The sequence below is a fragment of the Neomonachus schauinslandi genome, chromosome 4 (genome assembly GCF_002201575.2).
Source record: "Neomonachus schauinslandi chromosome 4, ASM220157v2, whole genome shotgun sequence".
Classification (NCBI taxonomy): Eukaryota; Metazoa; Chordata; class Mammalia; order Carnivora; family Phocidae; genus Neomonachus; species Neomonachus schauinslandi.
In genome coordinates this window covers 82041918-82186096 of record NC_058406.1, presented here as the reverse complement: position 1 = coordinate 82186096, position 144179 = coordinate 82041918, and the positions used below count along the sequence as shown (strand labels likewise).

At 38.8% G+C, this 144179-nt stretch overlaps 1 protein-coding gene across 1 annotated transcript; it reads left to right on the top strand.

Moving 5' to 3' along the window:
- The first annotated feature begins 42653 nt into the window (after window positions 1–42653).
- Window positions 42654–132333, top strand: PLPPR5 (phospholipid phosphatase related 5). The gene is made up of 5 exons (XM_021690302.1): window positions 42654–42890; window positions 84639–84771; window positions 88075–88325; window positions 123350–123526; window positions 132169–132333. Exons 1-5 carry the CDS (start codon window positions 42654–42656, stop codon window positions 132331–132333), a joined length of 963 nt encoding a protein of 320 aa, XP_021545977.1.
- The last annotated feature ends 11846 nt before the right edge of the window (window positions 132334–144179 follow it).

Sequence of the window (144179 nt, the reverse complement as noted above, 5' to 3'; positions counted from 1 at the left end):
TCAACAACAACTGCTAATATGACAAAGAGACAATAGACACTATGTGTCTCTTGATGGAAATACATAACTCCACCTTTGACTGAGATGAAATCTGCTCTAATAAGGCCCAATTTACAGGGAAGATGTGAGACAGAGAACACATGGTAAATGATACCTAACAAAACCTAGACCTGGGAAACTATAGAATAATAGAATTAAAGTCAGGTTTCTTTCATAAAAGGGGAGAGAGAGGTCTGTACCTAAGAGACATATAAAGTTACATATATACATATGAATAATTATATATTTGAATGGATGAAATGATATGATGCCGAAGATATCTAAGATTTACTTCAAAACTTCCAACAGCAGAAGATCTCGCTGGAGATCTATAAGTGAAAGAAGACCAGCCATCGGTTGATACAGTGCAGCTGGGTAATAGGTATACATGGGACTTCACTACACTGTTCTACTTCTGTATATGTTTAAATAATCCTACAATTAAAAAGTTAAAAAAGCTATGGAACAAGAACAAAATATTTCTCAGAGAAAACATCTTAGTCACGGATATATTCATTATTAAACAAAGCATAAACCAATCATACGTCTCAAGAGCTTCAAAAAGAATAACAAAGCAAACTCAAGGAATATAAGGTAAATTAAAAAATGAAAGCAGCTATTAAAATTTTCAAAAGTACGATGACTTTTGGTCAAAAATATTCTTCAGTACAATTAATTCCTCATTTCCTCTCTAAACTGTGTGAGGATAATTAAATCAGTCTTAAAATCTAGCTTAATAACAAAAGGTCTAACGGAATTCAGTCACAATAGCCTCCTCTCTCCACCCACACCCCTCATTCCTAAGAATTTGTGGACTTCTTGGGAGTCCTGGGGTCACAGAATCAATACAGGTGATGATAATGACTTCTTGCAAGTCAGTATTAGAATTCCAGTGTTTCTGGAACCTCATAGCTATAATCCTAGGACTGTTGGTTCTCCTCTGACTGGAATTCTTGCCAATAATCCAAGTGATAATCCACTGTAGGGTCCCAAATCACCAAATTCTTCAAGAAGGATTTCTAGTCATGCTATATACAGCTAACTATTACCTTCCCTCCTACAGATTGCTTTCCCTCCCTTACCCTACCCTTACTCTACTCCAACCTCCTTCCCTGGTGCCTCCTTTTGCTACCTCTATATAGAGTGCAAACATCTGGAAGACAAGCTTTTCATTTCATAATTTTATTTTACTCAATCAAGATAGATTCCCAAATCGAAATCATCATACAAACATCAGAGGGTGATAGACTCTTCCATTTATAAAGGACCATTATAAACTTCCATTTTTAAAATTATTTTTTAATTTTTTATTGTTATGTTAATCACCATACATTACATCAGTAGTTTTTGATGTAGGGTTCCATGATTCATTGTTTGCGTATAACACCCAGTGCTCCATGCAGAACGTGCCCTCCTCAATACCCATCACCAGGCTAACCCATCCTCCCACCCTCCTCCCCTCTAGAACCCTCAGTTTGTTTTTCAGAGTCCATCGTCTCTCATGGTTCATCTCCCCCTCCAATTTCCCCCCCTTCATTCTTCCCCTCCTGCTATCTTCTTCTTCTTCTTCTTTTTTTTTAACATGTATTGTATTATTTGTTTCAGAGGTACAGATCTGTGATTCAACAGTCTTGCACAATTCACAGCACTCACCATAGCACATACCTTCCCCAATGGTTCCATTTTTAAAGTTCAGGTAGTTGAGTGTTTGATGCTGAAAGTCACTTCATAGCATACTCTATAAGTAAACAGCAAATATATAGTCACTGCTTATGACATATAATTTCAATATATGGAATCATTTATTTTTCTTTGAAATTTTCTCCCTAAATTTTGGATTGGCTATAGCTCATGTTGGCATTATTTTATGTATCTATGTATCTAATTATTTGCCTAAGGATCTATGCAATATTGAAAAAATACTTTGTTTCTCTGAGGTTGAATTTTTTCATAGATAACACTGAGATAGCAACACCTCATATTGATGTTCTATGAAGTAAATAAGACAACAATTTAAATGTTCAACATAGTGCCTGATGCATGGTATACATACTGTATATCTTAGATTTCTCTTAACAAATAAAAAAGACAAACATTTAAATACTAAACATAGAGTCCGTATGAGTTGTTTATTACTATGACATTACAGTGGCAATACTAAGACATTTGGGCAATAATTCTTTAGTCATGCCATTCTTGTTCTGCTTTAGTCAGAACATTCATTCCACTCACTGTTTAGAAGAAAATTTTAGACAAAACTATTTATAAAAAGGTACAGTTTAAATTTTTTTTCTCACAACTTCATGACAAAGAAATTATGCACTATATGCACCCAATAGAAAAAAATGTCAAACAAAGGAAATCAAAATGAAGCTATTAATGGTGGCTTATTCATGGGTTCTTGATTATGCTGCTTTAATCCCACAAAGGTATAAGATTTTAGAATGAAGAAAGAGTGAAAGGACATCAAGTGCAATTCAGGGCATCTCATCCTCTGTGGTTGGGAGTGTTATTCATTTTTTAAGGGGAATATACATTCCAACAGATAAAATCATAAACGTATTTGTCCTTTGTTGAATCATTTAGGAATAGAAATTCGACAAAGTTCCTGCTTTCTTTATTCCTTTGATTTCTTTAATGGGATAGGGTGAGGGTGGAGGGGTAGGAGAGGAAGAAATGAATAAGAATATGGTTGTAGGTTCCTATAAGGCATAAGCCAGTAGTATTTCTGTCCTTCACAGTATCAAATAGAGAAAGTACAAAAAGCATTTATCTTCAAAAAAAAAAAAAAGAAGAAGTAGAAGAAAAATAAACCTACTAGAATGCATCTTTGGTCACATACTTGCCTAATGAATATCATGTTCTACTGATTCGTTTTCTTCAGGGAACTCTAAAAATTGAAATCTTGCCCAAACTGAAAAAGGATTTTTTTTCAATCTTAATTTAGTTCTTAAATTTAGTGCAAGTTTTTCAAACCCAGAAAAATTGTTTGACTAATATGTACGTAAGGGGTACAACCAATAGGATTTTCTATCAAATCAAAAGTTTACAATTTTTTCATGTGTCACAAAAGACAACAGTTAAATGTCACCAAAATTCATTCCTTTTCAATCAGTACACCTCTTTCCTCCCCTCCCTCCTTCTTATCACCACCCATCCCAGTCCACTCCATTAAAATATATTTCCATATAATAGACGGGTCAATTAGATCCCTCTATTTGACAATCTGTGATTCTTTATCTCCTTAAGATGTGTTTTTTTTCATAATTTCCTTCTATTTGGAGAAACTGTTCAAACATTCTGGCTACTCAAGGTCTATACAAACCCAGTATCTATGTCAGATCCATTTCCTGCCAAGAAATCAGCTCTGATTTCTCCATTTTGAATTAATATCTCTTCATTGCAATTACTTGTGAAAATCCCAGCCCTGTTTAAACTCCATTTTCTAACTTGTCCTCTCCAGCCCCAAGCAGCTGAACCTGGCTAGAAGAAAGCAGACAGCCATGCTGATCAGTGTAATTTTAAACTGTCCTCAACACTTGCTTCAAGTTACAACCAGTTCGACCACATTTCCTCGGTTAATCACTCTCTTAGGTAAAGATTTCACATTTTCTCTCTCATAGAACTCCAACAATCCCTTTCCTTCTCTCACTTAATTTCCTTGATTCTTAAGTCATTGAGAAAATATGATCAATGAGAAGAAAATTTCTGCATGCTCTTTCTACTGAATTTACCAATGTACTCGAATCTGTACTCATAACCAGCCTTCTTGCCTCTGGCAATGGTGAACCAATGGTGCCTCTCTCTGTGAATAAGCCTTTCCTTTGTGCATGGGATTTCATTCTTCTAACTTACGCTAGGCTATTACTCCTGCAACTGGTCCTCTCTCTCAGGCATTGTCATTTTCTCTCTCTTATTGGATAATTTTAATCAGCATAAACAGGTACACTATCTCCCATATTAAGAAAGAATCTTTATTTACCACACGTCCCCTTCTAGCTACTACCATAATTTTCTGCCCCTCTTTACAGCAAAATCACTCAGGTAAGTTTGTCCATCCTCCCACCCTCCATTTGTCCTTGTATTCTCTCTTGAATTCAAAAATGTCATCAGAAAACTGGTTGGCTTTACTTTCAAAAGATATCCAAATTTCAACAACTTTTCACCACCTTCACCCTTTTCAAAAGAATTGTCATTGCTTGCCTGAACCAGTGATTCTGCTTCCCCGCGATCTTCCTGCTTCCTTCATTGCCCATCCCCCAGCCGTCTGAGGGATAGATTTAAAACATGAGTTGGTTAGATCATGGCACTCCTCTGCCTCAACCCACTAGGGGTTTTGCATCTACCTCAGAATAAAGTCCAAATCTGCAACATGGTCTGGAAAGCTCCCATAGTCTGGCCCTCCACCAACTCCCCGATGTCATCTCCTATTATTTCTTGTTCTCACCTCATCTCTTCCCAATCATTCTGCTACAGCCACGTTGCCCTACTTGGAAATTTTTGAACACACAGAGCATTCTCCTACTTCAGAACTTGGCACTTGCTCTTCCCTTGACTGAAAAGATTTACCCCAATCTGTTTGCCTCTCATTTCCTTTAGTCTCTGTGCAAATGCCACTCCCTGATCAGAGAGGGCTTAGCTAACCACTCTGTTTCCTCTCTATCCCTCTCTCTGCATTATTCTTATTTCACTACCTGAATATTGCATAGGTATCTGTTTGTCATTAGTTTTCCACTGCTAGAATATAATCCACAACGTACTTTTTTTGTTCACTTGTCTATTCTCAGCATCCAGAACTATAGCTTTCATGTAATTGTGCTCAATAAATATTTGTTAGCTAAATAATAATAACACATGCTTAAAAAAAATAACACATGCTTGATCTTCCATTATATAATTTATTATAGCTTGTTTGTGCTATTTATATAATACATATATATGCCTTTGTTTCCTTATACGTAATGTATTTTCAGAGTAACCAATGATGCCTAATACTGCACTTATATTGTTTTTAAAGATTTATTTATTTACTTGAGAGAGAGCACCCGCATGAGCATGTGCACAGCAGGAGGGGCAAAGGGAAAGATTCTTCAGGCAGACTCCCTACTGAGCACGGAGCCCGTCTCTGCTGGATCCCAGGTCCCATGAGATCATGACCTGAGTCAAAACCAAGAGCCTGAGGCTCAACCAGCTGAGCCACCCAGGCAGCCCAACTGTACTTGCATTTTATGTACATTATCTGTTTTAGTTCTACGACAACTCTTAGATGAGGGTTATGTTATCCTTATTTTATAGATATGAAAAAAAATCCAAAGAGATGAAAACTGCTGAACATGATTACCATTCACATACCCCATTCCTAACTCCCCAAATTGAAGGCTTTTCCTAATACTTTACATTTGAATTTGCTTTGTAACATTCAGTCCAAACTGTGCTATTTGCTGAAAATTTAATTCAATTAAGTAATAGGTCAATTAAATATAAGTATCACTTATATACCTTTGAAACCTGGATCTATAGAATAGCAGTTGAATTAACTATTCGACAAGAACTATTTTTCCATTTGCCTTTATTTTCTTCATTCATTAATGAAGAAACATTTAATTCCATGAAATAATGGAGTTGCCTAAACTATTGGACATGAAAGGCTGGAAAAACGTTCTGTTTCAGCTCAGTAGGACACTGATATTTCTATTTTTAGAAATATTTTTGGAAAGAATAAGGCTTGATGAAGTATATGAAAACTTGAGCCTAAATGTTTTATTCATCAATATAAATTTTTAAAAATAAACCAACCTTTAACATTTTCTTTCATATTTATTTTTCTGCTACTAATTTTCTATTATTTTCTACTCATATTCCCATATCCCCTCCCTCAGGCCTTTATATTTCTAATTCTTACAGATATAGTATAGGCTGGAACAAATGGAGGGGGGAGAAAAGTAAACATTTGCCTCACTGTAATTTTCTAGGTGTGTTTCCCTGCTCCCAAATTAGCTACAGTTCAGGAAGTGATGTGGCTTAAGCTCCAGTATGAATGCATGAAGATGCAGACATTTGAAAGAAGCTGGACTCTACACAGAGTATCTTTTCTGCACACTGCTATGCCTCTCCCTGTCTTGTTCATCTCTGCACATGGTTATGCCATCCACCGAGGGGCACGATGTCTGGTTTTACAATGCCTGGAAATCACCCTGGGTGTCTCTTTTCCCTCTCTAGTCTTTTTGTCCTCCATATCAAATTCATCACTAAATCCTGTTGACTTTACTAATGTATGAATTTTCCAATGTAGGAACTTCTCTCTCTATTTATTGACACAATCCTGGTCCAAGCCTCTGGCTTATGGCAACAGCTTTCAAACATGTCTTCCAGCTTTCCAACTCTTTAAATAAACAGCCAGTGTAATCTATTTTAAATAAAATCAACTCCTATCTATATCAATGTCTTCCCATTACATTTAGAAAAAAAAAATCAACTCCTTTCCATAAACTACAATGTTCTTTGTGATTCAGCCTGGCTAACGCCACTGTTCCTCTTACATCTACCATCTTGCACATGGATCTCCATTGGAACTTTGCAGATAGTCTTCTCTTTGCCTAGAATGCTCTTTCCCAGGCTCTTCATGGCTGGCTTCCTCTCACTTCCAGGTCTCAGTTTAAATCACTCTTCCTCAGACAGGCTTTCCCTGACCACCCAAAGTAAAGTAATTATTCTTATTATATTATCTGTCGAAGAATCATATTCATTTTCTTTTAATACTTTTTGCATTCACAATGATGCATTTACTTGTTGATTGCATGTGTCTCTCATTCAATTTGTGAGTTTCATGGGGACAGAAATGTCCCTCATGAAAGCATCTCCTTCAGTGTGTGCCTCTTGTCTGTCTCCACAGAGCTAGGATTTATTTATGTTGTAGTACCGTTCTGGGAAAAGGACACCACACTGCCCACCCCATTGCCCTCAAACTCTGCCTCATTCAAATCATTTCATGCAAATAGGTGTCTGAGAGCAGTCATGTCTATCTACCATCTCAGCAGATATATGTGTATCTTTTGTTTTAAAAACAAAAAATGTTTTTTTTAAATTTTTTATTTACTTTTAGTTTTAGTTTTTTAAAAAGATTTTATTTATTTATGAGAGAGCAAGTGCATGAGCAAGGGGGAGCGGCAGAGGGGAAGGGAGAAGCAGACTCTCCACTGAGCAAGGAGGCCAACACAGGGCTTGATCCCAGGACCCCGAGATCATGACATGAGCCGAAGGCAGACACATAACCGACAGAGCCACCCAGACATCCCTGTTTTGTTTTTTTTTTTAAGGGAAAATCTTAAAACTTAACTTTAAAGCATAGGATACAAAATATTGTGGAAAAGAAATTATAGGAAACTTGACTACAGACATGTAAAGTTATATAATAATCTAAGAAAATATATTACAACAGAAATAAGATAACATTTAAGCTTATCATCTATTCACTTTTCCAAAATACTGCTGAATTCTGGGAAGAACATGTAGAAAATAATAAGTCAAACATATTTTGAACTCTTTGCTAATGACAGATAGTTTTCCAAGCATCTTATGTGTATTAAATCACTTCTGCTTCACAAAAAAAATTCACTGAGGTGGATAGTATTATTCACCCTATTTTACAGATGAGTAAACATGACACAGAGACATTTAAGTAACTTGTACAAAGTCACACAGCTAGTAAGTGGCATGAATAAGATTTGAATCTAAAAGCCACATTCTTAAATATTATGCAATACTGCCTCTGTTAAATTATATTTCAATCCATTCTTAAAGAATTTACATATCAGTAAAATGAGAAGACATGTGCAGAAACAAATCACTAATCCTTTTATACAATTAATATTTATAATTTCCAAAATAATTTCAATATATTGTTACATTGGTTCATATAGGTGAAAAAATTAGCATGATACTTGGCATATTGTATACATTCAAAATGTGCTCTTCTTCACTGCATCCTAACCTCAACTCTGTGAGATAGGAAAGTATAGGTGTCAGGATGAGATAAGCTACTCATGATTATAATTTAACCCTACAATTCCAGTGACATATTCAAAAGTTTATTTCTCATTCATGAAAAGTTCCATGTGGGTCAACAAGGGCACTTTTTCAACCACAAATCAGAGAGATTAAAAATTTTGATCATGGTTATCAGTTATAAACTTCAGTCCTAGCTCCTCCACCCCAACACATGGCTACTGAGGAAGGGATAGGATGCAGCCGAAGAGGCACGGCAGCTAATAACTCCCTCCCTCTAATTCAACACAAATGTTCACATTTTCTTGATCGGAACCAGTCACGTGACCTGAATGCAAATCCAAGAGAAGTTGGGAAATGTTGTTTTCCTGTGGGCCCATAAAATGAAAATAATGTAATAAGTATTGCTATAAGTACTAATATTCCTCTTTATCAGATCAGTATAATGAGGTACATAAAGGTACAGTGACCATGGAGTGCCTGCGTGGCTCAGTCAGTTGAGCATCTGGCTCTTGGTTTTGGCTCAGGTGATGATCTTGGGGTCCTGGGATGGAACCCTACCACCAGATCTGTACTCAGCCTCGAGTCTGCTTGAGGCTTTCCTCTGCCCCTCCTTCTCTGCCCCTCCCCTTGCTCCTGAGGGCATGAGCCCTGCTTGCCTGCCTGACATGGTGCTCATGCTCTCTCTCAAATAAATAAATAAATCTTTAAAAAAAAAAAAAAGGTACAGTGACCTGCTCTTGCCCTCATAGTCGGTAAATGTTGAACTAGAGCTTTAAACAGGCTTTACACATTTTAAATTAATAGTCATTATGCCAAGTATTATAACCAAATAGCTAAAATTTTAGGAAGAAAATAATTCTTTCAGGTGAGATTTACGGAAAGCCTTCATGGAAGAGATGTCATTGAAATTATTAGTAAGGGCTAGATAGAGTTTACATCTGGAAAAATGGGGTAAGGGAATCCTAGGCAAAGCCACATGAGCAGAGTAGTAGCAAGTATGTACAGGAAATAGGAATTAATTCAGTTTGACCAAGTCAGGATAATTATTTTAATATGCATAAGATTATACTAAGTAAAAGATTTCACCTTGATGTGATTGATAAAAAAATCTAATTGCTCAGTTGATATGGGCATTAAGACAACTCCTTATTTTATGGTTTGATCACATTTCCTACTTTTATTTTTAACCTAGGCATAGCCTTGTGTTCTGAAATGTACTTATGATACCTGAAAACTCATAATTTATTTAAAGTTTGCTAGTGGTAAAATGCTTCAAAATATTCCCCCAATTTCAAGTATGGTCATTAATGATTAAATATTGGTATATATCTGAAAAAACAGTCTGAAAGACCATGTATAGAAATATTAAATTCAAACAAACTAATTCCCATTTATTCACTTACTCATTTGACATTTACCTTTCAAGGAGTTGTGATGTTCCAGGCAAAGTACTAGATGCTGGTAAGACATAATTGGGATAGTGTCACTCATGTTCTTTTTACTAGAGCATTCAACATAGAATTAGAATGAACAAGATTTGCAATAGTAAAGACATGCTTTATAAGTACTTGTATTTTCCCCATTTTTAAAATAATTCAAATGTTAATCTAGCAATAAAATTAAGTTGGGTACAATTATACTGACATACAAAAGAACAGACTTTTATTTAATCATACCTGGAAGGATTTAACGTAAGTAGAGCAGAGGATCAGCTTTTTCTCTCTTTCTGAGTATAGTATCCTGAAAGAAGGAGAGATTCTGAAGCTGTGGCAGTGAACTTGGAAAAGAAGCATGCACTGTCTCCCCAGGCAAAGTCCTCAAAGGACTGAAACCTTTTATTTGTATGAACCATCCTACACGTGATAGTATTAGAATGAAGTAGCCAAGAGCACAGAAAACAATAAATAAAATCCAACTTTCTATTCGTGTGCATCTTGAAAATTAGGCAAAGAGGGATTACTCGTGGGCAGATTAGCTACATAAAACATGACACCTGTATCCAGTTAGAGGACACTTTAATGTTCAGATTCTTTGGTCTCTGTGATTACAGGAAGCTGGATTACATGAAGATTGGCTTGCTTTCATCTTTCTCACAAAGTGAAGGGAGGTAGGCAGATATTTGCCCACAGTTTTACCACATGGGGTGTCAGGAACAAGTAGACTGAGTATCAAGGATGACAAAATATCACCACAATTTTAAAGTTTTCAAAAAACAATTTATTTTAGGATCTTTGGCATTGGAAGATCATGGGTGGATTTTGGTACTACTTATATAATGTGTTATAATTTAAAACTAACTATGTATTCTAGAAGGCACTGCAGGATTAAAAGAAGTTCCAAAAGTGAATAGAAAAAATAATCGAAATAATGTAAATATTCTCTGGGGTTACATTTTTGTAACTTCATTATTTAGCAGACTCTTCTGACGTAGTAGACCAAATTATTTGCTAGAGAGAGATAGTGATATATGGAATCTATAAGAGGTGGAATATTTCAAGTGGGGCTTCAAGGTTTAATTAGAACAAGGAGGTCAGCAATCTATAAACCCAAGAAAGAGTCTCCAGGTTTTCTGACTTAAAAACATAAACAAACAAAAAATGTATTCACAGTCAATAGATTTTATGGAGCCCTTGTTGCAGACAATGAGGGGTATTTAAAAGAGCATGAGAAATAAACTGAGGGTTCTAGAGGGGAGGGGGTTGGGGCGATGGGTTAGCCTGGTGACGGGTATTAAAGAGGGCACATACTGCATGGAGCACTGGGTGTTATACGCAAACAATGAATCATGGAACACTACATCAAAAACTAATGATGTAATGTATGGTGATTAACATGACATAATAATAATAAAAAAAAAGCATGAGAAAACTTTATGCCTGTTCTCAGGGGACAAAGATACCATGTGAGGAACGCTGCTGTTTTTCAGTGCCCAGCTGGAGTCCTACCAGCGGAAGCAGCACTCAAGACAGACACACAATAATTGAGTGATGTAAATTGAGGTAGAATAAAGATCTAAATTTTTGGTTTTCAATCTTCATATTATAGAATTTTGGAGAAAAAGACTCCCTCCAAATACAAGTTTAGACAGAAAAACTTCAGGAGGAAAGTGAGGCTTGAGTTGAAGCTTAAGGGAAGGGAAGGGGAGATACTGAAAAGAAGAGGGTAGAGAATTCTAAGACAGGGGGTCAACGTGAACAAAGACATGGGAAGAAGATGACAGAACTTGGGAGTCAGCAACAGGGAGGAGTGGGAAGTTGTTGAGGTAACTTAAGGAGGATCAGACAATGAGATAAAATTTTAGAATTGATATGTTTGGCTTGGAATCCATTGGAAGTCATTATATAAAAACTGTGATGTGATAATTATGCCCAGTGTCTACTGACGAGTAGTCTGGAAGGATTAAAAAAAGACATACAGGAGAATGAAATAGGAAGTGAGGGAGACCACAGATTGTACTAATTCAAGCATAAGCTGATAAGGTGCCAGGAATACTCTGCATTATATGAAGGGCAAGGAGGTTCTTCTATGACTGCTAAAGTTAACCCACCCGCCATTACCCTCCCTAATCCTCTTTATGCATTTCTTTTTTCATAGCTTTCCTAACCTCTTTATTTTTATTTATTGTCTATCTCTCTCCCCTATAATAGGTAAGCTTTTTTGTTTTGGTTTTCATTCTTGTATTTCCACAGCCTAGAACAGTGTTTGACACATGATAGGTGTTCAATAAATTTTTTTTCTCATAAATTAATGAACAAATATAAAAATGCTGAAGGCAGTAATACTTAGGAACAGAATGAACATAAAAAATGAAGAGAAAGAAAAAACTAAAATAATAATTCCAGATAATACTGCCTAATATATATGTATATTTTTAAATCACAGGAACAATTGGAGAGTTTTTATCCAATGGGGGAAATTTAGAGTTGGTTTTAGATTGAAACCTAAATAATATTAGGAAAGTATTATTTGGTCAGCACTGTCTTTTCCACACCTAGCCCAATGCCTACAAGGTTGGTGTTCCATAAATAGGCTTTGAAAGAATACATGCTATTTGAAGACTGAGAATTAGTAAAAGTGTTCTGTTTAGAATTAGAAAGGTAGGACTGAAGAACAGGAAAATTTGGAAAGGTAGATTTGAGAAATTTCAAGTTGGAAGCTAGATGATCTGGTATGGCTGAGTTTTCAGAAATTGGAAATGCATAAATAGTTTAACATGTTCATGCAATTTTGTATAAGAATGGCTATTCTCATTTGACTGAAAGCACGTCTTAGCAAATTTAGAAATTAATTTGAGGAATTTGCAACCTGGAGGCAGAGCATACAAACGTTAAACTTTTCAATTAATTTTATGCATACATGTCTTTTATTCATTAGGCAAATTTCTGAAAAGTTATGTGCAGATCAAATAAGGACAAATCTAATTACATTGACTTGCAGTAGAAGAGCTATTTTATTTGCATTTCTGATTGATTTGCAATTGGCCGTCCTTCATAACACCTTCACCATTTCTCTGCCCTTCAAGATTCTCTGTGAATTGGTTGATGGACTGTCAGCACTTAAATTCACTGGGAGCTTACTATTTAAAGGACATTTGTAGGGCGCCTGGGTGGCTCAGTTGGTTAAGCGACTGCCTTCGGCTCAGGTCATGATCCTGGAGTCCCGGGATCGAGTCCCGCATCGGGCTCCCTGCTCGGCAGGGAGTCTGCTTCTCCCTCTGACCCTCCTCCCTCTCATGCTCTCTGTCTCTCATTCTCTCTCTCTCAAATAAATAAATAAAATCTTTAAAATAAAAAAATAAAATAAAATAAAGGACATTTGTAATAAATGTTATATGAGAAAAGCATATTTGGGTATATTGAGTTTTATAAAGAGCAAGGAACATGTATCATAAAGTCTTAGAAGAGATTTAATATCGTAAGTATAAATAAAGCATAGAATATGAGATAAGAGTTGATGTAACTTAGTTCGTTGAAGTGTAAGAGCAAGATATATAATGTTTTATTTTTTACTGTTTTAAACATGAGTCTGTCGGACCTCAGGCATCAACTCTTTTCAGATATCATCCTCTTCTAAAGCAAATGCATTTCTCATGTTTTTCTTCACCCTCTCTCAGCTATTCCTTTTTTTCTCACCAAAATTCACGATTTTGATGCCGATGGTCTAAAATTCTTTCCCTAGACTTTCCTGCTAAAGATATAGACAGAACCAGCATGATCATCCCACCACATTACTGTTCCTGTCTTTGATCTTCCCATGGATTAAACAATAACTAAGGATGAGCATAAATTATGTAGGGGAAATACCATCATTTAATTCTCACAAAAGAATAGATCCCGATTATTATTCAAGATAGACTAGAATGTGTTGCAGTAACAAAAATCCTTAAAAATCTCCATGGCTTTCAGCAACAGAAGGTTTGGATTTTGTCTTCCTTGCTCCTGCAACATATCCATCTCAGGTCAATAGTGAGCTCTGTTCTTGGTCGTCTTCGCTTAGGGGTACTTGGTGACATTATTTCATGTTGAGGGGAATCAGCACGAGCTCCTAAAGGCTTCCACCTGAACGTGGCATGCTCAGCCTCCCTTCATGATGCACTGGCCAAAGTATGTCACATGACCCTGCCCGACCTCAAGGGGCTGGGAGTGCAGCCCTGTCAGGTGCCTGGAAGGGAGAAAACTACAAATCACAAGTGATCTTGTAACTCCCTAACCCTGAAATAAATGCAAGTTATGTGTATAGAACTTATTTTTAAGTATGCATTTTCAGTTTAAATTAGTTCAAATGCATTCTGGAAAGTCTAAAATGCAATAGAAATATAGGTGTTATAATTAACCTATTTTAGGTAATATAATCATTAGAATGGAGAATTTGGTAATTATAATAAATGACTAGTTTTAAAGTGTCCCTTGATTTTTTTTCTTTGCATTCGTAAATAATTTATTGAGTATTTCCTATTTTCCTGGTCTAGGCATATAGAGATAAACTAGACACACAAGGAAATTAAAATCCAATAGAAAAGAGTCACTAGTAAATCAACGTTTTTGATAGATTGCATTAAATGTGATGGCAGAAACACTTGCAGGTTGCAAAGAGCATACTAAAGAGAGAAACTTCACAGAGTGAGGTCAGAATGACTTTGTGTACCTAGAGAGATTGCGGAGTGGTGACTTTGAGATAAGTTTTAAATCCTGAATAGAAAGTTTTATGGACAAGAATGGTCCGGACAAAGGAAATACCATCTCCCAAAGCACAGGAACATGAGAGTTTATATGATGGTGAGAAATTGTAAGGAGTTCTAAGTGGCTGGAGAATACATTTATGGGGGCAAGAGGTCCATGCAGCAAAATAGAAGGTGAGAGAGGTAGGCAGATATGTGTGTGCCATGTCAAAAATAAAAATGTCAACTTTATCCAAGAGATAATGGTGAAACACAGGAGTTTTTCTGCTTTAGAAAGAACATTCTGTTGGAGAGTGAAGAATGAATCTTCACTGTATAGTACAATACCTGGTACATAATTGGCATTCAGGAAAAATGTTGAATGAATGAGTGAGTAAATGGTGGCATGGAGGGTAAGGTAAGATCATCTCACTATAATATATTAAACAATTTCTCTAAAATTTGGAAATATCACACATTCAAGCTATTGGTAATATTTATGGCCGGTGTTTCTAAATGAAGAATGATTCAGAAATGGTACGTGAACAATGAATCATGGAACACTACATCAAAAACTAATGATGTAATGTATGGTGATTAACATAGTAAAATGAAAAAAAAGAACAAGAATTTGACAATTAAAAAAAATACAACTATGCATTCATGTATTCATCCACTGTTTGTTTTCTTTGATTCATTTACATAACAGATATATCTTCTATGCAAAGCACTGTATTAAGTGACATAAGAAGCAAAGATCCTATCATATAGATTTTTTTCCTGCAAGAACTCTCGAGTCCAAGAAAAGAAGTAAGACTCATATTCCAATAATTACTACAAGGTTGTCTCTGGAAACAGGGAGAAAAGAAAAACAGATTGGTGCTTATTTGAGGTCAGTGGTTACAAATGGTTTCTGGAATAGGTATTATTTAGGCTGGCTTCTTGACAGGTAGATTTATTTTAGATTTTCAGAGATAGTCAAAGTAGAAGTAAATAAGGTAGGCAGCTATACCTATTCCAAATGATTTGTTCAATTTTGTTTTTATTGTTATTTTTAACCTTTCAAAATTATGAGACAGGCTAATTTTTAACTAAGCAGCTGATTCAAGTGAAACAGTCAATCAGATAACCCTGAATTTATTTTGCATACAAATGAGCTCTCAAAGCATCAGCTATTCATATTTAGTTACCTCTTCTGACTTGTGGAACAAACATTGACAGTCTGTTTTTTAATCACCAATATTTCCAGAGAATTAAAATTTAGCAACATTCCAAACAGTTTTTAAATTTTATCCTTTAGAAAAGAAGCTGTAACAGAGTGATTAAGTGCATGTACGCATTTTGCAGAAAATAAGTTACACTTTATAACTTGAAAGTTGATACAATGCTTTCATTATATCATCATATTTCATTAATTTATGAACCACTTGAGTATTTATTATGTTCCAGAAAATGTGCCGTATGATTAATAATAATATTAGATTCATTAAGCCTTCTGATTTGCCAGGCAGCAAACAGTTTGCTTTGCACACCTTATCTTATTTAATCCTCAAATTGACAATATGAGGTAAGTATTATTATCACCATTTCACAAATGAGAATATTTAAATGTAGAGAACTTAGGTAACCTGCCCAATGTTACACAAAAAATATAAGGGGATTACGCTGAGTTAAATAAATTAAATCTGACAGAAAAAGACAAATACCATATGATTCCACCTATGTATGGAATCTAAAAACAAAACAAACAAATCATAAACAGACTCATAAATACAGAGAACAAACAGGTTCAGAGGGGACAGGGTTGTGGGGATGGGTGAAATAGGTAAAGACGATTGAGAAATACAAACTTCCAGTTATAAAATAAATTAAGACAGGGGGATGAAAAGTACACTATAGGGAATGCCGTCAATAATAATGTAGTAACTTTGTATGGCAACAGATGGTAAATACACTTACCATGGTGAGCCCTGCATAATGTATAGAGTTGTGAATCACTATGTTGTACACTTGAAACTAATATAACATTGTATATCAACTATATTTCTATTTTAAAAAGTGGAAATACAAGATTCAAACTCAGACCTGTCTTTGCCAAAATCAGTGTTCTTAATTGCCATACCTACTAAACAGAATATGGTAAGAAAAAATCTGATTCAACCTTAATGTCAACCCAGGATAACCAACATATAACAGGAACAACAATAACGTAATACAAGTGTGGAAATTGGAACTGGAAGTTCTAAGAGGCAAAGGCTGTCTTTTCCTTTTTGAAATCCCAATGCCTCATCTTGTTTGTTGGTGCATGGCAATTGCTTAGGAGACATTTATTGCATGAACAAATAAATGGATGACTACAAAGAGATACAAGAAGGAATTGGAGCAATAGGAGACATTTTCGTATAAGAAGAAATTGAGAGGTTAAATGTCCACCCCAATTCCAAACATCTATCTAATCAAAATGTCTGGACTTCAACCCACCATTTAATTCTAACTCTATTCTTTTCCATGGCACCACAGCTGCCTATCTTTGGTACTGTTTCAGGAAGATGGCACATAGATGCAGTGATGACACCTATAATTTACCAAGATGAACTCCTTGAACTCAGGTTTTGCCCTATCTCTCCTCTGAAGCCTCAGTGTGTTATTATTTGCACCGGGAGCCAGCATGTCGTGGTTGAAACTCTGAGTTCTTGGTCAGGCAAGACTGGGTTCAAATTTAGGTTCTGGCTTTTACTACTTACTGTGTGATGCCTGGCAAGTCACTTAACTTCACCAAACTTCAATGTTATCCTTTATAAAATGAACATAATAGTACCCAACCCACAGAACTGTGAGGATTGAATGTGGAAATCCATGAAAAGTGTTTAGCACAGCATCTAATGCATTTATCATATAGTCTGAAAGAACTGGGTGTATTAGTTTCCTAGAGCTGCTATCACAAAGCACCAAAAAACGAAAACAAAAACAAAACAAAACAAAAACTGGGCTGCTTAAAACAACTAAAATTTATTCTTTCATAGTTTTGGAAGCTACAAGTCACAAATCAGGGTGTTGGCAAGGCCGTGCCGTCTGATGGTTCTAAGGGAGACTCTTCCCTCGCCTCTTCTGAGGTTTATTGGCAATTTTTGGCATTTTTTGGCTTGTAGATTTATCACTCTAGCCACATGACCATCTTCTCCCTGAGTGTCTCCACATCATCTCTGCTCTGTGCATGTCTGCTTCTGTGTCCAAATTTTTCCTCTTTTTATAAGGGTACCAGTCATACTAAATCAGAGCCCACTGTAATGACTTTATCTTAAGCAGCTTACCTCTGAACATACCCTATTTCTAAATAAGGTTACATTTTGGGGTCCTGGGGGTTAGGACTTTACAACTTTTTGGAGGGGACATAATTCTATCTATCAATAAGACCAGTCATCTACTTTTAATATTGCTTCTTAAAGGAACCATGTGAGTTGAAATCCCCTGACCCAGAAGAGCGTAAAAAGCACTTCTCTGAGAACTGTCCCTTGTGCGTCCTACTTTTCCTCACCTAGCTTCTCAGCCATCTCCTGACAGCCTCGATTGAGAGTTGCCTCTTGGGTCTGGTTTAACTTTCACTCCTGGTCTAATTAGGGGAGCCACTTGCTGACCTAAAGCTTCCATCCCCAGTAGGCCCCGAGTTCTGTTTTTCCTACATCAATCATTACCTGTCTCTGTGATAGGATTGCCTCCCCTGGAGGCTGACCTTGTCCTCATTTTACCATCAGTAATCCTCTGTTGACACAGAGAATAGCAGTAACAGTTTCTTGAAAGCTCTTAGGAGCCAGGGGTGATACCAAACACTCCACAGGCATTGCATTATTTAATCCCCACATCAGCCCAACATGGTAGGTTGGCCAGTGTACAGATGAGGGAACTGAGGTTCAAAGAGGTTAAAGTGCATGAAACAGACGAGACACAGTGAGGCTTGAACTGAGTTGGTGGCTGAGGGAACAGAGGAGGGAGAGGTTGTCAGAGAGAGCAAGAATAATTCATGGTACTTGGACGTGATATAATGTGCTCATATATGAAAGAGGCTGAACAATGAAATAACTTCCAAGCTTCTGGTCCGGTGTTTGGATGGATGCAAAGTGATAGTTTTCACTGGAATAGGGGAGGAGAAGGAAAACCAGGTGTGGGGAAGGTGGGGGGTGTCATGGTTTTTTTTTTTTTCTCTAAGATTTTATTTATTTATTTGACAGAGAGAGACACAGCGAGAGAGGGAACACTAGCAGGGGGAGTGGGAGAGGGAGAGGCAGGCTTCCTGCTCCGCGGGAGCCCGATGCAGGGCTCGATCCCAGGACCCTGGGACCATGACCTGAGCTGATGGCAGATGCTTAACGACTGAGCCACCCAGGTGCCCCTGATCATGGCTTTAATTGCAAAAGTGTTGTGTGTGACACTGTAGATTATATAAGTGAAGATGAGGCAGTTAGATATATGAGCCCAGAGGTCATGTAGAGGGGATCCCCACAGTCTCTTCCAAACTGGTCTCCCTGCTTCTGCCTCTGCTCTCCCCCATCCTTCCCCAGTCTTTTTGCTACACAGTTACATTGAATCACTTCTCTCTTTCCTAACAATGGCTTCCCATCTCATGCAAAGCAAAACCCAAGGCTTGACAATGACCTACAAGGTGAGACATAATCTGGTGCCCTGTGGACCTCTCTCCCCCTCTTGCACTCTGCTTTAGCCAGACCAGCCTCTCTGCTGTTTTTCAAGCCAGGCAAGTTCTACATCGGGGCCTTTACATTTGCTATTTCTTCTACCTACAATGTTCTTCCCCCCAGAAGTATGTATGGCTGGTTCCCTCACTTCCTACAGATCTTTATTCAAAAGTCTTTTTCTCAGTGGGGCCTTCCTTGACCACTGTATCAACTCCTATACTAACATTTCAAACCCTCTTTCTCAGCTTTATTTTTTCTTCTTTATACTTATCACTATTTAATCTACACTAAAATTTACTTATGTACCTTGTTTATCTGCTCAAATGTAAACTCCATGGGGGCAGGGAGTCTGTCTGCTTTGCTCAATGCTCTATCCGCAGGGTCTAGATGATTGATTGGCACATAGTAGGCCAGTAATAAATGCTTATAAATAAATGATTGCATGGGAAAATCTGATCAAGATATAGATTTTATTCATTAGTTCAGCAATTATTTCTTGAATATCTGTATTATGTGTCAAACATTGTTCTATGTTCTGGAAAATAACAAAATAGATCATATGTCTGCCATCATGGAGCTTATTTCCTAATTAGAAAGAGCAAAAATAAACAGTTAATTAAATATACTAGATGCCAGATGGTGACAAGTGCTATGGGGAAAAATAAAGTGAGCTAAGGAAGATGGATTTCAGAATCATGAACATAAGATGTTGGATCATACATAGTTTGTGATATGAGGAAACATAAACATTAAAGGGATAAGTAAAGGAAGAAGGGAAGCCCATGAAGAAATCTAAGAGGGAAATGACAGAGAAATGAGAGGAAAGTCAGGACACTGTGGTATTTGGAAAGTCAAGGAAGCAGAGAACCTCAAGAAGGAAGGAATAATCGATAATGTCAAACATCTAATTTGCAGAAGTCAAGTACTATAAGGACAAAATGTATTTGTTAGAATTTGGCATTTAGGTGAATTTACAAAGCTTAATTTCAGTGGAGCAATGAAATAAGTAGCCAGATTACCATGAGCTTAAGAGAGAAAAGGATATGAGAATATCAGTAGAAGTTGGTGTGACCCACTTTTTTCAAGACGCTCTGCTTGAAATTTAAAAAAGAAAGGAAAGAAATAAGAATTGAGAAATTTGCTAGAGGCACCCATGAAAACTGCATTAGAACTATTTTGTGTACAATCAGGAACCTGAAGACTTTCTCTGTCTCTCTGTCTCTGTCTCTGTCTCTCTCACTCACACACACACTCTTCACATACATACACCCCCCCCCCCCACAATATTCCCATTCGTTAATAATCAGCTTTATCCACTGAAAAAGCCTATAAACAATGACCAATCTGGTGGCAATAAAGAAACCTTTATTGATCATATTTTGGTCTCTAAATATCATTTCCTCCTAAAAGGAGCCAAAGTACCTTAGAAAAATAGCTAGTTCTAGGTCTGGGGCAAAACGTGTATGAAACGATCCTGGAACATTTTATCATACCAGAAGTGAGGAAACAAACCATGATAAATAGAGTCACATCAAAAGGATCTGTGAAACTAATGTGAAGACAATCCTGTTGGCCAAAAATAATGTAACTGGAGTATAAATAAGAATAACAACCTAATGGATTGAAGTATCAAATACCTTTAAATCCTTAAATTTACAATTATCTAATCCAATCGAATCGAATCAAATCGAATCTAATGTATATTATATTATTATTGTATTATATGTAATTATAATATAATAATATATAATAGTACATATATAATCTTGGTAACATGTTGTTGCAATATATTAAAATAGTATTGTAGGGTGCCTGGGTGGCTCAGTTGGTTAAGTGTCTGACTCTTGATTTCAGCTCAGGTCATGATCTCGGGGTCATGAGATCCAGCCCCATGCTGGACTCTGCTGTAAACATGGTGCCTGCTTAAGATTCTCTTTCTCTCTCCCTCTGCCTCTCCTGCCCACTCCCACTCACAGTCTTTCTCTCTCTAGAATAAAAAAATAAAAATAAATAAAATAGTATTGTATTAATAATATGGCTAATATATATTAATATTATGTAGGTAATATATATTAAACTCTCACTGTTCACCTTTGAAATATGCTAAGAAGCCAATTCATGTTTTTAAACTGGTAAATCAAGGGAACTAATCAAAAATTTATCCTGCTTTTCCTACATAAATTGTACTATTGAATAATCAAATAGTTGATTAGGTGATGTTTCTCTTTATAGAGGTATTAGAGCTAAGGAATAAAGATGAAATGAGAAAATTAATATTTTTCAATCCCTAAAAGGATGAACCAATCTAGGTAATAATCATCAATGGTTGATAATAGCACTAACAGAGAAAAACAAAACAAAGCAGATGTCATGTACTTCCTAGTGGAAGTACACACTAAAACCTATGAAATATTCTTGCCAGAAAAACCAAAACTAGATCTACCTTCTACACAGAAATAAAGGGATGAGAACATCTTAATTGACCCTACAGAGATGTAAATATCAAAATCTAGACTATAGGGACTCTATGGGGTTAAGTGAATGATTTCTTTAATAAATTCAAAAGAAAAAACTAATGGAAAGGAAACTTATAAATTAATATAGAAATAAGAGACATAACAACCAATTGCAAACTTTAAATCTTATTTTCATTTTTATTTGAATAAACTATAAAAAATTAAAATGACAACAGGATAAATCTGAATACTGAGTGGACAGATATTGGATGATACTAAGCAGTTATTAAGTGTGATTATTCTAATTTTGGTTTGTTTTTTTAAAAAGCACTTATCATTATATGGAGATATATACTGAATTATTTATGGGTAAAATAACATGTTGGGAATTTGCTTCCAAATAATCTAGAGGAATAGAGAATTAGAGTAAAGATAAAACAAGATCAAGGAGATAATTATTGAAGGTGAGCAATAAGGACAGAAGGTTTTATTATACTATTCTCTTTAATGGTATACACTTATAAAAATTTCCATAAAAATTTTTTAACCTGAGTGGTAGTGGGTCCACAGATTTTTTTAAAATATCATTTTTGTACTTTCCTGAATGTTTGAAATGATTCATAATGCAGAAAAAAACAAAATTTGGGCTTTTACAATATCCTGAAAGTAGCCAGCACCCCTCTAGAGCACAATTTACTTATGGTTTTATGTTAAGAAGTTCATTTTCAAATGATACTAACTTGCTGATTCAAGGGAAGTCATTGAATTATCTTATTTATTCCTTTTGGTCCCCCACTTTCCTATGTTTTAAATGGGAACAAGTGAAAATTGTTAATTAATGAACTTTATTTTTCTGTGTTTCAAGTTCCTTGAAGAAAAATCATTATTAAAACGGAATAGTTTTATACGTGACCAATCCTGATACCTACTACATTGCTTTGGCCTTTTGTTTTTAATATAAAATTCTTTTACTGTACATTTTGAAATGTTTTCATCTTTCTCACACAAAGAGAGAGTAGTATAACACATTACCGATTTTCACTGACAAGTGCTAGACCATGTGAAAACCCTTGTGGGATTAATTTTCTGTTTTTCCTTTTTCCCATGCTATGCTGATTGGACATGTCCCATGACTTAGCTCAGCCCCCGAAACATGGCACCAGATCAATCAGTGGGTTTGGCACAACTTTAGTTACTCTGGTATAGGATTCATTAAAAAGGAGTCATATTCATAAGATAGTTTAACTGCTAAAAGAGAAAAAATAAATGTGTTTTGTGTCCTTGCTGTTTTGTTTTGTTTTGTTTTTCCCAAAGGGAAAGGGAAGAAAGGGTGTTGGGGGAATAGAAAGCGTCAAGGGAGTGGAAGCCATGTTTCCTGGAACCTTAAGGTCTGCCTCTCAACTTCAAGATTAAGCTTTGTTCTCATAAGAGTTTGGCTTTCCAAATTGGGATGCCAAGGTCCTTCACATACATATATATCCTTCTAAAACTCTGCTTTTCAATTGCGTTGTATGTTCTAATTTAGAACACTTCTCACTCACTCAATAATCCAAGAGAGACTTTGATACTAGAGCTGAATTGAGGAGGAAATGGTGCTTGTTTTCAGATAAACTGAGAGTTACCAGCCTTCTTGAGAACATTATATTTTGATTGATCTACTTTCTCACTGGCTCTTTTCTCTCAACTTCTTCTTGATAGAGGATCTCATCAGGACCTCACGAGGTTCTCATCCTTGTTTTTTTAATGGGTTGCTGTAGCTACCCTCACCCTCCCATCTCAGTGAAGGAAGATGGCTCCACAAAGGCTGACCCTATTGCCCACCTCACCTTCTCACTTCCTTGTCTCTTTCAAAATCTACCCCCATGAGTAGGTTCTCCCTGCTCTGGCCTCTTCATTCATTCATACCTCTATAGGTTCTACTCATCAAATGTGTGCACTGATCTTCCCTTTACTTGAAAGCAAAACAGAACTGGAGGGTATTTTGCTGAGCGAAATAAGTCAATCAGAGAAAGACAAGTATCATATGATCTCACTGATATGAGGAATTCTTAATCTCAGGAAACAAACTGAGGGTTGCTGGAGTGGTGGGGGGTCGGAGGGGTGGGGTGGCTGGGTGATAGACATTGGGGAGGGTATCTGCTATGGTGAGTGCTGTGAATTGTGTAAGACTGTTGAATCACAGACCTGTACCTCTGAAACAAATAATACATTATATGTTAAAAAAAAAAAAAAGAAGAAGATAGTAGGAAGGGAAGAATGAAGGGGGGAAAATTGGAGGGGGAGATGAACCATGAAAGACTATGGACTCTGAGAAACAAACAGGGTTCTGGAGGCGAGGGGGGTGGGAGGATGGGTTAGCCTGGTGATGGGTATTAAAGAGGGCACGTATTGAATGGAGCACTGGGTGTTATATGCAAACAATGAATCATGGAACACTACATCAAAAAGTAATAATGTAATGTATGGTGATTAACATAACATAATAAAAAAAAAACAGAACAAAACAGGCTTTACCTTGCGACCTCCTCTAGCTGCTATTCTATTACCCCTCACATTATTGATTTTCAAACTACTACAACAAATAATCTGGACCTGCTGCCTCAGTTTCCCTACTATCTTCTGAAATCTGGCTTCCTCTTTGACCATTCAATGTAGAACAAAATTGTACAGGTGACCGGGTACCTAATCACCACACGCAGTGGCTCAGACATTGCCCTATTTCCCTTTGTCTGCTTGGCAGATTTAATCTGTTCTCCTCTTGCATGTCCTTTGTGAACTTTCCCTCCTTGGTCTCCTTGACACTGGGAAATCCTTGATATCTTCAAACATTTTCAGTGATGACTTCTCTATTTCACTGGCTGCTCTATTATTCTTCACTCTTCCAATTTCTTTCTAAACATTTCTAGAATATCGGGGGCTAATATATAAATATATAATATATAAATCACTTGATCCTACTTCATAATACTGAACCAGTTGGTTCAATAAAAACAAGACTAAGAGATCAGCAAATGGATATTAACTATTTCTATAGATCCATGGCCAAAAAAGAATGCTAATATTCTCTGCCTCTCCACTTATACCAAACTCAGAGATTGAAAGAACCTATTTAAGGAGACAAATTAGACTCAAAGAGCAGACTTACCCAGAATTGCTGTTTCCCAAAAAAAGGAGGGAGCCGAGTCTCCAGATCTTTTAGCTTTTAAATAGATAAGATTTACCCAGTGGAAAAACGTGAACCAGTGAATGTCACCATCAGTTGAAGTCAGATAAATCACTACTTCTGCTTGGGGAGAAATGAGTAAGATACATCACGAGTGTTACTCTAAGCACAGGAAGCTATATATACACAGTGTGGGATATTCTTCATTCCTAATCATCATCTTTATGTAGATAATTCCCAAATCTGTGTCTCTGTGTCAGATGTATTTCTAACCTTTACAATGTTAAATCTACCTGCTCCCCTCCACCTCCTGTTCCCCTCTGTTATGGTCAATGGCACTACCATTCCCAGTCATCCAAACAAAATGACTGGCATTTTGATTGGCATCACCTTTGGCATCACCTTTGATTCATCACTCGCCTTTGTTTCTATGGGTTCTTCTTTTTTTTATTATTATTATGTTATGTTAATCACCATACATTACATCATTAGTTTTTGATGTAGTAGTGTTCCATGATTCACTATTTGCGTATGACACCCAGTGCTCCATGCAGTACATGCCCTCTTTAATACCCATCACCAGGCTAACCCATCCCCCCGCCCCCTCCTCTCTAGAACCTTCAGTTTGTTTTTCAGAGTCCATAGTCTCTCATGGTTCATCTCCCCCTCCGATTTCTCTATGGGTTCTTCTTTTAAAATGACTATCCTACTCATCCTTTTTCTTCAATTTGTACCTTTACCACCCTATTCTACCCCTTATTTATCATGTATGCCTTCAACAGCTGCTTATTAAGTACATACCAGGTGCCACGACATTTTTTAGGCAGTGGAGATATAAAAGAAAGATAAAACATTGATTCAGCCCTTGTGCTGAGAAGAGTGGACAAAGGGCTATCAAACGATAATTTAAGCAAATGTATAACCTCAACATTACAGACAATTGCAATACCTGAAAGGGACGGTGTTATGTGAGCCTGTAATAGGAGGATACAGGAGATGAGAAATAGCATCTCTAGGAAATGACACTCACATTGAAATATGAAGGATAAGCAGGAGTTAATTAGACAAAAAAGACGGAGAGGAACATTCCAGGCAGCATTCTATATGCGCAAATGCCTTATGATTGGAGGTAGTAGGGTGAGTAAAGGTTGCAAGAAACTGTGCAGATTTAGGGGTAATGTGGTACAGAATAGGGGAGCTGGAAAGGTAGTTAAGGGGTTGTGCCATGTAGGGCCTTATACATCATGTTAAGGAGTATTTGTTTTGCGATCAAAGAAAGTCACCGAAGTGTTTAAACAACAGGGATTAGCATTTTTTGAAAAGATCACTCTTGCATTTTGGATCATTATCTTTGCTTCTTAATTGTTCATTTGTGTGTCTCCCATTCCTCCACCTTGTGAATTATTATACAAACCAATGTCCAAATAATCCTATGTGCTGTTTGAACCTTACCTGCTTCTTAATCAAATGGTGTGGATCATGCATGCCCCATTATTTTAAGATAAAGCTCGGACTATTAGATCTGTTTGTTTGCTAACGCTTGCTACCATCTGGATTCAGTCTCCCTGTCCAAAATAATTTCCCACTTCTCCCATTACTGACCCTTTCCTCTAGCTGAGCCAATCTTCCAAAACACAGCAGCCTCATTCCTGCCCTCCATTTTTTTTTGTGAAAGAAAATTTTTTTGAGACTTTGAAACTCCTGCCAAAATTTTTCTTTTTACTAAAATCCAAACATATTCAAGATACCCATGAAATTCCACCTCCTCTGTAAAATGATTGCTAACTACTTTGGACCACAGTGTGAGTTCACTCGTGCTAAACTCTGACAGTATTTGTGTAATTGTGACAGAACTAAACAAGAATGGGCATTGCATAGGCAATTTCCTTCATGGGACACTAATCCTTTTTCATTGTAGGCATCATCATCTTGGCTTGAGGTGTCAATTTAGACCTCGATTATAGCCTTCCCAGCGATATTTTTTGTTTTGTTTTTCCATTATAAAGTGATTTTTTTCTAGAGAAAGAGTTAGGGTTAGAGGAAAAGTGGGGCATAAAGAAGAGTCTCAGTCTAATTCTAACAAAATACTTCCAATGTTCTTAAAAATTATTTGGTAAAATTTTTCTTTGTTGCATGATATACTTACTATGGACTTGCAATTTCTTAATTTACTCAAAAGTGCCCTGTTGCTGGAGATTTAAATATTTCCATTTCATCATGTTTTAAATAATGTGGTTAAATCACTTCTATTCTTATGTTCCACTTATTTTCCTAGGATAGATTTAAAAATATGTAATTACTAGGTCAAGGAGCCATTTTTTGGTTACATATAAGCTAAAAGGCTTCCAATGAGGCTGTACTCTAAGTAGTGTATGAGAATGTTCACAAAACATTCTTACTAGCATGGATTTTTATCACTGCCTGTATTATTTGTAATTCAATGTTTTTTTTTTTTTAAAAAAAAACCAATATGGTGTTGTTTTGATTTGAATAGCTGTCACTAATGACATTTACCATTTGCCTTTTTGTTATCTGAGGGAGTATTAGAGAAATTACGGCAAAAATGGTGCAACTGAACCCCAATAGCTGGAGGCCTTTTTTTTTTTTTTTTAAGATTTTATTCATCTATTTGACACACACACACAGAGAGCTCAAGTGCACAAGCAGGGGGGAGCGACAGGCAGAGGGAGAAGGAGAAGCAGGCTCTCTACTGAGCAGAGAGCCCAACGCAGGGCTTGAACCCAGGACCCTGGGATCATGACCTGAGCTGAATGCAGACGCTTAACTGACTGAGCCACCCAGACACCCCAGAAAGGCTTTTTGATCTGAGGCTAGATTCTTCCATTTTTTCTACACATAGACATGCAGTGCCTGCCAGTATTAAGCACTACACCCTTTGTCAGATCGGCCATAAAGCAGTGGTTCCCAGATTTTGCTATGCATTGGAATTACCTAAGGATTATTTAAAACAAACGACTACTGTCTGGCTGCCATCCCCAGACATTCTGATTTAATTGGTATGAGGCGTGACATGGGCAGCAAGAGTTTTAAAAGCCTTCTAGGGATTCCAGTGTGTTGCAAAGTTTGGAAACTATGTCAGAGTAAAGAAGGATGGAGTCACAGAATACGGTCAGGGATGCAAGTGCTGTGAAGTGTATAAAAAAGACACACACACACACACACACACACAACCACATGTTTTGAGTCTGGCAGACTTCCTCTGCACTAGGTTACCTCAGATAGTGGTTTTGAACAGTCCTGCTTGAATGACCCCAAAGGGATAAGACTAAACATTGGGCAGAATGAGGCACTGATGATAAAACAAACAGCTATTTACTACCTCAGTCTGAATTTTCATCTTCATTAGAGAAACCTGAGAGCCACAAATGCATCAAAGGTGACATCCTCACTACCCCTTGTGAACCAGTTGGGTAGAAAGGAGCTCTGCCCAGGAAAGTCATTGTTAAAACAGAACTCAAGCTTTCACCTAGTATGCCTATAAAAGACATTAGTGTGCTGTTGTAAATACATTTAATATTTTGATATATATGAATTATGTCATTTAAACATAGTGTATACTTCCTTATTTCCCCTCTGAATTGCTCATTAGAGAATATCTCTCTCCTAGAAAATATATGTAAAGTGTGTGCCACAGTTTTTATCCATCTCGTTTTGATTTAGTTATCAGAACATACAACATCTGCTAAAGCTGAAGCCCATAGTCTTAGAAATTTTTCTTTCATTGCGCTTTCAGTCTGCACATCATTAGTACAATTCAGATGGAAATTCCGTAGAGATGCAATATTGCTAACAGATTGTACTTCCCTGGAAAATCTGACCCCCCAAATTTGATTTATTTAACATATTTGCATTTTAATGGATTTTTCTGAAAGGGTAATCTCATCAGGATGGGCTGCTGTGGTTTTACTGAGTAATTCACAATTTTCAGCTCATTTATATGTGTTTATTAATGTGCAGTATGAATATTTGCACAAAGTGCAGGCACATATGGATTATGTCTACCTGAAATGCATGTTTAAAAATTTGGAAGACTGAGCATTTGGTATTTTGGTTACCTTATAGATTAATCCTCTAGTTTAATATATTCCATTGAGTCAGTCTCCCAGCCTCAAAGTTAATAATAACTAGTGCTTCTGTGGTACCCTACAATTTATAGTACTCTTTTCACATACATTAACTCATTTAATAATATGCCCGAATCTTGGGAAAGCACGGTAACCTTTTGAAGCTACAGAAACACTGCTTAAAGGCCAGTTCTCCCCTCCACAGCCTCCCTAACCTTCAAGGATGCAAGTCCCTAAGCCAATCCTGACCAAGTTGTTAATTTTTGGTATAGCAAGTAGGTGTGGTCAGTGGATGTGGCCTGAGGATGACCTGCTACCTGATGTGACCACATTAAATTCTGGCACTCTCTCCCTTCCACCAGCCCCAGCCTCCTCCCAGATTCCATTTCCTAGGCTTAATTGGCACAGCTGTGCTTTTTCCAATATCTCTTTCATAGTTCTCTAGCTGTCCACGAGAATCAGTATGCTTTCCTCTCATCACTAAGACAGGGTGCCTATTTCTACCACCAGCTATTGTGGGAAGGGGTTCTGGCAGCAGGTTTTATCTACATTCTTCCTCACTATTGGATGGGATGTTCCTCTTGATACACTGAATTCTTATCTAAAATGTTCACATTATTCTGTAGTATACAAAATATATATACCAACTCCAAGAGGCTTGCAGGTACATATTGGTCTCCATTATTCTTAAGCATCATATTTTATCATCTTTCAAATACAGGTTTGTCAGAATTTATACTTTTCTGTATGGGGTTACAGACTCTCACAAAACATGTGTAAGAACAAAACTATAAAAATATCAGAAGTCCTATTAGTATAGTGACTTTTTTCCTACAATTTTCCCACCCTTCAAATATTTCTTTTTTTATTTTTTATTGATGTCTTAGTGTAGAGTTCTCTGAATTACAGTGCATGTATAGTTCAGGTAATTGCCACAACTGGGATGCAGAACAGTTCCATCATCCCCAAAGAATTCCTTTGTGCTCTTGCTTAGAAGTCATACCACATACCCATGCCCAGTCCCTGGCAACCACTGATCTGTTCTCCACCCTGTAGGTGTGTCTTTTCAAGAATGACATATAAATGGAATTGTGTAGTATGTAACCTTTTGAGACTGGCTACTATCACTCAGAGTAATGCCTTTGAGATTCATCCAACTTATGGAGTTTTATTCCTTTTTATTGTTGAGTAGTATTCTCTAACATGGATATACCACCACTTGTTTATCTATTCAAATATATGTTTTAATATATTTGTATTAAATATAAATGGTATTTGTAGAATTGGTATAACCCTATTAAAAATTGTCCATATGAGGGGCTCCTGGGTGACTCAGTAGGTTAAGTGTCTGCCTTTGGCTCAGGTCATGATCCTGGGGTCCTGGGATCGAGCTCCACATCAGGTTCCCGGCTCAGACAGGAACCTGCTTCTCCTTCTCCCCACTCATGCTCTCTCTCACTATCTCTGTCGCTATCCCTGTCTCTCTCTTTCTCTCAACAAATAAAACCTTAAAAAAAATAAAAAGGAATAAAAAAATAAATAATAAAAATTGTCCATACGATACAATAGGAATTTTTTGGGAACCAAGCAGATCTAGATTCAAATATCAGTTCTGCTGCTTACTAATCGTGGGCAAGTGAGAAAGTCTCTCTGAGATTCAGATTTGGCAGGGCGGGGGGTGAATGGTACTTATTTCATAAGGTTCTAGAAGTAATTAAATAAGATGAAAGCATGAAAAGTGTTTAGCACATAGTAAATAATCAATCATGTCTGTTTTCCCTCCCACCTTCCACCCAGTTAAGGTAGCACAGTATATATTTTTAGAAATTTTTATTCTCCTGATTTTCAGGTGTAGAAACTCATAATATTGACATTCTTACAATCTGTTTTGTGAGCAGATGGGAGACAATCCATTGTACTATGCCTGGGTCAGACCTCTGCAGAGTGTAAATTCTTAATATGTTTCTAAGTAAGTGCAAAACACTAGTTTGCATATTTTTCTAGTACAAGGTTATCTTATGGGGTGAGTGTCTAGAGGCCAGGCATTTGGGAAACTTATTTTGAGCAGCACTAGCAGAACAGGGGTCCATGTAATCTGATGGTGATATATGGTAGATACAGATTTCCTCTGGTCCTCATCATGCAGTCATAGCCAGCTGGAAAGAAGGAGGCAATCCTTAAGCACAAAGAATGCTTGGGTGATTCAGACAGCACTGCTAAGCCTTCTGATGAAAATGATTCCCAAGCATCCTTATCTCACTTGATACTGGACTCCATTACTTGTCAGTAATTGATTTGTTGCAATTCCTGGAGCGTAGCATTCAGCTTCCTTATCTGTATGAGCAAGAAGAAGCAATTAAATTTCTGACCCAAAGATAAAAATATGTGTGTGCTTAGACCAAACTCCCCATATTTTATTCATTTCATACTTCTGGCTGCACAGCTGAATAAGACTGTCCTTCAGTTTCAGTACAGTTGTACTGGCCAAGTAAATCGTTAAAGTTATGTGCCATTGATTCCATTTTAACTCATGCTTTCTGACTTTTACAATGAGGTAATAAAAATACACTTGGTCTCAAACTTAACTTTAAAGAGTTCAACTGGAAATCTATAAGATTCAGAGGCATAGATATCATTAAAAATGAGTAAATATAACTTATTATTTCCTAATGTTATAGTTTATAAGATAATCATCTGGATAGTTCAGCAATCAAGTATATTTGTATTGACCTTGTATAGGTTAATCCACTTGAAGTTGCTAATAATCCAACTATTTTATACCTGTAAATGGCAAATTCATATTGTTCAACCTAATAAAACATTCTAATTTGGAGGCAGGACCTTAAGGGAGGTAGCTAAGTTATGAATGAGCTCATAAGGGTGGGGGCCAAATCTGTTGGATTGTTTTTCTCATAAGGAGACGAACAGACACCAGAGTTCTCTCTCTCCGTGCAAACCCAGAGGAAAGATCATGTAAGACCACAGTGAGAAAGCACTGTCTACAAACCAGAAAGGGAAGTCTCATCAAAAACCAACCCTGATGGCACCTTGATTGCAGACTTCTAGCCTCCAGAACTGTAAAAATACAAATTTCTGTTGCTTAAGCTATCCAGTCTACAGTATTCTGCTATGGCAGCCCAAGCACACTGATCTTGGTGCTAATCCCCAATCTCCCCTGGATCTTCCACTTCTGGCTCAGTAACTAAACTGGATTATCAAATGTTAAAGGGAAGTATGGGCATATATTCCTCAAGCCTACGGTCTCATTTCCAGGTCCACTAAACGCCAAAGTGAAAACTTGGTGTCACCCCAGAGCAGCTTTCATTTTATGTGGCTGTAGACTTAAAAATAGGCATCTTGATGAGTAAAAACCTGATTTATTCAAATTGGACTCCACACACACTGAAAGCCTCAATTAAGTGGAGTAGTTTTGGTGGTAGTATCCACACACGGCCTTCTGGAAGATAGGCGAGCTAAGACTGATGCTGTCATACCTCATCAGCAAACTGGGGTAGTTGTGAGGATCAGAGGTATATGAGTAAAACACCTCCCCTTGTTTCTAGCATAGAGTAGTCACTCAATAAACAGTTTTGGGGTTTCAATAAAACGAAAACATACTTCAAGAAAAGCCAGCACTGGGCATGGAGTGTCCCCAAGCAGGCAGGGAGATTAGTTCATAGCCAAGGCTGAGGATAGCTCCTGGCCCTTCCCAACCAGACAGCCTGTTGGGGAAATTGAGAGCAGATGGAAGTGGCTCCTCCCTCTCCCAGGCAAGGGAACTAGGACAGAGCTCCGCCTGTGGAGACACTGTGGAGAGTGTCTTTTGTCCCCACCTGAGCAGTAGGGCTGGAGACAACTTCTGGAAACTGTGTGGCCCAGCAGCACTCAAGCCAAGAGGCAGACAGGCAAGAGCTGAGAGTCTACAAAGCAAAGCCAGTGGTCTGTTCAATCAGGGAATGTGGGGTGCCAGTCAGCTTGAGTTAAGACAACAAAGAACTTTACTGGCTTTACACCTGCCTCTCCTGCTACACCTGGGCAGGGAATCTAATTCGTAGCCCCACTCATTGCTGAATACAGCAGTCAGCCCATCCAACCAGTGACCCTAACCTAGAGCACACAGGAAGCTGCATAGCCTAGTCCACAGGCCACTGTATACAGTACCACTTGAACAGAGAGCACAGCCCTTGGCTTCCCCATTACACAGAGCAAAACCTCATCTGACCATGGAATTCAGTGCACACTCCGACTCATGTTTCCAGATAATGAGCTTTACAGATCTTGGGTCCTGTAATGCCAACCTGCCAGTTCAGGGAAGCTAATTCATAGCCTCATCTACTACTGAAAATAGTACCTGGTGCCAGCCATCTAATAAGCCTGAACAGAGAATCCAGGAAAAAGTGGAGTCCATCCTAAACTTCTCTTAGCTAGAGAGCCAAGTCAGCAGTCTTATCTAACTATTCTCAGCCCCCTCCCCTCAACCCCCCCCCTCAGACCCAAACTTTTGCCTCACCCAAAAGTATTCTCAACCCCCTCCCCCCAATCCCCATCCTCAGACTCAGACTTTTGCCTCACCCAAAAATAGACCATAATATCAGGCTCCACCTGCCCAAAGACATTGCCAGGAGACACCCAGAAACCCAAACTGAGCTGACTGGTGAAGAACTGTCTCTGTTAAAGCAAACCTGTAAAGTCTGGAAGAGGAGCCCAATTACTCAAATGTGCAGATACCAACATAAGGAATCAAGGATCACAAAAGATCAGATAAATAGGACAACACCAAAAGAAATTAATAAAGCTCCAGTAACTGACCCAAGAAATGGAGATATGTAAGGTGTCAAAGAATTCAGAAGAATTCTTTAAGAAAGTTTAGTGAAAGATAAGAAAACACAGACAACTAAACAAAATTAGGAAAATGATGCATGAACAAAATGAGAGGTTTGATAGAGGAAGAGCAACCTCCAAAAAAAAAAAAAAAGTCAAACAGAAATCCTAGAGTTGAAAAATAAACAACTGCATTGAAAAATTCAGTAGAATTTCAAAAGTAGACTCAACCATGCAGAAGAAAGAATTATATTCTGGAGAATAGGATATTGAAAATTACCCAGAAGAGCAAAAAGAGATAAAAAGAATGAAGAAATCTTATGGGAATTATAGGATACAATGAAAAGAAACAACATTCACATCATGAGAATTCCAGAATAAAAGAAAAAGAAAGGGTCAGAAAGTATATTTAAAGCAATAATGGCTGAAAACTTAACAAACCTGGGGATATTTCTGATCCACAAGGCCCAAAGAATGCCAAAAAGTTGAACCTGAGTAGGGATATATTGAGACACATTATAACTAGTGAACAATCAAAGAAAGGTATATATATTATAAAGGTATAGTCATCAGAACAGTATTGTACTGGCATAAAAACAGACAACTAGACCAATGAAGAAAAGATAGTATCTTCAATAAATGGTACTGGGAAATTGAATATTCACATGTAAAAGAATGAAACTGAAGCCATATCTTACCCATCACAAAAATGAACTCAAAATGGATTAAAGGCTTAAATCTAAGACCTGAAACCATGAAACTCCTAGAAGAAAAAATAGGAATAAACCTCCTTGATATGTACCTAGGTGATGATTTTTTGAACATGCTACTTAAAGCATAAACAACAAAATCAAAAATAAACTACATCAAACTAAAAAATTTCTGCACAGCGAAAGAAACCATCAACAAAGTGAAAAGACAACCAATGGAATGGGAAAAAAAATTTGTAAACCATACATCTAATAAGGGGTTAATTTTCAAAATATATAAAGAATTCATACAACTCAGTGGCAAAAAACCAAATAACCCAATTAAAAATGGGCAAAGGACCTGAATGGACATTCCTCCAAAGAGATATACAAAAGGCTAACAGGTACATGAAAAAATGTTCAACATCACAAGTCATTAGGGAAATGCAGATTAAAACCACAATGAGATATCACCTCATGCTTATTAGAATGGCCACCATCAAAAAGATAAGAGATAAAAGATGCTGGTATGGATATAGAGAAAACAGAATCCTTGTGCACTATTGGTGGGATTAGCCACTGTGGAAAATAGTAAGGAAGATCTTCAAAAATTTAAAACTAGAACCACCATATGATCCAGCAATTCCACTTCTGAGAATATATCCAAAGGAAATGAAAAACCTACCTTGAAAAGATATCTGCACCCCCATGTTCATAGCAGCATTATTTACAATAGCCAAGACATGGAGACAATTTAAATGTCCATTGATGAATGAATGGATAACATTTTGTGGTATATATATAGAGACACAACAGAATATTATTCAAACATAAAAAAAAAAAAGAAATCCTACCATTTGCAACAACATGGCTGGATCTTGAAGACATTATGCTAAACAAAGTAAATCAGAGAAAGACCGCATGACCTCGCTTACATGTGGAATCTAAAAGCAAGCAAACAAAGACAACAAAAAAACCAACTCATGGGGAAGAGATCAGACCTATGCTTACCAGGGGTGTAAGGTGTGGGGAGGAGGAATTGGAGGAAGGTGATCAAAAGGCACAAACTCCCAGGTAGAAGATAAATAATTCCTGATGATGTAATGTACAACAGCTAACGCTGATGTATGATACATAGGAAAGTTAAGAGAGTAAATCCTAAAAGTTCTCATCACAAGGAGAAATTTTTTCTTTTTTTTCTTTCTTTTCTCTTTATTGTATATGAGAAGACAGATGTTAGCTCAATCTATTGTGGTGTCATTTCACAATACATGTAAATCAAAGCATAATGCTGTATGCCTTAAACTAATACAGTGATGTACTTCAACTACTTCTCAGTAAAACTGGGAAAAAAAAAAAAGAGTTCCTCCAAAAAACGTGAAGGGCTTCTATTAATAAAAGCAGTAGTTCCCCAAGATACCCTATTTTATGAGATTTTTATGAAGTTAATTAAGATTTTACTATTCATGTTCTTCTATTTTTATTAGAGATCCATATGAGCCAGAAGAATATTACAGCAAGTCATCAGTGAGTGGAAAACAAACTAAAATATTTTATTCTTACCCATTACATTAAATTGAAGACATTGTTATATTTGAAGCGTTGCTTACAATAATAAAATTGATATAATAAAATATGATTAATCAATACATGATTTAATAACAAAAAGTGATAATCAGAAGAGTTAACATAACAATACAAGCACAGTGATATGTTTCTCTTCCAAAAACTTCCCCCATCTTTCTTTCAAAGTGTTACAACATATAAATACTTGTATTTTAGAGGTAACGCTTTCTGCTACTTACTCTCTTTCAGTGCAGTAATTAAGACATTATTTTCTTTCCTTGACCAAAAAATTATTTTCCTTGCTTATTGTTGTAAGCCCATAGGGTGAAAAGTTCAGTAATTTAATAATCCATTCAAGTATGATGAAATTTACAGCAGAAATTGATTAAGCCAGAAGCCTTTGTGCCCTCACTAAAATAACATTCTAAAAATTACCTGATTCTAAACTAATAGTTGATTATGGTCCATATATGAACATAAGGAACCATTTTGAGTGTCTAGTTTCGTTATGTCTTTGTTTCAATCATTATCCAGTACACTGAAGGACAACCAAACAAATGCTAATTACCATTCACAATCTGTATCGTTGACAAAGGACCTGCAGCTGTCATCGGCATAGTTTGCCCCACATTTTCCAAAACACCTCTAAAGAAGCTCCGTTTCTCATTGTTAGCAAGATGTGTGATTTGTTTAGGACAGTCCTCATTTATCATAGCACGAGTAATGACTTTCAGGTGTCTTCAAGTAACATGAAGTTACATAGACAATTGAGCAAGATTTTATGCAGGCACATTTCCAAATGGATCAATGAAAGTTTTGCTGATCCAGCAGTCTCAGGATTAATTATACCAGAAGAGTAATAATAACGGTGATGATCATTATTGTCATGAATGGCCTAGGCTCTGTGTTGCATCTTGGTGAAGTAGGCAGCCTTATCCTCATTTTAGGGTACTATAGAAACTAAGAAATTAAAATGACTTCACCAAGTTCCCATTATTATGAATCTACAGAACAAAAATATCTGTTGAGTCCTCAGTCCTTGGGCTTAACCACCCACTTCACTGACACGTTCCTATGTCCTTATCTTTAATAATTGTTTAAAGTTATTCTCAGGGAATTCGAATATTTTGAAACTTCCCCTCATGTAATGGATCCACCGACTTACACTTTACCAAGCATTGTGGGGTTTTTTAATGATGTAAATATATGGTAAATAATCTAATATTCACAGATGTGGAAACAGACCAGACAGCAAATAATCTGAGTTTTTTTGAGTTGGAACCCAGTGCTGGGAAGAAAATTCAGCACCCACTTAGATTAGGCATTTTCTCCTCCTAATTACGATATATTTCCTAATGCAGAGTTGCCCAATGCTTTGATATTTCCAAAGCATTTAATAAATATAAGCCTTTCGATGTCTTTGTAAAGATTCACTAACTCAATTTTACAGATGAGCAAACTGAGATTTAGAGAGGCTGATTGCCATGGCCACACAATATGATCAGCATGTTTCAATTAACTTTTGCTAACTCAATAATTTAAAATTTTTATTTTAATATAGGAGTGTTCAATTGATAACATATTAAATTTTTCTATTCTTTCCCGGCCTTAATGTCTTATAAATTTTAACTCTTTTACTTAGTCTATCAATTTCATGCCTATACCTTCAGTGAAATATAACTAGATTTAATATGTGTGCTAGTAAAATGTGTGCTTGGTTTGTGATAACTGTTTTGAAAGTGAAAACTTAAAATAATACTGGAAATGTAGAAGAATACAATCAGCTATAATGCAATCAGAGTAAGGCCTTTTTAAGATATCTCAGAGGTTCTAACTGAAGATAAATACTACTTGTCCAGATCAGAAGTTTCTGGCCTCTGAGATAAACATCCATTACAGCTGGAACCTCAAAGACAGACATACACATTACTACACTGGCTGATTTTCCTCCTGTTTTCTTGAGAACACAGCTACCTCCTACATCAAGCACAGAAGATTTTTATGTGAAGATGCAGTGCACTATGATGTCCATAATAAGAGGTCAAGGTGTAATCCCAAATGTGCCTAGCTCTCTTTAGTTTGCCTTTGAGGATGTTGTATCTTTAAATTTATATGAACACATTTAAGTACTTTTCTTGTGTTAACCAGTCCTACAACTTATTCCTTAAGTATCCGGGATGTTCTCTATATCAAATTGTTTGGGAGTTAGTAAACTAGTGTATTTGCTCCTTCTCAAGATCCAGTTCAGTAAAGACCTGTCAAGATATTGCCTTTTGTAGTTCAATAATTATTAGAATGAATTACCAGATGCCTTTACTTATTCTGAAAGCAATTACCCGGCCTATTAAAAAAATCTCTTTCCAAATCTATTCCCATTAGATCTTCCACCAATCTATATGTTAATATTTAAAGTTCCTCATTAGTACAAAGTCATCTAACTTTTCACACTCATGAATCTCCTCAAACATCTGCAGCTCAAGTTTAGCATTATGAGCATTTTTGTTGTTGTCTTTGTCATTGATTTTGTCATTGCTGTTGTCAAGGAGGACTTTATTCTTTTGGAGATGCTTCCCTAGTTTGTCTTGTGTAAAGTCTTCTGAATCCTTCATACCTCACCATCTCAGCTATACATTGAAAGTAATGTTATTTTTTCTGTTTTGGCACCGTGGAATGAGAAGAGTTCAGGAAAATGCCCTGGCTTACCTCTGAGTTACGTGAAACACATGGAAACCCAACGCTTAGCATTCTGTGTCTTCATTTGTCCTTGGAAATGCTCAGCCATCTTGCCAAAACCATTCTGTCTATAAACTAATGAGGGCCAAATCCTTGGATGTTAATGGAAAAATCTCAGTCTGCCTCTCTTGCTAGTCACAGATTTATTGTACAGAACCAATTGGTAATAATCTTGAGGAGCTAGGTACATCTCCAGTTCCCTTCCAGCAAGCACCTTAGATTTTCTAAGTTAAAGAAGGACACAATCATTTACCTAACTATCTACAGTCAATGCTTGGCTTTCCAAGGACGATTCATTCAGTTGGTCTTTGCATTGTTATCAGCATGAACATCCACCCCAAATTTTTGTACATTTGTCTTCTGTTTGTGGATGAAAAAGTTATAAACCATATAGACAAGGACAACAACTTCACATGCTGGTCTAGCACCTTACTAGTTCTTATCAGAACATTAGTGTTGAAGTGGGAAGATGAGAGATATTGGAATGGATAAATGACTCCACTCAAGATTTGTCTCAGTATTTATCATGGTTCATGTTTTATGGGTGAAGAAACAGAGTGAGATCAGAGTGGTTGTTAGGACATGGGCAAATAAATATAATATGAAACACTGGAAGTTGGAAAATAGAAGTTATAAATGCCATATTTTTTTATCTGGATTATCCACCTTGGTTGGAGCTGAATAGGAAGAATTTGCAGGGCAGGACAATGTTTTCAGAAAGATTGACTGCTATAATATATTTGAAAGCACAATGAGGTGCCTAAGAATTAAATTAAATTAAGAATTTAGGCAAGGATTCCAAAGGATTAACTATGAGCAGGGCTGTTGTTAATCTAGAAACAGTGGAAAGGTAAATTAAAAATTGAGGTAGGATTCCCAAGGGCTCTTTGAAGTTGAAAAGATGTATTTTGGAAAAGAATTAGCTTAAATAATTTATAAGAAAATAAAGTGAAAAAACATGCTAAACCAGTACCTTCTTTGGGCTAGGTACTTTACATGGTCTCATTTAATTGTCAAAATAAGCCCGGAGACGGGAAATTGGAGGGAGAGATGAACCATGAGAGACTATGGACTCTGAGAGACAAACTGAGGGTTTTAGAGAGGAGGGGGGTGGGGCGATGGGTTAGCCAGGTGATGGGTATTAAGGAGGGCACGTACTGCATGGAGCACTGGGTGTTATACGAAAACAATGAAGCGTGGATCACCACATCAAAAACTAATGATGTATTGTATGGTGACTAACATAACATAATAAAATAAAATTTTTAAAAAAAGCACGGAGGTGAGAAAAATTAGTTCATTTTGTCCCCCCAAAAAGCTCAGACTCAGGAAACTAAAGTAACCAGCCCAAGGGCGCATAGCTCATGCTTTTTCATCCATTTCACATCATTTCTATAAATAACCAATATTCAAATATTCATGGAAGTTGAACTTAATGTTGGTATCCTTATAATGTGAGTTAAGATTCCGTATTAACTTCGAATTTCAGCATTGGATCATTAATCAACCATGAATCAGTCAATAATACTATTTGACTGTCCATGTCTAATGTGGACAAATGATGGGGATGTTGTGGAAAATAATATTTTATTCCCGAGATGGATAGCATCTGAAAAAGAAGACAGAATGTGCATAAACCTATAGGAAAATGTATACACCCATAGAAATATGGATACACCCAAAATCATTTTGTAAGCCAAAAATTAGAAGGAGGTGACTGGTGATAAATGTTGGAGTGACCTGAGTTAAGGTAGTATAGATATGTTTATGTCTACAAGTCAAATTTTATAACATTTAAACATGATATAGGTGTTCACTATGTGCCAGACATAATTGAGCATCATTAATCCTCCTATCAACCTTGTAAAGTAGGTACTAATATTATCCTGATTTTACTGGTGATGAAACTGAAGCAGAAAAAAATCAAGCATCTCGGCTAGGTTTCCAGAGCTGGTAAGTGGCAGAGCTGGGATTTGAACTGAAGTAATATGAGAACTGCTGCTCTTACATTAACCTTCTACCTTCAATGTTGGTATGTCATGTAAGTAGGCAGTCTATGTTTACCTTAGGATATAAAGATTATGATTCCCTAGTCCCTGACATACATCTTATATGTGAGCATACTTCACCATTGTTCTTAGAGGAGTAAATTCATTAATTTATTCAACAGATATTTACTGAATACCTACAATGTGGCATACACGGCTCATGCTGGGGACAGAACAGTGAACAGGACAGAAAAGGACCCTGCTTTGTCACACTCACAGTACTAGGCACTCAATACATGTTAACAATGCAGTACATGCATTTTAATCTCAAAAGTAATGTATGTTTTCATTGGCTTGTATTGATTACCTACATCACTCTCCTTAATCCAAAATTACCCTTAAAATCTACCCTTAAAAATTAAGACCATTTTCCAAAAATTCTATTAATTAGAAAGGTTTGGAAGATTCCTATGTACAGCCAGAAGAGCAGTTTAAACACTCTTACAGTCTTAAAATGATTCTCTGAATGGGGCTTTAAATCATGTACCTTTGTAGTAGTTACATTTTCATAATATGGTAAGCCACTCTTGTCCATTAAGGAAACGCTTCCTCCCACTGCCCCAAATTGCTTATCATACATGTTGTTCAGTGTCTTTTATCTAGTAAGTAGTTATTAAATGATATTTAATAACATGTGGTGGATAAGGTAACCCTCATTAAAGGCAATTCACACTGCTATTGCTTCTGCCAAATACCAATCAGTTGCCAAATTTAAACGGCCTTATTAGCCTACCAATGTTGCTTTTTCCTGATGATAAAGACCCACCTCTAAAAATCAAGTACAACCCACTCAAATGAATGAATATTCCAGAAACCTGCTAAAGTAATCTACATTTTAATGAGACAGGAAGGGCTCTAGGAATATTTTCACCCCCTTGTCTCTAACATAACGCTTCCTTACCTGCTCTCTAGAGTGGAGGATGTGAGAGCAGTGTCAGGTTCTGCTAAGGTCCTCCCCCACCTCCACCCCCACCCCAAGTTTGCTGCCTAAGCTTGCACGCAGGGACCGACGTGGCATCACGAAATGGGTTCTTTACATACATGCAGCTACTTACAGAGCTATGCACACGCGTGTATGCCTATGTAGGGGTGTGCTTCGTCCGCGTGTGGTGTGAGCCCACGTTGGTCTCCCTCTCCTTTCACCTGACCTGGGGGAATCCCGGCAATTCCCCAGAACTCGGGGAATAGTGAGATGAGGCAAATAGCCCTTTTCCCTTCCCTTGTGGCAGCCACCGCTGGGTGCCAGGAATCTGCAATGCCTCCTCTCACAAGCAGCTTAAGGGACTGACTGAAGATGAGCAAGTGGAGAATACATGAAGGAGGAAAGGGCCACGGTACAAGAGATGATGCTTCTGGAGCTACTGAACTATGATTGTGTTTCTACATACAAAGCCCCAGGAAGCTAGAGGGGAGGCAGAGAAACTCAATCTAAAATGCTCTGACATTATTTTTCTAACAGTGCCTAGAAACCACCGCTTGGCGTGTGTCCTGCGCGGGGTTAAGGAATCCAAGGGAGCGCCGGCTGAAACTCGCAGCGCGGCATCCGGCACTTTGAGCTTCGGTGGGGTTTGCGCTCCGAAGACGCGTCCACGCATCATTTTCCCAGGCGTTGTGCGGGTTTCTTAAACAGCCCAGCTGCTGCCTCAGAAAGGAGTTTCTAGAAGCTCCTTCTCTGCTGCCTCCCCTCCCCCCCCCCCCCCCCGCTTTTTCGGTTTTTACCCCCGCGAGGAGCTTCTCGAGCTCCACTGCGTCCGCCCTCCGAGGGGCACAGGTGCCGCTGTCCCGGCTTCTGCCGCCTGGTCCGCCGACGCCGCCTCCTCCGGGCGGGCCCGGGGGGCTTCACCAGGCGCTGCTGCAACGCGAACGGTCTCTTGCTGGGCGCTGCGGCCGCTGCCGGTCGCCCGGGACTCCCCGCCCTCCCGCGCGACCCCGCGCCCGGGCGGGCGGCGCTTGCGGCGGGCGGGGGGCGGGGAGGGGAGCGGGGGCTCGTCTGGGGGTAGCCGCCTCCTCTGCAGCCTGCTGGCGCCTCGAAACCCGGACCTGCCTCCGCCTCTTCCTCCAGCGACTCCATCCCTCCTCCCGCGCCTCGTCGTCCCGCCGCCCCCGCCACCGCCGCGCCCCCGGTGGCTGCCTCGGCGGACCCGGGAGGGGGCCCGCCGCGTCCGCCGCCCGCTCGGCTCGGCCCGGCCGGGGAGGCGTGCATGCCCCTGCCGCCCGCGGCGCTCACCAGCAGCATGCTCTATTTCCAGATGGTGATCATGGCAGGGACGGTGATGCTGGCGTACTACTTCGAGTACACCGACACGTTCACCGTGAACGTGCAGGGCTTCTTCTGCCACGACAGCGCCTACCGCAAGCCCTACCCGGGCCCGGAGGACAGCAGCGCAGTGCCCCCCGTGCTCCTCTACTCGCTGGCCGCCGGGGTCCCCGTGCTCGTGGTAAGCCCGGGGCTGCCCGCCCTCGCATCGGACTCCCTTCGGTCGCCCCTCACCTTCAGGGTGGAGGCCCCGCTGAGGGTCGGGGCGCGGCGGCTTTGCCTTCTAAGTTCCTCCAAGTTGTGGGCAGCCCCTTCCCCAGAGGACATTCTTCTAGGGCGCGTCAGGGGTGGGTGCGAAGGAAGCCCGCATCTCTCCCCCACATGCCGCCCCCGCAACCCCCCTGCTGTGGCTGCAGCGTTAGGGTGACGGGGAGGAAGATGGGAGGGATGGGGGCTGTGGGAGGTGATGGGTGGGGGTCGGGGCCGGGGAGGAGGTGAGCCCTCGGATGAATTTTTACTTCATCCACTCAGTGGCCTTGCTCCGCCGGCCGCCGGCTCTCTGCGACTGGAAGCTGAGCAGCAGCGGGCCGGCGAGGAGAGGGCATCAGTCCCAGGGGTGTGGAAGGGACTCCTGCTTCCCGAGTCCCGGCGCGTATTCCCGTTTTACCACCGCCTTCCCTTTCAGATGAAAGTGCCGGGGGGACTAAGCTGACCAGGGAACAAATATCTTAAAAAAAAAAAAAAAATTGAAAACTGCTAAATGAAGAGGCTCCGACAGCAGTGCTCGCTGAAGAGCAGGAGCTGTGTCCAAATGACAAGATTCATTTAAAGGCTGCTCCACTCTCTGGGCAGCTGAAGTCCTTTTCTCTGATAGCCTCGCTTAGAATGCCTTGTGGATTTATGGACTCTGTGTGTGTGCGTGTGTGTATACAGGCGCACGCACACACGTACACACAGATATATATATGTAATTACTAGGATGGTGATCACATAATAATTTACATGTGTGAATATGGTGCAAAGTTATTGGTAAGAAAATTGGTGGTGTTTCTTCAGAAAACGTTATGGTTCCTCTGTTATTGTCAAAGTATTGGAGGTATCCTTCCAATGGTGCGGCTTCTCTCTTTCAACTCTCAACAGATAACAAATAGGAAATTAGGAAATGAAGAGGAAAGGGAAAAGGAAGTTTTATTTCAGTGGTTGAATGTGTAAATTTCAACAAATGAATGTTGAGAACATCAGCGGTATCTACTGGGTTTGGATATTCATGTTTATTTTGATTTTAGGGGAAATGATTTCATATTTTTCCAAATAATGAGAGGTTCCTAACACACATAATGGAATTCTACCAAGGAACTTCTTGGTAACTTCAAAGTAACTTCCTTTATCACAGGTACCATGATAGTTGACTTTGAGTTCAGCTCCAGTATACTGGTTTGAAAAGTATTAGACCTTGCACCAGAAAATGTTTTGTTTTTTTAATATTGCAGTTTGCGAAAAATCCACCTTCGTGTTTGTGTTCTCTCTCTTCCATTTGAGAAGCTGATAGAGGAAAGAAAATTTAGTGATTTGAGGGAATTGTTTTTCCTTTCTGCAGACGGGTTTTCAGGCACATGTTTTCTGGGAGACTGAATAGCTCAGAGATTTTTCTGGGATTTTTTGTTTTTAAAGAAAAAAGTCTGTCACTTTCAGGTCACTGGTTTGGCTACAACCATAATCAATAATATCTGTAACTTGTCCCTTGGTAATTACCATTCTGTGTCTTATTTAAATGAGGTAGCACCTTTCAGATCCTAACCATCAATCCATGGTGGCAGGTGCCAGTTAGAGACGAGAACATATTGGCCCTAAGATGTTGATTATTTCCCACTTAGAAGGAGAACGGGAATCAGTCATTATTGAGTGCCTACTCTGCTGGGCACACGAGCCATAACTGCATTTATTCTCAGAGCATTCCTCTCCAGATGACATTTAAAGACACTGAGGATCAGATAATAAAATGGAAACACCTGAAAATAAAAATGGGTGGCTGTGATGTTTGTATGCCCATAGGACTGATGCCAAATGCCATGCTACTTCTACTACTTCCAAAGAACACGTTCTCTGGGAGAGGACGAGAGATGGCTAATGCAGCAGTCATCCAGAATAAAAATTGAGGGTTTTTTAAAGGGAGGATCTGACTTGCTTTCCATGTTTTGACATTCAGTTCTTTAGTTGCAAAGCAAAGAATTTGGGGGGTCCATCTAAAGAGAAGGAAGTGTTGGATCTTAAAGGCTAGTGGCGCTGCTGGCCCTTTCTCCCCCTTCTGCTTTTCCAAATAGTACGCTCTCACAATGGGAGAGGTTGGGAACAGTAATGGCCTCTCTGCCTTTCCATTCTTCTCAAGAACACTGGCTTAGCACAGTCACTTGACATGAAAATAATATTATTAGTAATAATAACACTAGTCGTGCCCATCATTTGTTGAATTATATACCTTATACCCGTCTACCATTTGCATTATCTATGAAAGCAATTGTTATTATTGTCACCTAATATTTGCAAAAACTGAGGCTTACAAAGATAAAGTAACTTGCCCAAGGTCTAGGGCTAAAAATGTTATGCTCAGAATTTTAACCCTACTTTGTCAAATTCCCAAGCAGAAGTCTTTTCTATTATAACATACAAATGCAGTTTAGTAATAAGTTATTCTTCTAAATAAATGCCTCAGACAGTCTCTTTCCCCATCTCTTACACTTCTTAGACTGTAGTGATAAAGGTTCTTCATGTTGTATATTTTTTAACCTTCAAAAGTCATTTTTAAGTCTTCAGATTAATTTGAAAACTAGCTCTCCTCACTACCACAAGCTGTGGTTTTGTTTCATACTTGCTAAATTCATTTATCTAGAAATCAGACGCAATATATCTTTTCAGTTTTATCACTTTTATGTAGTGTTGATTTGGAGCCCAGGTTTGGAATCTAACAAATTTGGATTCAGATCCAAAGTACATCCTGCTGCTATGTTAACAGTTGGGAACTCTACTTGCTGTGTAACCTTGAACAACTTATTTAAGCTTGTTAAGCCGCATTTTCCTAAGTCACAGGATTTTGTATATTCAATTAGATATAATACATAAATGTCATCCTTGGCCCATAGTGGATACTCTATAAGAGATAAGAGGTCAGTAAATCATTAGCATTATTAATGAAATGATAATTCAGTAAATATTTATTGAATTCCTGTGTTGCAAGCACGACATCAGAGTAGAGGTTATAAAGGAAACTTCAGAAATAAACCAAATTCCTGAGGCTTTTACCGCCTAATTTGGGAAATTAGGTAAATATGCCAAGGTTGTAATATAAATCACCATAATAGAAGAAGTGTGCACGCGCGCGTGCGCGCGCGCGCGCACACACACACACACACACACCACAAAGACCTCTGGTGGTTCAGAAGAGGACAAGCTCGTTTTTTATTTGGAGGGGTGAGGAAAGGCTTCACATAGAAAATGGTGGCATTTGAGATGTGACTTGAAGAAGAGGCTGGAATGGAGTTTGAGTCAGGACACCACAGAAACAGCTACACGGACAGCCACTTGGTAACAGAAAATGAAGCTTGTACTCTTGAAACAGCAAGTGGTTTGTCTTGTTTCTAAGAGTGGCGTGTGGGGAACACAGAGGGTATACGGCGAAGAGGAAGCCTCGGGTCTCCCTGATGAGTCCTGGAATGCCAGGCTGAAAGATTTTCTCAATTTGTTTGGAACTGACTGGGGACATTGCCTGGTGGGTGGTGTTTTAGGACATTTTGGGGACAGTAGTATAGGGCTCTTCTATTATTAAAATGCCTATATAAGAATTTTAAACTCTTTATCTTCAAGTTTATCTTGTGTTGTGAAATATTACTTTGTGTTTGCAGAAAATGCCTGTAACTTGGGCTCATTTACAAAGATGACATGTTTTATAAGCTCCTTGAAAACGTCCTGTTCAGTGTCATCTGTATAGCATTTGCCAAAGCACCACATACATAACTTACAGATATAAATTTAATTAGTGATCTTTGATTTTTCATCGATTAAAAGAACTAGTGATGAGAATGCTTTCTGCGCCCCAAATTTGGATACAGTGGCCACGAGCAGCTATTGTTCCTTAGATCATTAAGCAGCACAGGTGATTTGAAGAAGACCAGAGCTAGAACATTCATCTTCATAGAGCCAGAACCAAGGCAGAGAAAACCCGCAGTGAACAGGGCAGATTCGGGTGTTAGGGAACATCTGTGATTCTTTATGTCTACATCCTCAGGAAAGTCCCTCTGGACTCTGAGACTCTGAGGGATGCAGCTGCTGCTGTTGTCCCAAGGGTGTGGAGTCACTCATTGTGGCAGGGGTAGATGATGACACAAAGACATCTCATGTCTAGAGCTCCATCTTGTTAGATCAAAGTGTCTGAAGCTTTCCCATAGACCTCTTCTGTGAACCTCATCCTGAGTGCTCGCTCCTATTCCTACTCCTGGGACACATGCCTGTGGCATGGTGAGGAGAAGCACAGATATGCGTGTCAGACAAGCCTGGATTCTTATCTGCATTTCTCTCACTTACTCTATGTGTGACCTTGGGCTACATTTTCTTATTCATAAACTGGTGATAAAAATGCCTACCTCTTGAGAGGCAGTGCATTTAGAGGTTAAGATCACAGACTCTGGAGTCTGGGTTTGAAAGCCCAGATCTGACACTTTCCCACTGTGGGAACCTGAGCCAGTCTTTCTATGCTTCAGTTTCTTCCACTGTAAAATGGAGATAATATGAGTATTGGCCTCACAAGATTATGATGATATGAGATGGGTTCACATATGTGTCTGAGGGGTGCCCAGCTAAATATGTGTTAGCTACCAATAGTCCTCCCAGGTGGGGATGATTAATCAAGATAATCTATTTAAGGCACCTAGCAAAGTGCATTTGTCAGTGGATTCCAGGGCTGATAAAATATTAGAGGTGGGCAGAGGCCACCTAGTTCAATGCACTCGCCCACAAAACTGGGGACTCTGAATAGCAAGAATAGCAAAAATCGGAACTCTATTATTGGCATCACGTCACCTCTGATGACTCCTCTGTATTTTCAAGTAGGCCAACACTAGCTAGTATTTCCTATGCAGCAGACACTGTGTTAGATACGTTTCGTGCATTACTTCATTGAACGCTCACCATGGTGGTACTTTCTTTAAGCATAAGTGCTATCGTTAAATGCACTGGTAGATGGGAAATACGATGTTTAGTGAGGTTGTGTGTCAGACTTGTATCAAATTATTTAAATCCATTAACTAATTTTTACCTTCAGCTTATGAAGGAAATTTGGACGTGAAGAGCTTGGAGTGCCAGCCAGGGGTCCCACGTCGCCAGTGCGAGAATCGTCAAAGCTTGTGCCTCTAGTTCTTCTGTTCTGCACCTTGATCCTAACCTATTAAGCAGATCTTTCCAGATTTTTGGTCATCGTGATTCAGTACTAGAGGAATCAAAATTTTCTCAAATCTTTTATCCTCCATTTCAGTTTTTCTGGTTTGACCAGAAGCTTCATGTTCCAGTGTAGATAATGGTTTCAGTGTGTAGTGTAGGAGATTGTTTTGTTTCCTGTTAAGATTGAAATGTTGTGGAGAGGTGGGTGGCAGCAGAAGGGATTAAAAGATATTTCTGTTATTCTGATGGGAAGCCATGGTTCTTATCTCTGTGGCATACCCTCATACAGTGCTGCAGGCAGCCGCATTCAAGTGCAACCACCCTCCGGTTCTAGATCTGCACATGATAGTGGGGGGGGGGGGCCTCTATTACTAAGGCATGTTTCTTAAAGTGGGACCTGGCACTAAATTTGGGGTGCAGTGAACACACTGAAATTGTGTATAAATACTGTATGTATGTACACACATACACACACATACACACACGCACACATTTTTCTGGTAAGAGCCTCCATAGCTTTATTGGATTGTCAGAGATATCCAAGATTCCCTAAAAGTTAGAACCACACTATGTCCTCATGTCTCTTAGGACCTTGTTTCACTTAGATAGTCTCATTCATATTCATTCATTCATTTTTTCCCTCCCTCCCTACATTCCATTTTGTCTTTCTTTTTCCAGAGATCCCCTCCACTTTGCATACTGGTAAGGAGATGGTGATGCTGAGGGGAAAGCAGGGGCTGGTCTGAAAAGCAGCTAGCGTTCCTCTGCTTCTCCTTCTCTCTCTTCCCTTCTTCCTCTGCCTCTCCTCCTCCCCATCCCTTTCTCTCCTTTTATCTTCCTGTTTTCTTTGTCCCCTCCAACCCTTATCACTTGGTTATCCCTGTGCTTTTCTGAGCCAGTTACATTATCTGAAAAATGTGGACTGACTTCTTTCTACTTTTCTGAGTTGTTGTGAGAATCAAATAGGTGAGAATATACTTCGGAGACAATATGAAGAGAACATAATGCGAGCAGATTACATGGGTTATATACCCAGCTGGTCATTGGAGATGGTTATGACCGCTCACAGTATGACGACCTCCTTTGTAGAGTTTGAAACAAAATAATGTTTCCAAGGAGCAATATTGATACCATCTGTTAAGTATACACTGTATCTTATTAATTTTTAAATTTGCATTGTTCCAAAAAGACATTATTTGTAAGAGTTTTAAGTGATGATAATGCACCTACTATATATTAGGTACAATGCTATTGCCAGAATTTGTATAATGAGTAAGGCATATGCACTGCCCTTCAAGAGTTCAGACATTATGCATGAAGTTATAGCTGCAAACCTTCGTTTTCTTGTCTGTAAGATTGAGGCAGTGATACTTAACATGATACCTTATAAGAATTAAATATAAACATACATTAAGTACTCAATAACTGATAGCTGCTCTTTTAACATAAATGCCAATAATATTTGTTGATAGTGCCCAGTGAAATGACATCAGGTGTACTTAGTCATTTCTGTGGAACGAGTGAGGCAAACCATCTACTTTTCACTTGAACCCTTGCATATGGTATATGCAGTAACACATCTAGGGAGCTTTAGCTCTTCACTCCAGCTGGTAAATGACACATCTAGGATCTGAATCTATTACTTCAAGTCCCGTGCTCTGTTGGCTGCATGCAGTTTCCCACTAATTTGATTCCCAACATAAAATGGCGGCATTCCTGGAAGACAGAGGTGAATTAAAGCATATTGATTATGTTTCAGTGTGCTGTTTACAGTATCCGTATGCTTGTTAATGTATAGGCTCAGTTACAACCAGACATGACAAGGGGATGTTCAAAGACAGGTCCAAAGACAAAACTTCATTGGCTTTTAGAACCAGTGGAATGGCCAATAGAACAGCTCAACATTTCCATTCATCAGGTTGAGAGGCAAGTTCTGATCTCAGAGATCTTAACCGATAGTTAGGAGGATCCTTTTAACAGACTTTGGAAAATCATAAAGGATATCATTTAGATGGAAGATATTTTAAAATATGTCAAATGGAGTTCTATATTCAGTACTATTTAAACTATTTCTGAGAATGCCACTTTTCACTCAGCAGGCTGGTTATTTTTTTAGTCTTATTATGACAGATGTAGTTTGAAAATCACTGACAGTAAAACCACCATTTTGTTGTTGTTGTTGTTGTTGTTGTGAAAAACAGAATCTGAAAGATTTTTTTTCCAGACCAGGTGCATTTAGAACTCTAAAGGCAGTCTTTTGGTGGACACTTCTCAGTGAGTGAACGTGTATAGGTGTGTGTGTGTGTGTGTAGTATACATAGATATCTGTATATACAAATATTCTAACCTCTATAATGCTCCCCCATTATCCATCCCCCCCCCCCAAAAAACCAATTTTCTGGAACATTCTGCTATAGCTGTTCAGACTTAGCACTAACTCCTCTGAGGAAATCTCGTGGACTTCCAAGTTTTTCTCTTCTAGGACTCCTTAGCCTCTTTAACAAATTGTGGTATTAAAATATCCTTATATTGTGCTTTATGTTGTATTTATTTTTATTCCTATTTCCATCACTAGACTTGAGCATCCCAAAGTCAGGGTATTGTAATCTGACTAAAACTGATTTCATCATACCCAACTATTCAGTTATTTTCAGTAGATAAGTTATACAGGCACCAACTAAGTTTGTGATGATGAGGTTATAATGACCAAATTCTGATGAACATGCAGTTACTTAATAACCATTCATTAAAACAGGCAAAAAAGTCCATATGCCCTGTTCTGTAAGCTCAGTGAACTGGCAGCTCTTTGTCCTTTGAGGTGTTTAAGTGTATGAAAGGTTCATCACAGACAAGGTGGGATTCTGTGCCCTTGCACTGACATGCTTCATGCAGAATTCCTCCTAAACCAATGGCTGGACCTGGGATCCAATGAGAACAAGTCATTGGGGTATAGGTTACAGACCTCACTGGAGTCTTACGGTTTATTCATTCAAGGATGGAAAGTATCTCCAAATTATTTTAGTCAATCCACATAGCTTGAAGATATTTAATTTCACCAATAAAGATTCTATTTTTAGCATTCATCATGCTAATTGAAAGTCATTACTTTCATCAATAAAAAATTACTTTTATATCCATAATGTAAATAAATCAGTTATTAATTAACATACTGAGAGCAAAAAGACTTGTAGCAGCCTCTTTGGATTGGGCATTTCCTGATAAAATGCCAGTGACTTCCCAGGACTTCCTTCCTCCCTGCCTTCCTCATTCCTTCTTTTCCTGAGCAGATATTCATTGAGCACCTCCCACCATTGAAAATAAGGCTCCAAGAGGATTTACGGCAAGCCTTGACTTGCCGTAAATCCCCAAACCAGGATTAAACCCATCTTTCCCTTCTTCAAATCTTTCAGAGCAACATCATGAAATCAAAGACTTATGAAATCATAGGTCAGTTAAATACAAATGTATTCCTGACATATCGACGTATTACCAAAATAACTTGTGGCATTTCCTGTGTACGGGAAGCAAGATTTGTGTTGATAGAACCAAAACCTTATTCTGAGTAAATTGTGTATTGTATTTCTCATGTGATGATCCCCTTTTTTTTCAAAGAGTGCTTTCAGTAGCGCCAGCAAAAACTGTACTTTTCTATCAAGATTTTTTTATTGAGATTTCAGATTTAGCTTTTTCTCACACTGGGGTGCACAGAAGCACTTTTCACACTGAGAAGCATCTTATATTTCCAGAGATCTCATCAAAGCAGAATGCCAAGATTTCACAGACACCAAAATTGAGCAGTCTTGGATAGAGATAGTGCACCTGGAACCTCATCTTGTAATTTAAAATGAATTCCTGACATTTCCAATTAAAAAACAAAATAATATCGTTGGGTTGGTGATAATGACCTCTTCCTTCACACGTGCCTTTGAAGTGTTGGGTTCACTCAATTACTAAACTGAATGAAGAGACTTAGTCAAAACTACGTGGCAACCCTTTTGGTCTTTCACAGAGAGACCTTTGTTTCTTCTTCTCTCTGGCTCCTAATCACATGATTACTTGGGGTCCCCTTTTTATTTCTCCTGGGGCTAAGTCTAGAATACAGATATAGGAATCCAGTAGACACTTTATTCAAGCTACACTATTAGGCTTTTTCTGCCATTCAATTTTTGGAAAAGTTGTGAATCCAATGTTAGAAGATTCTTCTTTGTAGCTGGGATGTGTTAGTCATGAAAGCAGCCTTAGAAATCATTTAGTTTCACCTGTTGATTTTCAAATGAATGGCCAGAGAGACTAAGTGACTTGCCCAAGGCCATGTAACTAGTGAGGAATGACACAAACAGCTGTCATATGTGGGCACTGAGTATATGTCTGGCATTGCGCTAAGTATTTACTCGTATTGACCAATTGAATCCTCCCGTCATTGAAGACACAATTGTTATCTGAATTTACAGATGAGGACACTGAGGCACAAAGGTGTTAAGCAAGTAGCCCATAACCCCACAGCAAGAAAGTTGACATACCTCAGCAGAATAGCAGATACATGCTTTAACACAGGGATGGTCCTTGTCCCCTTACCAAATTTTATGCCATACTCCTGCTGGGGCTAAGACCACCTGCAGGTAATTGCTCTCCATAGCACTATTAGTTGGGAGAGAGAGACGAAGAGTATGTGATTATTATGGTAGCTTTTTCCTTGTGGCTTTTATACTGTTGACCGAAAAGATTCCACTGAATATTATATTTACAATTGGCACTGTCTGTGATAGTGAAGAGGTAGTGGCAAATAAGGAAAAAGAACATTTAATTCTCAAATTGTTTGGTTCTATGATGTCTTTTATGCTTCTAACATCAAATCTTTTCAGACAAAAAGTAAAACTACATTTGAAACTTGCCACAAGTGGATGTAACTAAAACCTACCCATTTTTGATGCACAGATTCCAAATTCTTATAGTGTGATTTTAACATAACACAATATAATATAACACTATACATAATTAACATATAGCATATCTACTACACCCAAGGCAGAGTCATTATGTTAAGCTTGGCAACTAGTTAGAGGCATGGAAGAAATAGTAGTGTGTGTGTGCGTGTGTGTGAGTGTGTCAAGGAAAAGCATAGACATTTATATATTTGCATATTTTGAAGTCGTTTTTTTTTTTTGAAGGGACTTAGGGATACTCGTAAAATGATTGGAGAAATTTTTGGTGCAATCCTATAGTGCCATTTTCTGTGAAACAGCAGTGACTTGAGAAATCAGTTTCCTGCTATGCTGTGCTTTATGTTATTTTCTCTACTCTTCATTTCCATCTGCTTAAATATTTTCCAGTCTTTACTTTAAGCAACTCCAATCTCACCTCTTTCATAACTCCTCCTTCGATGCTTCTAGTCGACAGTGATCTACCTGGCCTTTAAAATCCTTTTTGAATAATAGTCTGTCCTCTTATATACTTTCCATAAAAGTGTAGTTGCAGGTGTGGGATGGGGAGCTGGAGAGACAGCGAGACCAAATAAAAGGAACAGTAGCAATAATGTATTATTGTATGGAAATAGTGAATGCTTTTGGTGGGATTGGTAATAGATTGTGTATATGCAGGTTTTATGATGATTTGAAATTAAGAGGAGTGAGAGATTGGAGAAGGAAGGGAGAAAGGAAGGGGGGAGGGAGGGTGGGAGAAAGAGAGAGAAAGAAAGGAAGGGAGGGAGGGAGGAAGGAAGGAAAGAAGAAAGGGAGGGAGGGAGGAAGGAAGGAAGGAAGAAAGGGAGGGAGGGAGGGAGGGAGAAAAGAAGGAAGGGAGAAAGGAAGGGGGAGGGAGGGTGGGAGAAAGAGTAAGAAAGGAAGGGAGGGAGGGAGGAAGGAAGGAAGTAAGAAAGGGAGGGAGGGAGGAAGGAAGGAAGGAAGAAAGGGAGGGAGGGAGGGAGGGAGGAAGGAAGGAAGAAAGGGAGGGAGGGAGAAAAGAAGGAAGGGAGAAAGGAAGGGGGAGGGAGGGTGGGAGAAAGAGTAAGAAAGGAAGGGAGGGAGGGAGGAAGGAAGGAAGGAAGGAAAGAAGGAAGGAAGGACCTTGAGAAAACCAAGTAGCTTTCCAGCCTCTGTGTCATTATATGTCTGGTTTGGAAGGGTTTGAACACTACCTGGGGCAGGAAACTGACTGACTCATGGCTCCTCAGATAGCCTTTTATGTGTGTGAAACAAGTGTCACTATTAGGACGCTTTACCTTACAATGAAATAAAGTCTGTCTCTCTGAGTTGTCTGCTCCCAGACCTCTCACCATTTGAAGCCGTATAGAACACCCTAGTTGGTCTCCCAATATATGGTGTTATTTGTTGGTTCTTTGACTCTTTTTTTTTTGAGACTTAAAATTTTCCTATTCACATGGCATGGATTTGTTGGTTCTTTGACTTTTTTTTTTGAGACTTAAAATTTTCCTATTCACATGGCATGGATTTGAGTCCATTTTGCCATTCTGGCTCTCACGTCTGACCTCAGTTGAGATGTGCTGTTTTTATAGCATGGCACCAGCCCTGAATGATGTGTTCCCAGTGTACTTTCACCCCTGGCAAATACATCAGAAGTTCTGCATACTGTGTTCTTTAATGCATTAGCTTTGGGGTCACTATAAAGTCTCCTTGTGGTTATCTCATCTGTGAAGGGAGTAGGTTAAACTTCTCTTCGAGTAGGCAAAAACACTGCACGATGATGTGCACCATCTCCCTCCCATGACCACAGTAGACATCGCTAAGAGATTGTGGCATTTTCTTTCCAACTGAGACTTACCTGGGTTTTCTTTTTTTGTTGTTTTTTAATATTATGCAGCCATCAAAAAAATGATCTGGGTTTTCAAGCATTGTGGCAGAACTACAGGCAACATCTTCTAATTGGATTTGCTGTCTTGCAATCAGATGACTGTTAAAATGCTTCCAGTTGTATGTCACATATACAATGTAGTATACTACACATTTATGTCTTGTAGTTAATTACATATAAATATTTTGGCCATCAAAAGATTATAAATTCAACAAATTTGTCTTGTATATTATAAAATCAGTGAATATGTCTTGTATATTTTTGCCTCTTGCTCACCACATAATGCCTAATATAATGCCTTTCAAATGGTAGGTATAAGTAATTATTAATGTATTTTAAGAAAACACAATTGGAGAAGCAGAAATTAAAATTATTTGGGGTGCCCATTCCTAGATACTTATGTTATAAAGTCCAAAGTATTTTTCCAAATCCCAATTCTTTTTTTTTTCTTTCAAAGATTTTTTTATTTATTTGACAGACAGAGACACAGTGAGAGAAGGAACACAAGCAAGGGGAGTGGGAGAGGGAGAAGCAGGCTTCCCGCAGAGCAGGGAGCCTGATGTGGGGCTCGATCCCAGGACCCCGGGACCATGACCTGAGCCGAAGGCAGACGCTTAACAACTGAGCCACCCAGGCACCCCCCAAATCCCAATTCTTAATGTTTTAGTTTAGTTACCACTCATCCCTAATTTCAGATATTTTCCCCATGTACATTCATTTTTTTAAAAATGTAATCAAAGTTATCTAAAATATAGTTCAAAATATTTACTTCAAATGGAGAATATTTCAAACACCTATCATTTTGTTTTAAAAATCTTTAACATCATCGTACTTTTGCTTCTATAACCACTATTTTCCCCATGTCTTTAATTGTCCATAGCACAAACTTTTATAACTTTAAATTGTCACTCTGTAAGCATTTCTGTAGTATATGCTCTTTCTTCATCACGTTCTTCATATTCTATATTTCAATACTTTCCCCCCTATTTTTTTAGAATGAATTAGTGGATTTAAAGAGCACATCATCTTCCATTCTGTTTTATAAATTAAATAGCTAATACATTCTACATCGGAAGTTCATCTACTTGGTAAATCAGAAGACTTTTTTTGATCTTCTGATATAGGATTCAGCTAGCTGGCAGAATTTTTTTCTTTTTCTTTTTCTTTTTTAAAGATTTTATTTATTTGTGAGAGAGAGAGCATGAGTGGGGGTAGGAACAGAGGGAGAGGGACAAGCAGACTCCGCCCTGAGCGTGGAGCCCAACAGGGCTCTATGTGGGCAGGGCTCGATTTCAGAACCCTGAGATCCTGACTGAGCCAAAATCAAGACTTGGACACCCAACCAACTGAGCCACCGTGGTGCCCTGCTGGCAGAGTTTCTAAATGAAATAAGTCATGATTTTATAGTCACTCAGATCTCTGAATCACACTCTGTACATTTTCATTAGTAATCCTAAATTAAGAGTTGGAACATTTGACTCAATACATGGAACTGTTTTTGAGAAGAGTTTGTTTCCTTAGAGAGTCATAAAAATTAGTGGTACTTTAGAAAATGACATTAATGAGTAAAGAAAGATTTAATGCTGCTTGGGCAGGCAAATCACTTACAACTTCAATTAACTTTAAAAAGAACCAGGAAATGAAATTAGGATTTTATTGTTTATGGATACTTTTCATTGAAATTCAGGATTTCCCAGTTAGAGCGAAAAATCAGCCAAGTGCAAATTAGCTCCTCACCTTATCCAATGGGTGCAAATGAAATAACCTGCTAGCAATCACACTGAAGTACAATGATCTGGTATTCAGTAATTCGTTCCTTCATTTATCCGTTAAAAAAGTTTATTCTCCCTGGACAAAGCTTTGCATGTGTAATAGGCTCTACATATTCAAAGATGGAAGAAAGGATCCCTGTCCTCAAGGAAGTCGAAGTTCAGTGTCAGTGAAAAGTTAAAATGTACTAATCCTGAAAACAGGCCTGGGAGAGGAAGATACAAGGAATGATGAGAGAGATTTCTGAAAGGAAGTGACCTTAGCTAGTCAGGGATGTGAGGGGAGGGCAAAAGCATATATATGCAAAATCATTTAGGCTGGAGAAACCTTCTTAGGTTGAAGGCACTCCAAGAATGTCCGTAATGGAAAGGTGTATAGCACAGAAGTAATTAGGTTCAGAACATAAGGACGCATGGTAGAAAATACATTAAAATAATATGCAGGGATTCCCAGCATGAAGAGGTAAACCTTTGATAAGCATTCTAATCTCCTAGCCTCATTATGTCTGTCTGCAAAATGGGACATCTAAATCTGCCTGTCTTACAAGTAATCCTGTTTATGTGACTGATTTTAATTTAGTAAACTAAAAGAAAAACATTAGAATATTGTTTTAGAGTTTTAAGGAAACTAGGGAAATAGTCATCACATCGATCTTGGCTGCCAAGTGTGTTCCAGAGTGTCTACATTTTCTTACTTTAAAAATACTGCTGTGAAACAAACTTTTAATTAGATAGTTACTAAGAAGATAACCCCTCTGACACACAAATTACATGATTTTCAATCACTATTTGCAACATGGACAATGCTAAAAGATCAATATTAGTACAGTATGAAAGCTTATGTTGATATACACAATTAAAACTTAAATTGGCAAGGATATTTTTGTTACCACTGCTATGTTTTGCTTCTATAATTAAGACATCTTGACTTGTATTTTCTAAATTACGTAACAGGTGTGCTCACCTATGTAGTAAATATCTTTAATCTCCTCATTTTAAATTGGAAGTTAATGTGAAATAGATACATCTCTATGTTGCTCTAGAAATTTGAGGGCATGATATTCCAGTTCTTTTAGAAAGCGGGGATTGAAATTTATGTGAAACCGAACAGTACTATTCTTGGAAGGTGAAATTCATATTTTCCAGTTTATGGTATTAAGGATTAAATGTTCTTGATTTTCTTGCAAGATGCTCTATCCTTCTAAATTTAGTCATCTAATTAAGATTTCCATTCATGGGAAGTGACTTTAAAGAACACATAAGACAGGCTTTTATACAAACAAGCTTTGATTGGATTAATTGGATTTGCATAAATTTTATGATGTGAATATCCTAGTGTCTTGGCTTCATTTTCTTAGAAGGGAGAACTTAAAGGAATCAGAAAGAGGGAACACATGAAAGGTTGCAAAGGAAGCATGTAAAAGCAGTCAGGTTAATGGCATGGCAAGAACAAACGATAAGGAGCTGAAGCAGTCCAAGCTTTAGCAATATATAAATGGCCAAGCCCGGAAAAACTGAGCCTAGGAAAAAAGAGATGGGAGATTCAGACAGATCACAAGATTGGAGTGTTTTTTTTCCCCCAGAAGATGAGTAGCCTTTGCACCTGATATGGATTTGATGACAGGAACTAGGGGGCTGGTGGTACATTTTGGACTGAGAAGGCCAAGGTGAGGATGGCAGCTTGGATGGGCAGGCAGTCTTCTGGCAAGTAGCTCTCCTAGAGGGTCAGCTGGTCATCAGAGGCCAGTGCTGCCCCAGGGTCACCGAAGAGATGGTAGCCTGGAACTGGGACACTGAGAAGTAGGGCAGAGCAGGGCCATATTTAAGAAGCAAAGATGCGGTGTGGTTTCATGGAAGTACACATGAGTAAGACAGGGTGGACTGGTCAGAACAGGCAAATCCGGGGTTTGGGGGGGAGGCTGAGGGACAGAACAGGGTGCTAAGATGGCGCCCCCCACACACAGTCCACAATCCTGGGGGTTAGCAGCCCACATCAAGATCCCCAGCAGCCAAGACCAGGAACACTTCCCAGCAAATGGCCATCAGAGCTCCGAAACCGATTCTGAGCAGAGTCTAAGCAACAGATATAGGGTAATGGAATTAAGAAAGCATTGGTGTGGAACCAAACTTTAAACCTTACTGCTGCTAGTGCAGAAGTGATCTGCAGAACATTCATTCTGATATTCATGCATTCATTAATAATAATGTGACATCAAAAATAGCAACAACATGACCCCATACATTTGTGTAAACTCTGTCGTTCACAGAATGGCTCACAATAAGCATGCAACATGGATATTGTAATCATGTTGAGATGATAAAACCCAGGCTCAGGAAAATTAGATTTGCTCACAGTCTTGCAGCCAAAACAGTGGCAGAGCTTGGATTAGAACATGTCCCTGGTGTTTTGAACTGTTGTTTGTAAACTACTTTGCCGTGAATAAAGACAAGGGCAACCTGTGAGAAAATAATGAGGACTCTGCTGACCTCAGGAGGTTTACAGTCTAGTCAAGGATCGAGGCTCATGCAGAAGTAAACTTAACATTTCAAAAACTTGTCCCAGGACTAGGATTTAGGAGGCACTCAGTCACTGTTTGATGTATTAATGAACATCTAGTGAAATGTTGTGGTAGCTTAGCAAAGAAAATAATCAGTTTGGGGCGCCTGGGCGGCTCAGTTGGTTAAGCGTCTGCCTTTGGCTCAAGTCATGATCCCAGGGTCCTGGGATCGAGTCCTGTGTGGGGTTCCCTGCTCAGCGGGGAGTCTGCTTCTCCCTCTCCCTCTGCCTGCCACTCCCTCTGTTTGTACTCAAATAAATAAATAAAATCTTTTTGAAAAAGAGAGAGAAAAGAATCAGTGTGGACTTAAGCTATGGAGAAGGCTTCTCTGGAAACATGGCATTTTAGCTACTCAGTGACAGGATGCTTCCACTAGGGATAGGTATGTTTGGATTTGGTTAGAAGGGAAAGAGAACTAATATTTATTGAGATAGATTTAGAACCAACCTTTACTTGGGTTTGGATCCTGGATCTACTACTGACTTGTGTAATACAGGGCCAGTTACTTGATCTTGTTGATTCTCAGCTTTCTTATAGGTGCTCATTGTAAAGAAGCTAGTGCTGGGGCACCTGGGTGGCTCAGTCGTTAAGCATCTGCCTTCGGCTCAGGTCATGATCTTAGGGTCCTGGGATCAAGCCCCACATTGAGCCCCGCATCGGGCTCCCTGCTCTGCGGGAAGCCTGCTTCTCCCTCTCCCACTCCCCCTGCTTGTGTTCCCTCTCTTGCTGTGTCTCTCTCTGTCAAATAAATAAATAAAATCTTTAAAAAAAAAAAAAAGAAAAGAAGTTAGTGCTTTTGCACATGTTAATGTCGGGAGAGGCTAATTTAATTTTCAAAACAGTTCTATCATTTTGTATTACCATCACCCTTTTGCGAAAGAAAAAACTGAGACTCAAAAAACTCAAAAGTAATTTACATAAAGTTAAGTAATTTGAAACCAGAAGGGTCTTCTTGGTTCTAAAACCCATTCTTTTTCTACCACCCTCCAGTGACACGCTAGTGATGTATTGAGGGGATCCAGGAGGAGTTTTTCTTCTATTTGTCCCTTTGATTGCATAAGGAGTTTGTAGAAGGACAGAGTTAGGAACAAGTGAAGAGAGCAGTAACTTATGTGTAATTGGAACAAGTCTGAATGCAACAATGAACCATCACTGATGGAGCAAAGGAACTTAGAGGATGAGATAAAAATCCTGTAAGAACATCAAATAGCTGAGATGCCAATTGAAAATGTAGCATTATAAAGTAAGATGAGGTAGGTCTAAAAATATAAACATATTCAGCTAGTGAATCAAGATAATATTGGGTTGAAATAAACAACTGGAAAAATTTATGTCTTGTGGGTGTTTTGAATTAGAGAAAACAGCTAGACCAGTAAGATCATTAAATAAGATGGAGATTAAAAAATATATATTGGGTCTTTTAATATTACCTGGGGTCTATTTGTATTTAACTGTCTTTTCATATCTGCTCTTTTCAATTCTGCTTTTCCCAAATTATTCTTAATTGATGTAGGATCCCAGATAAACAGAAATGATAAAAATGTAAACATGAGGGCTATGGATTCTCATAGTACCATAAAAAAGGAAGCTGTCCTGCCACTGGATATGTGATATGAATAAAGATTTTTTAATATATTAAAGTATTAGCAAAGGCATGAATTCTGAGCCATCCAGATTGTCTGTATATGAATGCGTGGAGGGGTGAGGACACACTGACTGACACCAAGGCACGGCCATGGCGTAAAGTACACAAGTGTCCCCTTCAGATCCTACATTTGTCATAGCTAACACCGTTCATTCAGATGGCAGCTCTGTTGTTTGTGAATCAACCAAGCCAAGCCTCTTTTCCTTTATCCTATGTCTCTCTTCCTTTCTCCCACTCTTTCTTCTTTCCTCCCTTCCTTCCATTCCTTTTTCAGCAAACCTTCATTGACTGTCTTCTCTGTGCCAGGAAAGTGGGCAAATTCTGGTAATTTAAAAAGAAATAAAAGAGTCAGGAATTCACTGTTGAGACTTGGCCATTATAGACCTTAGAGGAATTTAAACTCATTTCTGCTTTTCTCCTTTTGCTCTTGATAAACAGAAGTTTGGGGCCATCAAAAGATTTTACAACTTTTGTTTCAAGTTATATTCATGACCTAGTTTGTAGCTTATAACACCAGAGGTAGTTTTGATTGAGTTTTGCATGGGCATTTTGAAAGAGCATTCCTGCCCTTCCACCATGTCCTTATCATCTGCTTTCTTTGGTTACTGGTTTACAGGACTAATTCACAGGTACTTTCCAGAAGCTTCATCCACTACAGTATACCTATCTACTACATATGATGTGAATGTTCTGTAAGAGCTTTCTCTACATAAGAGGACTGTTCCATACCAGAAGATAGGCGACCCCTCCTTAGCAAATTACTTGTGAGCATTCGACACTTACAGGGAAACTAACCTGATTAAAAACATACCGGGAAGAAGGTATGCTTAAATAATGTCAAGATGAGGAACTAGATAAAGGAAGGGATTGGTTCACTTAGAGGAATTTATTGAACTTGCTGCATTTAAATAGCTGGTGTCTGTAAAATGTTACTTAAGAATCCAGTTGATCAGCAGAAAATCATGGCCAAGAAAAACAACGTTAGAAATTGTAGATATATTAGCACGTGTCCATAGAAACAATAGTAACATTGCTTTCAGAAAAGAAGGTAGCAAAAAAAAAAAAAAAAACAAGGTACAAATTTTGTGAGTTGATTCCTCTGGTCTGTTTATTTTTATCAGATTATGTAGGAATAATGGATAGTAAATGGGTTGTTGCAGGTTGGACCTCAGATGTGACTGACATGTCAGAACTCTTAGTTCAGGAGCATGACAAATGATAGGACAGTTGATTCAAAAACACATACAACACACTAGAGTTTCACGTGTATTTATTTAATCCATCCACAAATGTATGCTCAGTTGTTTAGTGGAGTCCCTATTGTAGACGATTTTATCTTTTAAAGATTAAGACACTGTAATAAAGAAACATGATGGAAAGATTTCTAAAAGCTCTGCTCATGTATGATTTTATATTTCTACCCTAGAAGACCAGTCAGTTATGCATGCTAAGTAAGTACTTAAAAATCTATACCCATGATACCTCTTTAGCTCTTCTCTCTGCTCTGGTTCCTCTGAAAACCCAGGACCTATTGAGCCATCTGCAATAATGATGGGCCAGGGGATGTAAAAATAAAATCTAGCTCCATAAGATCCAATAGAAATAAAATGTAAACCATATTTTAAGTTTTAGAGTAGCCACAATTTTTTAATATTAAAAATTTAAACACAGGTGAAACTAGAGCGCCTGGGTGGCTCAGTCAGTTGAGTGTCTGCCTTCGGCTCAGGTCATGATCCCAGGGTGCTGGGATCAGGCCCCACATTGGGCTCTTTGCTCTTCTTTCCCTCGTCCTCTGCTGCTCCCCTTGCTTGTGCTCTCTCTCTCAAATAAATAAATAAAAGCTTAAAAAAACCAGGTGAAACTAATTTTAATAATATATTTTACATAACTCTATATATCCAAAATATTATTTTAGCAGGTAATCAATATAAAAATTTACCACTAAATTATGTCCCATGGCCTTTTGTGCAAAGTCTTTGAAATCCAGTGCATGTTTTACACTTATGGCACATCCCAGTTTGTACCAGCCAGCTTTTGAGTGATCGACAGCCAAGCACTCAAAGCTAGTAGCAACTGTAATCTCAGGGCAGATCTAGACTTTTATTTCCCCCTGTTATTTTGAAGAAACTTCATCATTTCCTAGTCTACTTTTTCTCTAATTGTGGCAAATACTGTTGAAGTGATATGCACCAATTTGGTCTGTACTTCAGAAGACACACCTGAATAGATTTTTAAAGATGGTTCATCAAATTAACAAACACTTGGTTTACTGTAACTGTTTCAAATATGATTTTTTAAAACCCCTTTTTAAATACAATACTCTTTTTCATCAAATTTGGGAAAGAGGGGGGATATGAAAATACTAGAGTACTTTTGAATTTATTTTTGAATTTGGATTGGGACATTTTACACATTTCCCTTCCATATTGTCTTGCTGTGGGAGTGAAAGATTCATGACTGCGTGTGGATTCTCCCCTTTTGCCAGTTCATTGTATATGTTAATGAAGTTGTGGAGAAAGGTTATTCATGGCACCATTTAGGCATTCTTGCTTTTGCTTTTTTTAAATAATAAGATTATGTCTTATCTCCAGCACGCATGGTGGCAACAAGTACCCTAAAGACTGCAGTTCTATCACAGTCATATATATCTACCTACCTTTCTCCTTCCTTTCTTCCTCTTTCATTTATTCAATCATTCATTCATTCATTCATTCACACAATTCTTAGTGAATATCTGTTACATGCTAGGCAACTTGCTAGACATGGAGGTTAAATGATAAAAAGGATCTTGCAATGCAGTGGGAAAATCGTATAAGAGAGTGACAAACATGATGTCCATCACTATCCTCAAGAAGACATGTTATTTATTCTTTGTTGGTGTGGTAGAGCTTTGGCCCAGGTGTCTTGGAAATGGAGAAGCATTCCTCTCTTGCTTCATTTTATGAAAGGTTCTGATTATGTTACTGTTTCTGGGTTCCAGCCAATCCTTTTCCAAGCAAATACCCCTATCAAGAGAAGCTAATGTCGGGGTACTTGGGTGGCTCAGTTGGTTAAGTATCTACCTTGGGTTCATGTCATGATCCCGGAGTCCTGGGATTAAGCCCTGTGCTGGGCTCCCTGTTCAGCGGGGAGTCTGCTTCTCCCTCTTCCTCTCTTCTCCCTCCCCTTCTACCTCCCCACTGCTCGTGCTCAATCTCTCTCTAAAATAAATAAATAAAATCTTAAAAAAGAGAGAGAGAAGCTTATGTCTGTATTTGTGTTCAGTTACCAGAGGCATCAGATCAGGTTAGATAGACATCGGAGAATGTAACACTTTATTGTTTGACGTTATGCATGGGCTATGTTTGTACTTTTATTTCAAGTACTTTCACCAAAATATCATTGTTGACAACTTTATTCATACTGCAGATACTGGCAACAAATACACTGCTGCAACCTTCAGGGTATCTCTGTTCATGGATCAGTGCTTCTCTCAGCTTCCTGTATATCTCCAAGTCCATGAATCACATGCCATGATTTTTGTTAATGGATGAGGATAGTGCAGAATTTGTTTTCTTCTGGTACCAATTTACAAATGCTCCCACTTGCCTGGATGCCCTTTGCAAAGGTGAGATTGGATACAAAACCTATTACCATGTATCAGGTAAGGGAGAGAGCCACTCTTGTAACCAAATGGAATGAATTAAGTCAGGAAGATCTGGGGCATGGAAACAATTAGAATTGGACACAGAAGGGTAGACTCCCCTGAAGGTGCTCTAGGCATCTGGTCCTGCAGAAGAACATGGTCTGTGGAAGGAAAAGTTACAGAAGACAGGGATTCTGGGAAAGTGTGTCAAGGGAGGCCTATGGGGAATAGCTGCATATTCTGGCATTGGACAGAATCTAGGAGCTGGTGGGTGTGACGAAAATCTGTTGCCAAGTAAGAGAATAGGGCCTTCGCTGCTGTCTAGAATTAAGCAGAAGGACTCCAGTACCAGGAGGACAGATGGGAACAGGTAGTCTCCTCCTTAGGGGGACGGGGGTGCTGACTAGGTGACCAAAGCAGAGCCTCAGGAATAGAGATCAGCTAGCAGAACTCAGGCACAAAGTTGAAATTGCATTTCAGGAACATAATTCTCATTATCAAATATAGACCAGAATGTTCAACTTGAATTAGCAGCAGAGACTTGGTCCTGAATCTCAGACCTTGGGCTGTAGCTGTGTAAATCCCTCCCGCCTAAGGTCAGAGTTTTCAAAGATGAGGTAAACTCGAGCTGAAGGTTTGAGGACCAAAGGGATAGATAGTGTATTTCAGTGACTCTGGCTTTGTGAAGAGGGTGATGCAGAGCTGAGATTGAAGTAGGATGACACACTTGTAATCCATGTCGGAGTCCCACCTTCTACTCACCAAATTAAATTGATTTCATTATTTCAGTTGAACCCACTGTCAGGTCTTTGAAGGTTAAATGGTTTGGGGAATTGCTGCACTGATTCAACTGACAAGGTTTTCTGAAAGGCAAAGGAAATGTGAAAAAATTTTGTTTTTGTCACTGTCAACCCCTTTCTTGGAGGTCACCGACAACAACCTTCTCGCTTGGACATTCACTTCCTCTGCTTCTTTAGGACACTGAAGCACAGATCAAGGACCACCTCCCCAACCCTCCTTGAAATTCTCTCCTCTCTTGGGTTCCTTGATGTGATCATTTTCTTCGGACTCGCAGACACTCCTGCTCTATGTCCTTTGTTTACTTCTCTTTTTATTTCCCACTCCCAATTGTAGGCAATCTCAAAATTTATCTTTAAACCTTTCTTTCCTTCGGCTCTCCTGTCCCCATTATTGGCACGTGCCCCTTCACTTTCCCATTGTTAAAAGCCTGGCTCATTACCTGGAAGGATTACTTCAATAGTGACTTACCGAACATCTCTCCCTCTTGCTAGTCTCCGCTGCTTCCGGATTGATTTTCCTGAAGCATAGGTCTGATCACACCACTCCCCTGCCCAGAAATTTCATAGCCTCCCACTGTGAACAAAATGAAGTACTAACTTCTCGCTTGGATCTCAAGGCATTTACATCACCGTCCCAGGATCATCTCCCATCAGCCCTCATATCTAGTCTACATTCCAACCAAATCAGGCCATTTACTGTCTCTCAAGGACATCCTATACTTTCCCTCCTCCAAGGCTTTATTTATGTTCTCCTTTGCTCTATAATTGTGGCAACGGTGTGTCCTGGTTTGCCTGGGTCAGTTCCAGTTTATTCCTGTTGTCTTGATAGCAATATTACTAAGCTTTCATTTCACACTCCAAAGTGTAATAGTTTGAATGATAAATTATATTGTCACCCTACCTGTAAAGCTCTTTTTCCTGTTCCTTCTCTCAGTCTTATTCCCCAATCTGCGCTCTATATAACTTTGCTTGTGGTGAACATAGCTCTGTCCTTTTAAACCGTGTGCCATATAAAAAACATCAACTTTCGTTGAGATTTTCTTTCTGCTCTCTACCTTAACATCACCAAGTTCAAGGCCATATTCTTTGTATCAATTAGATTGCTTTCATCTGTACATAACAGAAAATTCCAACTTAACCATTTAAACCATAAGGAAAATTTATTATGTCACATAACAAGGAGTGCTATTGGGATAGCTCAAAAATGACTAATTCAGTATCTGAATGACAGATCAAAGATCCAGGTTTCTCTTCTCTTTCCACTCTGACATAATATGTGTCTGCTCTGCTCTTGGCTGGCTCCTCTCATGATTGCACAATGACCACCCTTGTTCTGGAATCACATGCAAAGTCAATGATGTCTAGCAGAAGAATACTTCTTCTGTGAGTCTCTTTTTAAAAGCAAGAACCCCTCTTTGGAAGCACCATCCCTAGCAAAGCTCTCCTCATCCTCCTTGGGCACAACTTCGTCTCATGCCCAGGCCTAAATTAGTTAGATTAGATTAGATGACACATCACTCATCTTTTGAGGCTAAGGGTGGCCATGACTCCCTGAAGACTGTGGCCATAATAGAGAAGGTTGGTAATGGAACAAAATCAAGGCTCTGTGAGGAAGATGGATAGTTAACATTGATTAGACAGACAACAGTGTCTGCTCCATGTAAGTTTGGGTTCAATCAATGTTTATTAAATAGGGGTTTAGTTTTTTTTTCAGATATGAAGAATTTTAATTCACTTGAATATTCTAATATAATAATTCTAATTATAAATACTGATATTAAATAAACATTTAAAATGATCGACACTGCACATAACAGGTTCATTTCAATACTATTTTGCTTGAGTTCATATGGAGAGATTATAATTAAGATTTTGAAAGAAAACTTGATTGAGATTTTAATAGTCATCTAAAACTGCTGGCCAGCAAACTGTGCTCAGAATTGCTCATTAAGCACAATTGTTTCCTGTTGCTTTTTGAGGGAACGTTTTTCCAAGTATTCGAGTCCTGTATTCATTGGACTCTAATCTATATTCATTGAGTCATTTATTCATAGGTCTCAAATATTCACAGGATTTCAATTACCTGTTACAAGTTTATCTTTAGGTACCAAATTGCAGAATTCTCAAAATGTCTGCCAATTATGAAATGTGATAAACAATAGGTCAATGTAATTTTGAAATGTGCTATGGCACCAACACTGTAGGAGGGTTCCCCTTTCTCTGCATCCCCGCCAACATCTGTGGTTTCCTGACTTGTTAATTTTAGCCATTCTGACTGGTGTGAGGTGGTATCTCATTGAGGTTTTGATTTGGATTTCCCTGATGCCGAGTGATGTTGAGCATTTTTCATGTGTCTGTTGGCCATTTGGATGTCTTCTTTGGAAAAATGTCTGTTCATGTCTTTTGCCCATTTCTTGATTGGATCATTTGTTCTTTGGGTGTTGAGTTTGATAAGTTCTTTATAGATTTTGGATACTAGCTTTTTATCTATACTGTTGGTGGGAATGCAAGCTGGTGAAGCCACTCTGGAAAATAGTATGGAGGTTGCTCAAAATGTTGAAAATAGAGCTACCCTATGACCCAGCAATTGCACTACTGGGTATTTACCCCAAAGATACAAATGTAGTGATCTGAAGGGGCATGTGCACCCCAGTGTTTATAGCAGCAATGTCCACAATAGCCAAACTATGGAAAGAGCCTAGATGTCCATCAGCAGATGAATGGATAAAGAAGATGTGGTGTATACACACACACACACACACACACACACACACGTATATACACACAGTGGAATATTATGCAGCCATCAAAAAATGAAATCTTGCCATTTGCAATGATGTGGATGGAACTAGAGGGTATTATGCTAAGAGAATTAAGTCAATCATGGGGCGCCTGGGTGGCTCAGATGGTTAAGCATCTGCCTTCAGCTCAGGTCATGATCCCAGGGTCCTGGGATCGAGCCCTATTTCGTGCTCCCACCTCAGTGGGGAATCTGCTTCTCCTTCTCCCTCTGCCTCTCCATTGCTTCTGCTCTGTCTCTCTCTCTCAAATAAATAAAATCTTAAAAAAAAAAGAAAGAAGTCACTCAGAGAAACACAAATATCATATGATCTCACTGATACTTGAAATCTGAGAAACAAGACAGAGGATCATAGGGGAAGGGAGGGAAAAAGGAAATAAGACAAAACCAGAGTGGGATAAACCATGAGACTCTTAATCTCAGGAAACAAACTGAGGGTTGCTGGAGTGGAGGGGGGTTGGAGGGATGGGGTGGCTGGGTGATGGACACTGGGGAGGGTATGTGCTATGGTGAGTGCTGTGAATTGTGTAAGACCGATGAATCACAGATCTGTACCCCTGAAACAAATAATACATTATATGTTAATTTAAAAAAAAAAAAGAAAGAAATGTGCTATGGCACCAAGGGGGACTTGGAAAGAAAGTCTGCTAACGGAGGATCCTCTTCTCTCACGCCTATGATGGGACTCTGTCCAGGGTCTATTCAGGCCCAAGACCTCCCAAGATCCTCTGTGGGGAAGTTGGAGTTGGAAGCCAGAGCATCTGGAGCAGTGCTTATGTACTTTGCATGGCGGGTAGTAGTGAACTGTGCAGGTGGGTGTTTGCTCTACCTTTGGAAGTGTTGTCACCAGTCTACAGCACAGATGGTCCCAATGGGGGGAACACAGGGGGCCCAGCAGGCCCTGGGTCCACATGAGGAGCCAGTACTATTAACATGAAGCTCTTCCATGCAATAAAAGGATCAGAAAGACTCATTTTGTTTCCAAATGAAATAGAACAGAGAAATACTGTTTCTAAACCCTTCATTGGATATTGCTGCTCAGAGTTATGGACCTTGGTGCCAGAGGGCGTGGAGTTGGCATTTTATGTTTTCAGCAACACTCTTGTTAACTGCTGAGATGTGATGACTCTAAATATTTTGACAGCCCACAACAGGACTCAATAGAGAAGCAGAATCTAAGATTATGCATGGTTTGGACATCTGAACAAATTTTCTAAAGGATGAAGGGGCTGGATAAGATTGAACTCCTTCTAAGTGTCAAAGTCAGAGTCAGCCTTACCTGAGGGCAGTTGTTCACCTGCATGTTCAAATACCTGTGAAAGCTAATCTGAATCTTGCAAGGAGTGGTGGTGGGAAAATCACATAGAAACTGAGTAAGTTATATATGGAAGAGATAGCGGACTTCAAAGTCATACTTCCTTCCCTCCTTAATAATTTAGATCAATAGAAAGGCTTTCACATCAGTTCTATAGGCTTCTACTATTCTATTCAACTTTTGCAAATGAATATTTAATCATTATGCTTTTGAGAAATAACATAAATCTATAACTTTTCTTCAAAATTTTATCTTTCTTAAAATGAACTTCTTGTTAATATTATCTGAACGTCCCACCAAACTCCCCCATCACCAGGCCTTCCAAATAATATTTTGAGGTAACAGGCTGCTTCTAAAAATAAGTTGCTGCAGGTTGGGGACACATTTAGAAAATTAATATTCCCAGCCCGACTGCACTCTGCCAACCCATATAAACTCTGTCCTTTACTCTTTGTTTGAATAAATGTTATTGTTTTTTGGAGTGTCTTATCTATAAACTTTATTTATCTAGCTGTTTTTTTTTTTTAAAGAACAGATTTCCATATTTGTGCTTTATGTAGAAAAGCATGTTGGGGGAAATTATATTCCTAAGTACAGAAGTTCAGATAAAAAGGCTTTTAACTGCTAGACTTTTCTTCCTAAAATAAAGCAAACTAATAAAATATTATAATGTCAAGGTTGACATTGGGTGATAAAGTGAGTTAATAGGTGTTTCATAAAGCATTTTGACTCCATTCCTGAAGAAATCTTTGATGATAAATATAATATTAAAGTTGGAGTCACACTGCTTAGGTTTGAATCTCAGGTCTCTCATTTACTAGTTGTGGGACCTTGGGGAAATTACTCAACTTCTTTGTGCCTCAGTTTCCTTATCTGTAAGAAGGAATAAAAATACCTCCGTCATAGGGCAGTTGTGAAGACCAAATCAAATTAGTATATGTAAAGTATTTAGAACAGCAGCTGGGCCAATGTAAGTGCTATATGTCACTTTAAAAAATGACAACAAAGGGAAGATATTTATGAATTTATATAATAAATAACGTGTGTTTTGTAAGCTTAAATTAAGGGCATTGGAGATCATAAGTAATCAGTTTTCTAAAAGGTACTTCCCCTTATATACTGGAAACCCTTAAATTGGCTTGCTTAATAAATTCCGCTGAACCAGAGCTATTAGGGTTTCACATTTAAATTATAATTATACCTTTTCCTAATACACCAGGAGCAGTAAGCTGGAAAGTTGCACTCATACCAAAAAAAATGCGACCAGACTGCAAAATGAGTTTGTGTTCCCAGATTCATCTCATTCATTTATTTTTGGGTCTCAATCATGCTTTTCTTTGTGCGTTCTCATCAAACATTTTTAATGGCTTAGTAAAGTATAAGGATTTCCTATGTAATCAACATTTCCTCTTTCTGTGAAAGTGTTTTAAAAATAAAGTCCTTCAAATGTCTAGTCATTTTTTTTTCCAGTAAAAATGAATGGCCTTAAAAGACATTTGTTCTGGCAGTCTGTTTAAAGATGAGAGAAATGAAAGCCAAGAAAACCGGAAGAAGATGGCCTCCAGGGAAAGATCTGTATGATGAATTGGAAATTGCAAGGAATACTATTTCTGCTTTCCCAGGCAGAGCTGTCACCTCAAAAGCCTATTTCCATGAAAAGGAGTGTTACCCAGAGTATCACATTGTCTTCTGTCGAGTGCATATTCCCTTAACGCGGGTGAGGCACTTGAAGGGGACCACTAATAATTCAGTCCTGTTGTACAACAGAAACTTATATTTTGATACAGAAGAAATCTCAACCATACAGAAGAAATCTCAACCATACAGCAGTCTAGATTTTCTGAACTAGCAAGAAAATAAACATTTAAAAAAAAAAAAAGATAGGAAGGAAAAAAAAGAGGTAGAATTACTATCCGCTATAAGGCAATTATGAAGAGCTGCTACACCAACTCAGGTCCTTTGACAATTCTCCCCAGACTCAGCAGCCAGCAGACACCCCAGGGAGGTCCAGTGGGGAAAAGTATGACTCTTCTGTACTGGAGGAAAGGAATGTGATTCTTAGATCGGAAAGGTCAGGTAAATCCCACTCTCGTTCCCTGGCCACTTTGTGCTGCACAAGCAACATCTCAAAGTGCTACTTAAGTGCCTTTTTATTTCCCACCTGTGTCACTGTTTAGAATAATACATTCCACTCTCGTTGTGTGAATTAATACTTGTTCTCTTTTGTTTGAAGTATTATTTCTCCTCTTCCTAATAACCAGGGAAGTGGTGAATGAGTTTGTTGTCACTTTATAAAGTTAGCCTTTCTCACCTTTCCTTTTTCTTTCTGAAGAGCCCAAATTCTTTTATTCAGTTATCATAAATAACTATACTAGCTAATCCTTCCTAAATGTGAATTTCTTTCTTCTAAAAAGGAAGACTTGCTTTTATTGACTCTCCCTATTTCAATGGTTTCTGGGATACCAGCTTTACCAAATATTTAGGATTGTCCCTAGAAAAGATTTCTAAAATCAAGTAAGTTTGGGAAACAATGGGCCATAAAGCTAACAGTTTTGTTAACAGATTGTCATGCTTTTGGTCATTTAGGAAAGCTATTTGGGAGGAAATTACCCTCTTAAATGCAGAAGTTCAAAGAAGAAAGCTTTGATGGCCAGATGTTTCTTAAAATAAAGCAAAATTTAAAAAAATATTATAATGTCAAGTTCAACTCTAGAACTGGATGGCATGGAGTTGAATCCTGACTTTATAACTTAGTAGCTAAATGACCTTAGGTAAGTCATATAATCTCTCTGTGCCTTAGTGTCCTCATCTATAAAATGAAGACAGTGAAGGAATGCCATCAAGGGGCAGCTAGAAAATATGAATCTTAATGTACTAATATGCACTGTGCATCTTTGGGAAGGATTAGAGTTTGTAGCTTTTAGCTGATTTTTTTTTTTGGGGGGCCAGGAATATCTCCCCTCCCCCAAACCCACTTAACATCCTGCTGAACATAGTTTTGGAAGCACTGACTTAGTGACATTTAATTATTGCTTGTGCTTCAAAGACTTATGTCTAAAAACCCCATTATCTCACGTTCCCAAAGAATATTTAAGTTTTATCATGCTTTTTAAAAATTGTTGATAAAGAACAGGGGGAATTAGTTTGAACATGTATTTTGGAAGAGCAGGAAAGCAAGCCAATGAACTGTATACCAGTTTTTATTAATTATGAATTAGTTCTTTTGAGGAACGGCAGGTACATTATAGCGGTATTGGCCTACAGTAGATTTGTGAACGTGAAGATTTTGACCTTATATATTAAATTTTTTTTAAACTACAAGTATGCAAAATGACTTTGAATTATAGTGCTCTCATAATTCATTTTTCTTATAGCTTCTGTTCACTACATTTATGTGAATGGTTGGGCAAATATAAAGATCATGTAAAATTTAATTAACTAGGAAAGGAGTTTTGTAATGGTTTTCATAAACTTCTTATCATTAAAAAAGAAAGAATGTGCATAGTGTAAATCTGTGCCTTGTTGTTAGGCAGACCATGCTTTCTTTTTCTCTATGATCATGCCACTTGCCCCCCACCCCCTTACCCCCAGCCACACACACATGCACACACACATACACTGCAAGATTAGTGTCAGGACTTTCACATTATCCCAATGTGTCAAACTATTCTATTACCTTTTCCAAGCATCCCAGATGTCCTTACCGTGAGCACTAACCCATCACAGATCTGAGTTGGACAGAACCTTCAAGGTCATCTACTCAAAGCTAAAATTTTCACAGTGCTTACCCTGTGCTAGCTCCTAAGAATTTTATAGCAGGTAACTCATTTAAGTCTTACAACAGCCTATGGTGGCATTATTTCTATTATCCTCATTTTATAGATGCAGACGCTGAGGCAAATGTTCATATTCTACTACTTTGGAGAGGCAAGTATGCCTTTCCAGTGTTTGGAGAAAAAAAAAATTCCAGGTAGTACTTCTCCATGCTGTGCTCCAGCCAGAGCCTCAGGCTCTGGAGGGTTTTAATATTGACCACGCTGCTTAGATGGGGTTGAAGAAGACTGTATCCCTTTCTGTAAGAGTGTTCCAGAAAGGAACACCACGTTTGGTCACTTGCGTGTTCGGTCCTCAGTCAGCACTGACTCCTCATCTTCTCTCTTCTTTATTCATTCACTAATATAGTTAGTGAGTATGTCTGTGTTGGCAGCTATATTGTAAGTTTCTCTGTCGCCTCCTGCATTCCAGCCAGAGTGAGAAGTGCAGTAGAAGTGCTGAGGAGTGAGTGGCTTGTCGGGATGCTTCATCTCTCCAAGTCTCACTTAAAACATGTGAAAAGCAAGAGCTTCGGGTTTCTTTTTATTTTAGGTTTCATTGAACCTTGCCTTCTAGAACCCCACCTAGAATCCCATTCTAGACACTACAATGCTTAGAATAGCTCTTTGCACAGTACAAATATGTAATCATGATTTGTTCAAATCAGTATGTAGAAATTCTTTTAAAAATATCTCTGAAAAATTTAAAACGTGTGGTAATCAGGACTTTTAGACCCCTCAAAATATCCTGTACAGAGCTTGGGGGGGGGGTCCCTTATTAAAACACAAACGGTTGGACCTCCCACCCAGAACTTCTGAAACAGTAGGTATGGAGCGAGGCTTGCCAGTTCCCTCAAGTTTCAAGGTGCTGCCAGCGCTGCTGGTCTGGGGACCACATCTGAAAACCACTGTCCAGAGAGCACTCTGAAAACTGCCATGTAACTATCCTCTGGCTTCACAATTAAAAAAATGACTTAATAAGCTTGTCCCGCCCAGTGGTGGGGATAACAGCTTCATGTGTTTGTTATCCCTTGCTTGTGCGTTTTAACAGGAGTATCCTAAAGACTGCAAACCTTCACTCAAAGGACCAAATCCAGTCCCTGTCCTCATTTCCTCCTATGTAAGCTGCCTTTGGACCCACTGCTTCACTAAAACTGTCCCACCCCCTAGGATATGGGGGCCTTCTGGGTTCCACCTACCCGCAGTCCTCACCACCACTGCTACCATGTGCAGATTAAGAGCATGGGTTCTGAAAATGAACTGCCTTGGGTTCAGATGCTGCCTCTTCACTCCACACCCAACCCTAGGTAGTTCACTTCATCTGTGCCTTATTTTCTTCATCTGTAGCTGGATTTTAATAACAATACTTACCTCATATGGCTGTTTTGGAGATTAAATTGGTAAGTATTTGCAAAGGACTTAGAATAATCCCTAATACTAGAAATTATGCCATTAAGTTAGTTTTCTTTTCAATGTTTTTTCTCCCCAGATTTATAGAGATATAATGACATATTACATAAGTTTAAGGTGTACAATGTGTTGATTTGATAAATTTATATATTGCAAAATGATTAACATCATAGCATTAGCTAAGACCTCTGTCCTCTCACATAATTACCCTTTGTGTGTGTGTGTGTGTGTGTGTGGTGAGAACATTTAAGATCTACTCTTGTAGCAACATTTAAGTATACAGTACAGTATTATTAGCTGTAATCACCATACTGTACATTAGATCCTCAGAACTTGTTAATCTCATAACTGGACGTTTCTGCCCTTTGACCAGTATCTTTCTTTCCTTTTTTTTTTTAAGATTTATCTATTTATTTGAGAGAGAGCACAGGAGCTGGGTTGGGGGGAGGGTAGGAGCAGAGGGAGAGGGACAAGCATACCCCACTGAGCAGGGATCCTGACTCAGGGCCAGATCCCAGGACCGCAGAGATCATGACCTGAGCTGAAATCAAGACTTGGACACTTAACCCACTGAGCCACCCAGGCACCCCGAGCAGTATCTTCCTATTTCCTCCCAACCCCCAGCCCCCTAGTAACCACCATTCTTCTCTCTATTTCTATGAGTTCGACTTTTCTTTCTTTCTTTCTTTCTTTCTTTCTTTCTTTCTTTCTTTCTTTCTTTCTTTCTTTCTTTCTTTCTTTCTTTCTTTCTTTCTTTGATTTCACATGTAAGTGATACCATGCAATATATGTCTTTCTTGGCCTGATTTATTTATTTAGCAAAATGCCTCAAGGTTCATCCAGGTTGTAGCAAACAGCAGGATTTTCTTCTTTCTTGTGACTGAATAGTATTCTATTGTATATACCACGTCTTCTTTATGCATTTATCCACAGACAGACACTTACATTGTTTCCACTTCATAGCTATTGTGAATAATGCTGCAATGAACATTGGAGTGCAGATATCTCTTTGAGAGCCTACTTTCACTTCCTTTGGATATACACCCAGAAGCAGGATTGCTGACTCACATGGTAGTTCTAGTTTTAATTTTTTGAGGAACCTCCACACTGTTTTCCATAGTGGCTGCACCAGTTTGCATCCCCACCAACAGTGCCCAAGGGTTCCTTTTCTCCACATCCTCACCAACATGTATTATCTCTTGTCTTTTTGATCATAACCATTCTAACAGGTGTGAAGGTGATATCTCATTGTGGTTTTGATTTGCATTTCCCTCATGATGAGTGATGTTGAGCACCATTTCATGTGACTGTTGGCCATTTGTATGTCTTCTTTGGAAAACTGTCCAGTCAGTTCCTTTGTCCATTTTCAATATTTTTCTTGTTTTGTTTGCTGTTGAAATATATGAGTTCTTCATATATTTCAGATATTAAACCCTTATCAGATACATGATTTGCATAGATTTTTCTCCCATTTGATAGGTTGCCTTTTCATTTTGTTAGCCTATTGGGTTTTTTGATGTGCAGAAGCTTTGAGTTAGCTTTTGTTAAATGTTAAATATTTCCCAAATTTGCCTCTCAGGGTATCAGCTTCATGATTTCTCTCATAGCTACATACCACCTCAACTATCACTTATTTTTTCTTTAAATTAATCCACTTTACTAACAAATTGTAAAAAGGAAACATAGTATTACCATAAATGAAATACAAATATGAATTGGTAATAGAAGCTAACCATAAAATGAATATACTGAAAGCCAGTGTTTTTCAATTCTAACCAGATATTATTTTCTGCTGAACACTGAGCCTGAGACTCACTCCCTCTTTATTGAAAAAAAATAGAAATTTTTTTTTATAGAATATAGAAATTAGCAAGTTCTCACTGCTGTTAAATAAAGCCCCACATCTCACTGACTTCAAACGTTAGAGTTTATCTCCCACTCATGTGACAGTCTAGTGCAGGACTACTGACTGAGGGACTTTGACTCCTTCTGTGTTATGGCACCAACAACTCCTGGGCCCAGAGAACTCTCTGCTTCCAGACAGCAGATGGGGAGAGAGCATGGAGAAGATACACATGATTTTTCCTCCTGGTCTGAAACTGACACACATCATTGAACCTGATGTTCCTTTGGTGTAAGTCACCACCTAGCACCAGGCATGCAGGTCCGGACTAGGTAGCCACTTCCCAAGGCAACTTTATAATATGAAAGTGAGGACACAAGTTTTTGTGGTCAAGTTATGAAATATATACACTTATAGCAAAACATAACCATAGTTTTCTCACCTGCTGGGAGGGATAACTAACTACATTACTGTTTATCACTAACTATATTACTTCTTCAGTAATTCTCCTGAATTCATTGAATTCTGTCTCCTAACCTCAATTCCACTCAGAAACTATGTTTCAAGAATTTAGCAACACCTTAATTAGCAAAAGTGCTGGAATACATATAGACACTGAAGTAACCTTAATTTCTCATATCATGACACAAAGTTAATGAGATAGTACCCCGTGTATCTTTTTACCTCTTGGTATAGCTTAGAACCTTCTTTGGCTAGCTTGAAATTGATGATGGGAAATGAGCTCTCTCTATATACATGCCTGTATAATAACCAAGAAGGCACAGTGTGTTTGATAGGAACCTAAATATAAACCCAATGCTTTCCTACATTTTAAATTTTAAGTCTGTGTCATGACCTTTATGGATAAAGTTGCTTTTCAGATATTATTTCACATATATCTGAAGTGTATGAGACAGGTGAAGTACTATCACAATGATTGCATGACCTCTACTGCTGCATTACATCTGAAATGGTTTTCTTGTACCAATTTCAAACCAATGATGCATGGATATCTTTGAATCATCACCAGTTGAAAGAGAGAGGAATTTCTAATCAGGTCTTTATAAATAAAAACACAAAGCTGTTTGGAGTTTGGCATTTGATGAAAGTCTACAGTGATTGCATCTTCCTGAGAAAACTTACTTCAGTATTTTGTCGTTAAGGAATATAGATACTAGAGGGTCAGCCTCTGGGAATTGAGGTATAAGAGCAACATTATGCACTTATAACAAACATTTAAACATTTATATTTGGGGATTTATGATTTGCACCTGCACTTTTGTAGGTTGCTATTCATTGGCAAGATGGGGTTTTTTAGTCACTACCAAACAGGGTAATAGATAAGATATAGGACCACTACCGGTTCTATTCTCAAAGATGGGATAGAGATATGGATAGGTCATTTAGCAAAGGGGGTGTGTGTAGGTCCAACTTCATAAGCAAGGTAGGGGTCAGAGGACTTCATAATGTCAACACTGAGTTCAATAAAGAATAATGGAGTCACTCCATCAGAGGATGGGGTATAAAAGAAATATGGTACTCCAGCTTGGGGAGATCTGTGGAATGTAAGGCTTCTGTTTACCCGGCGGGTTGAGGTTCAGGAACACAGGTCTTGCCTCCAAGAACATAGACTGTCAGGTTGCAGTTAGAAAGGGACTGTGACTCAAAGAACAGCACAGTTGCTCAGACACAACCCTGGCTGGGTAGGTAAAAAGATGAGGGCCCTTCAGTACCAGCTTCTGAGCCCTTCAATGGTATCATCACATTCCATATCAGATTTACATGGACCATGAATAGACACCACCAACCTTCCACAGGGGTTGCTTAAGAGCTTCCTATAGAACTGAGGATCGGGCAAGGGCTTTCTCCTTTATTGGCAGAGGAAGAGTCGGGGTGGGATGAGTTAATGAGTCCAGATGAAGGGAACTGGAAGGCAGATGCAAGAAATGAAGTGAGGGTCGACTCCTATGTACTTACTGTGCCAACTTACACTTTCTCTTCCAGTAGAGTCTCTCTCTCTCTCTTTTTTTAATATCCCAGTGAATAAAAAGCTTTTGCTAAGGTAGAGGAGCTATGAACAGCTGATCCATGAGAAGCCAGTGGTGGATTCACCTCACTGGGGCCACAGGCATTCTTCTTCCTCATGTTCCACTCCCTTCTCACTGTGCTTTCTGTAGACAGCTGGGGGCTAGAGGCAGGCAGAAGGAGGGGTCATGTTCCTTCTCAGCCCACCTCAGTTAACACGGCTCCTCACCTCAACTGTCTCTGGAAACAGGTTTCATTTATTAGTTCACAGAAGAAAGAAGATGTTATCAAGGAGAACTACAAAGTGACAAGGTTTTAAGTATCCCTGTCTCTGGATTCCATGCACTGTACATGTCATGTTTCCCCCTCTCCCACTCCCAAGGAAGAAAGCAAATCAGTTATGCTCTTTACCCAAGGGCTGCTTTGGGAATTGAATGAAAGTGGCAGCCAGTGATTCCAGATTAAGAACTTCTTCTTGATGATGGTGAGAAAATAACCAATCCACCACGTCTTCGATTCCACATAAGAACCAAGAGTATGCAGAGGAAACATGAAGAAATGTCATTGAAAACGGGATCTCAGAGAAATAACAGCAGAGTTAGAAAGGGTGGTGCAAATCTCCTTTGGTGTTTGTTGGAAGTTTGGCATGTATGTCAAAAGGTTTAGGAAAGTAGCTTTTGAAACTCAGTTCTTTCACTCCCGGAGACCCCAGGATTGTAGAGGTCCCATTTATGACCTTATGCTTTGTGCCCTAACACTGTTCCCTTAAAACTGTAGAAATGCTAGGAATGTGGTGGAGCTCCAGGGTGTAACCTGAATGTTGGGAAGTGTGAATAGGGAGCTGGGGGGCTGTGGGGGGTGAGCTGGCTTAACCTGGAAAAGTTGGAGGAAAAGCTTACAAGTTTCTAGGCAGAAGCTATGGTCAAAACAGCTCTGAACTCAGATTCAGATTCTGGCTGTGCCAGTAACTGTGTGACTCAGGCATGTTTAACGTCTCTATTTCTCTCTGGATAAGGTGTCCTTATCTATAAAATGGGCAGATTGAACTGGATTTCATTCATGCATACAGCCATTCACATTTATTGCCAGGAACTGTGCTTTAATATGGAAGTATAAAGATAAACATTATACAGTCCCTGCTTTGGAGAAGCTCGCAATTGAGCGGAAGGGACTGATGTTGCTGATAGTTACAAAATCATGAGGAAAGTACCACAGTAAATGTACAAAGCGCTACTGGAACACAGAGAAGAAGGGATGGGTTGCACCAGGAATAGACGTAAGGAATAGGCAATATTTAAATTACATCTCAAGCACAGAACTATGCCTTGCCTACCAAGCTATACTAAGTGATGGGCCAAGTATAAAAGCCTGGATATATGGAAATGCCTGGTATGTTGGAAGAATTTAAATGTCTAGCTGTGGCTAGAACATAGCATGTATGGAGGCTGTTGTAAGAGTTGCAGAAGCTGAAAAAGGTGGGTTTAGGCTCAGCTATAAACCATCTTTTATGACAATTCCTGTTATCCCATTGGTTGTGAAGACACACTGAAAATTATAAATAGAAAATTTGGATTGCACACATTTGTTTTCAATGTATCAATCTGGCAGTAGATGGCTTGAAGGCCAGAGAAAAAATGGTCATATTTGAAATATAATTAAGATGTAAAAGAACAGGAGTTAGCAATTGCTGGAGAGAGGCAGATGAGGGGGACAGAGGTGTCAGCATGGTGTGTAATGGTGTGAGAGTTCTAGCCTGAGTGTCTGAGTGGAGGATGGCAGGTTAACTGAGATGGTGACATGGAGGGGCAGGAGGCTTAGGGTAGGAGAGATGAATTTCCTTTTGGGTGGGAATGCTCTGAGGACTTCAATATGCAAATCTGAGCATGTTGAGATGTTGTCATTTAATAGGTGGTTGGGGGCCTGCATCTGGAGGTCAGAGAAGAGAGAAAAAGCTAGGATTCCTTAGAGTAGCAGGGGTTGTAATACCTTTGGGAGAATAAAGTCCTCCAGGGAGACCTCTGACAGGACAAGAAGAGAAGAACCAAAATAAAATACCAGGAACATAGAATTTAGGTTTGTAATTCGCTGACGAGAGCTTTTGCCTCCAAGGCAAACTCACTCTACTTTAGCTTCTGTTCAGGTCATGTTGAGAGCTACCAGAAGGAGGGTCTACCTCCAACTCCTCTTCCAATGTTACCTTCCTAGTAAGGTCTATATCTAAACCCTCTTCATCTATCTGATCACATCTATCTACCCTTTCTCTAAGAGTAATCAGGATCACACCCTTTCTTTGATGCTGTGTTACTTTGAATTCTCCTAGAAGCAGGTACAAAATGTGATTAGATGTACAAGAGATTTATCAAGAGAAACACCTGTAGAAGATAAAAGTTTGGGGAGGGCTGGGCCAGAGAAGGCTAGGAGAGGCCTCAGACTATGATGGAGGTGTGACCTCTGTCAAGGAGAGGAGGAAGGTAGGGAAATTGGGTAGCAAGCCCCTCAGATAACAACGCAGTTTCAAGAAAGACTTGGCCAGGCTGATTGGCAGTTTTCAAATCAAAATTGCCAATCTGAGGTATCTCACATCTCAGGGGAACAGGCTTTCCTGGGTACCCCCACCATGCTTAGTTAGTCATTTGCTAGAAGGAACCCACAGGAAGTACGGTCCCAGTGGAATAGCAGCTGGGCATGTGAGCTGGAAAGCCTCCCTGCAGCAGGAGAATCTGAATGGCCCATCTCACTTCAACCACAGATGCTTCCAGTGACTCAGTAGCATTTCTTTCCAAATGTGCTACTGGCAGTTATTGTCCAAACCAGTTAAAACTCAGACTCCTGCCATTATTCCTTATTTCATTTGTGTCCACCCAACTAGGTTATAAAGCTTTCTTTAAACAGCAATGCCCAACATGGAGTCCTTAACTCAGAAGGTATTTAAGTATTCATCATAATAAAAATTGTTTTATTTTCATTACATGAATCTGCTGATGGTAATAAACAATGGGAGTTTGAACTTAGGAAATTGGGATGGGTGGAGAGGTTAAGGGAGAGTACAATTTGGATGAAGAGTTCCACAGATATCATAGTGAGGGGGGACAGAAATAAAGTAAGTGAAGTAGACACACCCACGAGAGAAAAGCGGACACTAGGGTCTAGGCACCTACATTTGTTGAGATAAAGTCCCAGTAGGCACACAGAACACTATATCCAGAGAACGTGGTAGAAAGGGCTAGTCTAGAGAAAGAACTAGCATTGTGGGGGAGGGGGGAAATCCAGCAGGATGGGATGGATGAGAGTTGAAGTAGACATCACTGCAACTCCCTTTTGTTGAGAACTAAGCTTTCTGCCCAGAGAGGCAGTTTTCATGCACCATGACACACCTTCTTAACTTTGGTGAATTGGACCAGAAGAGACACCTGTCCCCAGCTGAACCCCCTGGGAATTTGGAGTTGGGATGCAGTAAATCTAATTAGTTGAACTTTCCCTGAACTGAGCTGACATGTTCAAAATAGGGCTCTTGGAAACTGTTGGGGCAATCGTGTACGCTAAGAAGCAGGAGAACTGGTTTGCAGAAAGACAAGAATGAGTCAGGCATTCAGAGAAGAGCTGAGAGGCAGTGTAATTCCAGAGACAGGGAGTGAGACGGAGAGAGTAGTTGCCCGGACTCCTGAGGAATTTCCATTCCTGGACTTGATCCTGAGCCCCATCCCCCAAGTTCTGAGATAACACTCCAAACCCTAGAATAAATTCCCAGTTTTGCTTAATCCAGTTTGAGAGAGTTTCTTTTAGTAGCAGCCAAAGAGTATTGATTGAGACAGTGTTTCAGCAGATAGGCTGAAGACACAAATAGGGAATTCAGAAATGTGCAATGTGCTGACACACAGCCAGGCAAGAGGTTAGCATTAGGAAAACAGAAGCAGAGCCCTAGGAAGAGGGGCCTGGACAAGGCAGGTCTTTGCCTGGTAGGAACCTGGTAACCAAACGCGTTATCAAGTCAGGGACGAGCATCCAGGATCTGGTTATAGGAAGGAACTAGGGTGTAAGGTAGAGCCTTCATCACAGGAACAAGGCAGAAGTTGATTATTAGGAGTCAGGCAGAAGGTCAGAGGCTGACTGAGACCTTCAGATCTAATAAGGATGGAATTCACACATACATTTAGTAAGAACTATTGGGTATCTGTTACATTCAGAGGAATTTTGTGTATCGTGGATTAACAGACGGAGTTGGGGGTAGGGCCAGGGACAAGGGGGTGGAGCCAGCCTGGGGGTAGAGACCCCCTGGTACATGCTCTGGAGGAGAGAAGGCTTGGGAGGGCAGAATCAGGCCAGGAGCCAGGCAGCTCATGATGTGGAGTAGGTGAAAGATTTTTAGAATTTGGAACATTGTAGGGCAAAACAGACGTGGAAGAAGTTGAAACTGAAAATTCAGAAAGCAACTTCTTCCAAAGAGCAGCATAAGAGTGATTCAGAAAGGAAGATAAGAAGATGTCAGGCACACAGCTTATCTATTTGTCAGCTTCTACTAGGGCCCTGGTGGCAACTGATGAACCCATAGAAAATACCTCTTGTGCCTCTTCAGGCCAGATGAACTGTTTCATCACCCACCTGCTCTACTTTACCAAAGTTAAAAATTTCAAGAGGATTTGGGAGGCTATAAATGCCAGCCTTTCCTAATTCAATCCAGTCTTACCAGAGAGGCAAGATTGGATTCCTTTAATATAATTCAGCTCAGCATCTACTGGTTTAACCTTGAACCCTGACCTCCTTGGAAGAAGAGATACAGTAAGAAAAGAGGAAAAGTTAGAAAGAATAAAAATTAAGAAATGCTCTATAATCTGTTACTCATATTGGAGTAGAACTAGGCCAAACAATCTCCTATGAACTTCTGTATCTCCCACTTATAATTTTAAGTATCCTGTAATTACAGATACTACCTTTCATCAAGACCCCAAAAACATTTTTCCAGGCAATGTTAGGGACTCTCTGTATAGTATGTTACTTAACCTAGACAAGATGTACTGGAAACTAACCTTAATAATGACAAATTAGGCAACATAACATTTGCTCCATTTCTTTTCTCTTAATCATATTTCTAGTGTTGATCATGGTATTAAATAGAGTCAAAAGATCTGGGGCTGAGTCAGCAATTTCTGGTTGGCTTCTGACTGGCTTGATGGGGAGCAAATTTTTTAACCTCCCTAAGCCTTCATTTTCTCGTTCATGGAGGAATATTAACACATGCCCTAATACCTTGCTGGGTGATTTTAAAGGCCATGTATGAAAACCACTGAAAATGGTATAAACACCAAGGGAAAATAGGCAGGTCCTTTAGTAAATCAGCATAGTAGAGCAAAGAATCTGTACCAGAATCTAATTTTTCTCCTTACTGGCTCTGTGGCTTTGGGCAATTCATTTGAGCTTCAAGTCTTGTTTTTTTTTCAATTATAAAAGAAGTATGATAATATTTTCTGTTTCATTTTTTATGAAGATTAAAATGACATATGTATACCAAAATATAAAGAATATATTAATGACTACAACTTTTAATACTGTCTCAGAATAGAATAATGAGATTTTGGCGAAGGATAATCTCAAGGCCAAATACATGGGAATTGATTTTGTTTCTTGTTATGGAAGTATTAATATAATTTGACTTTAGGATGTCTTTATCTGATCCTTTCTAGAATATTTTCATAGAAAATTGTTCTGATTTCTGTGAAATGTCAAATTTAAGCAAGACATAATCACTTAAAAATAAAACGTGGAATTCAGTTACATACCAAAAATAAATATGTGTGTCCTTAAAGATCCTTTGTAAATTTTTTTTGAATGAAGTCTTTCAGAAAACAAAAATGGTATGGTACATTTGTATTCATAATTTATCAGTTTAATACTCCCTTGAATTGAGAGAAATATGGGTTGTATACATAGGGATAATGTTCTAATAAAAGGGTTTAGTTAAGCAAATATGATTCAGTTTTAGATTGAGATTGTTACCACTCAAAGGAGTTACTTTCTTGCATTTTTTAAAAAATAAAATTATTCTGCATTTATACTGCTTAAATTCTAATGTTCTTTAACCTTTTATTTTCTTTCAAGATAATAGTTGGAGAAACTGCAGTGTTTTGTCTACAACTGGCCACACGGGATTTTGAAAACCAGGAGAAAACTATTTTAACTGGAGATTGTTGCTATATAAACCCACTGGTGCGGCGAACTGTACGATTTTTGGGTATGTGTTCATTGAATTATTTTTATTGTTGCTGAAACCATGTTTATGTATAAGCTAACCCTTAAAATGATCAGCATTTTAACTCTATGCAAATATTGGATTATATTTTATTTGAAATGTCTGTTTGGTTTTAAAAATAACAGTGCATACTACTTTCTCTTATATGGCTCCACCTCAGATGTAATTTCCATATTATTTTAAGAAAAAAAAAAAGAATATCACACTTGGATGTTTAATATTCTTTAAGAAACTAAAAATTATATAATTAGAAGAAATGATTTACTGTGTTTATGAAATTTCAGAAACAATGCTTGGGGAGAAATGATAATCTAGTTAGATTGTTGAACATCATGAAAGACAAGAAAAATAGCTTGGCAAAGAAAAGATATGTTGTGTTTGTTAATTATCAGATGTAGCTCTCCATGCACTACCTCTGAGCTTTTTTTTTAATGTGAACAAAAAGGTATTAGTGATTTTATTAGAGGAAAAGATTTACTATTATTATATTGTACACCTGAAACTAACATAACATTGTACGTTAACTATACTGGAATTAAATTTAAAAATTTTTTTTAAATTTTTTTATTTTTTTATTATATTATGTTTAATTTTCGAAAAAGATTTACTGATACTTGAGCCTTCAGTCTGAAATTCTAGCACTAATACATGTAAGCATTGATGAATTATTGCAAATCATTTCAATTCAGTAGAAACTTGGCCAAGACAAATTTTTTAAGTGGACACAATAAAGTTTAATATAAATTATCATTTCCAGTATTTACCAGCTAAAAAAGTATGTCTGTATATGCTAAATAAAATTTAAGATAAATTTTTATCTGTATTTAGATTGAGATTAAGGTCCTGTACCCTTCAATATATTTCTCATATCGGTGGGATCAAGATGAAGACTTTAGAGATACTATGCATAGATCACCTAATCTATATATAAATCCACTTAAAGATTAATCAAATGTTATCTTGCCTTTGAATCTCTCTAAAGACAAAAGGTCTCCATATCTAAGACTGTTCTTTTTATTGCCATCAATTTATGCATCTCCAAAGCCCTCTTTTATACTGTTGAAGTGATGACAACTTTTATATGAAACTTTAAAAAGCTATTTTTTACATGCATCAATACTGTGTTCTTGACTCATTATCTTTGCATGAGTCATTTAATAACAAAATAAGCAATAATATACTCAAAACTAAAAATGATAAAATTGACACTTTCCAAAATACTGTTAAAGCAAATTTTATTATGCCTACTTAAGTAGATATTTTTTTGCATTTGCACACATATTTCTAAAGAATATATGGCACAAAATAAAGCATGTTTTAAATCTGTGTATGTTTCTCATTATATGATTTTATGAAATATTTACGAATGCTTGATTTGTTTCTTTTCCCTTGTTCATTATGATTTGGATATTTCTGGTTTGTTAAAATGGGAAGTTTATAAGCAAAACATTATTGCATAATAGGGCATCATTCTTTGTAGGGACTTTATCCTGGCGGTCAGCACTGTGGATACATTCATGGGATCTCACTTTAATAAGTATCTTTGTACCTACAGTATTGGCCTTGGGCCTGATGCACTGAATATTTTAATTCAAAAGCACATTTAGAAACTTTACAAGTATCAAGAGACATTTCCATATCCTTATCAAATACTTCTCTCTATTTTACACAGGAAAACTTATTACAGCAGATAAAGAGAATGGTTTGGTTAAATAAAATGAGTACATCTTAGCCTAGATTTCAAGGGAGTAGAGATGAAGACTTGCCAGCTAAGTTCCTGTGCTGGGCCATGATGTTTGGAAGCAGAGGTTATGTACATGAACGTTCTATTAAGCTCCTCCATTCTCTTTCATTTCTCTCCCTCTCCTAAGTTTCTGCTTTTGATAACATTTACTTGTATGACTCATGAAATGCTGGGAAGATGTAAAGAAAGACCTTTTCATTATTTCCTTTTAACGTTTCTAGATAAAGAACTAAGGTCTTTGTTTCGTTGCCATTGTATACACATAGAGTTTTGCTATGTGCAGTTTATGTGCCTGAGCCTTTTATAATCTTATATAATATTTCAAAAATTAAAAGGATAGCCATGCTTCTGATGCTGGAAAATTATTTGATCCTGCACAACTTTCCTGGTGACATCCTAATAACAGCCAATAATTATGTATAAAGGTTTAGCAAACAAACAATCCAGAAATTTATGACTAAGAAATAAAGCATCTGATTATTATCATAGAACCATATGACTTTTTAATGAACCAACTGTTTGGGAAGTTTTCTCCTGGCATAATGTAAAAATGCCTGATGGAATTTTACTTCCCAAAATTAAGAAGAATAGATTCCTTCACATTGGTACCACATCCTCAAAGATTGTATCTGTCAGTTTAATTGAAAATGGTGCCAAGGAATTTATTTTGCCTAAATAGAGGAGAAAAATAAATTTTGGTTCTAATGACCAATGACATTGAATTTAGAAATTTTTTTTTTAATTTGAGTAAATTGTCACATTCCTCATAAAAAAAAAATCTGTGTATACTTAATTTTATACGTTCCGGTAACCAAAGCGAATAAATTTTAATGCTGTGAAGATAATTGAAAAGTCATAATTTTGACTGCACTATTATTTACGAAGTTGCCCCAAATTTGATAAAGTCCAACCATAAAATATAAGGTGGAACTAAGTTACTAGTCGTTATGTGACTTTTTAAAATGTGTTTGTGAAAGCAGCGTAGAAAGCAATCTGAACCATTCTTCTTAAGATTTTCCACGACATTTAAATGAAAACTAATGGCATTGGATTTTACTGCTAATTGGTACCTCCAGCAGAGTTAAAATCAGTCTGAATGGGTTTAAGAGGCATAATCAAAGGGAGACACCTGCTCTGCTTTATGTTTATAAGATGCAAAATATTTTCAAAATAGGGAAAAATCAAGATGGCTAACACTAGTAGAAGGTGAGAGGCTGAGCCCTCTCCAGAGAAATATGTCTCCTTTTTAAAAATTGCATTACCCAAACACAGTCTTAGAATATATCTTCTTCTTTTATCTTATGTCATAAACCTGCCATGCATAAACTGTAGCCAGTGGTAGACAGCTCGATATGTTAAATAATTTAACACTCCCACTACTCCAGAAAGCAAAGAATTGGAGAGAAGTGAAATGGAAGGAACCACATGTATGTATGAATTATTTTATAGTTTCTAAAATATTTCGATGTTGGCTTATTGTAAACTGAAATACAAACAAAACAAAACAAAACGGAGTTACGATGGTTTGTTTTCTTCCTCAGGTATTTATACATTTGGGCTATTTGCTACAGATATCTTTGTCAATGCTGGGCAAGTAGTCACAGGGAATCTGGCTCCACATTTTCTTGCCCTGTGTAAGCCCAACTATACAGCGCTTGGATGTCAGCAGTATACACAGTTCATCAGTGGGGAAGAGGCCTGCACGGGCAACCCAGATCTCATCATGAGAGCAAGGAAGACGTTTCCATCCAAAGAAGCGGCTCTCAGTGTCTATGCAGCTATGTATCTGACAGTAAGTAAGGATTATTAACCAGTCTTAGTCTGTCTTTCTGTTCATTCTCCCAATGTAGAAATTCTTTTTCTCTGCCATAATGGAAGTCACATTAACAGCTTAATTTATTAATTAAATTTAATAAAATAAAATTATTATTATTATTAAACTTAATTTATTAATTAAATTTAATATTTTAGCCATTTAATTTATTTTTAATAATAGCTGTTTGGACTGTGGATAGAATTAAGTCAGTTGACTCTCATGAGATTATGTGTGGGTAGTTGGTTGTATTAAAGAATATAGTCATTAGCATTTCTATTTGAGAATATGTTTGTCTTTATGTTAAATAGGGCTTAATGGAAACAAATTTGTCCCGTAGCAGTCCCCATAATCTTGTAATAGCCCAATTAAGAAAACTATCCAGGCCTCTTAGCTGCCTACTCAAGCTTTAACATTCTCTGGTGGAGGTGGGGAAAGGGGCAGTCTTTTCTTTAGAAAGTTTTTTTGTTTGGTTATTGGTAACAGTTGTCATCATAATATCTCAACTAGTGTTTCACTACTTTCGCACAGAGCTAGCCAAAATGTCCTTGTAAATTATGGTTTTTTTTCTTTATTCTTGAGTCTTTGCCATCATTTTGGTGGTGAGAGCCAGACCCCTGCCGCAGATGTCCAGGACCTCTAGGTGGAAGTAAATGGTCATGGTTGAGTGCGTTACGGCTTCACAGGGGTAGAAAGAAGGGCAGCCTTGACAGGCAGCTCCTGGACCCAGCATTCCTGCCATCTGCCCTTCCCTCTATTACCAGGATCTGCCTTGTAGTTCTGGAGCTGGACTCCCAAAATATATTCTGTAGGCTTTTCCATGCCTACAGTAAAAAGTTCACAGATTTTAAATGTCTTTCAGGGTTCTCCTTTCCAATGATTCTAATAGCTCCTTTCTTCTGATTCCAGCTCATTGACTAGAGATCTCAGGACCTGTTCATTGCTGATGACTTAAAAAAAACTCAGAATTATTTTTACCCTCAAGGAGCTATTTGATTACGGAAATATTTCTGATATTCTTAATGCAGTCGTGTCTGCTTGTCTCTAAAAGCAGAGAGAATACACAGTAATACCCTATGACATCTCTACTTGAGATTGGAAACAAAATTACTGAATAAGCAACAATTTAGGAGGGAAAATATAGCACCATACATACCGCTCACAATGGCAGGATAATTCTGGAGGCCATAAGTACATGCATTTTAACATTTCTAAAGTTTTCAAGCTGAGCTAATTCTGTCCCTCACAGCCTGGACTTTTAAAAATCCCATCAAAAAAGGTTTTATAGAGTTAAAGATCAAATCTCATCCTATCCATTTTCTCTTCCACTGTCTTCTGACTTTGTATAGTTTGTCAGTTACAACTCCCTTCTTCCCCAGTGTGCTCCGAACTCCACTCTTCCAATTTCCCCGGATTTCTTTATCCCATCAGCTTTGCTTTCTTCTTCCCATTCTAAGGCACTACAGACTTGCTATAAATCTGTTTATCCATGCATATTCTTTCTTATTCATTATATTGCTTCACTACATGTCCCATCTCTCTTAGAATATGAAGCATTCAGCCTGAAAATGAAGATTTAAAACTTGAGTGAATCAGAAGTCTCAAAATACTTTTCATTCATTGTCATCACTTCTAAATCTGACCTTGTTATTTGTATCCGAGGATGAATTGCAAATATCTGCATATACATATGTGATCAAGCCAACGACTTGAGACAAATTCCAGAATACTCTCTGAACCCAAATCCTGTTACATGATTATTTTAGCACTAATAGATGATTGGTTTTGCTGTCTAACCAGGGTTTGCCAATGGTAGTGAATGTGTGAGTACTATAAATACTTGATCTTTTTGTTCTGCCAAAATCGTGTTTTCAAAGGCATCGCTTTGGGAGAAGGCATTATGCTTTTAAGTCCTGGAGAAATCTTAATATCTTGTCTTGCCTCTGGTCAGCTGGCAAGTGTTTTAGCAAACTCTTATCTATATATAAAATATATTATAATTATATAATAATTATAATTACTATAGCAAACATTCATTGAGCATTTACTGTGTGTCAAGCATCAAGTGCCTCACTTTTACTTACTTATTACTAATTGTATTAAAATTTATTCTTTATTGATTGCTATTACTATTTATGTAGTAATTGAGTATTTGTATTAATTTACTGGATCCTTATAAAAACTCCTTGAAGTATATAGTATTATTATGCCCATTTTACAGATGAGGACGCTCAGAAAGTGAAGTAACCTGTCCAGATTCATAGAACCACCCATTTCCCTGGCTACAGTGATTCCAAATATTCCAGAGAAGGGATATTAAATCATATTAGTTCTAGTGTGTGCATGGTCAGCTAAATTTCCTCCTGCTGCCACATAATCTCGGCATCCATAAAGGCTACGGCCGAGGGTTCAGATGGTAGATATGTTTAGAGAAAAAACATTTAATAACTCTCCAGCACTCGGCAATCTTCTATCATTAAACAGTGGTTCAGACTAAAAGTCAGGATTCCTCCTTGTAATTACATTGCAGGGTACCTCTGTCTTTTTAACAATAGATTCTGTTCTCTGCTAACTGCTTTTCTCTCTCCCCTGCCACCCGTTTATGAGTGTGGGAGTGTGGGCGGCTGCTATGGCAACTCTGGATATAACTCCTGCTGCAAATGTAGGCATTCCAGTCAGGTTTTGCTGTTATATTTGAACCCGTATACATATATATTTCTTCCCAGCTTCACTAGAGACACCTTGGGAAAACTTTATAATAGAAATGTTGGAGTGGGGGCGCCTGGGTGGCTCAGATGGTTAAGCGTCTGCCTTCGGCTCAGGTCATGATCCCAGGGTCCTAGGATCGAGTCCCGCATCGGGCTCCCTGCTAGGCAGGGAGCCTGCTTCTCCCTCTGCCTCTGCCTCTCTCTCTCTCTCTGACTTTCATGAATAAATAAATAAAACATTAAAAAAAGAGAAAGAAATGTTGGAGTGTTTCGAACTAATGCAGTCTTGTGAAATGCTTGCCGGAATTTTGATGAGTAGGTAAATAAATAGGAAAACAGCCATATATTCAGGATTTTCTTTTTTTTTTTAAGGTTTTATTTATTTATTTGAGAGAGAGAGAATGAGAGACAGAGAGCATGAGAGGGAAGAGGGTCAGAGGGAGAAGCAGACTCTCCGCTGAGCAGGGAGCCTGATGAGGGACTCGATCCTGGGACTCCAGGATCATGACCTGAGCCGAAGGCAGTCACTTAACCAGTTGAGCCACCCAGGTGCCCCCTATTCAGGATTTTCTGTGGAAACAGGCTTATTGCTGTATTTAGGTAGAGATAAATTTGTTTAATGTTGTGTAGGTGTTACAAACATGTCAACACATAAATCAAAATAAATAAGCTCTATTGTGAAGTATATGAATAAGAGCTGCGGCATATTTTTCTGATGTTTCTCTTTGTGGATTAGTCAATAAAATTAAGGAACTTGAAATCTCCCTTAGCATTTGACTTTAATTAAGGCTTTGGGGGTAATTTGATAACAGAGCTGTTCTCTTTTGCTTTACTGAGAACTTTCAGGGGGGAAAAAAAATCCCTATGCCTATTTTTGTAAATGTTGTTGGTTTCCCAGGAAAAAAATTCTGAAGGTTATTTAACCCTCAACCATTAAATTTATAATTCAGTGTTAAGTCACATTGGAATAATATTTGAATTTAGTTTTGTGTTATTCATTTCATGTAAAATGAACAGTTTTTCTAATTAAAGTCAAATGAACTTCAAAGTTGAGAATGAGAAATAATGTTTGGTGACTTTCCAGTTAACCTCATAAATCAGGGAAACAGAAAGACATAAAATGATCTCTTTAGGTTACTTCCCTTTCTGGCCTTAGATTGATTTTTCTGAAAATCTTTAAAAAAACAGAGAAAGAGAGAAAGAAAGACAAAAGGGTTGGCTATACTCGTTGGCCTGTTTTCATGATCTTTTGCTGTAAACAAACCACCCTAAACCTCAAAACAAGAATTTGCTATCCTCAGGATTCTGTGGGGTGATCTGTGGTTTTACTGGTAGTCAAACCTTGCTTCTCTCATGGGTTGTATTTAGCCTAGGGGTAGATGGGGCTGAGGCAGCTCAATAGCTGGGCCTCGCTCATTCTCAAGAGATTTTCCCTGAGAGCAGCTTCCAAGAGAGCAGAGGTCCAAGCTACAGGGCATTTTGAAGCGTAGGCTCCAAGACTCATTCACCATCCCCATCTCTGTGCTCTATTGGTCCAAGCAAATCCACAAGGCCAGCCCGGATTGATGGGGGCAGAGATACAGACTCCACCTATAAATGGGAGGCGCAGTACAATCAGATTGTAAAGGAGTGAATATACCAGGAAAGGAGGGACTTGTGGATATTAAGCAGTTCACTGCAGTCTTTCCCCAGAATTAGCAGAAGCCTCTGAAATATCATTCCTCCCCTTGTTGGTGTCCAGTCTTTGGCATTATCCTGCTCTTGCTTCCCACCCAGCCATCTTTTAAAATAATCTCAGAGGTCCCAGGTGCTCATGGGCTGCCAAGACAAGGGTTAAACAAACACAACCCACTGGTATCTGTTTGCTCCTCCATTAGTAACATTTTACCTAATCTCCGTAGGGGCACAAACAGGTCCTCATTCTGGGGTACAGGAATTTGGGGGGTGCATGGCAGTTTGGCTGCAGCATGTGATGTCATGTGACTGGTCAGGGATTGGGTTTGGCAGAGAAACATCAGGGTGGGTAAAAAGAAAAGCTCTGGACTACCTTCATGGATTTGTCTGGAGTGACTGATCAGATCTGGCTGCCATCAGAAAGCCATGCCTCTAAATCTTCCCTGCCCAGAGGTAATTTAATGCTGAAATGTATAAGATCCCTGTGCTCTAGATTTCAAATGAGCGAATTTGTGTCTACTAGATAATCTATCAAACAATATTTATTGAGCACCCACTTATAATGTGACTGCTCTCCTATTAACTATGACTGTTACTGCCATCACCATTATTATTAGTCGATTGACATTTGTCCTGTCAGCCTTCAGCTAAGTGTCACAGGGGGAAGGGAGGTTACTAAAGACATCTGCAAAGTACCCACTGAGTTGCAATGTTTTCATTATCATGAACCCCTTTTATAACTTACCTTTTTATTTTATTTTATTTTATTTATTTGTCAGAGAGATAGAGAGAGCATGAGAGGGGGGAGGGTCCGAGGGAGAAGCAGGCTCCCCGCAGAGCAGGGAGCCCGACGCGGGACTCGATCCCAGGAGCCCTGGATCATGACCTGAGACGAAGGCAGCCGCTTAACCAACTGAGCCACCCAGGCGTCCCTATAATTTACCATTTTCTTGTCCCACATTCCTCCATGAACTTGATATTTCTAAATCTTCTATCTAATATAATGCTTTCCCATCTCAACTTAGGCCCAGATATTGAACAGCGGCCCATAATAATAAAAATATAATAACGCTGTTTTGAAATGATACACATACAGTTATTAAAATTGCACACATACAGCTATTAAATAATAAACAGTAAATGAGTAAAGACGCATGTATGCTGGGGTTCCTTAGGTGTTAGCAAACTCCAGGATGGGGATTCCTGGCAGCACTTGCACGTTAGGAAAACAGGACTTACTCTTAGAGGACAATATACGGTATAGTCAGGGCTGCATTAGGACTTTTGTAGGCCCTAGACACTTACTTTGCTTTCAGGGCCTCTTCTGCCTTTGAAAAACAATGTATAAAATGTATAAAAGCAAATTTATAAATAACATATATTAAACGTGTTCTTCAACCTAAATGTTCACCTTTCCTTCTGTTTTTAAAAGAAATGAAGACAGTTTTATTGGTCCCTAGAAGTATCATGGGCCCTCGGTACCATGCCTACTGAATAAGTTTGCCCTGAAGAGAGTGCATAATAAACTTCTCGATGGAATATGATTGTTAGTCTATCTGGTAATGACAGTGAAAGCCATTCAGTATCCAGGAGGGAAAGATCACTGTTGCCAAGCACCGTGGGAGAGTGCTTCAGAAGTAAGTGGTACTTGGGCTGGGTTTTGAAGATGAACATAATTTGAATAGGTAAAATAGAGGCATTCCAGGTAAGGGGACAGTGAGAGCAGAGACAGCAAGCAAGAAACAGCAGATACAATTAGGAACTAATGAGGGGGAACCTCCAATGGGGAACATAGATGGGATTTAAGGATTAGCAAGAATAAATAAATTAGAAACACACTGTAAACCAACCCAAGGCTTCACATTTGGGTTAACAAGTAATGTGGAGTTGAAAAATGACATTCCAGCAGTGTTTCAGAATGATTTTATTTAATTCAATTCCATAAATATATAGGGAATGCCTAGAATGCATCAAGCCTGAATATGCTGATATAAACTCCTTCTGAAGTTGATTTAAAATGGTCTGATAGACTGTAAAGACAGAACTAAAAAGGAAAGAAACTAAAAGTAAAAGGAATATTTTAACGACATTGTCAAAGAATCTCAGACATGAAATAAGGGTTTGGAATTAGCTGCTTCCCTTAAGATTGGGAACCCTAGCATTGATGAGACCAGAGTCAGATGAAATGAAGTGAAATGAAATGAAATTCCTAGGTTCTGAGAAATGGAATGAGCTCGGACTCTATGAGCTGCCAAAAGCCTGAACCATTGCAGGGCGAGTATGGATGTGAGCAGCTGGGAATCCCTAAGCATTTTCTCTTAGAGCACAGGAAAGGGAAAGTCTGACCAGGATCCAGAGCCATGGCTCCAGTGTGCACTGTGGGGCTCACACACCATCACCAGCTTCCTTCTATGCTATGGCTAAATTGAGCCACATCCCTGGGCTGCCTGCTCCTGTATTGCACCCCTTTGTCCCCCAGCTTCCATGTATTGGAAAGTAACAGTCTGGCTGCATACTAAGTACTTTATAGGCCTCAATCTTCACAGTGGCTGGAAGAAAAGTATGGCCGTCTTCATCTTACAGGTAACAAAACTGAAGATACAAGAGGCTGATCAACTTGCCCAATGTTGTATTGCTAGTATTTGTTAGAAGCAGAAATGTGACGCAGGCCAGTGTCATTCCAAAGCCAGTATTTGGTCTCTTATGTTGCACTACTTCCTGGCATGCCCCCCCCAGTGGAAAGGAGGCAGCCGGAGGCTGAGTGATCAGAGTGCAGTGCCTCACACACAGTAGGTGAAGAAAACTAGTCAATGGATTTTAATAGAACGTTGCACGATATGAATTAGGACGGTTGTTGAAAAAGTGTGCACTCCATAAATTCCCGTCTCATGTCTTATTTTCCAGGCAGCCAAGTAGCTCAAACACTAAAAATAATATAAATGGTCATGATGATTGGATTTTAACTGTACTTTTGATTTTAAGTGAATGAATATTTTATTCTTACAACCCTTAATTTTTAATAATTTATGTTCTGCACATCATTTGAGATGCATTTCAATTGCTTTTAAAATGACAACTTCTAAGTTACCTTTTACTTCTTTATCATGTACAGTAATAACCTAAGTGGCATTGGCAGAACTTAATGCTCATGAGACCACCATGGTAGGCACTATGACTTTGACCAGGTCCAACAGAACCCAGATTACAATGGGCAACTCTAAACGTGTGGTCATTTGATATCCCAGAATCAAACATTCCATTTCTTCCATGCCCAGTAACATGCTCAAGTCCATTTTTCAAAAGATGTCTCAAGCTCTGCTGCAGAAGTAATGGACTTGCTCCTGAATTCTAGGAGCCAACACTGTGATTCTCACATGAGGGCTGGCCATGAGCTCCAGACTGTATGTTTTCCTCCACTGACATCTCAAGCATCCTAGGGCCTGCTGGATCCTGTGGTCCAAGTATCAGGGCTGCTTGCCAGTATTTGTTGTCAGGGCCCTTTTCTGCTCCAGGGCCCACTTAAAGCTGGCAGCTTTTCAGGTCACCTGGTCTATAGGCCAGAGCAGTATCCATAGGTGTGGGACGTGAGTCCCCAAGAACACAAAGTGATCTAAAGGTGCTGTGTTTCTTTCTTTGTGGTAGGGGTTCAAGATAAGATAATTTGTCTTTTACTTTGGAGGGAATATGTAGTAAGTTCCTGGTCAATGGATCCCTAAAAACTCGATTGATGTCCCAAGCTTTTGAATCTTACAGGGTTTATCTCCCAAGATCTGCAATGCATGTATCTTACCAAGGCCTCCAGTGCACTGACCATCTCTTATTTACCTTGTTCGATCAACATGATGTCTTTGACGCAAAGAATCAATATGATGATCATGTCAGACCATGATATGGCAAAGAGCAGGAGGGTTAATATAGCACTGACGTAAACCGTGATGTAAAAATTTGCCTATTCCATGTGAATGTGAACTCTTTCTCATCCTCTTTCCTGAACAAGATAGAAAAGAATGCATTTGACAAATCAGTGATCACTACTACCTGGTTGAAGATTCAGTAGTCTACAGTCATTCTCCAGGATCTGTCCATATTGGTGAATTAAATAGAGATAGGATAAAAACCACCACCCCTGAATTCTTGAGATCCTAAGTGGTGGACAAATCTTCACCATTCCCCCTCACTTAATGTGGTATTGCTTTTGATTTACTATTTTGGCAGGAGTGGGAGAGTATAGTTTCATAAGTTTCCTATTGAATTCCCCCAATACTCTACCTGCCAAGGGGAAAATGACTACTGGATGTGTTCACAGACCTAGTGGACTTTGGCCCGTATTCACTACATAGTCCCCATGCAACCCTACTCTAGCAGGGGCCATGATGATGCTAATTCAGGTCTCTAGGTATCAATGTCCCCTTAGACTCTGTGTCCCATAATCCTCAAAATATCTGGATATTTTCTTCTCCCCAGTTATATAGTCACCTGAATAAATGGTCATAGGTCATATTGGGGAAGGACTGGGAAAATCCTCACACTATATACTTTCTGTCATGTTGCAGGGTCCTTCCCTCTGGGGACCAGCTGCCTCTTCAGTTAGTGGGTTTCATTTCAGTTTGGTAACTGCCTAAAGGAGTAAAACTTTTTATTGGGGCATCCACTTTCAGCTCTTCATTCTTGTTATCTTGTAGTTATAGATTAAGTATTCTTCTTGGCTCCTCATCTATTTGCCTCTAGGAAGTGCTATGCTTTATAAACCAATTCCAAAACTTTCTGCTGGTCACACCACCTTGGCTGTCACTCAGGCCTTCTGCATTGTTACGATAATTCACACACACACACACACACACACACACACACACACACACACACACACCCACCCCTGCTTCTGATGGTTAAGCACTGGCGATTGGCTTCTGTTTCTTCAGGCACCCCATGATCTGCATGGATATAAAGGCCCCAGCTCTGTGGTAATCTACCCTCCCATCAATAATGGCCTGCAGAGGAGAGGCATCCCTCAACTTCTGTGCCCTGCTGGTGCCCCTCTCACTAGCACATTCCTCGTGCCTCAATGAACAGTGCATCCATGAGGTCTCCTGTGGTACATCATCTTCTGCGGGTCCTTAAGTCCATGTTATATGTCCATTCCAGCAATGCCACTTCTCTGCGCCTTTGAAGTCCTTCCTCCACCACCTGCCAAAGCAATTCAGGCATGTCAGCTTCATTGAGAGAAAGTAATCACTTTCTCCAGGCTCTTCGGAACCTGCCCAGCAGGGAGTTTTTACTGTTCCTTGGGGGCCTTGGAAGAGTATTAAATCCCACATCCCCAGGGAGAGTGTCCTCATGTCAACAAACACTCTCTTATCCTGTTTATATTTCAGCCTCCTTGATAAAGCACCCTCAAAATCCAGCCACATAGGTTTCCCCTGGCTTCAGCTGTCATTGTGTCAGCTAATTCTTACAGCAGTTTTGGGGCAGAGTCTGTCCTCCCTTATCAGGTTCATCTCATCCTGGGCAACTAAGCCCTAATTGTTGGCCTGGAAGCCCGAAGAAGAGGTTGAAGCAGATCTTGAGAGGGCCTCTGTTGCCCTGCGGGAAAGAGGCTTCTCACTCCCAGACCCCCACCCCACCCCCCAGCTAGAATGGTATGGGTGGGGCTGGGGGGAGTGCTAGCCCTGAATAGGTAGGGAGGGGCCACATCTGAAGGCTCCAAGGGTTTAGAGGAGTCTACTGAACCATAATCTTCATGTACATCCGCTCAGATGTCCCTGTCCCTTGTGTCAAGGTCTTAGATGTTTCTAGCCAGAGTCCTGTTCTTGGCATAACAGACCTGCCTTACATGAGCATTCAATCATCTTTGAAGATCCCTGAACTCTTAGCTAGTAAGTCGTAAGTCTGGCCTTCGGCTTTTTTTACTCTGACATTGCAGAAACAAGGGCTTTTTTTAAGTTCCCGGAGAGGCACTCTGGCCATCACACTCGATTTTCATTTGTTTGTTAACTGTCCTCAGTTTTTCATTTTCCTTCTGGAGGGCACCAACACAACTTAATAAGAGCCAGTCAATTGCATTATCCCTCTAGGCATTGTTTCCGTGGACTTCTCAACTTCCCATGTCATTGGCCTGGTTAGAGTATTCCTCTTTACTAAGTTGACCAACCGTCAGACTTCAGACTCCCAGTGCTAAAATCAGGAAAGTTTAGTGTAAACTAGGTTAGGTTGGCTACCCTGTCCCCACCAGAACATTCTCCCCAGTCACAACGGGTGGGTTGTAGCAATTGGATTGCTACCTGGTGGACTGTATGTACCTCATTTCCAGCAAGAAAATGTCCCCAGTCCCCATCTTACCACCTCTTTTCTTAAATCATCCCAATTCTGTTAGGATCCGCCAAGAAGTGGAAGCTGAGATAGAATGAGGAGTAGTATTAGGAATAAAATTAGGAAGCTGAGATTTATTGGAGGACTGAAGGGGGATAATATTTATGAAAGAAGCAAGATTGGATAGGGAGAGTCTCAGACTGTGGTGTAGATCTGACAGAGTCTCTGCCCATCTTGACCAGAGGTTGCCCATTGTAAGAGCCCCACACTGCATAAATGGCCAAGACTTAGCACCCCTGCTGTGCTCAATCACTGGTTGGGGGCTGGCCAGGAAGATTGTGGCCTCTGCTCAAACACTACACCCTACAGGTAGACACTCAGCTCACTGCTCTCCCTACAGCAGAATGGCTGACTCTTTCCGGAAGGGAGATGAGAGCAACCTAACCTCCATGGCTTGCCATGCTGCTTTCATCTAATTCTCACTCTGAGAAGATCTAATAAGCTAACGCCCAGCAAGGGGTTAACACTGTGATGTATTATCTTCTGTGATAACTCCCTGTGCCAAATATACTTGCACTTGGAGTGCCTTCACATATAGGAAAAAAATTATGGCACTGTAATTTCAGTCATCAGACCCCTCCTAAATTGAGGATATAGTTTAAATCAAGGAGATTTCTTGGCACCTTTCCCACTGTTTTACAAAAGAGGTTACCTTCTCCTATGAACACAGTCTGCTTTGAGCCATTCGTTTGTTTATTCCATTTAAAGAAAATCTTGGAACGGGAACAGAGGAATTCAAGTAACAAGGAGAAATCCTTCTATAACAATACAGAAATTTATTTTTATTTTTTAATTTTTTTAAAGGTTTTATTTATTTGACAGAGAGACATCGAGAGAGGGAACACAAGCAGGGGGAGTGGGAGAGGGAGAAGCAGGCCTCCCGCCGAGCAGGGAGCCCGATGCGGGGCTCGATCCCAGGACCCTGGGATCATGACCTGAGCTGAAGGCAGACGCTTAACAACTGAGCCACCCAGGCGCCCCACAATACAGAAATTTAGAGTATAAAAATAATAACTATTATTACTGAGTGCTTACTGTGCTAAAAGCACTTTACATACAGTATATTTGTTGCTTTTTCTCCTTTGTCAAGCATATTAATCAGGCATCTTTCTATATATAAGGATGTGTGCTATTAGTTTCTGTATGATGTAGAGAAATATGATTTCCTTAGACTTGCTAAAATTTCCACTATCAAAGAACAAAACCAACAACCACACAAAAGCCTTCCATTAATTTGAGCTACCATTCCATCTTTGAAAGAAACTTCTAGAAAGATTAGTTTATATTTCTTCACTTTATAAACCAGTTGCAATGTGGGCTTTGTTCCCCCTCAACCCCCATCCCCCGCCACACACACTTTACCAATACTACTCCTCAGACTTCATCCACAGTGATCTTATCAAAAGCCTCTTCAGATCCTTGTCTTGCCAGCCATCTCAACAACATTGAGACTCTTGCTTATCCTCTCCTACCCCACCTTCTCTCTTTTTAAGACTTTGAGAACATTGAGTCCAAATTTGTTTCTTCCCTCATTGAGTGCTTTATTGCAATGTCAGAAAACTATCTACCAGTGTTTACTAAGTCTCTGTTCTTGACCTTTTCTTCCCTCTGTTATCCCTCCCAAGAGTGATCTCATTCATGAACACCTCCATGTCTTCAAGTGAACGCCAAACTCCTTCACCGGCCTTAACCCTCTCTCCTGAACTCCAGGCTATTCTTAACTTGAACATATCTATGTGGTGTTCCATCAGCTCTTTAAACTCAATACTTCAAAAACCAAAATCATGATCTTGCCATTGCTCCAAACGAGCTCCTGCTTTTGTCTCTTCTGATTTGATTATTGCCATTCCTGTCCTCTCAGTTACCCAAGCCTGAAATCTCTGAGTCACCCTCTACCCCTCCCACTTCTACACCCCCTCATCCAGATGTCTGATTAATTCTGTTGGTTCCACATTTGAAAGATGTCTCAAATCCAGACTCTTCTCCACCCTGTCCCCCATACTTCTACTGCTTGAATTTGGCTTCTTTGTATCACTTGCCTTGACTACTGCAGGAGCCTCCCAAATAGGCTTCCTGAGAAAATCCTTCCCTCATCCCGTCCGTTCTACACTCTGCCTCTGGAGTTAACACTCCTAAAGCATGAGTGTGAAGCAAGTCTCTCTTTGCACAGAAGCTTTCCATAGTTTGCCCTCACCAACCCTTCAAGGATCACACTCCTACATGTAGCATATGACGCCCTCTTGGTCCTGGCTAAAACTTGTCTTTTTTTATGCTATGGACTGAACTATGTCTCTCCCCCACCCAACCACCACCACCAACTTCATATGTTGAAGCCCTAACCTCTAATTGATGGTACTTGGGGAGGAGGTCTTTGGGAAGTAATTAGGTGTCGATGAGGTCATGAGGGTGTGGTCCTTAAGATAGTATTAATGCCCTTGAAAGAAAAGGCAGCAGAGAGCATGTTCTCTCTCTCTCTCTCGATCCTATAAAGACACAGCAAGAAGGCAGCCATCTGCATTCAAAGCAGGAAGAAGGCTCTCACCAGAACCTGACCATGTTGGCTCCTGATCTCAGACTTCCAGCCTCCAGAACTGTGAGAAAATAAATGCCTGTTGTTTAAGCCACCTAGTCTGTGGTGTTTTGTTATGGTAGCTGGAGCTCAGACACCTCTCTTATTTCTTAATGCCCTCTTTCATGAGTTTGGTTCTCAGTTCATAAGAACTCTGTTCACACTGGACCATTACCAACTATGAATCACAATATTTTCTTCTACTTCAGTACTTTTACTTTTGCTAGTCTCTCCATCTGCAGTATCTCTGATACCTGCAGGTACTGGTCTGGTCCAACTTCTACTCGCCTTTTATAGATTTGTCAAAGTTCTCTACTATAAATAATAGAAAGTGAGTCTGACTCTGGACAAAATGAAGTGGGCTTAGAACCCAGGTTCAGGGAATGAGCAGGAGCTGCTGGAGCCCGACCAGCCAGAACCACAGTCAGAATCAGCCCACAGGAAGGGTGTGGTGAGGATGCACTGCTCCGATCGCAGGACCCTGGACACTACAGCTGCCATGCCTCTTGATGCCCCCACCAGCATGGCTGCCTCTGTGGCTGCCAGGAGAATGGATGTTTCACTTTATCTACTTCTTTGCATGATTTGCTGACACATCCAACTGACTGGGTGCGGATCATGTGCCAGCAGCAGAGACTTGCCAGGGCTTTGAAGAAGGAGCTACCCACCTTTGTGTGGTTTTGGCGGTGGGATGGAGTACACGCTTCTCATGTGGGAGGCACACCACGGAGTATTTTCCAGTTACAATAAAGGATTCAGATACTCCGTAGTGAAAAAAAAAAATGTTCTTTACCTTTGTGACCCAGATCAAGGTTGGTCTTTTTGAAGTTTTGTGCCATATTTTTTAATTGAAGTTCATCTACCCATCTTCAGTGGCACACCTAGTATATTTGACACCAAAAGCAAATAATTTTTATATCTTTTCCTCTATATGGAAAAAGTATTTTCAATGATAAGTATGTGATAACAGCAATAATCATTATTTTATTGATTCATATTTCAGTTTTAAAATAAATAAGAATAGATTTTAATTTTAAAGCATAAAAATTTAGAATGCTATTTCACATGTTTCTAAAATTTGCACTTAGCAACAAAAATACTATACATTTATATTATTTCATTAGTTCATGGTAATGGAATATTTCATTATTTCATTATATTATTTCCTTAAGTTAAACTTAAAAACTCCCAAGTAGTCATAGATTGGCAGAATTGAAATAACTTAAGTTCTCTTTCTTCATCTTTATAATTACAATCCTATTGTGGTTGTTTTCCCTCTCAAGTCTGTTTAAATGTAGCACCAGAGGAGTTGGAGCTACCCTGTGGCCAAAGCATGCTTGACTGACTCCCAACCTCTACAAATTTATTCTCTGAACAAATATATGTAGCTGAGTCCACATGCCAGAAGTCAGATGTATGGCTGGGAGTTCTTCAAATTAACTTCCTTGTACAATAAAATAATACTTATTAGAGATTATGTAATAAAATGCGCTGATTTGAAGTTTACATATATGTTAACACTCAACAGAAACTGCGGCAATTATTTCAACTTAGACCAATGTTCCACTTACCGTTGTTCCATAACAAATCACTCCAAACTTGGTGACATAAAACGATTTACTGTGCTCGCAGATTGCAGGTCAGATATTTGAAAAAAACACAGCATGGCTGTCTTGTCTCTGCTCCGTGATGTTGTGGCCGCAATTGGGAAGACTCAAAGCCTGACTCAAAGTGTGTTTTGATATCTGGAAGATTGTTCATGCATATGTCTGCATCTGGGCTGGGACTTGAAGACGAGGGCTGCCCACACATGGCCTTTCCACGTTTCTTGACTTCCTCCCAGCATGGCAGCCCCAGGTGGTCTGGTTTCTTACAAAACTCTAAGCACAAGTCTTCCAGAGAACTAGGCAGAAGTTCATGGGCTTTTATGAGTTCATAGTGTCACATGTGCTGCCTTTTATTGGTGACAAGCAAGTCACAAGGCTGCCCAGATTCAGAGGGAGAATTCGACTTCATCTCTTCCTGGGGACGTGGCAAAGAGCCAGGGGTTGGGAGACTGGTACTATCAGCCACACCAACAAAAGATTCTGGGGGGCCGAGGCGTGTTATTACTAGCACTGTTCAGAATTGCCTGGCAATCATAAAGAGCAGAGAGACATTCGATAGGCGCTATTATTGCATCCCCTTATTGCTTGCACCTGGAGCAGACTGCTGCCACTGCCCCGCCCCTAGTGAGCCGCTGCCCCCGGTCTAATCTGGGAAGGCCTTAGTAATGTTGCATTTAAAATGGGTAAAGATCAGCCTCATTGTTTTATTATTCATGTATTTCTACCTCCAGTAGAGTATAAATTTGCTGAGGTTAGAGACCATTTCTTTATAGTACCACAGTGCCAACCATAGCATGAATATAATACAGACTTAGAAAAGTGTGTTGATTGGTTCAAACAACTACAAGCGTATCTTAAATGCTCATTATTTGTAACTAGGAGATTTAAATAGATGCCTTGCCCTTGTCCCCTAATAAATCTATAGTCTCAAATTATAGTGATGCAGAAAATGATACTCAGACTGAGAGGCTATGCCTACTCAAAGCACTGGATCGATTCCTCTGATAAATGGGGCTAATTCCTTAAATAAATTAAGCTTCTGCATTTTCTATGGCAATTTTATTAGAGCCAAGAGAGAAATGGGGACACTCCTTGGCATTTATATAAGGTCCACAGGCCATCCCACTGAGGCTCTTTGCCACTCTAACCTCAGCTGGGAAAACCTTTAATCAGTCTCCTAACTGGAGATGATACCTGAATGGGATCCGTGCACATTCGGAGGGTGGACAGGTCCTGCTGCACGCCTATAAGTGATCCCAGTTACCTGTAGCTGCCCTTGGACGTGGAGACAGATGGACTGGATTCACAGAGATGCTGGCTAGTGAGGCCCCTGTCCCTAGCTACATCTATGCCTGTTCCTGGCTGTGTTCTCACCATCCTGCACAGCCCTCCTTTGGACCCTCCAGCAGCCAATTCTAGAATATGCCTTATTCACTCTAAAAGGCCTTAAAACTAAAGACCTTTTGACTCTTATTTTCCCGAAAAAGGGGAGCCTGTATTTGTGTGAACAGCTGAATAGTGAGTAACATCCTTTTACTATGTGTGCTGGTCCTGTGCTGAGTACTTTACACCGATTATCTTGTTCAGTCCTCACACTTGTATGCCATAGGTACTATGATAATTCGCAAGTTAAAGATGAGAAAACTGGGCCTCAGAGAAATTTAATAACTTGCCCAGAGTCACACAGCCAGTATATGCTGGAGCCAGGATCTGAATCCAGAACACCTCTTCAGTGTGCTTTAAACCACTGCCTTCCGCAGTCTCCCCAGTCACTAAAATACACACCCTGGAGCGTTGACAGTGCAGAATTCGAGGTCTCTTCACCTTGGTTCTGCATGGCTAACATCTCTATAGTTTCCCAGGAGTAGAGTTTTGACTCACATCATGGTCCCTTGCTGCTCACATGGCAATGGCATAATGCCGTGTTCTAGTGCTGTTGGCTTCTTGGAGTGAGCCAGAAATCTCAGTGCGTTCATCAGATAAGAAACACTAAAGGAAGCCACTGCACATAAATCAGGTATATTTCTTGTATTTAAGTGCTATTGTACATTCATGGCTATTATGTTTAACTTACAATGCTGCCCACTAATTCATCTGGGCCATTTTTTAACAGAGAATCATAGGGCCTTTTAACTCAGACTGTAATTGATTTTTCTTATTCCATAAAGTTTTCTTACTGGGTACTTTTATTTCTTGGAGCTCTGCGGTGTTAAGATTATAGCTTTGGAGTCATTTATGAATATAAATAACATAGGGAAAATTAAAATAGCAAAATTAGACAGTCCTAGGAGGTATTACTTTAGCATGATCACACTTCACTCCCACTTATATGAACTTGGTTCAGACCTTCATCATTACTTGCTTGGATTAGCAGTAAAATTTTCCCAATAGCCTGTCTTCTTGCCCATTGTAATCCACTCACCTTCAAGTAATTTTCCAAGTAACTTTCTAAACTGGGGATCACGACATGCAGAGCCAGTGACATGTGTTTATAACCTGTGTTGTCACACAGGCCCCATGATCAGGAGGGCCGCACACTTGATGCTCTGCTGTCACCATCTTGACATGCTTAATGATTTCCCAGCAAGGGGCTTCACATTTGCATTTTGCAGTGGTCTCCGCAAATTAGATAATCAGTCCTGGTAACATATCATCATGTGATCCGCCCTCCTTCCCCACTTCCCTCCTCATAAGTGCTCTAGAAGCTCCTCTGTGAATTTCCTAAGAATTCATGAAATACAGTTTAGAAGATCTGGATTTTCTGTAAACTTCCTTCTTTTATAATTCTATAATTCTCCGACTATAGAGTACTTTACAAATGTAATTATTAAGGGATGTCAGAGATATGATATTTACACAAACACCTCAAAAGTTGACCCAGTGCTGATAAATGTAAGATGGCATTAAGTTTTCTTTATTTGGTTTGATTTGTCTACTTTATTGTTTTATCAGACACATCACAACATTGACTTGTATTGACCTGGTCGTCACGCAGTTCTCAGGACTTTTTTTTTTAGCAGTGACCTTTATCTTTTCCTTTAAATTCACAGACCTAGATTGGGTTTTTCAGTAATTGCCAGTGTCATCAATTATCTTAGCGTCTGGTAAGAAATGTCTAAAAGGGCTCAAAATAAGAGAATCTTGATTCACTCCATTTTTATCTCAATTTACAGTGTGTGTAACACATTTTAAAGAAGAAATTTAGATTAAAAAAATCAAACAATTATATGTTGGTTTAATTCCAAAACACTGGGAATAGCAACTCGATCAATTATGTATCAATCCATCTGGGCACCTGTGATGTTTTGAAGATTTGGAGACAATGACACTCAGCCCCTGATCCCAGGGTGCATGCTTAACACTTAGATGGGGCTGGGAGTGGGGGTACACTAATCTGCTAGGGCTGCCATAACAAAATACCACAGACTGGGTGGCTTACAAAGCAGAAACTTATTTTCTCTGAATTCTAGAGACCAAAAGTGCAAGACCAAGGTGCCACCAGGGTTGGTGGCTGGTAAGGCCTCTCTTTTTGGGTTGTAGACAACTACCTCCTTTCTGTGTCCTCATATGGTCTTTTCTCTGTGCTGTGTGAAGAGAGAACTCTCTAGTATCTCTTTCTCTTCTTATAAGGACACCAATCCTATCAGCTAGGGCCCCATCTTTATGACCTTGTTTAATCTTAGTTATCTCCCTAAAGGCCCTATTTCTAACCTTGGCGGTTAGGGCTTCAACATAAAAAATTTGAGGGGACACATTGCAGTCCATAACCAACAAAGTACCCTACACTATCACTAAAATGTGTACTAAGAGCCTTCACAGAAATGGACTTAGGGTGGTGGGATGGCCAGAAGGTTTCCAGAAAACAGAAGTGGTTTTCTCAGGGAAAGAGAGCCAGGCAAGGACGGTAGGTGGTTGAGGAGTGTATTAGTTTCCTACGACTGCCATAATAAATTGCCACAAACTTGGGGGTTTAAAACAACAGAAATACATTCTCTCACAGTTCTGGAGGCCAGAAATCTTAAATTCAGGTGGTCAGCAGAGCCATGCTCCCTTTGAAGTCTCTAGGGGAGAATCCTTCCTTGTCTCTTTTAGCTTCTGACGGCTCTAGGCGTTCCTTGACTTGCGGCAGCTTACCTTTCATCTCTACCTCCGCCACCACAAGGCCTTTTCTTGTGCATATCCCTTTCTTATCTGCCTATGTCTGCTCCTCTTACGAAGACACTGGTCTCTTCTCAAGACTCTTGACTTAATAACATCTACAAACACCCTGTTTTCCAAATAAGGTAACATTCACAGGCTCCAGGGATTAGGACTTGGACATTTCTTTTTAGGGGTCACTATTCAACCTACTACAAGGACTCAGAGAGATGGAATGACAGAGAATTTGGCGAGGATTATAAGCACTTCAGCATGGCGAAAGCATAGCCTCTGGGAAGGGAATGAGAAGATGAGGCTAGAGAAACAAGAAAAGGTCATGTTGGAGAGGGCCTTACACATCAGTAAAAGTTGGAGCTTTATTCTGAACGCAGTAGTTATTTAACGACTTGTCCCCACTCTGAGATTTCTGCACTCTTGCTTTCCCATTTAGGGACGTGAACTAGCGGCGCATGACTAATCCAACTAGCAATGTATCTGTATCTGTCTAGTGTATTTTTAAAAATGTAATTACTTCCTCCAACTTTTTAATTGGAGAATTTCCTATCAGAACAATATATCTACTTATTTTTGAAACACTAGTGTTGTGGTAGCCCTGGACTTATATTCACCAGTAACAATGACTGGTTGGCACCGAGTATGACTCCCTACTCCAGCAGACAGGTGTTCTCTTCCGTTGGCCTCAGTCCCTCTCCTTCATAGTCTTCTTGACATAAGGCTGAGCCCATTTACCTCAGTCACCATTGCTGTTGGCTTTTTCTCTGCTCGGTCATCTTGGCTCATTTATTTTACAGAACTTGCTCTTCAGGTGAAGGAACTTAGAACCTTCTCTTTGCATGAGGTATCCTCTCTCTTCCTCTGCCTTAAATTCTCTTCCTTACCCCTTCTCCTATCTCCCATCTTTCAGTCTTATAAAAAAGCCCCCACAGGAAACTGCCTGGCTCTCCTCCCATGTCTGGGTTGTTGCTTCAGTTTTACTCAAGGCAAGCATGTCATTTTATAGTCAGGACCTAGAAAAAACTAGTGATCAATTTGACCTCTATTTTCTGTTCATTCTTTCTGTGATTTGTGCCCCTGTATCCACACCTCAATTATTCTTACTATTGACTTGTATTATAATGATCTTTTTACATATCTCTCTTTTTTCTTAGACTAAGAGTTCCTTGAGGTCAGCCCTCCCTATCTCTGTATGCCTAGCCCAAGCACATTGTTCAGGATGCAGTAAAGGCACGATAAGTGTTAATTGAAAATGAATAAGGGAAGGGGAGCATGGGTGGCTCAATCGGTTGATCATTCGACTCTCGGTTTCAGTTCATGTTGTGATCTCAGGGTTGTGGGATCAAGCCCCGCATCCAGCTCTGTGCTCACCCACAGAGTCTGCTTGTCCCTCTCCCTCTGCCCCTCCCCTCACCCTCTCTATCTCTAAAATAAATAAATAAAATCTTTAAAAAAGAAAATGAGTAAGGGAATAAATGAATTCCATCCACATCTCTTTCCTTCTCTTAAGGCCTTCCATCATTTTTAAACTTTTACTTAGTAACTTTTTCTGATATACAGTGTGTTTTTAATAGTTTTCAGGAAATCTTTTCTTGCCTACCCAGAAAAATATAGTCTGTCTTTCCTTTGTTGCCATATTTGCCCTGGGGGATAACATGCTTGCCAGACACCAGCTCCTGTCCATCTATAAGCACACTCCTGCCTACCTGCCTGCTCCTCCCTCTGCCCCCTCAGCTATGTCCTGTTGCCACCCAAGTTCCAAGCCCCAGCAAACCAAAAGAGTTCAGGAAACATGCCTGTGAAATAATCGCCTGTCTCTCAATGTTCCCATTGAGGTTTATGTCCTACCTATGGTCAGATTTCCATGTCTCCTGTTTCCAGATTTCAGGCCCCTGATTCTGCTGAAGTAGTGAGATCCACGCATCTTTGCCTTCTGTCTTCTTTCTTTCCCCATAGCCTCTGCTGTACCACCAGCCAGGCACATCTTCCTCAAGCACCTTAAGCACCTATGATACCTATCTTCTCTCCTCAGGTTGAGTAACATATTCCTTCACACAGCCTTCAAGGCCAGACTAGTTTTCTCAACATAATTCTTGAACTTTATCCAGATATATCTGCTCACTCTTCTGAGAGCAGGCCTTACTCTGTACCCCTCGGTGCCTTTGCTCGCTTCACTGCATGCATCAAAATGCACCCCCAATTCTGGCTGTTCCTTTACAACGAAAGGCCTTCCTAAATCATCCAATATATTTCCACTATTTGAATGGTCAGTGTGATTTTAGTACTTCCTCATTTTTTAAAGATGGACGGGAACCCTTCCATATTTAGTCACAGCCTTTCAGCTGCCGTAGTTGGAATTACCAAAAAGTTGGAGCACTGGCTTTGGCTATGTGAAGCTCATTTTCTCATCTCTGCCTTGGCCATAGTTGTATGTAGCATTATGCATCTGATTCTGGTCTTCAAGATACCTCACAATTTCACAATCCTTTTTCTTTTTTTAAGATTTATTTATTTATTTGAGAGAGCATGTGCACACTCGGGGGAGAGGTCAGAGGGAGAGAGAGAATCTCAAGCAGACTCCACGCTGAGTGCAGAGCCCCACACGGGGCTTCATCCCATGACCCTGAGGTCATGACCTGAGCCAAAATCAAGAGTTGGACATTTAACCGACTAAGCCACCCAGGTGCCCCAATTTCACAATCCTTTATCATCAGTTCTGAAATCTCCAAAACAAAAACAAAAACAAAATTGTAAACGCAAGGTTATTTTTTATTTTGTGTGTTTTTTGGGTGGCTGTGATTTTGTGATTTATAGCACATAGATATTTGGTCTTCATCCACAGTTCCTGACCCACAGCTCTGAAAACCCTTGGAATTTCTTGTGGCAAGAGTGATAAATGTGTCTTTGTTATGTTAATAAGGTGACTTTTGGGAAGCTTGCAGTTCCTGTCCTTTAGTGGTGGGGAGAGGCAGTCTTAACCTGTAGAATATGGTGCTATCTCTGGATAGATGGTGTCATAATTGAGTTGAATTCTAGGATACTTAGTGTCTGGAGAATTCTTATTGTGGGTGTGGGAGAATCCCCCTGCTTGCTCCCCTTGGCCCCCTCATTGGAATTGGTGATCAGACTTGAACTTTTTTAATGGCAAAACTGATCTTCCCTGAATCAATTCGGTGAATTAATGTGAAGCTACTTATAGTCTTATTTATTCTCCTTGCTGTGAATATGCATATATTTAAATGTAGAAATGTGAATATGTTTCACTGTGGGGTGTGGCATCTGACCCCATTGAGGGTGTCCTGTAACGAGAAGTACATGCATCACTTTTAACTTTCTAAAATCTGAAAATATTCTGAATTCTGGAATACTTCACAACTCAGTGGTTCATATAAAGGATTGCATCGCTACTTTTCACATTTGACCTATGATGAAACTAAGGCTCAGAGAGGGTAGGTCACTTACTAATGTCAGATCCCCAGTCTATTGGAGGGTTCGGACTAGAAGTTGGATGCTCTGAGTCCACCTGAGGCATGACCCCCTCACTATGGCCACCTGAAAGGTGAAGATGGAAGAGAAAGTAGATTCTTTCTTTTACCATTAATTTTTCAGAAAACCAATAGAATTCTGGAAAATAGCTTCTTAGACATTATTTCTGAAATATAAAAACTACTACACACTTCAAAAAATAGCCGAAGTAACACGTAAGGCAAAAAAATCACAGATTATTTATGGAATAATATTTGTGGAATTTGTATATATATTTTTTCTAGTTAGATGTTATCAGTGTAATATAGACACAAGTCTAGGTTCAAAAGCAGTATTTTCATTCATTCATTCATTCATTCAGTGCTTCCTATATCCCCAACTCTTCTTATGTTCCCAGCCTCTGTGCTAATGTGCATATTGGCAGCCACGTCATACATGGAGTTTTGGTACCTAGGTCAGCCTTGAGAAGTCTATTTAACTCATTAAGGTACCTACCGTATAGTAGTGCTGTAGGACTACCATGGAGTCTAATGTTCCCATGAGAAAACAGGTAAAGCATTTTGATTCTTGGTGTATATGTGAACATCATTATCCCTCCAGGTGGGTATCCAGATTTCCTCATTAGAAACATTTCTATCAGCTGTTGAGGCTTGGGACTAGTTACACTTTGCTCCTTACTCACCTTACTTTCCACCCCCACCAATCTCCACTCAGTTCAAACTCATCCACTCAAATGCACATGCGCGCACACACACACACATCTAATTAACCAATGAGTCTTACCAGTTCAACTTCCTAAATATTTATCTAATCTGTTCATAACTGCAGTTCAGGACATGACGATCCAACACCTGGAACCACTTCAGCCAAAGTGACACTTTAAAACTCGAATATGCTCCTGCCATTTCCTCCTGTCCCCGTAAGGGCTCCCTATTTTCCTTTTACTAAAAATCCAAACTCCCTCACTTGACCCACAAATCCTTTGGTAACCTGGCCCCTGTTAACCTCTTTATCTTAATTTTCTGCCACTCCCCTCTCTGCAGGTCCCTCCCAGGGCTCACCCCCACCCCACCCATAGAGCCTGCTGTCTGACACTTGGAGTTATTTTCAGTTCCTCTGCTGTCTCCTTTGCAGGCGCTCTCACCTCCGTTCTAAGAACTCCACAAGCCCCACCCACCCCCCACAGACTGAGGCAGAGACCTCTCTATTCATCCAGCCTCACAGTGGTCAGAGCATGGACTTCATAGTTAGGCTGCTAGAGTTTGGATCCCTGTTTCATCACTAGTAGCCCTAAGTCCATGGACAAGTTATTTAACCTTTCTATGTCTTACTTCCCTCTCCTGTGCCCAATGCCGTGGGATTATTTGGGTTACATAGTTACATGTACAGCACTTGGCACAGTCTTTGATGCACGGTAAGCATTCGGTAAATTTTAACTTGCATTATGATTAACTAGCTATTGAGAGTGAGTCATGCCAGCCGCTGAGGTGACAAAGAAGAAAGGGTATTTCTATCCCTCATAAGCTAGCAAAGGAGAAAAAAAATATTGTTTCAATACAAAAATGATGTCTTTTCCCAGTACTTATTATGAAACCAAATGCTGGGAGGCAAAATGAGAAAGAGATCATTCCCCCCACAACTGGGAACAAGGCTGAGAATGCGATTTGAGACGCAGGGCAGGCCCCCGGGAGAGAGGGATCTATTGACATCTAACCACTTGGTTGCCCCAAACCCAGAATGTCTTGGGGTGAGGGAGAAGAGTGGCCAGACACGGGAGCTCATGCTTTCCACTTTCCTTCTGCGTCTTGAGGGGTAGTGAGGTGAAAGCTGAAAATTGGGTTAGGTTACAATGGGGGTGAATGAATCTAGGCAGCTTTTAGTTAAATGAAAATTGAGGGAGTGGGGGAGGAAAATCTCCAACACTGAAGTGAGGGGAGGAGAAGGTACCTCCTGAGACCCCTGGGTGACCAACCAGGAGATCTTCCCACCCCTGTGATTTAGCCACAGATGAGTGTTAAGAATGAGGTCAGCGATACCCTATGAGCACACTGTTCAGTACCTCAAAATGTCAAGCCATGGTTAATATTTATGATATTTATGGTGTTTATTGAAATTACTGTAAAATTGATAAAGTACTTTGCTGCTGGTTGCAAACATATATATATATTCTCAATTCACATATGGCCACAGTGACTACTACAAGACTCTGTGTATGTGTGCACGTTTCTCTTCCTTATTGTGATAGGACACTGACCGTTTTAAGCTATGAGTTTTTTCCTGTTATTGTATAATTTCAGACAATATCTCAAGATGTGAATCCAGTTCTTAACATTTAAAATTTTTCTGCTTCTATATGTTATATGGAGATATATAGTGCACATCCTACAGAGATCATGTCTACGAATAATCACACACTCATTAATTATAGTTTCTTTCCTGAAGAAAGTCTGAGAGAAAATGTGAATCCTAAGATTTATCTACAAATTCAAACGGTTTTGAGGATTAGGCATAGACATATGAGATGAGATATTTGAGATTCACCATTTTACCACTGATTTCTTGTCCCTGACATTTAACTTGTGTATTTTAATAGCTTCGCATGTTGTATTTTCTTCATTTGCCTTTAAGTTAAACTAAAACTGATTCCTAAATTCATCTAGCAGTCAAATGCATGTTTGTGTAGTATTTAAAGATCTCCAGATCCATCTTTTACATATTAATTTTAGTTCCTTACTTGCTAGTCAGCAAACTTTAAATCTTAGAAATGACAGAGTTCTTAAAATCATGGGAATCAAATAACTTCGGCTTGCATGTAACTCCTCAGCCAGTACATAGCTTTCTTTTCCTTGTATCGCAATCAGAAATAAGACAGCAGCCTATCTTTATCTAAATATTATTTTACTTTTTATCTGGTGTATGGAAAACGAATGTTAAATGGGGACTATGTGTGGTTCTTGATTTTAGACAGAGAAAGTGTCAAGTAAAAGTGTTTTTATTTTTCTAGCTGATAGATGAAGTGCCACGCATACAATGTATTTATCAGGGGGTCATACTGGAAAGAAATGGGCTCCATGTTAAATTAACCACGGCTGCACTTCAGGGATAAGGTAAATGTGTCAGTGATGAAGGAGCTGTTATTTACAACCAAACCATCAATTGGCCATTGTGCTGGGGGCAGCTGAGTCACTGAGCATATTCGGATCTTAACTGCACGTACCAGCTGGTCCTGAACACTGAGGGTGTTGTTACTCACATCACATTTGTGACTCCCTACTGTTGCCCATTCAAGGACATCAACTACATGATAAATTCTGTGTTCATGATTATGTAATCTTTTGTTAGGTACCCACTAAGTATATTGTAAGGAAATGGATGACTACTCTTCATTTTTCAACTACAATATGTTTAAGGACCTTTATCCCCATGCCCACATGCTATTTGATTGATTTTTATTAGTTCTCCCAGCAAATATATAGTTTTAATCTAAATAACTTCTTTTAATCCTTTAGGTGGATTCCAGTCACAAAATAAACAAAAATCTTCCTGGTGCCAAGTTTGCATTCCTTATGTAATTTCTTGTGCCAAATCCCACAAACTATTATTGTCATTTTCATTTTATAAATGATATAAAATTAAGACTCAGAGAAGTTTAGTAATTTGGCTAAAGTCACAGAACTAATCAAAGGTGGATTGACATTTTAACCCAGAATATTAAACTCATAATTTGAGCTTTTCCTCCTGGTTTACACTAACTAAATATGGAACCTCCCAAGCACCTAAAGGGTGTCAGTAAAATATAAAACAAATGATTAACTTTGATGAAGTCAAACATTAAAAAGTAGATGTTATGATAATTAGAACCTGAAAAAAATAGACTGACTCTGAAAATTCAAAATAATTCCAAAATATCACTTTATCACATTATGTGTTATTTAAACTGTAATATATGAATAGATGTAAAAGATAAATATAGATAAAAAGATATACATAACTGTTGTCTGATAAAGCCCAGGTACCCTAAAAAATGGTTTTAGTTCAGTGCCCAACTCCAACAAATATAATAATTAACAAAATAGCGATAAATGGTGAAATGCATACAATCTTTTTTTTACAAAAAGGTTGATACATTTTTCATTCCCCTTATATAATGATGCTCTTATTTAGGTCAGCATTATCGAATAGATTATTTAGATTATCTAATAGAAACATAAAATGAACCATGTATATGATTTTTAATTTTTTAGTAGTCACATTAAAAAAGCTTAAAAAAAGTGAGATTAATTTTAAAATATATTTTATATGATTGAGTATATCCAAAATATTACCAATTCAACATGTACCAACATAAAAAATTTTTTTTATTTTAAAGATTTTTATTTATTTATTTGACAGAGAGAAACACAGTGAGAGAGGGAATACAAACAGGGGGCGTGGGAGAGAGAGAAGCAGGCTTCCTGCGGAGCAGGGAACCCAATGCGGGGCTCGATCCCTGGACCCTGGGATCATGACCTGAGCCGAAGGCAGACACTTAACGACTGAGCCACCCAGGTGCCCCCCAACATAAAAATTATTAATGAGATGTTTTGCATTCCTTTCTTGGCAAAGTTTTTGAAATCCAGTGTATGTTTATTTGACACTTGCATTACATCTCAGTCTGGAACTAAATTTTCATCTCAAATACTTTATCTGTATTTAGATTTCATAAAATTTACAGTGTAAAAACTAGATGCACATACCCAATTTGTTCCAAACATATTTAAAATGTTTCTAATAATCAAATCAAGTACTAGTTTTGAAATTTAAATTAAAGTTAACTAAAATTAAAAATTGAATCCTTTGGTTCCACTAACTGCATTTCAGATGCTCAACTGCTACACTAGCTAGTGGCTACCATTGGACAACACAGCTCTAGGATTTCTCATCTATTATTCATTTGCCTTAGAGAAGGATGGGTCATAAGAGAAGGGCTGACATCTCCCCATCTCCCTTTTCCCCAATTCCTGGCAACCACCACTCTATTCTCTGCTTCTATGATTTGGCTATTTCAGATTCCACATAGAGAGATCATGCAGTATTTGTCTTTCTGTGCCTGGATATTTCACTTAGCATAATGTCCTTCAGGTTCATCCATGTTGTCAAAAATAGTAATATTTCCTTTTTTTTTTTTTTTTTTTTTTTAGGGAGACTAGTATTCCATTGTATATGTAGTATATGTACCACACAGAGATTTAATGTTCGGCAATGTGACTATAGTCAACAATACTGTATTGTATACTTAAAATTTGTTAAGAAAGCAGGTAGATCCTAAATGGTCTCACCACACACATACACAAAATAGTAACTCTGTGAGGTAATGGATATATTAATTAGTTTGATTGTGGTGATTACTTAACAATGTATACATATATAAAAACATCAAGTTGTATACATTAAGTATATACATTTTTTATTTGCAAATTATACCTCAGTCAAGGGTGGGGGGATAGGAAAGAGATGAGCCAGTATCAATCAAAAAATAAGACACTATTTAGTTTTTTAAAAAATTTTTTTATTAACATATAATGTATTATTTGTTTCAGGGGTACAGGTCTGTCATTCATCAGTCCTACACAATTCACAGCGCTCACCATAGCACATACCCTCCACAATGTCTATCACCCAGCCACCCCATCCCTCCCACCCTCCACCACTCCAGGAGATGAATGGATAAAGATGTGGTATATATATATACAATGGAAGACACTATTTAGTTTTAATAATCAAAACTCTTTTTGTCAAAAAAGAACAGGAATTTCTAAATCCTAAAACTACCTTTACATACCAAAAGCAAAATGTGAAGATCTGAGTATCACGAGCCAGTTAATAGAGAGAACACAGAATATAATGTAAGAGGTGATACCGTCAACCTTGGGGAAGAGAAGGTGCATTTCTGGGCCTAGGAAGTGGGAAGATTGGAGGAGAGCAAAGAGCAGAATGGCAGATGTGATCATATGAGTGAGCACCCTGAGGTTAGAAACTCTGAGAAGGAAATTAGTCACCAGGTAATAGAAACTCCAGAGAAGTTGAAGAGAAAGCAGAACGTAGATGGGCTTTTTCTCATTTCTGGCTTGAAACTGGAAGAATTCAACCTCAGGGCACCCCGAGAGCAGGGAGGGCAGGCAGCAGACGAGATGGGTGTGGTGGCAACCAGGGGACCCTGCAACAGAGCCGGAGAGGACAGGCAGCCCACTTGGGGCTGGAAGGAAGACGTGCTGGAAATTCAGAGGAATTTGGTAGCATGGGAGCCTAGATGGAACAAGTCAGCATGGGCTCACAAGGACATTAGCAGTGATTGTCAGTACAGCACCCAGTGGAGACCAAGTGGGAGAAGCACAGGGCTGTGGAAGCCAGCAGAAATGAAGAGGTCATTCTGTAAGACAGCTCTGTGGCTGCATTGAGGTTGCCTCCCCTCTTGGGCAGACCTCCAAGAGGACCCCAATGCCATTTTGCCAGAAAGGGAAGAGTGAGAAACTGAGAACAACGGACAGTTTATTAAACATTCCTCCCTCCCCTGATCCACTCCTGTTCAGTCTTGGATGGATGCTTATGATGGAGTTTAGATCAGTTATGGAAAATAAAGTAGCTGCGTGCTTTATACCATCTAGATTGCAGTATATAAAATTTATGACTTCAATATACTACTGTTTATTGCACTCCCCCCTCACAGCCCTGAAGGGCCTGAATTATGTGAACACAAATCTGTCTGGTACAGAGTCTACGGTCTTTCCTCTATTGCCACCTACTCTTATCCTTTGCCTCTTCTTTCCTACAGACTAACTGACCTCAGTTCCACCCATCAGCATGGAAATAACTCAGTGGCCAGATCCCTCAGCAACATGACATTCTAGTGCTTCTGACATACTCTCGTCCTCCTTCTAAAATGCAGAGTCTGAAATGAACTCCCATCACCCTTCTGTTACACACCCTATCAGACACCTTTACATTGCTGTTTGGCAAATCTATGAGTGTAGATAAGTATGGATACAACAGTAAGACTTTCAGGACACTGTATAGCTGGCTTAATAAATGAACCTAAGAGATGGTGTTCAATGTGCCAAACCAACTTGCAAATAAATCTCTGGTGGAGTGCCATGAAGCTCTATCTTTGATGCTGTGTGGAGCTAATGAGAAGCTCAGAGAAAGAACTAAGATAATAGATGTCATCATAAAAGTTCAAAATGGTCTTGACAGGGTGAAATATTATTTTGAAAACAATTAAGAAGTTTGATTTTTTTGAGTAATCCCAGCAGTCGAAAATAGGGAAACTTTCTAGGGCATCAGTCCACGAGAAGAAATCACAAACGCTCTGACCAGTAGTGCTATGTAGTTATTGAAAAACAAAACCCCCCCAAAACTATTACTTTTTTAGACTGTATTAATCAAAACAGTCAAAACCTGGAAATCAGTTTAAAGATGATCCAGTCCTGGGCGCCTGGGTGGCTCAGTCGGTTAAGCGACTGCCTTCGGCTCAGGTCATGATCCTGGAGTCCCGGGATCGAGTCCCGCATCGGGCTCCCTGCTCGGCAGGGAGTCTGCTTCTCCCTCTGACCCTCCCCCTCTCATGCTCTCTCTATCTCATTCTCTCTCTCAAATAAATAAATAAAATCTTTAAAAAATAAAATAAATAAAATAAATAAAGATGATCCAGTCCTAACCTAATTACGAAATACAGATCCATGAGTAAGACCATAGGGTGCAATCCAGAAAAGTTAGTTATACTCTGAGCTTGTCAGAGGATATGTGGCTTGGGGGGCCTCATTTCAGACTCTGCATTTTAGAAGGAGGACGAGAGTATGTCAGAAGCACTAGAATGTCATGTTGCTGAGGGATCTGGCCACTGAGTTATTTCCATGCTGATGGGTGGAACTGAGGTCAGTTAGTCTGTAGGAAAGAAGAGGCAAAGGATAAGAGTAGGTGGCAACTAACTGCAAACAAATAATTAGTGGCTGTCTTTAGACAGAGAACTTAGAAGAAAGAAAACAAAAACTGCAGAATGGCATAAGGAGAAGGTGAAAGAAGCATAAAAACAAGAGAAGGAACCAAGTTCTCATTATACACAAAATGATCCCAATGCACCAGGTGCCATCTTCACGATCACGCAGCACAGTAGGTCCTGGGCTTCTGTGTTCTTCAGCCTGGTCCTGACTTAACCCCTGCAGTTACCGGGCACTCACTGTGGGCCAAGCTCTGTGCTGAGAACTTTCCCTATATTATGTCTTTAGTCCTTTCAGTACTGTGCAGTGATGCACAGTACTGTCACGATCCTTTACATTTTATACATAAGGAGACAGAGGCTTAAACAGATTGGATAACTTGTCTGTGTGAGTGGCAGAGCTAGGGATTAAACCAGATCTTACTGGTTGCAAAGTGGATGAGCTGATCACTAGGCCACAGTTATCTCCTCCTTAGGATCAGTTTTACAAATCCCAGTACGTTCCATTATTCACATACTGAGCCGATATTGACTGAAGGTAGTAGTTTTCTTTTGACACCATGACGGATTACCACAAACTTGGTGACTTAAAATAACCCAAGTTTATTACCTTGCAGTTCCGCTGTTCTGAAATCCAGCATGGGTCTCATTGGGATAAAATCAAGGATTCAGCCCAGTTGCATCCCTTCTGGAGGCTCTGGGGGAGAATTCATTCTTTGATTTTCCCAGCTTCTAGGGTCTGTCTGAATTCCTTGGCTTGTGGCTCCCTTCTTCTGTTTCATAGGATTAGTGCATGGGCATCTTCGGGGAGCTATATTCTTCCTATCATAGGTACCTGCCCTGTACCAGGTATTGCTCCAGGCAATATGAGATAGACAAGGAGGAGAAAGACAACAGCAAGTAAACAAATACATATGCCAGACAATCTGTGTGGCAAAAGCAAAAAACAATATAATCATCTCAGTAGCTGCAGGAAAAGCATTTGACCAAATTTAACAGTCATTCCCCCACCACTTCTCCTTTGCTGGGAATGCTCATACTCATCCTTCTGGATCTCACCTTAAATGTCTCCTCTTGAAGAAACAATTTCAGGCGTATAAGTAAGTGCTTAACAAACACAAATGTCTGTTTTTATTTTTACTTACTTATATAATAGTATTTTAAAATCACACGGTGCTTTCTCAATTTACGCAACAGATGGATGTTTATTATCACAGGTGAGTCAATTCACATTTCTGAATAACATGGGCATTGTGATTACATTTTAGTAAAAGCAAACAAGTAAGCAAAACCCCTTTATATGTGTGTCAGTTGTTGTAAGGAGCAAGGAGAAAAGTGTAGAAGAATATATATCAGGCTGTTAGTGGAGAGCAGATGATCAGCTTTGGTTTCTGCATCTTTGTGCTGATAAATACTCATGGAATGGATGAACAAGGACTGCTAATAATGGTTAATAATGAGTGGGTTCTGTAAGATAGTGCGCATCCACTGATCCTTGAGGACTGAGTGGGTATCATCTTGCTCAAATCATACACTCTTCTGTTTGTTTTATTTTAGCTACATTTTGACATCTGGTTAACCTAGATGGTTTCCTAAGTGAATTAAAAACCAAGAGAGCATAAATAATCAATTTCTGTACTGTATCCAACTTGCTTAATAGATTCTTATGCCATAATTTCCTCTTCTGCAAATTAGGAATAATAGACTTTCTGTAAGAATAACACAATTAGACTGGTTAAAAGGCACTTATATTCATAAAGTACCAAAGAGTTGTCGAGTATAAGTGAAAACTCTCTAATCTTTCTTTTGTTACATCCATGCCAACTGATTATGCTCCAGAAAAATATATTATAAAGCACTGCTATGATCCACCTTAAAGTTGAATGTATTTGAACAAATGTCACCCTTTTTCCATAACCTTTAAAATTAAATCTTCTTCCTTTCTGGGTCTGGACACTAAGTCGGGATCTGGTGGAGGAAGAGCCAAATCCCAGGCTATTCCTCATACAGAAGCTTTTTCATGAGTTTGCACTGTAGCCAGACTGTATCTTTGGACTCCATATAACCAATGTTTGAGTCATTAAAGCAATTGGAGCAAACATTCAAAAGAAACTTCAGAGTCATCACCCAAGCTTATAGATAACTCTAAGCCTACACAACTTGGACAAGTATCTGAGATGGCCTTTGAGGATGAAGGGGAAGACAAATGCTTTCCAAAACCAGATAGATTCTGTGGGAGATTTTCCACACAGACCATACTTGCATTGCTTCTTATTTCTCCCTAGTAGCAAAGTATAGATGTGGCTTCACCCTATGATATTACAGCAGCCTTCTTTCTCCTCTCTTCAATTTCAACTCTCTTGTATTCGCTGATACTCAGCTTATGTCCATTGGCCGTTTCCTCCATGCAAGAAATCAGTGAAGAAAGAAGGAGAGATTGAGGTGCTTTACTTCTCATTTACATCTCTCCATTCTCAACAGTGCCACCCCCAATAGCCAAATTGTGTTTTCTTCATAATAAGCTTTACCTTGATTCAATTTTTTCATCTATAAAATGAAGGTAATGATGAGATCTGACTTATATGGCTATTTTGAGAATTTAATAAGATAATTAAGGTAAGATACTTAGAACATTGCCTTGAACAGCGATCACTCATTAAATCATAGCTGTAATGAATATTAGCAATATTAATACTCTTCATTTATCATTCCACATTTATTTTGTCTTAATAAGGACAGGGTGTGTTTAGAGTTCTGACAGATGTGAAGAAATGCAAAAGCCAGAAAGAATTAATCGACCTTATAGCTGTGTTAAAGAAAATCTCACGAGCAGCCCAAATTTCACTCCCTATTCATAGGCACTAGTCAGATAAAGAATTACTCCAGTAGATGCATCCTTGGCAACCTGAAATGGTGTGCTATCCCTCCTGCCTTGTTATTCTTGTGGGTGGAGCTCTTTAACACCTTCTCTCAGAATGGCAGAAACATCATTTTCTCTCTCTCATCTCTTCTTGTTTCCCCTTCATGTCTACTTATCCTTCGTCACTGAAATTATTCGGCTCTTCCACGCCCAGGCTTACAATACCCGACTGGGCTCCGAAGGTCACAGGCCCAAGATGAAACAATTCAGCTTTTCCCCACCCCCCACCCCCAGAATGTTGGGACCTGAGAGAGATGGCAAAGGGCTAGAACTTGGCTAGATGGAAGCTTTGTATCACATGGGTTGTTTAAATATTCATGCAGCCTCTTCTGGCAGCTAACAAGGCTGCAAACTTTGCCCAGAAAAAGAAAAAGGAAGATAATTACTGAATTTCATAGCATTCTGAAATGGCTGCTGTGAAGGAAAAACTTAAGTGCTGATTTTTGGTTTAATCTCTCAGGCAAATGTATGTGGTTTTTTTTATTCAATGCAGGACAATAGGCAAGTGATTAAATGCATTTCTAAGTATTTTTTCTGAGCGTGTCATCAGTGTTAGATACCCACTGACATTAATACCATAAAAACGTATTGGACTGTCAAAGCCACCTCCTTTATAATTACTTTACTAATGACTTGAAATATTAACTGACACATCCCGTTGCAGTCAACAGCTTTGCTTATGTAGTAACACAGGTTGAAATGATCAGCAACTGAGCAATAGAATAAATCAGAGTGGAAAAAAGACCAAATTATTCTTGAGCCTAGTGGCTCACAATGTGAGGACATTTCATTTAGTGAAATCAATTGGCACTATCTGCTCTTCATTAGCATATGTGAAGACACCAAAAATGTAGGTGTCTATTCATTGTTTTGTTTGTTTTAAGGAGACATTTCCCCTGATTGTAATTAAGTTTTTTTGTTGTCCTAATTCTGGCTGATAAAATTTAATTAAAACAAAGTAATTTCACAATTTCTGAAACAACATAAAAGCAAACCTTGTCACTGCACTGAACCTCAAATTCTTTCTTCAAAGTACTGTCTATTCAGTGAAAATCAACTTTATTTTGTTTTTTATAACTACAGTCACAAGTTCTGACCTATCAATTATGCGTCCTCCCAATATGGCATACAAAAATGTAAGCATTAAAAACACCCCTTCATCAGTTTGCCCCTTCTAACAATAGTGATCTAAGATGTCAATTCAGATAAAACAATAGGTACTTTAATAGCTAAATATTAATAGTTTAATAGGTACATTAAAAGTTAAAAACGTCACTTGGAATGTCAGTGTTCAGTGTTTCTAGATGATTCATATTACATAAGAATTGGCCATTAGTAAATATCAGGTAAGTAAAATTAAATAATCACCATTCCTAAATTCTACTTCTAAGAAAATTCCTTCAAAAAATTCATAACTACGGTAAATTATTTGAACCCTGTAAGCATAGATATGTCTATAAATATGTATGTGTACATATATACAAATATATCGGATATATATTAAGAAAATACCTTCATGAAAAGTTGTATTTTTCATTTAATGTTTCAGATGTACATTACCAACACAATCAAAGCCAAAGGAACAAGACTTGCTAAGCCCGTTTTATGTTTGGGCTTAATGTGTTTGGCCTTTCTTACTGGACTCAACAGAGTAGCAGAATATCGAAATCATTGGTCAGATGTGATAGCAGGCTTTCTGGTTGGAATATCTATAGCAGTATTTCTGGTAAGTACAAATTTATTTGGATCTCACTGCATTTTTAATTAACTTCTATAATCACCTGCAAGAAAATACAAGTGTGAATCATCAGGTTTCTGTAAATGTGGTGTATCAAATGATAATATATTTTAGGTCATTCATTTCTTCCTCCTTCCTCATTTATTCAGCCTAAAGTCAAATTTGGGGATGAAAAATACATAAATTCTACACTCAAAGGTGAACAAAATATTTTCGCATAAAATGGAACAGGGCTAAAACACTCAGTCCTCCCTGGATAGTCTTTAAGACTAGGTTGCGTGGATATTTTAAAAATGTCCTCAGGTCACTTTTCATCCCAGAGTATCTAGAGCATCCCAAAGTACCCCAGGGCCTCAGCATAGTATCCTCCATGAACTGCCATGTCACAGCGCTGGCTAACAGGTAAACCTCATTTGAGAGATGAATTGGTTCCCTTCAGTAGCTAAAAATCCATGGATGGTTTCCAAGACAATACCACCTCAAGTCAGATTTTGCCAAGAGGTGAAGAGCTTATGTAGTGATTTCTAATGAAGTAAGCATACCATCTTTATTCCTTTTATAAAATCTCCTTGGAATGTTACTACAGGTTTTGGTTGTTGGAAAATATATTTTAGTCTGGCTTTCGAAATAATCAATCCATTATAAGTTTGAGTCTATAACATTTAACCCAGATGGAAAATGTGTAGACTATAAATCAAAACATATTTTTGCATTGACACATTATAATAGGAAAAAACACTTTATTTCCATTTTGATTACATTTAAATTGCTTCTCACGCTTAACTTCCTTTCTTCAGCTCCTTTCCCTAGTTCATAACCAGTAAGCAAAAACTTGTATGAACCTTTCCAGCTAACAATTTGTGTGCCAGGCATTTTAAATAGGCAACGTTCTGTAGAACCTCCTATGGTAGAGTGATGAGTATGACCTCATCCCTGCCCCACGCCCTGTACTGCTTTTCTTCCTGATGTCACTCCCTCTCATTCCCCAGGTGCCTGGGAGCCTAGGCCCACCCCCATCTCTCTCCCAGAGATATCATATGGCCCCAGGAAAACTGGGGCCCAGGCTTGGGCCAGAGCCTTTTCGTTTCTTTCACTCACCACAGGTGAAGCAGATTGAAACATTGAAAACAAAACAAGGCAAACACCTTACATAAACCCTAAGAAAAGAACTACCAGAAGTGAAAATTTCAAAGCACTAGTGTCAGATGTAACAGTGTTTCAGCTCTGTGGGTCCAGAACCTCTTCACTTGGCATCTATCTCATCAGTCTTCCTACTTATTTTCCTGTGGCCATTGCCAACTTCCCTTCACTTCCAGTAAACATCCTGACCCCCTGCAAGACAGAATCTAGAACGCTAATGTCTTCCCAGTCACTTCCTCATCTGAGAACCTGGTGGTGAATGAGTTGGACTGTGGATCCCCCTTGGGCTAGAGCCCCTCTGATTGCACATATTCAGAACCTTCCACAATGGTCCTTCAGACATTCCCACACACCTGGAAAATGACCTTATGAAAAGGTCACGTGAAGATAATGCTTTAACTGTAATCACTAAACAAACATTTGTGCATTCATGCACAACCGTTTCTGAGTATGAGTGCTTACAGGTGCCAGGCACTGTGCCAAGCACTGGGGATGCAAGGAGGCTCAGATAACCATGATCTGTCTCCTGTGGGAGTTACAGTCTGGTTCAGGGGTCAGACAATAATAGGTTATTTCCTCAACTATTCCCTTCCTCTCTTCCTTCAAAACAGAAACATTTACTGAGCCCCTATTAAAATCCAGGCACTGTGCTTGGTGCTGGGGATTAAATACATGAAAAAGTTACAGTCTACTTAAAGAGATCACAAGATAGACACCAAGAGTTTTATAGAAGGTTAAAGGTAATATTGGTTCATATACTCAGGAGATCTCTGTTGGGATTAGGGACAGTCAGAAAGGGGAGGGGATACATTAACTTGCAAAGTTTGTAAAGCAGGGAGGTCTAAGGAGGGGCATAAGGCATGAGAGCAAAGAGCACAGTGCGCAGAGAAAATATAAAATGCTTCATAAAATAGGCATTTATGGAGCCCTTAGTCTATTGTGGGCCTGGACAGAGCATGCACACGAGGGGCAGTGGCATCATGGAATGGCACCAGTCATCCAGCGTGAGTGACAAGAGTGGGAAATAGAAGAACACAGGGGTAGTTATCCTGAATGGCCTTGTAGGTTACAATAATCTGGGCTTTTTCTCTTTGTAATGGAGGTGACTTGAGAGCCACAGTCAGAGTTCAAGGAGTTAAAGCTGGTTGAATCTCAGCTTCCTTACTTACTCAGTTTGTGCCATTATGCAGTTTTCCTTATTTGTGCCATTACCAATGGACCTTTCCGAGCCTTGGGTTCTTCCTCATTAAATGAGGCCAGTAACAGCCTCCTTAAAGCTTATAAAGACTTAAAAATTTAAATGAAATAGTGTATGTTCAACGAATGGACACATGAATGACTGAAATCAGTTCCATAAATGATAGTTTGCTTCCTTTCAGCCCCTTTTACTCGATGATAAAATCCGTGCTTTGAAAGTAGGTTTGTTGGAAAGTAAAACTCCAGATGAGGATAGAGGAGGCAAGTTGTGCAGAACCAGGGAAATCAGATGGCCCAAATCAGGCCTCTGTGAGCACAGAGAGAAGGGAGACTATCTGGGAGGTCTGTGGAGATGGAAGGCTTGGAGCTTGATGGCACACTGGGGATGACGGAGGCGAAGAAGAGAGAGCAATCCGTGAGAGTTCCCGGGCTTCTCATTTGGGCAAGTAGAACATTTATTCTGAGCAGCGACTCCAGCTCTGGCTTGCAGTATCCTGGGGTGTCTCCAATTATCTTGCAGTGTGTGCAGAACTCTAAAATGGTTCCAGAATAAAATGAGCACTAACCTACCCCAAGACTCTATGTCTCAGTTGAAGGCATCCACATCCCCCAGTCACCCAGACCCAATGTCTAGCGTCTGTCTTTGACTCATTCTTCTCGTTCATCCCCCACACCCGGTGATTCATCTGGTCTCAGTTTATTTCCACTACAAAATGTCTCCTGCACATTTCATTTCTTGGCCATTGTGACCAAAATGTATACCGTGGGACTGTACTCGATTTTTGAGATTAGTGCTTTTTCCCTTTCTTCTATCTCTGGGTTCCTAACTGCCTCCTCACTTCAGACTCTCCTCCAAATACTTTCCATTCTGCCTCTCTTTTCTTTAAAACATAATCCGTTGCTAATAACAAGACAAAACAAACAAACAAAAAAACAAACCTCATTCCTGCTGCATTAAACCCAGATACTTCCACTGGGCTTCTGGGATTGTCCCTCATCTAGCTGCCCTCTTCCCAGCCAAGTTTATTTTCCCTCCTTGCAGGGGAATCCTATACAATGTATCCACTCAGTTTCCTTACCCTCACAGACAGGTTCTGTCCCGCCTTTATGTTTGCCCCAGCGAGAATGCCCATTCCTCTGTATATTTTAGAGAGCAAAACAGGTGTCTAGGAGCCACGTGAGCCTAGGTTTGAATCCTGCTTTTGCCACATGCTGCGTGTGTGACCTTGAACAAGTCACTTGTCTCATTTTTTCTAACCTAGTGAGGCCTCCCTGACCTGTATTTAAAATGGCTTTCCGGGCGCCTGGGTGGCTCAGTCGTAAAGCGTCTGCCTTCGGCTCAGGTCATGATCCCAGGGTCCTGGGATCGAGTCCCACATCGGGCTCCCGGCTCGGCGGGAAGCAGGCTTCTCCCTCTCCCACTCCCCCTGCTTGTGTTCCTGCTCTCGCTATCTCTCTCTCTGTCAAATAAATAAATAAAATCTTTAAAAAAAAAAAAAAAAAAAGGCTTTCCGCCCCACAAGGAATCCTTTCCTCATTCCCTATTCACTTTTCTCCGTAGCATGTTTCAACTTTTAATATACCACATACAATATTTTTTTTTTGCTGTCAAACCCACTAGGATGTAAGCTGTGCATGGAGAAGGCATTTGTTTTCTTTACCGTGAATTCTCAGTACGCATTACAGGGTCTGGTAGTTAGGGGGTTCTCAGGAAATACCTGATGGATGAATGAATGAATGGGGAACTGGTTTATTTCTTCCCAGAGCTCTTTCAAGGATTAAGTGAAATCCCATATGTAGTAAGTACAGGTGAGTGTGTGGTGCAGAGAAGGAGATGCAGATCATGGTCCTCACCTTTGATGTTGAGATCCTTTTTGCACTTGAGATTTTTCTCAGACAAGTCCCAACTTGCCCAAAAGGTGTCCCTGACTACCTCGTTCTCTCATTTTTCCTGAGTTTCCACTGCCCTCAAAGTCTGGCCTGTTATATTCTAATGAGGATTAATGTCCTGTCCTGTTTATCACTCTCATCCCATGTGCATTTTCTTTAAAGTTAGAGAACAGGGGCACTTGGGTGGCTCAGTCGGTTAAGTATCTGCCTTCAGCTCAAGTCATGATCCCAGGGTCCTGGGATCAAGTCCCACATGCTCCCTGCTCAGTGGAGAGCCTGCTTCTCCCTCTCACTCTGCCTGCTTGTACTCCGTCTCTCTCTCTCTCTGTCAAATAAATAAATAAAAATAAATAAAGTTAGAGAACAGAGTCCCCATGCTTAAGAAAATGCAAAACAAATACTAGTTGAACAATAGCTGTAGATTGGTTAATATTGTTTAACAAATATATGCTTAACAAATGTATGCTTCAGAGTGCTTCCAAAAAAGATGCCCAGGGTCCAGTCGAGTAGTTCAAGTTTACTGAGGCACAGCAAGAACTTGTCATGTTATCATATGTAATATAATAATAACAGTAAGAGTTATTTGTGCAGTCTTTACTACATTAACTCAATTAATCCTCACAACAGCACAGTGAGATGTAGTTATTATTGTTCTCATTTTGCAGGTAAAAAAAGAGCAGGTCTAGTTATATTGAGTTGTTTGCCCAGGCTCACAGTGAGTAAATCAGAGAGCCTGGCATTAAGGCCCAGTCCTTTTGACCCCCAGAGCCTATGCACCTACCCCCAAGCAATACAGATGTTTTACTTGCTACAAATGAAGAGGGAAAACGACCACAAATAGATCAAATTAATTTATTATCACCACTGGCAAAAGAACACAAAAATATATGTGTAATGGTGACTTATTAGTGTCATTTTTGTAGGACAGGGTAAAATTATACACATGGAAGCCATTAATGTAAAAATAGAATGTTTCAGAGGAATGTCACTTTAAATTATATAGGAACATCAGAAAATTTGAGAATTCTTGGCCTTGGCTCATTCATTAGTCAATTCATTCACTGTGGCACTGGGAATACAATGGTGAGCAAAAAAAAAAAAAGAGAGAGAAGAGACAGCATCTCTGCTTTTGTAGCACTTACAAGGAAGCTCTCTAAGGAAGAGATTCATATCAACCGAAGTATCATGTATTATGCTAACAGATGTATAATTTCACTAGAAATCGGTGCTTTGATGAAAGCATCAGGGATTGACTTGTTCAAACAAATAAAAACAGCCTGAGGTCAGAGAAAGCCAGTGAAGAAGTGATATTGAGATGAGATACCACAGATGAGTAGGATATGGTGCCCAAAGAATGTGGAGTTGAGTATTCCAAACAAAAGGCAGCGAAAGGGAAGGACAAAGAAGGAAGACTGCAAAGGTGGGCAAGGTTTACACTATAAGAGAAATGGGTAACCCAGTCACATAGTTTGAAAAAGGCTGACATGATCCAATTTGCATTTTGGAAAGATCATTCTTATGTCACTATAGAAATGGATTGGAGGGAGCCAAGATTGGATTTAGGGAGACTTTAGAAAGCTACACAGGAATCCAGGCAAGTGGTGGTGATGGCTTAGTCTTTGGAGTTGGTGGTGGAGATTGAAGAAAGCAGATATAAGAAATCAAAATTTTTAGGAAGGAAAATTGAGCAAATTGACTGGTTGTGTATAGGAGGTGTAAAGGATGAATCCAAGTTTTCAGCCTTATGCAAGTAGGGGAGAGGGCATGTGGGGGTTGTTTTCCTGAGAAGATCCAGAAAAATATCAAGCTTTATAGTGGAGTCAGGAGATAGGCAGATCTTAGGTTTCACTTTGAACATTTGTTGAATTTTTCCTACCTTTGACAACCAAAGGAATGGACTAGCTTGGTAAGATATTGCAACCTCTTCCCTTACAAATTGAGAAAACTCAGACCCAGAGGACTGTCCAAGAACATACAGACTTGGGATCAAAAACCAAGCTTCTTGCTTTTACCTATAAGCATTTTTCTTTCTTATTTTTTTTAAGATTTTATTTATTAATTTGACAGAGAGATTGAGAGAGAGAGAGAGAGGCAGGAGAGGAACAGAGGGAGAGGGACAAGCAGACTTCCACACGGGGCTCAATCCCACGACCCTGAGATCATGACCTGAGCTGAAATCAAGAGTTGAATGCTTAACCGACTGAGTCACCCAGCCCCCACCATGAGCATTTTTCTGATAGGAGATCAGTTCCATACTTATGAATGTTAGCAGGCAAGACATGTTAAATATTTGAATATGGTTCTAAAGAAGATTTGGCATTTCCTCCCTTATAATTTAAATAATAACAGTAATGAAGAATAATCATTATGTTAATAGATGCTATTTAATGAATATCTACTATCTGTTAGGTGTTTAAATAGTTCACATATGAATTCTCAGCTGCTTCAGTGGTGTTGTCCTAACCCTCAATTACGGTGAAGAGATAACTGATACAACCTGTCAAAGAGTTTACCAAACCTAAATAATATAAAAGCAATTATACTAATTTCAAAAGCCCATATTAACTCTAGATGAACTCTTCTTCATCTCATGACTTCCGTACATCTATATACATAGTTATTTCATTTCAACAAATTTTACTTCACAAGAATTTGTAGCAATTTTTTTCATCTGCTTAATCTTTCATTAGTTTATTTCTATTAATGAAAAGGGAAGTATATGTTTGTATATTTCATGAAGTGATTGCGGAAGCTTCTTGACTATTATGTTGTTACTGGCTAAAATTTTTGATTATATCCTTTGTACTCCAAGCAGTGGTCAGTTGGCAAACTATAGCCATTAGGTGAAATTTGGCCTGCTATCTATTTTTTTTTTTTAAGTTACATTGGAACACTGACATGCCCATTCATTTATGAATTGTCTATGGCTGTTTTCACACCAAAATATCAGAGTTGAATAGCTGCTGCAGAGATTATGTGCTAGCAAAGCCAAAAATATGTGCTATTTGCCCCTTACAGCCAAAATTTACTGACCCTTTCTATAGGGCAATCACTATTAGTCTTTTGTAGGGTCATGATTTGATACTAGCCTTATCAAGTACCTATCTCTAAGCTTGTACCATCCCTTACATTAAAGATCTTGATGGCAATGATAAAGTTAATGAATCAAATTATCAGGCTTTGATCTGTGTTTCTGATCTGTAATTATTAATGGAAATGGAAGGATAATAAGTATTCCACAACTAGGGAAATATTTTCTCTAAGATAAAGTCTCATAGTATGTGTTATTATTTTGTAGATTTATAAATTTTATTTAAAAACTGGAGAATAACCAAGATCTAATTGGCCTTTGAAAATATTCAGTAATGAGCTCTACTAAAGAAAAGGCTTTCCAAAGGAGCATTTGTGAATATCTACAATGTAAATGTATAATTACATATTAAGCATTTATTCTTTTAAAAAATGAATGTTAGGTTACAACTGCAAGGAAGTTCTGTATTCTGGCTTGATAACAAGCTATAAACCCAGAAAAAGAAGGCTCAAGAATATCTTATCCACTGCTTAATATAAGCAAACAATAGCAAGTAATTTTCCTGTGTTGTTTAATTCACTATTTCTTAAAAGTATGATTCACCTGCATCAGAAGCTTCTGCAATGTATTTCAAAAAAGTGGCAACTCCTAGGCCCCATCCTTCATCTACAAAATCAGAATCTTTAGGAGAGGGCTTAGGAACGTGCATTTTTAACAGTGGTGGGCCTTTATTTTTATGTAACCTGAAGTATGAGAACCTCTGGCTTAGTTCAAATGCTGTCACCTATGGGATATAATCAGTTGAAACAAGGGTCAATTTCCTTTATGTAAAATGTCTTCTTTTTCGCTGGTAGCCACAGTAAGCTATTGTTGAAATGCCAAGTATACATAAGATACAATAATAAACAATAAGCTAGGTTAATTAAAGGGATGCTACTAAATTAGAAAGTACCAATTGTAGAAGGTTTGTTAGGAATGTAATGATCTTGAAGCAATGAGAAATAATTAGCATTTAAATTAAGTTGTAGGTTAGCTGCATTAGGGAAAGGTTAGCTTGCTATGAATTTTTATAAGGCTATGATGTTATTTATGGATTGATTTGAGCATTGACTATAACCTAATTTAATGAAAATTTTAGAATAATGAAATTGTCATTATTAACTGAGCTACACATTATTTGATACATTTTCTTGAACACATTTACACTGGAATAAAATTTATACTAGATAAACCTGGATCTAAAGTTATATATATATTACTTAAGTAATTTTAATACTTTATTTCTATGATTAGATTTAGTAAGCTACTTAAAAGGTCATAGTCACAGGGAGTGTGGCTTTGCTTCAACTGCATTTTTTTCCTGAAATTTTAGGTTGTGTGTGTGGTAAATAATTTCAAAGGAAGACAACCAGAAAATGAACATATACACACGGATAATCTGGCACAGATGCCAATGATCAGCATTCCTCGAGTAGAAAGTCCTTTGGAAAAGGTAACATCTGTACACGTGATTCATAATTTAAATTCTCCAATGTGATTGTTATCTAGAGCAAATGAATAATCATTCCTGAGAGTTCTCCACAGTCATATTTGATTTACTGAAGCAAATTTAGAATCTAATGTGGTGTTTAGCAAGAATTTAGTCACTGATAGCATCATCTTAGAAAAATGCATATCACATTGAAAATAATTCTTTGAATACCTCATGCTAAAAGCTTAGTATTAATGTATGGAATATGTTCTGTACTTTGCCATAACTTTGAGATAAGGAACACTGTGCAGTGATGGGTCTCATGCATGGGTGAAATGATAAGGTAGCCTCATTTGAGGATATATGCATTTTTTTCATAAAATACATTCCACTTTTCCCATCATCTATTTATGTGAGAGAAGGCTTAGGATAATGCCTAGGACATAATATGGCTCAATAAATTTTGTTGAATCTCATTATATAAAGATCTGGCAGCAAGAAAACACCAATCATGCTCTCCTAATCAGGGTGGTCCTGAGTGTCAGGTTGGGCAGAATGGAGCCGGACCAGGTAGCACTTTGAATGGCAGGTCAAGGCTTCATTGGGCATGACAATGAACCAATAGCCAGGTATTTAACAAAACTTTTCTTGAGACTTTTTCTCTAAACTTATCTGGTGAACTATGGAGGGTAATATTACTTAAATGATGATGCAATTATGTACATTTGTAATTGGTTCAGTGATTACCCAGAGGGTTATTAAAGGCTTCTCATCAGTCCTGTCCATACCCACATTTTGATAGATATGTTAGATGAAGAGATCAATTACATGCTAATCAGGGGCTTAGATGGTATGAATCAGTGAGGGATAATTAATACATTGGTTGAAAAAATAAAAGTTCTTGAGAGATTAGATACAATTAACAACTTGAAATAAAGCAAATGTTTTGGATTTGGATTTAAAAGAAGTTCATGTAGGGTAGGGTACATCTAGGGTAACTACACAAACAAAAAAGCCTCAGAGGGTATAGTAGGTTACCATTTGGCATGTGTCAACAGCATGTTTCAGCTGCCAAGAGTTATATGATCTTAAGTTCCACTTAGTGAAAATAATATCCTGAATGAGGGGATTGATGGTTTGCTCTGCTTATATTAACTTGGAACACCAAAAACTGCCCTTATTGACATAGTTTTGAGGAGGGCATCAATAAAATAGAGTAGTCGGTACTCAAATATTTGTTAAATGCGTGAATGAATGTGTCCAGGACAGTGAGTGGACTCAAAGTCATGGATTATGAAAGACTGTTGAAGGAATAAAAAATGATAGAGAAGAAAGAAAACTCATGGAAGAAGTAATAACGTTCCATACACATCTGAAGGACTATTGTATGGCAGAGGGATACGATTTGTTCCGCCAGCGCCTCAGAGGTCGCGGTTAGGATGACAGAAATGAAAGTGTTAAGAAGACAAATAATGTCTAGAAAGAAGGAAAAACTTTCTCAAAATGGGATGTCTTCCTTAGGAAAAATGAAATTTCCTTTTTAAAAAAAAATTCCTTTTATTATAAGGATTCAAGAAGAGTTAAACTATTACTTATCCATGATACTGTGGAGGGAATTCAAGCATCACTGTGAGGATAGAGGTACTAGATCATCATCATCATAATAACAATATTAATAGCTACCTTTTAATAATCATTTGGTATGTGTCAAGTACTATGCAGATTGCTTATGTAAATTCCACAAATACACTTCTATGCTCTGAAAGTCTAACTTCATTCCTTACAACAGTTTTTAAAGCTGGGTGTCATCTTAGTGGCAAACGCTGCTAATAGCCCACAGTATCCCTTCCCCCATTCTTCCTTTTAGTAACTGAATTCCCCAATCCAATTTTAGCTACATCCGCCACTGCCTAGCCTTAGTCTGTATCTCCCAGCTACCACTGCAGGTAGGCGTGACCATGCAGCTAAGTTTAGACCAACGGGATGTAAGTAGAAGTGGTCAGTGCAACCTCTGGTTCATCTCTTGAGGACTCTTGTCTCTGTCTCTCCTCACCCTTTTCATCAAGTGGAAAAGGTATGACTGGAAGTAATCTTTAACTTTTTAAGACGACCGATCCACTTTGACAGCCTAAGCTCCTGGATGAGCTCAGGGAGCAGTCCACAGACACACTCTAGATGGTTCTGAAAAAGAAAGAAACTTCTTTTCTCTCTGAACCATTGGATTGTTTTCATCTCTTTCCCACAGTGGCTTAGCTGATGCCCGATTACAATAAGTGTCTCCATTGTACAGTTAAGAAAACTAAACTCCCAAGTGTTAAGCAATTTGCAAAAGTCCACATCATCGATAAGCAGCAAAGTTATACAATGTGATATTTCCAGATACATGTGTTTTGTTTAAAACTGAATAATATATAAAAAATTATATCTTTTTTAACTCAAGAAATGAATATAGAAAGCAACAGAATTTAGGAAGAGATACTAGACATATTTTGAAGACAATGGTCAGGTTAATAATTAGTCTTCATTTTATATACCTCTGAAGTTAACTTGAAAAATAATCACTGTCTTCTGTTTTTTAACATATTTATTTGTGTAAAGGTTCTTTAGTAGCCTCCTAGCATTGCCAAGTATCCTTATATATCATTACATCCTTTTATATATAAAATGATCATAAATTCCTGTTGTTGAATTTAAGCAAATTTATTTTTATTTAGTGAGTTTTAAAATATGAAAGCAAAGATATTCTATTAGAATCTGTAGATTTCAAGACATCAGTGTGTATTAACTTCTTTCATTAATTATTTTGTTTATGACAAATTCATATGCTCTGTTTTTACTTTGGTAGTTAGGGAATAAAGGTGATTTAGGTGATTTGAATCGTACTCGGTTCTCCCTTGGCACACACCTTGCTGAGTTCCGACTTTGCTCCCCACTCTTTTTATCCTGTTTCCAGGCAGAACGCTGTCTGCACGATGCAGGATCTGCTCCTGCATCACACAGACCACAGGAGGATCACGAATCAAGCTACTGGGGACGTATCTCAGGCTTCCTTGTGGAGCTCTGTTGCTGAGAGGACATGTATTTGTGCTCATCAGCCAAAAAGGGAGGAACGCCATCACTTAAGGGAAGCCGACAGTGGCTTTCTCTGTCTTTTGTGATACAGAATATTTAGAGTAAATATATTGCTTTTCATCATAGTTCGCGATGGGAAACGAGTGAATACAAAATTCTTCCCAGTATTTGATCTTAATAATTGATAGTTGGAGAGTGGCAATAGGTTCTTGAAACTGGCCCTCAGAGGACAAAACGGGAGTCCAGTATGAAAGTTTGGTCTGCAGACCCCGCCAGTAGTTTGAGCACTGTGATGTATTATGCCAAGCCATCATTTTCGGCTTGCCAGTTTTGTGTGGAGAAGGCAAAGGGTTTCTTTTAGAAGTTATGTACTTACATAACCTCCTATGTTCAAAGTGCATGTTTGATAAACTGTAAGCTACAGAGTAATTACAACATGCCAGTGTTCTTTATTTTTATGCCAGCAATTTATCCCTTAATTATAGGGAGTTTGTCATATAGTTAATTACCATAGTTTATGAGGAAAAGTCATGATTTTTCTGAAAGCTAAGTAAATCTGAACATTCATTACATTTGGTTTTATGAAAAGAATTAATCATCTGTGGAAACTGGCCCCTCATATTTCATAGCCCACTAAATATTTAAGTTGCCAGTAACTTCATTACAGCTGTTTGTAATATCAAATCATAAAAGTCTAACTGTGTATCAGGAGTGAATAAATGATTAAATCAGTGTTACGTTCTTATAATGGAATCCAGTACCTTATAATGCGGTGTTACAGCCACAGGTTCTGGAGGTAGACTGGCTGGGAATTTGGGACAATTTTGACCTTGGGCAGCTTATTCAAATGCTCTGTGAATTTTCTCAATCATAGAATGGACGTTGTGAGAGTTCAATAAGCTAAGAGTAAAGCACTCAGAACAGTATCTGGAACCTATAAAGCCCTTAATCACTGCCAGTTATTATTACCACTTAACGGTTGAAATGGATGGGGTAAATCAAGATGTGGAAAGTTTTCTGATACATATTGTAAAGGTTTTTTGTTTGTGTTAATTTTACTTATTTATTTATTTATTTATTTATTTATTTATTTGAGAAAGAGAGGGAGAGTGTCCATGTGCCCCTAAGTCAGGGAGTGGGATAGCAGAGGGGAAGGGAGAGGGCCACAAGCTGACTCTGCTCCTGCTAAGCCCTTGAGCTCTTGGATCAAGTTGCGGGGCTGGATCCCAGGTCCCTGAGATCCTGACCTGAGCCAAAACCAAGAGTTACGTGCTTAAAAGCCTGAGCCATGCAGGAGCCCCATGGTTGTTGTTTTTTTTTTTTAAGTTGATATATATATCGTGTGTGTGTGTATGATGAAGCTAGTTATGTAAATTACCACACAAGATAAATTCTTTCTAGTAAGATAGAAAAGAGCATGTAGATGAAAGAGAGGAGAAAAAAGAGAGAGAGAGAGAGAAACTAGATACCAATCTGAAAGCAATGCTTCAACCTAAGGAAGCAACTGAGATAGTGTACTAGATTTCTTTTCTTTCTTTCCCTTCTTTTTGTTCCTTTGTTCTTCGTGTTTTCATTCTTTCTTTTTTTCCTTTCATCCTCCCTTCCTCCCTTTCCTCTTTCTTTTGTTCCCTTTCTCTTTCTTTTTCCTTCTATAATGAATAATTCATGAATAATTGTGTAACAAAAATAATTACAATTATGCTCTAAGGAGGTTCTGGTTATGCTTCCTCTTATTGACTACCGATATGTTCAGATTTACCAATGTCCCTTGGAAAGATTCCCTCACAATAATTCAAATCCCTGTGCTCCTTCCTTATGTGTCACAGGGATTTAAAAGGATCCTTTTAAAAATGTTTGGTCTATTTTTCTCTGCTGAACTGAGCATGGAGACCTTGGTTGTGGCTCCCATGCCCTCATGCCTAGGGTCCAGGTTCCCTTGGCACACCTGCAACCATACTCATTCCAGGTCCCATCTGTCCTGAGAACCTGCACACAAGCCTTGTGCAGGTGCCTCTTAAAGGATCCACAAAGTTCCCACTCCACCAAGGCCCCAGGGAACCAGCTTTCTTCATAGGTCACACCACTTCCTTTCAGACTCATCCTTTTCTGGCTCCTGCCTTCAAGGGCCCATGCATCCCAGACAAAAGCTTCGGTGGTGCCAGCTTCAGGATGGCTCCGAATACATGAAATTTCTATTAATTACTCTGGGAGTCCAGAAACTTCTGGGAAGTGGAGATGGAGACATTTACATATTCATTATCTTTAGCTCCTTATATTAGCAAGATTAAAGTAAGAATTAATATCTTAATAGATGTGTCATGAAGAGTAAAAACTAGATAGAGTAAAATTTTAGTCATTTCTACTAAATATCATATATATTAATCCGATTTGAAGGATGTCACCAAAGGATGATTAAAGTGTTTCTTTGCCAATAAAGAAGTTCAAAATTGTGGAATTGGCTAAAATCCTATAGAATCTCAATAATACACCAAAATTTGAGAGAGTAAAGAGAGATAGGGAGCAATCTCTGGGAGAATGAGGAGTCTATTCTATTTAGAACACATTTCAGCACCTTGAACAAACACCATTTTGAGACTGGGTTAGCAAATAGGCAAATACATGACAAAAGAAAGCCTTCAGGCAAGAAATTTTCCCTCTGATCAGGCTTCTAATTAATATGGGTTCATAGTAAATGAGGCAGTTCTTTTCCTCAACTGAATGGGTGCTATAAAATGGAATGGAGAGTTACCTTCATTCAAAAACAAAAAAAAGGTGGCTCCAGAGACTGCATCTACCTGGAGTAGAGGCTACGCTGAAGAGATTAACAATCTTTCTGATGGTCCAACAACCATGTGGATGAAACTGTATAGGAACAAAGTGATGTTCCTATAGTCTCAGCTTCTTCTCCCACTCCACTCATCAAATCATCAAAATGATGTTATAAAACTACATTCACCATCTTTTCAGCTCAAGATTTGATGTAAAGATTCCTTGACTCTTCAGGAACAATTTGGGGATCTTTGATGAATCTTCTCCCTCCTTTTTAGGGAGACAAACTGAGCTAAATCTATTATGATTCAAGTATAAATAACTAGGACAATTATTTAAATCCTTTAAAATGATTTCATGACACAGATGAGAGAGATAGACACATTTCAAGAGTTAGAGTATGTTTTTGGAAAAAAAGATTAACTACAAGAAATTTAATTAAATTTATTATAGAGAGCATCTTCTTTTCACTGTCAAGGAAATTAAAGAAAATATGTGAAATGAGAGATGAAAGTTAGGTGGCACAATGGCACAATTAGGAAACTAAGAAAACAAGTAATATTATGGCAGGATGGAAACCAATAGTAGAAACCATAAAGAACAAAATCCACACTGGATAAAGTCATATCAGTTCTATTAAGGACAGGTTTCAGCATATGTCATAAAAGAACAAGAAAATAAAATTGATCTGAGAAAACATAACAGATACAGAAGACATAGGACAGTATGTCGTATGAATCATTGTAGATGATGAATCACTGTAGATCCAGAAGAAAAGGATAAATAGAACTAGAGCAATATTCAGAGATATATATGAAGGAGACTTTTCTTTCAAACAAATACCTTTAGTCTAGAAGGGTTAACTAGATACAAGGTAAAATTAAAATATATACTAAAACATAGATGACATTTCTCAGTGAAATTTTTGAGTTTCAATACTGAAGAAAGAGACCTATAAATTCTGTGGGAGATGTTATTATTGTTCCCAATTATTAACTACCACCTTCCTTTGGCAGAGTATCCTTCCTCCAGTTATTTTGGATTTGGTCAATAACATGTGAATGAACCTGATTTATGCCCCATCAATCAGAAACTTGTAGAGACATCAAGAGTTTTTGCCAACTTTATTGCGCCTCGGCTTTTTTTCTGGAAAAGTCCATGTTTCAGATAGGGACTGCTTCTTCAGCCTGTACCCCAGAATGGGAATACACAAGAAACAGAAGAGCATGCAAACACTAGGCTGAAGCAGATCTATAGAACCTGACCACCAACATGTGGTTTGAGGGAGAAATACTTATTTGTTGTTGGAAGCCACTGTGCTTTTGAGGTTATAATATGGTATACCTAGTGAAAACTAACACACACACCAAGGCAGAAAAATTAGGTTACCGACCCAAGACTGACAGTATATTGGCCTCAGACCTCTCTCTCCATAACAGTAGATGCCAGAATAGAAAGGAGTAATGTCTTCAGAGATTTCAAAGAAAAAGTTTGTGACATAGAATTTTATTCCCACCGAAAAGGTCGTTTAAGTATTCAAGATAACCATAAAATACCAGATATGCAAGAATTCAGGAATTACATTACTCATGAAATATTACCAGAAGATGTTTACCAACTAACTGAGCAACACACCAATATCTGGAGCTTTCAAAGATTTTATTTATTTATTTGTCAGAGAGAGAGAGAGAGGCAGGAAGAGAGAGAAGCAGGCTTCCCACTGAGTAAGGAGCCCAGTGCAGGATTCAATCCCAGGACCCTGTGATCATGACCTGAGCCAAAGGCAAATGCTTAACTGACTGAGCCATCCAAGTATCCCAACCTGGAGCTTTCAAATTGGCAAAGTCATGATATGAATGAATTGGCAGAAAGAATGGAAAACATTTACATAAAGAATTAATTGGAATTGGCTATGGTAATTACAGAGAAAAGTTAAACAATTAATTTAAAGAGAAGATATATAAAAAAGAAAATAATATAACAATGACAAAACGAGACAGACATCCTAGATAATACCAACAAAAGTAAAATTACGATAATTTCCAGATTTTATAAAGGAGGGACTCAGTATCACTGTTTTGTTCTTGACATTGCTTACTAGAAAATTATAGGTTGAAGCATTTTTAAAAGTTATCAAAAGTAATTAAAAACAATCTATAAAGGTCCAGTAACAAACTATAATATATCAGCAACACATGTGTCAAAAGATTGATGTCTATAATATGTGAAACATCCTAACTGAAAAATGAGCAACGTTCATAAATATGCAAATTATTAGAGATCAAATGCAAATGGGAAATAAATATATGGAAAGTATTCTCTGTCACCTTTTTTCCCTTTTCTTTCATTTTTTCTTTCTTTTATGGAGGTATAATTGACATATAACATTATAGTAGATTCAGGTGTACAACACAATGATTTGATATTTGTATATATCCCAAAATGATCACCGCAATGAGTTAACACCCGTCACTGTGTAGTTACAATTTTTTTCTTATGATGAACACATTATTTATAGTTATCATACTGTATATTATGTCCTCATGACTTATTTTACAACTAGAAGTTTGTAACTTTTGACTCCCTTCACCCATTTTGCCCATCCACCACCCCTTGCCTCTGGCAATTACTGATATGTTCTCTGTATATATGATTTTTGTTTTGGTTTTTCAGACCATGTATAAGTGAGATCATATAGTATTTGTCTTTCTTTCTATAACTTATGTTAACATAGTGCCCTCAAGGCCCATCCATATTGTTGCAAATGGCAAGATTTCTTTCTTATTTATGGTTAAATAATAGTCTGTTGTATATATATTTACTACATCTTCTTTATCCATTCTTCCATCAATGGACACTTAGGTTGTTTCCATATCTTTGTAAATAATGCTGCAGTGAACATGGGAGTGCATATATCTTTTCAAGTTATAGTGTTCTCATTTCCTTCAGATAAATACCTAGAAGGGGAATTGCTGGATCATATGGTAGTTCAATTTTTAATTTTTTGAGGAACCTTCATACTGTTTTCCATAGTGGCTGCACCAATTTACATCCCCACCAACAGTGCACAAGTGTTTTCTTTTCTCCACATCTTTGTCAACACTTATTATTTCTTGTCTTTTGATAATAGCCATTTTAACAGGTGTGAAGGGATAGCTCATTGTGGTTTTGATTAGAATTTCCCAGACACATAGTGATGTTGAGCATCTTTTCATGTACCTGTCAGCCATCTGTATGTCTTCTTTGAAAAAAATGAAATTCAGATTTTCTGCCCATTTTTTTCCATCAGATTGTTGTTTTTGCTGTTGAGTTGCATGATTTCTTTACATATTTTGGATATTAACCTCTTCTCTAATATCTGATTTGCAAATATTTTCTCCCATTCACTAGGTTGCCTTTTTATTTTGTTGATGGCTTCTTTTGCTGTGCAGAACCTTTTTAGTTTAATGTCTTTCTACTTATTTATTTTTACTTTTGTTGGTTTTGTTCTTGGAGTCAGATCCAAAAAAATCATCACCAAGATCTGTGTCAAGGAGCTAACTGCCTATGTTTTCTTCTAGGAGTTTTATGGTTTCAGGTCTTACATTCAACTCTTACATCCATTTTGAGTTAATTTTTATGTATGGTGTAAGATATTGATCCAGTTTCATTCTTTTACATGTGGCTGTCCAGTTTTTACAACACTATTTCCTGAAGAGACTGTCCTTTCCTTATTGTATATTCTTGCCTCCTTTGTCATAAATGAATTGACCATATGTTCACGAGTTTATTTCTGGGCTCTCTGTACTGTTCTATTGCTATAAGTATCCCTTTTTACACCAAATACCATACTGTTTTGATTACTATAGTTTTTTAATATAGTTTGAAATCAGAGAGTGTGATACCTCCAGCTTTGTTCTTTCTCAAGATTGCTTTGGCTATTCAGAATCTTGTGTTTCTATACAAATTTTGGGATTGTTTGTTCTGTTTCTGTGAAAAATGTCATTGGAATTTTGATAAGGGGGCACCTGGGTGTCTCAGTTGGTTAAGAGTCTGCCTTCAGCTCAGGTCATAATCTCAGGGTCCTGGGATTGAGCCCTATGTCAGGCTCCCTGCTCAGCAGGGAATCTGCTTCTCCCTCTCCTGCTGCCCCTCTTCTTCTACTTGTGCTTTCTCTCTCTCTCTTTCTCTCAAATAAATAAATAAAATCTTTTTAAAAAAGGAATTTTGATAAGGACTGCATTGAATCTGGAAATCACTTTGGGTAGAATGGGCATTTTAACAGTATTGATCTTCCAATCCATGAACATGGAATATCCTTCCATTTATTTATTTATTTATTTATTTATTTATTTATTTATTCAATTTCTTTCATCAGTGTCTTACAGTTTTCAGTGTACAGGTCTTTCCCTCCTTGATTAATTTTAATCCCAGGTATTGTATTCTTTTTGATACAATTTTAAGTGTGATTGTTTCTTAATCTTTCTTTCTTTTTTTTATTATGTTATGTTAATCACCATACATTACATCATTAGTTTTTGATGTAGTGTTCCATGATTCATTGTTTGCCTATAACACCCAGTGCTCCATTCAGTACATGCCCTCTTTAATACCCATCACCAGGCTAACCCGTCCTCCCACCCCCTCCCTGCTATAACCTTCAGTTTGTTTCTCAGAGTCCATAGTCTCTCATGGTTCATCTCCCCCTCCGATTTTCCCCCCTTCATTTTTCCCTTCCTGCTATCTTCTTCCTTTTTTTTTTTTAACATATAATGTATTATTTGTTTCAGAGGTACAGGTCTGTGATTCAACATTAATCTTTCTTTCTAATAGTTTGTTATTAGTATATAGAAATGCAATGGATTTTTGTATCTTGCAATCTTACTGAACTTGTTTATTAGTCCTAAGAGGTTTTTTTGGAGGAGTCTTTAGGTTTTTCTATATATAACATTATGTCATCTGCAAATAGTGAAAGTTTTACTTATTCCTTTCCAATTTGAATGCCTTTTACTTTTTTTTTTTCCTAATTGCTCTAGATAGAACTTCCAATACTATGTTGAATGAAAGTGGTCACAGTGGCATCCTTGTCTTGTTCCTGATCTTAGATGAAAAGCTTTCAGCTTTTCTCCATTGAGTATGTTAGCTGTGGGCTTGTCATATATGGCCTTTATTATATTGAGATACGTTTGCTCTATACCCACTTTGTTGAGAATTTTTATCATAAATTGATGTTGAATTTTGCCAAATGCTTTTTACCTATCTATTGAGATGATGATATGATTTTTATTCTTCATTTTGTTAATGTGGTATATCATACTAATTGACTTGTGGATGTTGAAAAATCCTGCATCCCTGGAATAAATCTTACTTGATTGTGCTGAATTATCCTTGTAATGTGTTGTTAAATTTGGTTTGCTAAGATTTTGTTGAGGATTTTTGCGTCTATGTTCATCAGGGATATTGACCTATAATTTTCTTTTCCTGTGGTATCCTTTTTGGTGTTGGTATCAGAGTGTAATACTGGTCTTGTAAAATATATTTGGAAGTATTCTTCCCTCTTGTATTTTTTTTGGAGTTTGAGAAGAATTGGTATTAATTCTTTTTAAAATGTTGGTAGAATTCACCCGTGAAGCTTTCTCGCCCTAGACTTTTGTTTTGGGGGAGGTAAGAAGATTACTGATTTAATCTCCTTACTAGTAAGATTTTCTATTTCTTTGTCATTCAGTCTTGGAAGGCTGTATGTTTCTAGGAATTTATCCATTTGTTCTAGGTTGTTCAATTTATTGGTGTATAATTGTTCATAGGAGTCACTTATGATCCATTGTATTTTTGTGGTATCAGTTATAACATCTCTTTTACTTTTGATTTTATTTATTTGAGCCCTCTCCTTTTTTCTTGATGAGTCTAGCTAAAGGTTTGTCTATATTGTTTATCTTTTCAAAGTTTCTGTCACTTTTTTTAAAAGACTTTATTTATTTATTTCACAGAGACACAGCGAGAGAGGAAACACAAGCAGGGGGAGTGGGAGAGGGAGAAGCAGGCTTCCCGCAGAGTAGGGAACACGATGTGGGGCTCGATCCCAGGACCCTGAG

Bases quoted from the DNA above. Each gene is read 5' to 3' on its own strand.
- PLPPR5 (XM_021690302.1), top strand. From the start codon at position 42,654: ATGCCCCTGCCGCCCGCGGCGCTCACCAGCAGCATGCTCTATTTCCAG. The intron at 84,772-88,074 runs GTATGTGTTCAT...TTTCTTCCTCAG, and splicing joins GCGAACTGTACGATTTTTGG to GTATTTATACATTTGGGCTA. The intron at 88,326-123,349 runs GTAAGTAAGGAT...TTAATGTTTCAG, and splicing joins ATGCAGCTATGTATCTGACA to ATGTACATTACCAACACAAT.